The 118,341-nt window shown below is 40.4% G+C and overlaps 1 protein-coding gene, 1 non-coding gene and 1 pseudogene across 4 annotated transcripts; 1 reads left to right on the forward strand and 2 right to left on the reverse strand.

The window, feature by feature from the left end:
* Positions 1-13,427: 13,427 nt before the first annotated feature.
* On the reverse strand, positions 13,428-108,010 carry N4BP2 (NEDD4 binding protein 2). Of its 2 annotated transcripts, XM_003258604.3 has the most exons (19): positions 107,830-108,010; positions 90,476-90,572; positions 70,543-70,885; positions 67,964-68,055; positions 64,573-65,716; positions 61,050-61,174; positions 55,901-55,989; positions 54,559-54,635; positions 49,717-49,872; positions 45,452-47,829; positions 44,560-44,645; positions 43,566-43,611; positions 41,519-41,715; positions 35,869-35,987; positions 31,327-31,465; positions 27,121-27,309; positions 25,192-25,360; positions 18,740-18,863; positions 13,428-17,454 (listed from the first exon to the last, which is right to left on the reverse strand). In XM_003258604.3, the coding sequence occupies exons 5-19, from the start codon at positions 65,703-65,705 to the stop codon at positions 17,409-17,411; spliced, it is 5,073 nt and encodes a 1,690-aa protein (XP_003258652.1). In that variant the 5' UTR covers positions 65,706-65,716; positions 67,964-68,055; positions 70,543-70,885; positions 90,476-90,572; positions 107,830-108,010; the 3' UTR covers positions 13,428-17,408. The 2 variants fall into 2 exon arrangements, with proteins under 2 accessions (XP_003258652.1, XP_004091697.1); XM_004091649.2 differs by lacking the exon at positions 67,964-68,055 and having other exon boundaries at positions 16,491-17,454; positions 107,830-107,964.
* LOC115831952 lies at positions 85,625-85,750 on the reverse strand. Its single transcript, XR_004027439.1, has one exon. It is a non-coding gene; the product is annotated as a small nucleolar RNA SNORA51 (small nucleolar RNA).
* Positions 99,757-100,201, forward strand: LOC100584335 (annotated as a pseudogene). Its single transcript, XR_001114100.1, has one exon. The product of XR_001114100.1 is annotated as an ATP synthase subunit g, mitochondrial pseudogene (transcript).
* Positions 108,011-118,341: the final 10,331 nt, after the last annotated feature.

Below are 118,341 nucleotides of genomic sequence, written 5' to 3' on the forward strand. Positions count from 1 at the left end.
TGCAACTTGATTACTTCTGTAAAGACCTTACCTCCAATTAAGATCACATTCAGGAGTACTGGGGGTTAGGACTTCAACATATGAATTTTGGGGGAACATAATTCAAGCCATAACACTCAGCCACATCATAGGGGATCAGCCAAAGCTGAACCTAAGTGTCATCAGACAACAATGAAATGCTTCTCTGGCCATGTTTCATGGGAATCACCACACAGCATTACCCTGGGAAGCAAAGGTAGCACCGACACCAGGCTCAACAGCAATAAGTAGAAAACAAGATGGCACTCTCATGGCACTGGCAGCCTTCTCCTAGAGCTCCGCTCCTGGTTTCCTGGCTGGTTTTTGGCAGAAGGGATGGACAAACAATGAAAGTGACAGCATGCCCTGGCACTTCACATTGGAAGAACTTGCGAAGGGCAGAAAATAGACTGAGAAAAGTGGAAGCCCAGTCCTTTAAATATGCAACCTAGCAAGATAGGCTAAATATACCTAAATGCCTTGACCAAACTCCAATATAACTGATACAATCATTAAACTGGGCATCCCTAAATAAAATATACACCAATCTGCTTTTGCTGAAATATTAAAACTGTATTCTCAAACAAGTTGCCAAGAAAGTAAATAAATCTCTCAATCATAAACATGCAAAAGCCTTTTCCATATCACTGATCTCCTAGTTTCAATCCCTTTCCAACGTATCAAAGAGGAACCAACATAGAAAATACATATTGAGCAAAATGAGGATATGTGAAATACAATTGCACTGTCTTAAATGGCCCATGACATATTAACTCAACCATTTAAGTTAATGCATAACCTGACAGAGCTATTGAACAGGAAATGATCTCATTTGGTAACATCTGGCCAAAAAGATACAGCTGAAAAAAGGTCGTCAGCAATGTCCAATTAGAACACAAAAATGGATGAGGTCTGCTGAGCTCCTGCATGTGCTTTTTTTTTTGGGACAGGGTCTCACTTGGTCACCCAGGATGGAGTTCAGTGGCACCACTCGGCTCACTGCAGCCTCAACCTCCCAGATTCAAGCGCTCCTCCTGTCTCAGCGCCCCCCAGGCAGAGTGGGACTGTGGTGGCACATGGGACTAAAGGCACGCGCCACCACACCCGGCTAATTTTTGTATTTTTTGTAGAGACAGGGTGTCGTCATGTTGCCGAGGCTGGTCTTCAACTCCTAAACTCAAGTGATCTGCCTGCGTCAGTCTCCCAAAGTGCTGGGATTACAGGCGTGAGCCACCACACCCGGCCATCCTACATGTACTCTTATTAGACAACCACCTAATTCATTTTCTTTTTTATTTGTAATCTTTAAATATATTAACACAATGGACTCAAGTTGGGATGACCAGTGTACATAGTAAGTAGGCCCCCTAAAAAAACTGAATGATTGAAATTCATGTTTTTATTTCCATGAGAATTATAGACAGAATTATTGAGTTAAATGTATATTTTAATTTTTAAAAGCTTTTTACCCTCAAGTTCATAAGATGTTTCTCTTTTTTCAGAGATTTTTTATCTTTTCTAAATTTCATTGAGTCTTTCATTAATTTCCTCCTCTATTTTCTTTTATGGTTATTTTACATTTTTTTTTTTTTTTTTTTTTTTGAGATTGAGTCTTACTCTGTCACCCAGGCTGGAGTGCAATGGTGCAATCTCAGCTCACTGAAACCTCTGCCTCCCGGGTTCAAGCAATTCTCTGCCTCAGCCTCCCGAGTAGCTCAGATTGCAGACACCTGCCACCACGCCCAGCTAATTTTTGTATTTTTAGTAGAGATGGGGTTTCACCATGTTGGTCACGCTGGTCTCGAACACCTGACCTCAGGTGATCCACCCACCTCGGCCTCCCAAAGTGCTGGGATTACAAGCGTGAGCCACCACACCCAGCTTCCTTTTTTTTTTGTTGTTTTTTTTTTAAAGATGAGCACTGAATTTCCAATCTTTTTGTACTTTACATACAGCTCTTGCTGGGTTTTGTAGGTTTGGTTATGTCGAGTTTCCCTTTTTTTCTTTACAAAGTTTATAATTTCAGTTCAGTTTCTAATTTGATCCAATGATTATTTAGGAGGGTGGTCTCAAATTTCAAATAATTATTTTTAAATCTTTTATATATTTCTAATTTCATTAATTTACTTCTAATTTCATCAAATAATGTGAAATTTAAAAATCTCTATTTTTAAGGTTTCTTTTTTCTTTTTTTTTTTTTTTTGAGACAGAGTCTTGCTCTGTTTTGCTGGCTGGAGTGCAGTGGAGCGATCTCAGCTCACTGCAACCTCCACCTGCTGGGTTCAAGCAATTCTCGTGCCTCAGACACCCAAGTAGCTGGGATTATAGGTGTGCGCCACCACGCCAGGCTTTTTTTGGTATTTTTAGTAAAGGCGGGGTTTCTCTACATTGGCCAGGCTAGTTTCAAACTCCTGACCTCAGATGATCCCCCCGCCTTGGCCTCCCAAAGTGCTGGGATTACAGACAAGAGCCACAACGCCCAGCCTTTTTATTTTTGTGGCCAAGTTTATGATAAATTTTTCTAACTAGTTAGTAGCCATTTAGAAATATATATGTTTGGCCAGGCGCAGTGGCTCAAGCCTGTAATCCCAGCACTTTGGGAGGCAGAGGTGGGCGGATCACCTGAGGTCAGGAGTTCAAGACCAACTTCGCCAACATGGTGAAACCTCGTCTCTACTAAAAATACAAAAAATTAGCCAGGTGTGGTGGCGCACACTTGTAATCCCAGCTACTCGGGAAGCTGAGGCAGGAGAATCACTTGAACCTGGGAGGCGGAGGTTGCAGTGAGCCAAGATCACACCATTGCACTCCAGCTTGGGCAACAAGAGCAAAACTCCGTCTCAAAAAAAAAAGAAGAAAAAAGAAATATACATATTTATTCTCTGAAGAATGTATAATTCTATATATATTTATTAAAGCAAGTAGGCCAATTGGTTTCTCTGTGGTCTCCTATTCTTTTCTACTAGATCTGTCTAGTTCTGAAAAAGGTATAGTAAAATCCACAAATTTCATTTTTATGATGTTATCCTTATAACGATCTTCTGATTTATATGTTTATGATATTGTTCGGTGCTTATCTTCATATATTGTCTTTTATAGGTACTGTTCTTCTCCCTGTTTAGTTCATTAATAGCTTGTCCCACCTTTTCTGATATTAATATTGCCTCTCCTAATTTTTAATTTCTTTATATATCTGTAGTATTGCTTTTCCAATTGCTTTAAATATTTCTTTATCACTCTAAGTGTGTTTCTTGTAAACAACTTATTCACTGAGTTTGTTTTTAATCCATTCTGATAGTCTCTGTCTGTTGACAGGAAAATTGGGCTCATTTACATTTAATACAATCACTGATATTCTTCATTTTATTCCTTCTCTCTTGCTTATATTTACTATTAAACTTACCTCATTTTCTTTTTTCCTTTTCTTTATATATACTGGTATGATCATGTTACAATTTATTCCTTTGTTTCCTCTTATAATTTCAAAATGACATTATGTTTTCCCACTCCACTAATGGTTATGTTTTTTTAATACATATCATCAAACACATATTTTATTACTATTATGTAAGACTATACTATTTCCCCACCAAGTTACTCTATTCCTTGATACTTTCCCTCCACCCAATAAGACAAAACTTTTAGAATGTTTTTACTTCTTCCTCCCTTTCCTCCAATACCATCTCTTAGGTTTTGCTGAGAAAAATTGTTAACTTTTACTCCCAGGCTCTAGTTAGATGAGTCTCATTTATCTTAAGAGTCTTTATTTAACACATATAGTACACATTTTCAGTCATTTCATCATCATCCAAGTACATTAACATACATACCCATGTATATTACAAGGCTTATTGTTCACTCATCATTTTCCCTTTCTACTTTACCTTCTCATTTCTTGAAGTCTCTATTCTCATTAATTTGTTATTTAGTTACAGTCCTCTTTTCACTTTCTTCAGATGGGGATATGCAGATGATAGATTCTTGGAATCCTTTCTGCATCTCTTTCACTGCGGCAGGTGAATGATGCTTGGCTGGAAAGAGACTTCTTGGGTTACTTTCCTTTTCTCTTAACAGGTATACATATGATTCCACTGTCTGATACCAGTCCAGTTCTTTTCCCACTGCAAATAACTTCTTTCTGTCTGGAATCTTATATTATTTTTCTATTTAACTTTGAGATTCAGGAATTCTGTCAGAGTATGTTTAGGTGTATGCCTTTTCTCATCAATCCTGCCTAGAATTTAATGAACACTTTCAACCTGCAAACGTAAGGCTTTATTTGGCTCAGGAAATTTACTTCTATTAAATCTGGCTTTTCTCTTGTATTTCACTCTGGAACTCCAATTATTCACAAATTAGATCTCTTGGATCTGTCCTCCCTTCTTCCAGCAGTTGTATCAATTTAAGAGTTTAAAAAGGCAGATTAATGCTTTTCCTGATAATATCAGATCATCACAAACACCAGGTCAATTATCTGATTATAACATTTGGTACTAGAAGGCAGCCTAAAGAGAAACATATTAAAATACATATAATTTGTACACTGAATAATTCACTCTAATATCAAGTATGACATTTGCACTATGTTTCAAAATGTAAAAGTATAGTTAGAATGAATAAGACCTAGTATTTAATAGCATAAAAGGGTGACTACAGTCAACAATAATTTAGTGTACATTTTAAAATAACTATAAACAACTGAATTGTTTGTAACACAAAGGATAAATGCTTGAGGGGATGCATATCCCATTTACCCTGATGTGATTAATATGCATTGCATGCATGTATCAAAAATATCTCATGTACCCCATAAATGTATACACCTACTATGTACCCACAAAATTTTAAAATAAAAAGAAAGTACATCTATTAATTTTCTTTTTTTTTTTTTAGATGGAGTTTCACTGTTGTTGCCCAGGCTGGAGTGCAATGGTGCGATCTTGGCTCACCACAACCTCCGCCTCCTGGGTTGAAGCGATTCTCCTGCCTCAACCTCCCAAGTAGCTGGGATTACAGGTGGGCACCACCACGCCCGGCTAATTTTGTGTTTTTAGTAGAGACAGAGTTTCTCCATGTTGGTCAGGCTGGTTTTGAACACCCGACCTCAGGTGATCCACCCGCCTTGGCCTCCCAAAGTGCTGGGATTACAGACATAAGCCACCGCGCCCAGCCAATTATCTCTATTTTTTATTGACTTTCTAATAGTAATATATATATAGTTTTAAAACAAAAACAGTTCAGACAATGAAGGCAAAATCTAATTCTTCTACCTCTGACCCCACAGGCCTATCCCACAAGATAACCTGCTGTTCACAGTTTCTTACAGAATCCTTCAGAAATTCTTTCATGTGAAACAGGGAAAAAACCTATTACTGTGGGGGTATTTATAGCTTCCTTTCTCCTGCCTACTAACAAAGAAAAAATTCCAATATTTGCATCCTGACCATTTCCCACTGGCTACACCCCCACCTTCCATTGTCTTATTGTGTAGATAAAATAAATGAGAGGGAGGTGTGTTCTATGAGAAGAACCAAGGAAGCTGAGATGAGAGATTTATATACAAAAGGCCCAGAACTATTCACTAGGCAGAAGAAAACTGAAAGAAAATGGGAAGGGAGATAGATAAGGCCTAGCAGTGGTAGAGACGTCAGGGAGGGTTTTGGTGAAAGGAGGAGAGGAAGAAATATAGAGACAGAGGCTTTGGGGTACCTACAGAATATGACAGTGGGAGACAGAAAGAATATGAAGGGAAAACTAATTTCAACTTGTGCTATATAAAACACAAATGTTTCCTGTAAGTTCTTTGAGGAATACTGACTTCTGAACATGACATCCTCTGAAACTGAGTCATAAGGGGCCCAGAATCTATTCTATTCACTCTATGTGTGGGTTTGCATTTATATATACATATACACACACACATATGTACATAGAGAGAGATGTATAGTATATCAGTGGATCTATCTACACATATCCTTTTAAAAAACACACTGATGGATCATACTGTGAGTACCCTTTTGCACCTTCTTTTTCTCTTAAAAGTAGAGACAGTGGCTCACACCTGTAATCCCAGCACTTTGGGAGACCGAAGCAGGTGGATCACTTGAGGCCAGGAGTTCAAGACCAGCCTGGCCAACATGGCAAAACCCCATCTCTACTATAAATACAAAAATTCGCCAGACATGGTGCCGCACACCTGTAGTTCTAGCTACTCGGGAGACTGAGGCACGAGGATTGCTTGAGCCCAGGAAGCAGAGGTTGCGCTGGGCTGTGATTGCGCCACTGCACTCCAGCCTGGGTGACAGAGCAAGTCAAAAAAAAAGTACAGATTGATTTTTATCCTATTTCCAAAAAAAGATTTGAGTTAGCTTACAATAAAATCACAGGAATATGACCTAAAACTATTAACACGACTCTAAGGACAGGAACCAAGAAATATAACAGACAAGGAAGAAACTATATTCAGATATCCTAGCTAATGATTCCATGAAGGTAACATAAAATTAATAAGGTACTTTAAAAATAAATTCCTATGTAACCCACTGCCAAAAATTATTTTTGAAAGAAAAAATTAATTTTATCTAAGAAAGGACAGAACAATGAAAAGAAAAACGTAGCCCAGAGCTTAAGGAGACAGTGAGCTCTTCTTACTCTACAGCTCAGCAAAGAGATCACCAGAGTCTTCAGAGTCTCAGCAAAGAGATCAGCAGAGTTGCCTGTAATTGTTTAAATAAATAGGGAAACCACAATAATCTGAAATAATGGGCAATGTGTAAGCCTATTTTGTTGGTTTTCATAAATTCAGATGGATTAAATAGGCAAGAAGCAACTTCAAACAAAACAGTGAGGTCCCGCTGCAAAGAACTGTTTCAGAAAGACCTAGGAAACTCCATTTCTCATGACTCTCTCCTTTCAGACCCTCCCAGTGACCCTATCTATCTCGTCTCTCCAGTCTTGGCAAAGCAGCAGATTAAAACAGAATAATCCTTATAATTCTTTCTTCAACATGGGGCTGTATTGAGTCAGATCCTATCCGTGTGAAGAATGGAGACCACGCAAATAAAGAAAACATTTTTATTTCACCCAGACTTCTAGCAGACTGGCTTTCAATCTTCCTCTCTACTGCACTGCCTGTCACTTTTCCAGGTAATAGGTACACAAAGTGGATGATCCAGAAATTTGGTATCAATTCTGTGACCTTCTCCACTCCGACTACCATCATCTCCATGCTCAGCCACAAATCAAACTACCTTAGGAACAAATACCCACATCCTAATATCCTGAACTCTGAAGTTCTCTCTCTTCCTACAACCTCCTTCCACTTTCCCTCCCCCTCAAACTTTCTGAATCTGTTCCTTCCTCAACTATACCTTCACTGCTCCCCTCCACTATTCCAGTCTATCAGCCCCCTCTGGATTCCACTTGACTCCTTACCAGCCTGTATCTCACAGTCAAGCTTTTCAACCTTACACATACAGCATCGTGAATTTTGTCTCCTTTCCTTCCCACACTGACCCCTTCCCATACTGACCCCTTCCCATACCTGTCCGCCAATCACTACCTCTGCTGAAACCAACTGATGTCTCTGTTTCTCCTCTCTGATTCCTGAGAATTGCTGGAGAAAAGTCACTTAACTGATAAAAGACCAGGTGCTTAGAACACAGACATCTCAGTCTGAAACCTGGCTCTGCTATTATTAGCCGGGAAAGTTTTCAGAAATTCTATAATCTCTCTGAACATGTTTCCTAGTCTGTAAAATGGGGTATATCAAATCATTAGGATGCTTCCAGGTGTAATACAAAACCCAAACAAAGGTAGCTTATTGTCTCTCATAACAAGGCCACTAAAGGTCAGTTCCAGGGTTAGTTAATTCAGGGGCTCAATGACATCATCAAGAACAGAGGGTTTTTCTTCTCTACATGCACCATCCTTAGCACAGTGGCTTGGGCCTTAAGTTTGTCTCTTCATGGTTTCAACAAGGCAACTGCAATTCCAGACATCACATATAGTCACAAGGTCTTGCTGAACAAGAATGCATTTCTTCCTATGTGTTTCTCTGTATTCATGAGGAAAACCTTTCCTAGAACCATTCTAGCAGAATTCTTGTTGGTATGATCCTATAACCATCCTTCAACTAATCACTGGCAGGGGGAAATGGCATTGCCATGATTGGCTTTTCCACCAATCAAAATTCACCTGCGGGAGCTACAGAGGGGTTGATCTTCGCTGAGCACACTGCCACCAGATGCCTGAACAATGAGAGCTGTAATAGAAAGAATATCTGTTGGGTAGGACAACAATGTCTGCCATGTGGGCAATAATACCTACCCCAGTGGGTGGTTATGATTATACTGGGTACATCTGCAAAGTACCTAGTGGTGCCTAGTTCATAGTAAACATAATGGCTTCCAAATACATACACAAATCCTTTGACATTGTATCCTTCAAAAGGCAGAGCTAATTCTCCTGTGCTTCCAAGTTAGCTGAATTTAATGGCTTGGTTCTAACAAACAGAATTTGGCAGATAACTGCAAAAAACTTCCAATACTAAGTCATAAAAGGTACTGCAGTTTCTGTTTTGCTCACTTGGATTACCTGTTCTGGGGAAACCAGCCACCATGTTGTAAGGACACTCAAGCAGCCTCTGGAGAGGCCCATACGGGGTCCTCTCCCCCTGGATTTTGAGAACTTCACACTTGGACTGAAAGATACCATCAGCTTCCCTGGCTCTGAGGCCTTCAGACTTGTACTGGGCCATGCTACTGGCTTCCCTGGTTCTCCTCCTTGCAGATGGCCTGGAGTGGAACTTCTCAGCCTCCAAAATTACAGGAGCCAATTCTCCTGATAAATCCCCTATCTCCTATTCATTCTGGAGAACCCTAATACATACACCAATAAGCTCCATTAAATAATAATGTGTATTATTTGCCATTGAGTAAAACCAATGCTCCTGAAATATATCCTAAGCTTATCCTGGACTTGGGGTACTCCCTGGCATACCTCTAAATATCCCAGTTGACATGCAATGCTTTTGTGACTAATATGTCATGCCATTTTATTTCTACACCTGGTTGGACAAGTATCATCGATGTAGCAAATATGAACATTTGATACTCATCCTCCAGCTCTACTTCTTTTTTGAGACAGAGTCTTGCTCTGTCACCCAGGCTGGAGTGCAGTGGCGCTATCTTGGCTCACTGCAACTTCTACCTCCTGGTTTCAAGCAAGTTTCCTACCTCAGCCTCCTGAGTAACTGAGATTACAGGCACGTGCCACTACACCTGCTAATTTTGTATTTTTAGTAGAGACAGGGTTTCACTATGTTGGCCAGGCTGGTTTTGAACTCCTGACCTCAAGTGATCTGCCTGCCTTGGCCCCCCAAAGTGTTGGGATTACAGGCATAAGCCACCACACCTAGCCCCAGCTCTACTTCTAATGAGCCTTTCCGTAAAGTTTAAAACAACATTTCCCAGATCTTTTATGAAGGTAAAATTCTATATATATTAGAATACAATAGCTTCTACCAATTAGATACATTCCAGTGAGATTTGGGAGGCATAAGTAAGGGGGAGGCCATCTACCCACTGGTACGGCTCATTCTGCTCAAAAGGCAAATGATGGAGACTTTTTCTACAACACTTTTCTGGTGCCTAGTCACTAGCTTTGAGAACGGTTAAGAGACAGCTGTGGCAGCAGTGCCATGGTGGCCTGATTCCTCACCTTTAAATTACGGCAGAGGTAGCAGCTACTATGCAGGTTAATTCTGCAGCATTCTGGAATTCATCCCCAGAGCCAGGTCTAGAATCCACTTCTCCAGCTCTTCCACCAACTTTTTAAAAATCCTTCTTTACAGAGCTTTGAATATATTCAAAAGTAGACATTCTAGTGTAATAAATATCTTTCTTCTTCCCATTTACAAACTTATGGGCAATCTTGTTTCCGAAGTATCCACACCCACTTCCTCCATCTTATTTTGAAGTAAATTGCTAACATCGTATCATTTTACATACATATTTCAGCATGTATCTCTTTTTTAAAAATAGAGATCCTTTTAAAAATACAACCACGTCATTCCTAAAAAAAATCGTTCTTTAATTATCGAGTCAATGTTCATATTGCCAACTGTCGTGTGATTGTCAAGTTTTTCTGCTGAACCAGTACCCAAAAAAGGTCCACAAATTGCAACTGGTACATGCCTCTTTTGTTTCAATGGGTAAGTTCTCCCTCCACCTGTGTGGTTTTATCTTCAACTTATTTAAAGAAATTGTGTTGTCAGTTTCCCACAGTCTATCCTGGTAACTGCATCCCGATGGTGATGTCTCACATATTCCTCTGTCCTCTGTACTCCCTATAAATTGGTTGTTGGATCTACAGCCTTGATCGGATCTAATTCTCCAAGATGAGGGTGCATGCTCTCTGAGAAAATTTGCGTTTGCCTTTGTCAGGCAGCTAGTGGCGGCATTATCAGGCCAAGACCTCTACCAATTCAATTTTCGACTTGTCATTTTTTTGACTACTCTAGGTGTTATGACTGCGGGCTGTTATTCTGTGAGGGCCAGTAGTGATTTTAACTTGTCAGGACTGATTGATTTATTTTTTGGTCTCTTCTGCTCATGCCAAGACAATATTCCTTGCAGTCCTTCTGGGGGTGGGAACGAGGGCAAAATTGTTTTATTCATCCCCATTCCCACGGAGGATAAAGCTCTGTGGGGTGTTAGCTTTATGGAGTGTCTTAGTTTTTAAGTCTGCTGTCCTTTGTCATCTGTCCCTCCACCCCAAAACTGAAAACTAAAACTTAACATGAGTCAGGAGCAGAGGCACCTTTTGCAAAAGTGCTTCTAATATTCTCACTTAGATTTCTGACCTAAGCCCCTTTATCAACTATGCAGTGTTTTTAGTGTTGTGTTTAGTATTTTCATCCAGAATCTTTTGTTTCCCCAACTCTCCCAGTTAGGGGGTCAGTCTGAGTTTTCTAGCTAAGAAATGCATGTGAAATAAAGATGTTCCTCAACTTACAATGGGGTCACTTATGTAATAAACTCACTGTAAGTTGAAAATATTTTAAGTGGAAAATGCATCCAATACCCCTAAGCTACTGAACATCATAGCTTAGCCTAGCCTACCTTAAATATGCTTAGGAAAGTTAACGTTAGCGTGGCTGACTAGGAGCTGCAGCTCGCTGCCACTGCCCAACATCACAGGAGAGTATTGCACTGCATATCACTAGCCCATCACCAGCACAAGAAAAATCAACATTCAAGCTTTGAAGGATGGTTTCTACTAAACGCATATGGCATTCACACCATCACAAAATCGAAAAATAAGTCAAACCATCCTAAGTGGGGGACCATCTGTACATACATCCTATATTAAATAGGGCGGGCTAATGTAGCAATGCCAAAAACATGTTTTGACTAATGTACTTCCTGCCATTAGCACTTATTAAGCTAGTCCGTGTCATTTAGTTTTTTCCTACTTAAGGCTAGAACAGGATCATATACAGCAATCCTCCCCAAATAAAATTCCCTGGCCAGGTGTGATTGTTCACACCTGTAATCCCAGCACTTTGGGAGGCTGAGGCAGGTGGATCACCTAAGGTCATGAATTCGAGACCAGCCTGGCCAACACGGTGAAACCCTGTCTCTACTAAAAATACAAAAATGAGCCAGGCATGGTGGTGGGTGCCTGTAATCACAGCTACTCAGGAGACTGCACCACTGCACTCCAGCCTGGGTGACAGAGTGAGAATCCATCTAAAAAAAAAACAAAAAAACACTGTGATTACCTTTTTTTGATTCCTAACACTCAGAAGTCATCAACGTATCAAGAACTAATTTTCACATTATTTGCATATAATGATAAAAAATGATGTGGCAGAGACTGCTATTCATTCTCCTAATATCCATTCTCTTTCCTCCAAGAGAATACCAAATTTCAGCAGAACATGGCAGTCTGAAATGGAAAATTTCCCAGCCTCCCTTGCAGCTAGATATGACATGACTAGGTTCTGGCCAATAGGACATAAGTAGAGGTGTCCTACGGCAGCTTCCAAAAACCATCTTTAAGACCACTGGCACTTGCCTTTTGCCTTTTTCTTTGTCTTTCCTCCAGCAGAATACAGATGTGACAGTTAGAGATACAGCCACCCACCCTGGCCTAGGAAAATGAGGGCCATTATCTTGGGTATGGCAGAACGATGAACTTTCCTAGATTCCCAAAAGCATCAAGTAAAAGAAGATTCCCAGCAGTCCTGGAATTTTTATCCCTGGGATTTTATAGGAAGAAAGAAATAAACTTTTGCCTTTTGCCATTAATATTTTGGGTTTTTCCAAAGTACCAGCTTTCATATAAAGGAAGAAGGCAGAACCATAAACGGCAGGTTTTCAAAGACATATACTGTGGAGCCACAACTCTCTGGAGAGAACAGTAGAATATTATCTCTTTATAAGTAACTATTCTCTCTTAGGACAAATGCAGCTGCTCCATGTTAGGAGTCAGAGAATGTGGTTCAAGTTATACCTCTGACATTAAACAGCAAACCAGTTAACTTCTCTAAGTCTATGTGGCTTTATTCATTAAATTGGGATAGCACTACCTATGTAACAAAATTCTCTTGAGATTTAAAATATAACATATATGAGAGTATCCCATAGTATAAGTCACTATATACATAGTAGTTGATAAGAATAATTATAACTCTGGATAAAAGCTCTATCGCATTTACACTGTAACCCCAGTAACAAGTGCTCTAAATATTTGTTAGATAAATATTTTTAAGTCCTTGCAAAATGAGTGAATTCTGCTTTGGACTCGAATATGAAAAAGGTCATTAATATTATTTAAAGCATTACTTGAGTCTCTAAGAGATTCTTTTTTTTTTTTGAGATGGTCTCACTCTGTTGCCCAGGCTGGAGCTCAGTGGCACAATCTCGCCTCACGGCAACCTCCACCTCCCAGGCTCAAGCAATTCTTGTGCCTGGGATTACAGGTGTGTGCCACCATGCCTGGCTAATTTTTTGTACTTTTTGTAGAGACAGAGTTTCACCATGTTGGCCAGGCTGGTCTCAAACTCCTGACCTCAAGGAACCTGCCCGTCTCAGCCTCCCAAAGTGCTGGGATTACAAGCATGAGCCACCGCGCCCAGCCTCTAAGAGATATAATTCTTAATTTTGATGTCAGTCAAAAGATACAAGGTGTGAGGAGAGAAACCATAGCTAATCCATTTATCTGGTTCAAAAGTAGACTCTTATTTGCTACAGAAAACTTAAACTAGAAGAAAAGTTGTGGTACAGAAATAAAATTATTATGACACTTTCCCCCTGAAATTACAAAGTTACACATAAAAATATTTTAAAATATTTAAACCACTAACCCTAATACATCAAATGAAGGATTTCCTCACACTGGACTGTGGCTAAAGTATTTTATTAAATTAAGTATGTAATTTGCAAATGGCTTCATAAGAAAATTTAAAAGCAAATTTATAAAACATTTTCAATTTAAAAAGTACAGAGTTAACAGCAAAATTACGTTTTCTTTACAGTACAAATAAAAACATTTTTCTGATATACTGTCTGAAAATTTTATAATATATTCTCCAACTGATAGCTGCAATATTGTATTTTAATGAGAAGCCTCACAGTTAATTCAATCATTTATTAATAATAAGTTCATCATTGGACCATAAAAGTCAATTGCTCAACTTTAAGGAAAATAATGAACTTTGTCATCATATAATATGAAGTTATAAACGGCTCTTCAGGATGTAGATGTGTTCTAGCCTTGTTTCTCTATTAAATTCTGTAAAGAAGCATTAAGTAATACTGTAAACTTGAATTACATTTTAAAAATAAGCACCATGAACATACATTCTACATAAACTTATTCTACCTTTTAAATGACACTTTTTGGGCACATAAACATTTAAATCTGTTTTCTTTACATGTAAATAAAAATGAACAATATTTAACTACTACCCAGAAAAATTACCAAACTTCACCTCATTGCACAATGGAAAAGCACTTAGAAAAAGCACTTGGAAAAAATAGCACACGTTATTTTTGTCTTTTTTATACATTTAGTCATTTTCTTAAATTGAGAGCAGTTAAAACATTGTCAGAGCAATTTCCTGAGTTTCGAAAGTTTCCAATTTCCAGCTCAGAAATAACCAATCTCGCTATTATACATGTCCACTTTCTAAGCATACAAAACACTTGAATTCAAAAAGAAAAGACCTAAATAAAGGATGGAAAGCATCCAGAAGAGTAGTATAGCTTTTCTTCTCAAAATATACTACTCAAGATGCTTTAAAGTCAAAATTTCTACTATATAATATGTCCTATATTTAAAGGCCATAAAATTGCAAATAGTAAGGAAATACTAACAAATTGAAGAAACTGCAACTTAAAAATAATGTAGAGAAATATGAAGAGCCAATAAATGTAAAAAAAAAAAATACTTCCATTTCTCACATTGGAATAAAGAGATGGACAGACGGAAAATACTGTTAAGTGTCTAATGTCTCCCTGGTCCAACTGGACACCCTCTGGGCTTTCCACATTAGTTCTCTTCCTCCATCTAGCAGATAATGGTAAGAGACTACTGAATGAATAATTATTACTGAAACCTTCCAAACTACAGAAGTGCTGTACTTTTAAAATATTAAGTTTAAAAAGAATCATTCTAATGAGTTATGTATTAGCACAAATATACAGGTTGAGTGAGTACCCCCTACTTAAAATGCTTAGGACCAGAAGTGTTTTGGATTGCTGGGGTTTGGGGGGAGATTTTAGAACATGTGCATTATATTTACTTGTTAAGCATCGCTAACCTACAAATGTAAAATGCTCCATGAGTATTTTCTTTGAGCATCATGTCTGTGCTCGAAAAGTTTCAGATTTTGAAGCATTTCAGATTTTGAATTTTCTCATCAGGGATACTCAACCTACACCAATACATGAAAATTTTTATAATCTCCAAACTATCTTTGACATACAGGATTTAGACATGGGTAATAGAGAAAACTTTTATAATCCCCAAACTATCTTTACTGCAGGCATACAGGATTTAGAAATGGGCAAAAAAAAGAAAGGAGGGATTATAAACTTTTCTTTCAAAATTATGTGTTGCTTAAACTATGCTAGATAGTGGGGTGGGAGGCAATTTGGAATTAAGCAGCTTCATAAAAATACATATGATGCTCAAACTTTGCCTGTATATTTATCAACAATGATTAAGATATACTATTTATCAAAATAAGGCATAATATTAACATTGATATAGTAAACAACAAGTAAACAATATAGCTTTTTTCATTTGACTTCTGCCCACAGAATACCACACCTCTACTTATGACTGCTCTTTCATTAATCATAATTATAATATTGAAATAAGTCTAGCTGAAGTGCCCAAAAGTGATGATTTTTAAAACTAGGTAAGGAAATGTAAAAACACAGAAAGTGAGTATGCAGCTGCACACATTCCAATAACTCCACATTTTAGCACTGTTTTTCATATTCTAAAATCATACTAATTTATACATAGGAATATCTTATTTCATTAACAATTATAGTTTTATAGTAAGTTGTTTAAAGGAACTGCTTTATTTTTAATGATTAGAACTGTTCTAGAGATTACAAAAGTGTGCTAAACTGTTGGTATTCTTTAAATAAATTATTACAAACATAAGTGTGAATAATACTTCAATACCAGTCACTAACCATTTCTAAATAATAAACAGGTATTTTCATTTTTGCGGAACTAAAATTCAATGATAAGCCTCCTTATTTTAAAAGCATGCAGTCATGATGTATAAAAAAATGTTTTGGGGTTTTATCTTCATTGAAATGTCTGCTCTTTTGGAAAACCATTCTGAACTTTAGGATTCTTTTGGTACCAGCTCAATCCTGTAATTTCAGATCCAAATTTTTTTTTTAAGCTTAACAAAAAGCAAGAAAACTGTTTGTTAAAAGTATATATGTTGAAAATATTCTCCATCTCCAAAGGCAAATTTAAGTCATTGTCTCATATCGGAAAATTATACGTTACCACATTACAACCTCCTTTACACAGGTTTAACTTGCATACTAACAGAATTTATTAGGTAACCAAACAACAGAAGTTAATGAAAGCTTCCTTTGAGAAAGTTGGCTCTTTTTCAAAATAAAAGTGAAAATATTTTAAATTGTAAGGATTCCTCTTATGATTATAACCAAAATATTTTTTTTTTTTTTGGAGACGGAGTCTTGCTCTGTCACCCAGGCTGAGAGCAGTGGTGTCATCTCGATCTTGGGTCACTACAACCTCCGCCTCCCAGGTTCAAGCAGTTCTCCTGCCTCAGACTCCCAAATAGCTGGGATTACAGGCACACGCCACCACACCCAGCTAATTTTTGTATTTTTAATAGAGACGGGGTTTCACCATGTTGGCCAGGCTGGTCTCGAACTCCTGACCTCAGGTGATCCACCTACCTCGGCCTACCAAAGTGCCGGGATTACAGGCGTGGGCCACCACACCAGGCCAATTATAACCAAAATATTTTCTATATTTGTTTAATAGAATTTTAACCTACTGCAGTTTTAAAATTACATGCCTCAAAAATAAAATATAAGTATTTAGTGCTGTCTGAAATACCACTTATACAGACAGTTTCTAGAAGCATTTCGATAAGGCAGCAACATCTGGAAGATATTTAACCATTTCTTTTTCTCTGAAAACCTGTCTATAGAAAGTATAAAATTACAATATAATCTCAGACCCAACTTTCTTTCCATAAAATGCACACAGAAGAACAGAACAAAAGGTAAAAGATCAAGGTCATATACAAAGCAGAAGAAAGGGCAAAAGCATGTCTTCCCTCCTGTAGGATATGGCAAGATAAAAGCATTTTATGTGTTTAGTTTTGAAAATAAAAAATATTCAAGTGTTTTTGTTAGATCTCCTTTTTTTCTTTACTACCCACTACTATGTCCTTTTTCTTCTTTTAATACTACCCTTTGAGGGGCATGAATCAGGTCTCAAAGCACTTTACCTCTCACAAAAGACTTTTAGGACATTACTAAATGTCACACAACAATTAATACAAAGGTAACCTTTTCTGAGAAACAACCAGAGCATTTTAAACTTTAAAACTGTAGCTGATAATTTTCTTACATATTTTGTAATCAATAAAATTTCTCTGTAATATCTTTAACAGGTAACACTTGCATTTGATTCAGTAAAAAAAAAAAAAAAAAAATCAAACCTCACTTGGATTTCAAAAAACATCATAATTTTTTTGTTTCATAACTGAATATTATTTATAATAAAACACATCTTTAGGGTAGAATTGACTGAATTACTGCAAATAAAAGTAATTTTAACCTACAAACCTTCATACAAGGACGTTTATTTTACTTTAGCATGACTTTCAAGCACCCTGGTTTAATTTCAGAGAACCTGCAGAAATGAGAAAAGAGTTATTTTAAAGGTGAAAATTTCAAATTAGCTAAGGAATATACCTTGTAATCAATTCCAAGTACCTACACTTAATATAATATTTACTACCAAAGTATTGACCCTTATTAAGTCAATATCCAAGACCAACATCTAGGTTTATGTTCCTTTTATCTATGGTCAAAACAAATACAATCTTAAAGCTTGGGGTTGCTCCTGATTTAGTAGTCGGTATAACTTAAGATTTGTCAAAACCTGAGGCCTAAATTTTACCTTTATGAAAAAGAGTATGCTGTAGGAAGAATAAAGTCCTTGGTGCATCATGAAAGCACCAAGAAGAAATCTCTGATGTATCAGGTAAGTCTGATTAATCTGGCCATGCAATGCTTTCAACTCTATCCATAGAGAATTTAAAGGAAGACTAGTCTCTAAAATAATTAATCTCAGCATAATGTTCCGGTCTAACTACTCCTTTTATAAAAATAACCCTGATGTCACCTGTTTTATGCTCATAACTTACGCTTTCATTTTCGATAATGGAGCCAAATAACATCTTATTACATGGCATAAAATAAATATGCTACACTGAAATTGGTGGGTAGGAGTTAATGATACACATCTGTAGGAAATCTATCCATCAACAGATTTTTCATCTTTGACTTTTTTGTCATTTTCTGTTATTAAATAATTATCACTTAATGAAAAAGAACATTTCATGTTTGTCAACACAGGTCACTAATGGCATTTAACTTATGAAAACACAAATAAATTCATATTAACTGGAACATTTCTGCTAAAGTTTAAACGTACCTAAATTATAACTATATTTCAATAGAAGCCACCCAATTCCATCCAAAATCCACAAATACTTATTTCCTTTCAAAAGAATAATAGCAAATCTTAAAGTATGATACATATTACCTAATTATTTTGCACATTATCAAAGAAACAAATATATTTACTTTCTTTTAGAACTTTAAATTTATGATAGAAAGTTTTATCAGATGATTATGGGCAACAAACACATTTTTCCTTATTTCTGGTTTATCAGACAACATAAATCCAGCAGGGAAAGTTATATCATAATTTAAGCATGAATCTGTGGCTGAAATCAGATGATTAAATTAACTATTTTAACAGATTGTTCTGAGTATGCTATTAGTGTTTATTTACCTAGCTATATGAGGGCTATTGCTATTACCAATAACAGAAATCTATACTCACAGAAATCTCTGATATAGCTCTATATGGGCAGTTGCCATTATCAATAACAGAAATCTACACTCACCTGAAGCTATGGCTTATGAGGTACTTAATGACAGCTGGTTTGATGCGAGCAACTCCTCCCTGGCTGTGGTTTCCTCTCCCCGTAATCACAGACAAATAGGGCTTCCCACCATTCTGCTTAAATTCTGTTACAACAGAAATTAGGGGAGTTAAAATTCATTTATCTTACATTCTCAATAGAAAACGTAAACCTTAGCTACTCAAGCACATGAAATTGTTTTCATGAGGATTTTGGGGTTTGCTATCTCAAAACAGTAATAGTAAGATAGATTTGCTATCTCAAAAAGCCCCCAAATTAATGTTTTAAGATGCATGTTTTAAAACACCTAGCCTCATTGTAATCTATCCATGAAAAGATTTGGTGAGACTTCTTCCTTTATAGAAGAGATTTCTGTGCACTACCAGAAGTTCTCCCTGAAATAATGATAATGGCAATAATAACACTAATGATACCTAACAATTACTATACAAAAGGAGTCAAGTACTGCTTTAAGTGGCTTATATTTATTAACTAAGAATCTTCACAACAACCCTGTTAATTAAATATTCTAAAGCCATCAAGCTTTGTTCTGAATCATAGCTCTGCCACTAAATGACTGTGTGACCATGGACAAGTTACTTAGTTTCTTTTGTGCCTATTTTCTCATCAGGAAAAAGTGATAATGATAGCAACTAGTTTATAGAGTATCTTCCAGTAATAGCTATTAGAAAAATCCACTAATCACAGCTGGATTGCAGTCTTACTATTAAAGATAATCAACTGTTAACAAACTTTTCCTGACAGATAGTTCTTAAAACATCAAAGGAGTCTGAGCCTCCTAAAATACTGAAGTTCCATTTTGGAAATGACCTTGTGAAAATCAAGGATATAAATCCGGAAAACTAATAAAAGCTGTAGCAGAATAACAACAACAAAAAACTATTAATGAGATGAATTAATAAATTTAAAACACATACACACAATATAAACATTCCATGGTCTGCTTATTAAATTGTCCTAATATTCCAATAGAATACAAACAAATGGTTTTTCAAGTATCATATCTCCAAGATGATATTTAGCCTGGAATTTTAAAAGAATATGTTGCTCTTGCATTTCTAATTCCTTGTCTGTTTATGATCTCCATCTCTAACCCACATCCATTACATCAAGCAATATGTTGTTCAAAATTCAACTGAGTGCTAGCTTCACAAAGGTATTCACAGTGCACAAAATTCTAGGTATATAGTGTAAAACCTTTTTACGAACTTTTTACAAAGTTTTTGCACTATATACCTATAATTTTGGGCATTGTTCTTTACATATGTTCTATTACATATAAAAGTTTACTTTGGCAAGGCACATTGGCTCAGGCCTGTAATCTCGGCACTTTGGGAGGCTAAGGAAGGTAGACCACTTGAGCTCAGGAGTTCAAGACCAGCCTGGGCAACATGGCAAAACCCCATCTCTACTAAAAACACAAAAATTAGCAGGGCATGGTGAGGCACGCCTGTAGTCCCGGCTACTTGGGAAGCTGAGGTAGGAGGATGGGTTGCACCTGGGAGGTGGAAGTTGCAGGGAACCAAGGTCACAACCAACTGCACTCCAGCCCGGGCAACAGAGCCAGACTCCCATCTCAAAAAGAAAAAGTTTACTTACAAAAAAAGCCCAACTAAATCTCTAACCATAACTCATGCCCTTCACTATGGCTCCCCTTATCACTTAGGTCAGTCATTTATACCATTATCACCTGCTAACAGTTCACTTATTGCTCTGAAAATACACTCTAGTTGATTCACATGCCTCAAGTAAGAGTTCAAAGGACGTTTGTTGCATGAATTAATGTATATGTTTCTTTTCCCAAATACAGGCTGTTATTGCTGTTTAACACCTTTGAAAGAACTGTTTAACTCATTTTTCAGCACACTCCAGATTTCTTATTTCAACTGCAAATATTTCAGTACATACCTCATAAAAGATAAGGACTCCTTTAAAAAGCATAACTACAATGGCAGCATCATATCTTATAAAATTAGTAAGTCCTGGGCCGGGCGCAGTGGCTCAGGCCTGTAATCCCAGCACTTTGGGAGGCCGAGGCAGGCGGATCACGAGGTCAGGAGATCGAGACCATCCTGGATAACACGGTGAAAACCCCATCTCTACTAAAAATACAAAAAATTAGCCGGGCAAGGTGGCGGGCGCCTGTAGTCCCAGCTACTCGGGAGGCTGAGGCAGGAGAATGGCATGAACCTGGGAGGCGGAGCTCGCAGTGAGCCGAGATCACATCACTGCACTCCAGCCTGGGCGACAGAGCGAGACTCCGTCTCAAAAAAAAAAAAAAAAAAAAATTAATAAGTCCCTTAATATCATTAGTTTCCAAAAATTTCCCCCAATTATCTCAAAAATATGTTTTTACAGTGATTTGTTGGCATCAAGATTGAAATAAGTCTATACATTCTATTTGATGATGTATTTCTTAAGTAACAAGGTTTCCCCTCCCCTGGTGTTTTTCTTTACAATTTATTGAAAAAAATTGGATCATTTATCCTAGACTTCCTTTTTCTTTTTTTTTTTCCCCTGAGACGGAGTCTCACTCTGTTGCCCAGGATGAAGTGCAGTGGGACGATCTCGGTTCACTGCAGCCTCTGACTCCTGGGTTCAAGCAATTCTTTTGCCTCAGTTTCCCAAGTGGCTGGGATTACAGACCTGAGATATCATGCCCAGCTAATATTTTTGTATTATTAGTGGAGATGGGGTTTCACCACGTTGGCCAGGCTGGTCTCAAACTCCTGACCTCAAGTGATCTGACTGCCTCGGCCTTCCAAAGTGCTGGAATTACAGGCATGAGCCATCACACCCAGCCTATCCTAGATTTTCACAATCTGGATTTTGCTGACTGTATCCCCATGGTGTTGTTTAACACATTCCTCTGTCCCCTGTAAATCCCTATAAAATAGTAGCCAGTTCTAAAGGTTTGATCTGCTCCTAGTTTGATTTGGGGGCAAAAATGATTCATAGGTAGCAGTGTATATTTCAATCAGAAGGGACATAAAGTCCCGATGTCTCTCTTTTTTAAAAAATTCATCTCCAGTTTTAACACTCCTTAATCTTACGACAAAAAGCAATGCAGGTCACAGCCACAAATCTTCCACTGGATTCATTTCTATTCAACAATATTGCCACCTGGTGATGACCGACAGTAACTACAGGCTACCACGGGTGGCAGCATGCACTAGAGATGGGCCTTGGCTTCGAGAAAAGATCTGCATCTTGGATCTTGACCAAGTGTTACTTTGGGCAAATTACTTAACTCTTGTTTCTTTTCTTTTTTATTTTATTTTATTTTATTTTGAGATGGAGTCTCCCTCTGTCGCCCAGGCTGGAGTGCAGTGGCTCTATCTCGGCTCACTGCAAGCTTCGCCTCCCTGGTTCACGCCATTCTCCTGCCTCAGCCTCCCGATTAGCTGGGACTACAGGCGCCCGCCACCATGCCCGGCTGATTTTTTTTGTATTTTTAGTAGAGACGGGGTTTCACCGTGGTCTCGATCTCCTGACCTCGTGATCCGCCCGCCATGCTGTAGCATGTATCAGTACTTCATTTCTCTACATGGCTAAATTAAATTTCATTGTATAGATTTACCACATTTTGTTTCTCTATTCATCAGTTAATGAACTTTTAGGTTACTACCACTTTTTGGCTGTTGCAGACATTCATATTCAAGTTTCTGTAAACACATATTGTGCTTTTATTTCTCTTGGGTACATAGTTAGGGGCAGAATTACTCGGTCATATGATCAATTATATGTTTAACCTTTCAAAGAACTAGTGAAATTTTCCACAGTGGCTACACTAGCAATATATGAGGGCTCCAATTTACCAACATCCTTAACAATACTGATTACTTTCCATTTCATTTTTCTGTTTTTCAATTTTTCAATTTTTTTTTTTCTTAGAGAGTCTCACTCTGTCATCCAGGCTAGAGTGAAACAACCTAATTGTCCATCGATGGATAAATTGATAAAAAAATGTGATACAGACACAATGGAATATTATTCAACAATAAAAAGGGGACCAGTTACAGTGGCTCAGGCCAGGCGTGGTGGCTCACATCTGCAATCTCTGCACTTTGAAAGGCCAAGGTGGGAGGATCACTTGAGCCCAGGAGTTTGAGACCAGTCTAGGCAACACATTGAGACCTCCCATTTCTTTTAAATAAAAATAAAAATTTAATTAAAAATTTTTTAAATGGGGAAAATCCTGCCATTTGCAACAATCCAGATGTGGCTGGAGGGCATTATACTAAGTGAAATAAGCCAGACACAGAAAAACAAATCCTGTATGATCTCACTTATATGTGGAACCTAAAAAAGCCAAACACATAGAAACATAATAGAATGGTAGCTGCCAGGGGCCAGAATAGAGAGGAGGAAATGAAATGCTGGTCAAAGGGTACAAGCTTTCAGTTCTAAAAAGAATACATTCTGCTGAGCTAATGTGTAGCATGGTAATAATATTTAATAACACTATATCATATACTTGAAATTTGCTATAAGAGTAAGTCATAGGTGTTCTCATCCCATACACACAAAATGGTAACAATAATAGGTGATGTATGTGCTAAAGTACTTCATTGTAGTGGTAATCACTTTACAATGTGTACATTTATCAAATCATCACATTGCATACTTTCAATATAAACAATCTTATTTGTCAAAAAAAAATGAGTGATACCTACCATTATTTAGTCATTTATTCAAAAACTTTTTGAGTGTTGAAGAAAAAGCATGATCATCACTGGCTCAATTCTTGGCCAAAAAGACAGACATTTAATAACCAATTATACAATAAGCTTTTTATAAACACTGTGAGAGGTAAGAGTACTGTGAGAAGTTATTAACAGGGAGCCTAACTAGTATGGGGGTCAAGACTGACAGTGTAGTTAAATATACAGAAAAGGAGAAAAAAAAAGGATGAGACTGGAGAGGTAAGCAAGAGACATTATGTAGAGATTTTAGAATTTATCCTAAATACAACTTGTATTTTCTTATTTTATTTATTTATATTTATTTATTTATTTATTTTTTTTTTTTTGAGAAAGAGTCTCACTCTGTCACCCAGGCTGGAGGGCAGTGGCGTGATCTTGGCTCGCTGCAACCTCTGCCTCCAGGGTTCAAGTAATTCTCCCTGCCTCAGTCTCCCAAGTGGCTGGGATTACAGGTGCGCACCACCATGCCTGGATAATTTTTGTATTTTTAGTAGAGACGGGGTTTCACCATGTTGGCCAGGCTGGTCTCGAACTCCAGACCTCAGGTGATCCGCCCACCTCGGCCTCTGAAGTGCTGGGATTACAGGCATGAGCCACCGGCTACCGCACCCGGCCACAACTTGTATTTTCTTATCACAGTGCTAATTACTTATGTAACTATTTGTTCACTGTTATCTACCCTACTAGATGGTATACCCCACTAGACAATAAACTCCAGTAAAGACAAGGATTGTGTGTCTTTTTCACTACCTTATTCTTGATGCCTAGAATACAGAAGATAACCAAATATTTGTTGAGTAAAACACTATTAATTCATCCTCTACAGAGAGAATATTCTCTCATAACACTTCTACATACTTGAAGAGTTTTCTTCTCTCTGGATTAAATAATAATGTATTTAAATGGCTCTTAAAGTTTCTCTTTTCTAATCTTTACTGTTTTCTAGATTTTCTCCAAGATTTCCAAAATTCAATTTAAAAACTACTGGGGTCAGGCCAGGTGCAGTAGCTCACTTTGGGAAGCCAAGGCAGGTGGATCGCTTGAGGCCAGGAGTTCAAGACCAGCCTGGCCAACATGGCAAAACCCTGTCTCCACTAAAAACACAAAAACTAGCTAGGCTTGGTGGCACCCGCCTGTAATCCCAGCTACTCGGGAGGCTGAGGCACGAGAATGGCTTGAACCCGGGAGACAGAGGTTGCAGTGAACCGAGATGGCACCACTGCACTCCAGCCTAGGCAACAGAGTGAGATTACGTCTCAAAAAAAGAAACAACAAAAAAAAAACTACTGGAGTGGGAGAATCCTATCACCTTATTTACTTCTATATTTTATCAAACATCTACTGAAAAATTGAAATCCAAGAAATATCAATTACGTTTAATAAATGTCTGTTGGACAAAGATATGTAATATTCCTGAAAGGTCTCATTTATAAGTCACAGAGAAGATTCACAGATTACACCATGCCCTCCCTTTAATAAATACAGCACAGGAATACAAATGAAAAAAATGTTAATCATCATAACAATGAGGATCCTTTCCCAAGAAGTTTCTCTTGAAGAATGAGTAACACAAACATTTACAAATGTTACACAGATATTCTCAGCCTGCATATTCAGACTGTCCTGAATTTGCAAGTTATACCAATATAAGCAAAGACATATATATTCTATTAAAAACTTGTGATTACCACAGTCCTACAGTCCTACCTTCAGTCTTCTTCTCTAAAACTCTCATCAAATGTTCTAGAGCTTCATCCACATGCAGCCCATGGAGGTCTAAAACATTCTGTGGCAGCAGCGAGGCATTGACTTTCTCAAAGATCTCTATGGCAGCAAGGTGATTGGCTTCTTTCATCTTCTGCTCATGAAGAGTACCCTAAATCATAAACGTATCACCAAGAGACAGTTTTGCTATTTGCTACTTGGGTGATGAGGAAGTTAATAGTGTCCCAAATAAAAGGCAGGGGAAAAAAGGGAATAATAAATCTAAAATCTTACATAATGCAATGAGTTTAATATATAAGAATGCACCAAAATTTAGGTAAATTCCAGTGAATTAATAATGTAGTCCTTAAACTACTGAGTCATTCTTTCTAACATTTTCTGAACCAAAAGTCGTAAAAGTGGGAAACTTAACTAAACACGATCCTCATATGTGATGGTTAATTTTAGGTATCAGTTTGACTGGACTGAGGGATACCTAGATGGCTGGTGAAGCACTGTTTCTGGGTGTGTCTGTGAGGGTGTTTCCAGAGAAGACAACCTTCATGTCAGTGGACAGAAAGAAGACCTCCCCTCCATGCGGGTAGGCACCAACCATGTGGGCAGCTGGGGGGTGGCTAGGACAAACAGGCAGATGTTCTCCTCCTGCCTTTGGAATTCAGACTCCGCATTCTTCAGCTTTTAGACTGTGGGACCTCCACCAGCTGCCTCTCGGTGGCTCTTAAGTCTTTGGCCCTGGACTGGGGGCTGCAGTCAGTATCCCTGGTTCTGAGGCTTTGAACTTCGACTGTACTACACTCCTGGCTTTAAGCTATGCTATCGAATTCTTTGGTTCTCTAGCTTACAGCTGGCCTATTATGGGACTTCTCCACCTCTGTGACTGTGAGAGCCAATTCCCCCTAATAAATTATCTTTCATACATCCTACTGGTCTGTCTCTCTAGAGAACTCTAATACACCATCTCAAGAAGGAACCACTGGTTTATTATTTGTGTATCCTTTGATAATGCTGGGTCTCGTCTTGGCGTTCACCTTCAACATTTTGTAGTTACTTACCCCAGAAGCTATCCCCCAAGGACTACCGTTAGGGCTCACAGGCCTATAGCAGTTTGATACTCTTCTCTGCTCAATCACAAAGAAGTAACCCATATGGAAACACAAACATAGAAAGTTAAGCAGATTCCTGGCCGGAAGTGGTACCTTGCACTTGTAATCCCAGCACTTTGGGAGGCTGAGATGGGATAATTGCTTGAGCTCAGGAGTTCGCGACCAGCCTGGACAACATGGTAAGACCCCATACAAAAATTAGCTGGGCCTGGTGGCACATGCCTGTAGTCCCAGCTATTTGGGAGGCTGATGTGGGAGGATCACCTGAGCCCGGGAGGTCAAGGCTGCAGTGAGCCAAGACTGCACCACTATACTCCAGCCTAGGCAACAGAGCAAGACCTTATCTTTAAAAAAAAAAAAGGGAGGCGGGGGGAACCAAGTTCCTTATAATATCATGTTAAATGAGCCCAGGTAGAAATTTTACTTCCCTAAAAAAATTAATGTTATTTTACTACTATGAAAGTGATATATTACCAAAAATTCAAACATGATAGAAGGCACAAAACCCCTTTATCTCACTCTGAGATGTAATATTCTGCTGCCAGAAATATGTCAGAATAAACTGTAATTCACATAAGCAGTAAATGCAAAAGCAACCACAAAAACTGAGCATTTCAAATGCGCAAAACAGCAGGAGATGAAATTCTCAGAACCATACATTTCTTAGGATACCTTATTTATGTCACTTATATAACTACTACATTCCCCAGAATAACTTAATCTAGTCACAATATGGGTGTCTCATCTTTTTCAAGAGTATTTAGTTATTATAACTGACAAAAAATATATAATCAGTTTTCCACTTCACCTGCTGGGCATAAAAGGTGGCGACATTTTTTTTCCCTATCCGATAAGCTTCTTTGGCCTTGCTGTAGCACTCCATCCTCTTCTGTTGGTGAAGGAAAGCCTCTGCTCTGTAGTCATCATAGTCTGGGTACTCAAAGTCCTGGAAAGACAGTTCGCTTGGTGTTTCTTCAGTCTCTTTTAATTTCTTTGGCTATAAGATATTAAACAATAAGTAACACACACAAAAAGTTAAAAAAAACTCATGCCTTACACCTTCACAAAACGCACATGAAAACTGGGTTGTCATATATTTTCATCTCTCTCCTCAGGAAACAGATTCTCCCCAGTGTCTACCTTGTAAGTCAGGCATTTATCGACTATCATTAACTTTTTTATGCCACTAAGGTTACCCTTTCTTTAACCACTCTTAGGAGATGTTGAAGAGTTCTCTAAAATTATCAAAATACAATTATGGATATAGAACTCCGAGTTGGAAGAGGCGAGTCCAGTCTCAAAATGGAGGTAAAACCACCACCCGGTCACCCCCAGCCCAATTCCAGCCGTCGCCACCACCGCCAGGGAGAGAAGGACCATGATCCAAAGGAACCAGCGCAGTTGAAAAAACTGTTCATTGGTGGTCTGAGTTTTGAAACTACAAATGATAATTTAAGAGAATAAGTGCAAAAACAACTTCCAGAATAACTTAAAGTTTACGTTTTGGCCAAGGTTTACATAACCCACAAAAACTCTTTCTGATTACATTTCCAATCATCTCCCACTTTGAGCAAGCACACCTTCTTATTGCCCCCTATTACCATAATGACTCACAGTGCCTTGCATATTATCAGGAGGGAGAAGTAACTTCATTACCAATTTGGCCCATAAGGTCTCATAATCATCTTGTGTACACTCGCTGCATTTTTATAATATACTGCATCTATCTATCCATGACAGCATGTTTTCCAGGTGGGAAGAGGCATCAGTGGTAGCACTAACAGATCATATGAAAATCAAAATTACCTAAGTCCTAAATACCAACTAACTGACAATGAAACATTCAAAGAAAAAAGGGAGCATATAATTTACCCGAGTGGTCTTATTAATAAGAATTGCAGGATGATAAGATTCTGTAAAATAAAAAAAAATAATAATAAAAAGGCTGGGCATGGTGGCTCACGCCTGTAATCCCAGCACTTTGGGAGGCCAAGGTGGATCACTTGAGCCCAGAAGTTCGAGACCAGCCTAGGCAACCAAAACCCTATCTCTACAAAAAATACAAAAATTAGCCAGGTGTGGTGGTTCATGCCTGTAGTCCCAGCTACTCAGGAGGGGGAGATGGGAGGATCACTTGAGCTGTGATCCTGCCACTGCACTCCAGCCTGAGTGACACAGTGAGACCCTGTCTCAAAAAAGAAAAAAAAAGAAAGAAAAAAAAGAATGTAAAAAAAAAAAGCCTAATGCTAGGCCTGGCGCGGTGGCTCATGCCTGTAATCCCAGCACTTTGGGAAGTCAAGGTGAGTGGATCACAAGGTCAGGAGTTCAAGACCAGCCTGGCCAGATGGTGAAACCCCATCTCTACTAAAAATACAAAAAATTAGCTGGGCGCGGTAGCAGGCACCTATAATCCCAGCTACCCGGGAGGCTGAGGCAGGAGAGGGCAGAGGTTGCAGTGAGCCAAGATCACGCCACTGCACTCCAGCCTGGGCAACAGAGTGAGTCTCTGTCTCAAAAAAAAAAAAGCCTAATGCTGATATAAAATTAATACAAAAAACCCAACTGCATGTCTATGTATTTGTAATAAACAATCCAAAAATAAAATTAAAGCATAATTCCAGGCCAGGTGCGGTGGCTCAAGCCTGTAACCCTAGCACTTTGGGAGGCTGAGGCGGGCAGATTGCTTGAGCCCAGGAGTTGAAACCAGTCTGGGCAACATAGCAAGAACTTCGTCTCTTTTTAATTTAAAAGTAGTATCAAAAAATAAACTTCTTAAAAGGACATAATTCCAGACCAGAAAGAAACAAAACAAAAGAAATAATTCCATTTACATTTACAATAGCATGAAAAAGAATAAAATACTGTATTTAGAAATAAACTTAACAAAAGATGTGCAAAATTTATACTCCAAAAACTATAGCACGTTGTTGAAGGAAATTAAAGAAGACCTAAATAAACTGAAAGATACTCCATTTCATGAATTGAAAGACTTAATATTGTTCATTGGCAATACTCCTCAAATTGGTCTACATATTCAACATGAACCCCATCAAAATTCTAGCTGGCTTCTGTGCAGAAATTCACAAACTAATCCTAAAATTCACATGGAAATCCAAGGGCACCAGAATAGCCAAAATCTCTTTAAAAAATAAATAAATAGAACATAGTTGGAAAATTCAAACTTCCCAATTTCAAAACTTACTACAAAGCCATGGTAATCAAGAAGCCACAGTAATCAAGACAAGTGGTACTGGCAATAGGATAGACATACAGATCAATGGAATAGAATTAGGAGTCCAGCAATAAATCCTTACAACTATGGTCAATTCATTTTCAACAAGAGTGCCAAGAAAATTCAATGGGGAAAGAACAGTCTTTGCAACAAGTGGTACAAGACAACTGGATATCCACATGCAAAAGAATCAACTTGAACTTCTATCTCACAACATATACAAAAAATAACTCAAAATGGATTAAAGACCTAAATGTAAGGCCTGAAACTATAAGACTCCTACAGAAAATACAGGAGGAAAGTTCATGACATTGGATTTGGCAATGAAGCACAGGCAGCAAAAGTAGACAAACTAGACTACATCAAATTTAAAAGACTTCAGTGTCACAACAGAAACAAGAGAATGAAAAGGCAACCTATGGAAAGGACAGAATATCTGCAAATCACATGTCTGATTGGGGACTTGTATCTAGAATATATAAAGAACACTTACAACTCAACAATAGAGACAAATAACCCAATTTAAAAATAGGCAAAGGATATGAACAGACATTCCTCCAAAGATGTACAAATGACCAATAGCACATAAAAAGATGCTCAACATCAACAGTCATCAAGGAAATGCAAATCAAAACCACAATAAGACACCACTTCTGTATTAACCATGTCTTTTGTTTTCTGTATCTGGCCCTGGCATTTTTGCAGGCTTCATGACACTAGAGAGGCTGCTCCCTCTGCCCCGTCATCTCCATCCACTCTTACAACCCCCTCAGGTTTAGCTAATTCCTAGAGATAACAACCCCCTCAGGTTTAGCTAATTCCTAGAGATAACAACCCCCTCAGGTTTAGCTAATTCCTAGAGATAACAAACACCTGTCTGGGAGCACACCCTTCATTTGGAAACCAACCAATCCAGAAACTATGCCTCCAACTTCCTCCTTTAATGGAGTTCTCCCACTCCGGGGCACTGTCCACCTGCCCCTGAGTATCAGACAACCAGGGGAAGTCCCTATGCCCCAGCGCCTACTGAAATTATTTAAACTAGCCAATCCTAAACCTGCTTACCCTGCCTTACCCATTCCTTCCCACAGAAACCAAAATACAGGCTTTTGCCCACATTCCCCCCCTACTCCTTCTGCCTCCTGACCAATCCTGCTGGCTCCCCATGTGGCCTTGGGTAGCAAGCCATACCTCCTGTTTCCAGAACTCTGTGAGTATGATAAACTAATCCTTCACGACACTTCATGTCTGCATGTCTTACCATACCTGATTAAAACAAATCCTGGGTATTCTTAAAACAACTTCTCACTCACTACAGTAGTTACAATAAAAAGTCAGGTGTTAAATAATAATATATGTCAGTGAGGATGTGGAGAAATTGTAACCCTCATATAGTTCTAGTGGAGATATAAAATGGCAGAGCCACTTTGGGAAAAAATTTGGCACTTTCCCAAAAGGCTAAATATTTCTGCCCACATGTTTATATCCAATACCTATCATATTACTGCTATTCAATTAAACCACATACTCTACTGTGTCAGAGTATACAGAAGTTGCAGAAATTCAAGTGCCTGTTTATCATGCACACAAAGAAAAAAATCAGCTATAAATTCATTATTTTGAGTGCACAGATATTATAAGCCAAATATGCCATTGGTGGTTAAATTTCCAGTCTAGTCAAAATGGTGAGAAATAATCATTAAATTATTATACTCAATGAACCAATTATATTTTTATATGCAATTATCTACCCTTGTAGAAAAAAAATTAGTAACTCCATACCTTCTTCTCTTTAGATTTCTGGCCAGTATGAGATGTGACATTCTCATTTTGGTGAAGAAACTCTTGGGCTACAACTGTTTTTACAGGGTCCCCTTCAAGAACACAGTTAAGAAATTGCACTGTGTGTTCTAATGAATAGCTGTAGACAATTTAAGTAGAAACAAAATGTCAATAAATGAAAATAAGTTGTGTAGAGACATTAACACAAGCAATCTTCAAACATCTTACAAGAATATGAAAAACTGGCTTACTTTTAAGTTTTCAACCTTGAAATTAAATGCTCATGGTATATCTCAAAAAAAATCAAGAATAATCAGAAGGAAACTATCAAGTAATAGGTTCTCAAAAGCTAATTTTCAAAAAATGAATGCCAAAAGATAGTATATTGGTAATTCAGCCAGGCACAGTAGCTCACGCCTGTAATCCCAGCACTCTGCGGGGCCGAGGCAGGTGGATCACTTGAGGTCAGGAGTTAAGAGACTAGCCTGGCCAACATGGTGAAACCCCATCTCTACAAAAAAATCCAAAAATTAGCTGGGTGTGGTGACATGCGCCTGTAATCCCAGCTACTCGGGAGGCTGAGAGGCACGAGAATCGCTTGAACCTGGAAGGCAGAGGTTGCAGTGAGCTGAGATAGTGCTACTGCACTCCAGCCTGGGCAACAGAGCGAGACTTCGTCTCAAAAAAAAGATAGATGGATGGATGGATGGATAGATAGATAGATAGACAGACAGACAGACAGACAGACAGACAGGCAGACAGGCAGGCAGGCAGGCAGGCAGGCAGATAGATAGATAGATAGATAGATAGATAGATAGATAGATAGATAGACAGACAGACAGATTCAATTTCTAATCCTTTATTCCAGGCAGATTAGCCACAACAAATCTTTCTTTCATTTTATCACCTATTCTTCTTAAATCCTTTGTTGGACTCATACTTGGTTTCCTTCAAACATCAAACATAGACAATAGACCTTTAAGCTGACATTTTTATTGTATCAAATTCTACGTTTACTTTTACCATGGGATTTTAGTCAAATTCTAAGCGGGGATACAGAAAAGAAAAAGTTAAGCACTACCCTACCTCTCATCCCTGCATTATTCAGTCATATCTTGAGGGTGATACTATATTATCTGTAGAATGAAATTCTACAAATCGACAAATGTCTGATACACTCACGTTCCAATATCTAAAGAAAATCATTCAAAAAAAATTATATGCTGCTCAGTATTTCACACTATTTATGTCTCTCACCTCTTCCATTGGCCAGATACTGAGGAACTGACTATATACGAATATTTTTTGAAATCTGGTTAACTAGGCCAGGCGTGGTGGCTCACGCCTGTAATCCCAACACTTTGGGAGGCCAAGGCAGGTGGATCACCTGAGGTCAGGAGTTCAAAATCAGCCTGGCCAACATGGTGAAACCCTGTCTCTACTAAAAATACAAAAATAAATTAGCCAGGTGGGGTGGCGGGCACTTGTAATCCCAACTACTACTTGGGAGGCTGAAGCAGGAGAATCGCCTGAACCCAGGAGGCAGAGGTTGCAGTGAGCCAAGATGGTGCCACTGCACTCTAGCCTGAACAACAGGAGCAAAACTCTGTCAAAAAAAAAGAAAGAAAAGAAAGAGAAAGAAAGAAACTTGGTAAACTAATTATCCAAAATAATGTGGTATTTTGTTATTCTTCAATTTATTAAAGACAACCCTTGAAGGTAAGCCATGTGCAACTACCAGTTCCACTTCCCCTCTCATCTTGCTGCCTCAGATATGCTCAACACAAAGGATATCAGTATATAGGGGCTGGATGCTACCAACAATTATCCACATCCTTTCTAGGCCTTAAAATCACCCGCCTGCTGGAAGTCAGTCTCCAGCCCTGATGTTGTTTGAGGCAAACAGCCGCAGAAGATTACACCTCAAGCACACACCGTATGTGTAGTAACTGAGCCCACCTACCCTTCTTACCAGGATGAAGCTGAACCTGCTGCTAGCTGAGAGAATCAGCCAGCCGTTGGCAGACAAATGGAGGCAATCAGCCCCCTAACATGAGGGGCCTGGCTGATCAATCACTGGCCATCCCCAGAAAGGACACACCCAGCCCCCTCCTTTGCCTGGGGAAGCACAACTCTGAGCTATTTCACCACAGGCCTCTTGCCCTAGGTACTCATAGAACAGAAGTGGCCATATGCTAGCATCACCCTCTGGCATCTGGGAGATTTTAACACAAAACTCTCAGAAAACAGCAAGTTAGGTAGCAAAAATAAATAAGAAAATTAGGGATTGGAATACTACCTTTGAAGATTTGATTTAGGTGACATATTTAGAACTCTGCACACTCAGCAGAGAATAAATATTCTTAAGTACAGACTGGGCTGGGCATGGTGGTTCACACCTGTAATCCCAGAACTTTGGGAGGCCAAGCAGGGGAGAATCCCTTGAGCTCAGGAGTTCGAGACCAGCCCGGGCAACATGGTGAAACTCCATCTCTACAAAAAATATACAAAAACTAGCCAGGCGTGGTGGCGCGTGTCTATAGTCCCAGCTACTTGGGAGGCAGAGGTGGGAGGATCACTTGAGCTCCGGAGGTCAAGGCTGCAATGAGCCAAGATCGTGCCACTGCACTCCAGCCTGGGCAACATCAAGATCCTGTCTCACACAAACACACACACACACACACACACCTAAGTATATGTTGACTACTCCTCATCTGAAACACCTGGGATCAGAAGTGGCTGAGATCTCAGATTTTTCCAAATTTTGGAATATCTGTATATACACAATGAGGTATCTTGGGAATGGGGTCCAAGTCTAAACATAAAATTCACTCATGTTTTTATATGCCTTAAAAATTGGCCAGGCAAGGTGACTCACACCTGTAATCCCAGCACTTCAGGAGGCCAAGGTGGGTGGATCAGCTGAGGTCAGGAGTTCGAGACCAGCCTGGCCAACATGGTGAAACCTTGTCTCTACTAAAAATACAAAAATTAGCTGGGCATAGTGGTGTGCGCCTGTAATCCCTGCTACTCAGGAGGCTGAGGCAGGAGAATCGCTTGAACCCGAGAGGCAGAGGCTACAGTGAGCCGTGATGGCGCCACTGCACTCCAGTCTGGGAGACAAAGTGAGACTCTGTTTCAAAAAAAAGAGAAAGAAATTCCCGGGTAAATAGAAAATCAAACTAAAATTTGAGATTTAGAAAATAATGAAAATTAAAATATGTAAAACATATAGAGAAAAATTCATACCTTAATGTATGTTATTAAAGACTAAAGGAAATAAACTAACCAGAGTTGATAATATACTAACAAATTTTAAGAGAAAGATATCAGTAAAAATAAATGAGACAGCATAAAACAGACTTTGACCAATAAACTAAGATTCTCTCTCTGAGAAGGTACAAGCCCAGAACCTTCAAGGTACTAAGTTCTTTAAACTTTCCATAGCAGAGAGAAAAATGGCAGTCTGCAGTTTATTTTATTAAGCCTGATACCAAATAAAACACTGAAACCAAAATCTGACAAAAATAGCCCAGGAACAGAAAAAAAAAAAATCACAGACCAACACCATTTCATTACTATTGTAAAAATCCCAATGAATTAGTAAATCGATTCCTACCTGCATTAAAGGAAAAAAAAAAATCTGAAAGTAAAGTAGGTTTTATTCCAGAAATCCATTATTGTGATTGATATGAAATATATTAATAAACTAAAGATCAAAATCTATATTAGATTCTCAAAAGATTCTCAAAAAGTGTCTATTTAAAACAAGCTCTTGTGAAGAATTTAAGAAATACATGATCAAAAGTATGTATTTTTCAAACCAGAGCATTCCTGATATACCTAACATAACACTACAATAATTAAAACAACACGGTGGCAACTCAGGATCTAACAAATAGCTCAATGGAATTAACATCCTTTATATATTTGGGAATGTAGTATTACTGGTTATGTTTTATATAAGTGGGCAAAGATGATCCATTCATTTGGTTAGTCATTTGGAAAAACAAGTTAAATCTCTAGTTCATTTATAAATCTCTACCTCATACCACATACATAAAAAGGTAGACATTTAAAATAATAAAGAAACATTTTTATAATATTGGGACATAACAGACTCCCTAAATAAAACATAAAAATCAGAAACAATAAAGGTAAAGATTTTCTGTCCTGCAACCAATCTCCTAGATACTGAAGGACAACTGTATTTTGAGACACAGAGAGACCATGTTTACATAACTTATATTACAATATATTGTTATAATTGTTCTATTTTATTGTTAGTTATAGTTTTTTTTACTGTGCCTAATTTGTAAATCAATTCTTATTTACAGGAAAAAAACATAGTATATAGAGGGTATATACAGGGTTCAGTTATATTCATGGTTTCATGCATCCACTGTGGGTCTTGGAATAATACCCACAGATTAGGAGAGACCACCGTAGACTTACATTATTTTTGTTATCAGAAAAATAAACATGGCATATGCTTTCAGTGACATCAGAGTAGAAACTACAGACAGTCCTTCTAGCACTCACTTGTGGTCCTTGAAAATGTCCACCAGAAAATTTTGGTTAATGGCTGGAAATATCTTAAAGAGCTGCTTCTCCTTTAGTTTAGTGGCACAATCTTTTTCAAACATAAGGGTCTCCCTTTTCTAAAACAAAAGCATAAAAATAATCTTCAAGATGAAATGTATAATACTAGAAACACTGACCAAAGGCATGGCTAACTTGTTGCAAAACTACTGATGATTTAAAAGCAATCACAGAATTTCTTTACTGATTAAAGGCTGAAATTAGTAATACGAGTACTCTTGCACTATTTATTTATATCCCATTTTTTGCAAAGTATTTGAAGTTGCTCATAAATATACACATACACACATAATCACACATATACATGTATGTGTGTAAATATGTATGTATGTAAATATATATACGCATACTGTCACACATGCATATCCAACACATTGAATCATTAAAAGGATGAAGATACAGACGCATATATATACACACACATAAACAGGATATAAATAAATGAAGCCAGAGAAAATAAAGATAAAATATAAGATAAGGCTAGCAGTATTAGTATATAAATGCATGCCACAAAATCCTGTACAATTGCTAAAAGTAGGCCACAAATTTAGTTCTGAGACTTTTAGTGGCCAAAGCAAAGGGGAAAACAAAGATTCTCAGTGTCCATAAAATAAAAACAAACCAGTTGCTAAGAGGAAGTATAGCTTTTTCTGGTACTGAGACCTGAGATAAATTTCCCCATGGGTCCTCATAAAAGTGACACTGTGTGACGGCTGTGAACATCGTCCTCAAAACATATTCTCCTCAATGGGCAGAAACTACAGTGTACAAACAAGCTGCAAATTCAGATTGACAGAAATCTTGGAATTCACAATTATTTTTTCAGTTTTTCACAAATATATTTACTCCAAAATAACCGTATAAGAATTATATTATTACTCACATTTCATATTTGGATCTGCTCTAAACTGTCAGGCCAAAAGAACTTTCATAAAAATATGCTATTTTAATTCTAACCTAAGATGATAATAAATATTCTTAAAGTGGCAATCTGTCAACATTGTGATGTAACAAAATAATTGATTGCTACAAAAATGCTGATGTCTGAAAAATAACTTCCTATACAATTTCAAAGGCAATAAAATGACTGAAAATTCCTAAATTTAAAAATTACAATAGATGAGGTAGGAGGATTCCTTGAACCCAGGAGTTCAAGACCAACCTGGCAACATAGCAAGACCCTATCTCTACATAAAATTGTTTTTTAAAAACTGGCCAGGTGTGATGGCAAGAGTCCCAGCTGAGGTGGGAGGATGGCTTGAGCCCAGGAGGTCAAGGCTAGAGTGAGCTCAGATCAAGTCACTGCACTCCAGACTGGACAACAGAGTGACACCCTGTATCAAAAATAAATAAACAAAATAATCTGGGAAAATGCTAGAATTGTTCTTTGTTATAAAGCTTAACCATACTTAGGCCATTTATAACACCAAACAGCAATAAAAGAGGAACCACAAGAGGTGACAATATGACTAAAAAGTAGTGATAAAGCTGAACATACAACAAGAGTGATGGAAACAAGCTACCTGAAGAATTTAAAATATTTCCAGCTGGGTGCAGTGGCTCATGTCTATAATCCTAGCACTTTGGAAGGCCAAGGTGGGCAGATCGCTTGAGCCCAGGAGTTCGAGACCAGCCTGGACAACATGGCAAAACCCCATCTATACTAAAAATATGTTTTATTTTTAGTGGCGTGGTGATGTGCGCTTCTGGTCCCAGCTACTTGAGGGGCTGAGGTGACAGAATTGCTTGAGCCCAGGAGATTGCGCCACTGCACATTCCAGCATGGGCAACAGAGTGAAACCCAGTCTCAAAAAAAAAAAATTAAAATATTTCACATTTTACTTAAGATATGCATGTAATCTAAACTTACTAAAAAATTCAATAATCAGATTTTCTACCAATCTATCGGGTCATAGTTTCTAAACTATAAATTCTGAGGTTTCATCAATGAACTAAAACCTTGTAACCTTAATCATCTTAAAATTAATTATTCTATTCATATATTATGTCTAAAGTTATATTTTTTGCTTTAAAAATATATAAAGTATATTTCTCCTTTGGGGACAAAGAGTGAGGACAGCATCAGGAAATTATCTGGCTGAGTGCAGTGTCATTTACACTTACAATCCCAGCACTTTGAGAGGCCAAGGTAGAAGGACTGCTTGAAGCCAGGAGTTCGAGACCAGCCTGGGCAACATTGCAAGACCTCATCTCTATTCGAGAAAAAAAAAGAAAAAAAAATTATCTTTCTGAGGCTGCATGTAAAGGTAAAGGTGGGTATCCTTGGGACAAAGCCAACCAGATTCTATTATATTACCCAATCTATAGAAAAACAAGCAAAGGCCAGGTGTGGTAGCGCATACCTATAATCCCAGCACTTTGGGAGGCCAAGGCAGGTGAACTGCTTGAGCTCAGGAGTTTGAGACCAGCCTGGCCAACATGGTGAAACCCCATCTCTTCTAAAAATACAAAAATTAGCCGGGCATGGTGGCAGACACCTGTAATCCCTGCTACTTGGGAGGCTGAGGCAGGAGAATCGCTTGAACCTGGGAAGTGGAGGTTGCAGTGAGCTGAGATTGTGCCACTGCACTCCAGCCTGGGCAACACAGCGAGACTCTGTCTCAAAAAAAAAAAAAAAGACAAAACAAAACAAAACAAAAAAATTAGCAGGGCATTGTGACTCACACCTGTAGTCCCAGCTACTTGGGAGGCTGAGGTGGGAGGATGGTTTGAGCCCAAAAGGCAAAGTTGAAGTGAGCTGAGATGGTGCCACTGCACTCCAGCCTGTAACACAGCCAGACTGCGTCTCAAAAAAAAAAAAAAAAAAAAAAAAAAAAAGAAAAGAAAAAGAAAAAGAAAAATAAGCAAAAATCACTGATAGCAAAAAAAAGTAGTAAGTTGTGAAGTCAAAAGATGCTCATTTGTTCACCTATTATATCAAGATATTAAAGGGAGGTTAGAACTGTAAAGACAAGTTTTAATAGTGGAAAATGGCATTTCAATAGAAAATATCACACCATTTAAGCCTAAGTGTTAGGCTTTCCTTATTTTATTTTATTTTATTTTTTTAAGAAAATCTATTGCTGGCTGGGTGCTGTGGCTCACGCCTGTAATCTCAACACTTTGGGAGGCCAAATCACTTGAGGTCAGGAGTTCAAGACCAGCCTGGCCAACATGGTGAAACCCCATCTCTACTAAAATTACAAAAATTAGCTGGGTATGGTGGCATATGCCTGTAATCCCAGCTATTTGGGAAGCTGAGGCAGGAGAATCACTCGAACCCAGGAGGTGCAGGTTGCAGTGTGCCAAGAACGCACCACTGCACTCCAGCCTGGGTGACAGAACAAGACTCAAAAAAAAAAAAAAAAAAAAAACAGAAAGAAAAAAGAAAATTCATTGCCTCAAATTAACACATATCTTAATTGAAGAGGCTATTTGACAGAACACTAAAATTTTAAGATCTACTGAAGAGGTTATTCCTTGGATTGCGTTAGGATACAAAGATGGGAATGGCAGTATATTTCTAATTTAATTAACCAAGATAAATTCAAAAAATAAATATGTAGGTATAGGAATCCCTATGCCTTAACTGGATGTATTACAGCCAAATATAAAAGTGCTCCTTTGTGCAGTCAAACGAATAAGAAAGTGTTAAAATGTTTTAAGAACACCATCTAAGAATTATTTTTTTCCCTTGAGAATTAGACTAAATAACCTCTAAGATGTTTTCCCTTTTGAACTGGAATTCTTTAATACTAATTTTCAGAATTCCAGAAAAGAGTAAGATGAAATCTACTGCACGTATGGCTTCATATACTTAGATATTTTGAAATAAAGACCAAAAATAAAATTCAAAGTAAAGTGAAGGTTCTATTCGAAAAGGAAGAGTAATTTTTTTATTCAAACTGATAAGTTTCTAAAATTTTTCTCTAAAAAATTTTGTTTTGGCCAGGCATGGTGGCTCACACCTGTAATCCCAGCACTCTGGGAGGCTGAGGCAGGTGGATCACAAGGTCAGGAGATCGAGACCATCCTGGCTAACACGGTGAAACCCCGTCTCTACTAAAAAATACAAAAAATTAGCCGGGCGTGGTGGCAGGCACCTGTAGTTCCAGCTACTCAGGAGGCTGAGGCAGGAGAATGGCACGAACCCGGAATGCGGAGCTTGCAGTAAGCCAAGATCCCGCCACTGCACTCCAGCCTGGGCGACAGAGCGAGACTCCATCTCAAAAAAAAATAATAATAATTTTCTCAAAGATAGACATCTTTAATAGTAAGATAGACATTTCTTATTACTAATATATATAATTATCTTTAAATAAGATTTCTTTCCTGTTTTTATAGAAATAAAAAAATAGAGGTAAATATTAAAAGCTGAAAAAGATGCAGCTGGCTGGGCATGGTGGTTCATGTTGGTAATCCCAGCACTTTGGGAAGCTGAGGCAGGAGGATCACTTGAGCCCAGGAGTGCAAGACCAGCTTGGGTAACATGGCAAGACCCCCTCTCTACAAAAAATAAAAGTAGCCAGGCATGGTGGCATGTGCCTGTGGTTCCACCTACTTGGGAGGCTAAGACAGGAGGCTCATTTAAACCCAGGAGGTTGAGGCTGCAGTGAGCCTTATTGTACCATTGCACTCCAGCCTGGGCAACAGAGCAAGACCCTGTTTCAAACAAATAAAATTTAAAAAAAAAAAAAAGAAGAAGAAGATGCAGCCGGTCAGGCACAGTGGCTCATGCCTCTAATTCCAGCATTTTGGGAGGGCAAGGCAGGTGGATCACTGACCCCAGAACTCAAGACCAGCCTGGGCAACATGGCAAAACTGTCTCTATAATAAATTCAAAAATTCGTGGGCATGGTGGCTCATGCATGTAATCCCAGCACTTTAGGAGGCTGAGGCACGTGGATCACTTGAGGTCAGGAGTTCGAGACCAGCCTGGCCAACACGGTGAAACCCCGTCTCTACTAAAATTACTAAAAATTAGCCAGGCATGGTGGCACACATCTGTAGTCCCTGATTCTTGGGAGGCTGAGGCAGGAGAATCGCTTGAACCCGAAAGATGGAGGTTGCAGTGAGCCAAGATTATATCACTGCACTCCAGCCTGGGCAACAAAGCGAGACTCCATCTCAAAAAAAAAAAAAAAAAAAAAAATACCCAGGCATGGTAGTCCCCGTTACTCAGGAGGCTGAGGTGGGAGGATCGCTTGAGCCCTGGAGGTCAAGGCTTCCAAGAGCTGTGATCACACCACTGTAGTCTAGTGTGGGCAACAGAGCCAAGACCATGTATCAAAAAAAAAAAAAAAAAAAAAGGTAAAGAAAAAGAAAGATGCAGCTCAATCACATATAAAATTAAATCTGAAACAACGCAAACTTAACATGGATGGCTTATAGTTGAGTATTAACTAATTTCCCTGAAGCAAAAACCTCCAGCTTCAAATTATACTTAAAACATTTTTCAATTTTAACATTAAATTCAATCAGGTTAAATATGGATTCTAGACTAGAAAATACTTTGGAAAAAATCACAAAGTAAACACACACAATAAACCAGAATCAGAGACAGTAGCTTAATATTTATATTAATTCATACCAAATTATGTTTTTCCTGTAAGGCAATTTCTTCTGACATTATTTCTCTGAGTGATACTTTTTTAGTTTGAGTATTCCAATGATCCAATAAAGGTAGCATTTCAGATGCTGTTAAAGTCTTCAGTAATTTTTTGCCTGTTCTCTGAGATGATTTTTGTTCGGGATTATCAAGCCCGGTATGTCCAACCAAGGAAGGATCTACAAAGTAGTATAAATACTGTCATACTCTCAACAATAAATGTATAAATTAAACATTATTCATTCTGTTACATTTACCTCAGAGACCAAGGGAATAGTTTTTTAATTTTCAGTTTGTAAATATAACACAACTCTGAAATTGTAAAATACATCTTCACGTCATTGCAAGTAAGAAACAGTGTGCGTTAATGTAGCAATATTTTAAAAGAGTAATGATCTGTGTATAATTTTTATTTTTTTTGGGACGGAGTCTTGCTCTGTTGCCCAGGCTGGAGTGCAATGGCGCAATCTCGGCTCACTGCAACCTCTGCCTCCCAGGTTCAAGCGATTCTCCTGCCTCAGCCTCCCAAGTAGCTGGGATTACACGTGCCCGCCACCATGCCCGGCTAATTTTTGTATTTTTAATAGAGACGGGGTTTCACCATGTTGGCCAGGCTGGTCTTGAGGCCAGGAGGTCTGACCTCAGGTGATCCACCTGCCTCGGCCTCCCAAAGTGCTGGGATTACAGGCGTGAGCCACTGCACCTGGCCAGTCTGTGTATAATTTTAAACTGACTCAATGCTTCCCACTCTTTTTCATATCATATCAACCCAAAATATAGTGACATGTATACAGGACACTGGTAAACAGAGGAAGTTATAGCCAGCTGGAAGTGAGCAACCATAACAGCTACAGTCAGCTCTGGCCACCCATTCTAAGGACCAAGAAGATCGATTACTTTGGCAAACCTGTAACTCAGTGAAGGCACACAATAAAGAGTGGGCAAATGATATTCAAAATAAGGAACTGAACATTCTACGAAGTTCACAACGATTTAATGTGTAACATTTCTACTTCTCAGAGGAGTATCAACACATTCTGATATATTCCTCTGCTGTCCTAGAGACTGAAGAAACAATAGACACTGGCATTTGCACACCATCCTTTGGGCACCTCTATCCCTACATCAGCTGTAGCTCTTGAGGCTATGACATGAACACAGGTCTGGACCAAAGTGGATCCTAAGAATCTTCAAGGTGGAACTCCTTGCCTTGGTCCCAGTGTGGAGTGGACAACAGAGGCATGTGGAGGAATTCAGGCACAAAAGGAGGATGCTTAGTAACAGGTCTGCCACCTCACAACAGTCACTGAAGACAACACTGTCTAAGACAAGTCATCTGGAATCAAATATTTTCAAGTTGACAGGATGTACCAAAAAGCAGGCTGGGTTTTGTGGTCTAACAATACTGACATCAATAAAAACTTTGAATAACCAAGTAATATTTCAATGATGTTCTTGATCAAACACATGAACACTCTACTGCTGTCAAACCAAAAGTTTTCTTTCATGCAGAGCAAAACCTCAACAAGAAATACTTTGAGAGCATACCCTAGGTGTTCCACAGCACTCATGAAAGTTCAATACAAAGAACTGGCTGGGTGCAGTGGCTCATGCCTGTAACCCCAGCACTTTGGGAGGCCAAGGCAGGTGGATCACCTGAGGTCAGGAGTTCAAGACCAGCCTGACCAATACGGTGAAACCCCATCTCTACTAAAAATACAAAAATTAGCCAGGCGTGGTGGCACACACCTGTAGTCCCAGTTACTCAGGAGGCTGAGGCAGGAGAATTGCTTTAACCCAGGAGGCAGAGGTTGCAGTAAGGTAAAATGGCATCACTGCACTCTAGCCTGGGTGACAGAGCAAGACTCCATCTCTAAATAAATAAATAAATAAATAAATAAAACTTTTATTTTCAAATCAAAATTTGTGGGTATCGTATTTTGTGGAAGTAATTTAGAATGAGTTAAAATTCAAACACACACACCAAGTTTCAACATTAAGACGTTAGAAATAAAAGCATGTGCTTTACCTTGCATAAACTTGCCACAAGACACCTCTTCTTGTCTTTGTCGCTCCTAAACACGAAAGCCAGGCAAGAGATTGGCAAACAGGGAGTGCATTAGTAAACAAGGACACAAGGTTATATTATTTTTCTCTAGAAATCATTTCTCCTCGTATAACTATAAACCATTCTTACTCTAAGTAAAACAATAAAGTTAGATAATGAAAATTATGAAGTATGACTACAGCTACATATTTTTTCCACTTCTAGAATGGTAAAAATACAGCATTTAAAAAAAAAATTTCTTGTTATGGAGAATGGTCTGAAAAAAAATTTTTAAATAAAAACTGTCTTTGAAATTTAACCAATCAGCATTGAAGTCTTTAATTCCAGGAGTGAAAAACTCACTGCTTATAATTTTTTTCTTAAAAAAAAAAAACAGGTCAGGCACAGTGGTTCATGCCTATAATCCCAACACTTTGGGAGGCCAAGGCAGGAGGATCACTTAAAGAAAGCCAGGAATTTAAAACCAACCTGGGCAACATAGTGAGACCTCGCCTCTATAAAAAAAAAAAAAAAAAATTACCTAGGTGTGGTGGCAGGCACCTGTATAGTCCTACCTACTCTGGAGGCTAAGGCAGGAGGATCGTGTGCCCGGTGGTTCAAGGCTGCAGTGAGCTATGACTGTGCCACTGCACTCAACCAGGGCAACAGAGCTAGACACTGTCTCTAAAATAGAAAAAAAGATTAAAAAAATCAACAATCACAATGAGCTCCATCGCTAATTATATAATTTGGCTGTTTGGAAATATTTAAACTACTGAAAAGACAGAAAAAAAAAGACAGTAATCTGTTAAGTGGTACAAGTTCATTCTCTCTCAAAGTCAAAATTCAATAGAACTCTTCCATCTCAAAGTCAAAATTCAATAGAACTCCTTAATATTATGTGGTAGATTTTACTGAAATTCAAAGGTTCAAAATGGACAAAAAAGGAGCTCTTTATAAAAAGAAGCCTACCAACCATTACAGATTCTTTCCATTTCTCATGAATCACTTTCGCCAGATTCAGATCTATATGAACCACACAATCTTCAACTGTTAGAGACCCTTGTGGGGGAAGGGGGAGGGAAGAAAATGTAATTATTACTCATTATATATTTGCAGAAAACATACTAAACCACCTCATGCATCACAAAACTAACTTGTATTATTAATTCCTAACTTATGCTTCTATTTACTAAATCTTAGAGTATTTATTTATGTTATATGCTATGTTACTGCCTTCACACTTCTTGACTACTGCAGTTATATAAAGCTTCACAGTAAATCTGTTATTCCTTTCCATGAGTCTAAATATGTTTATTCATTTCTATTAGTCAAGACTTTTCAATAAATATGTTCTAAAACATTAATCTTGTCTTAAATGTATCTGGAGTAGCACCAAAGGATTTTAAAAGGTTCATCCATACAATTAAGTGTGAAGTAAATACCAGAGAAAACGTTCAAACTATGTATAGGATAAATACAAACTCCATATAAATAGTCTCTGTTTCTTCCTATTGTATTTTTTAAAGTCCTCCAGAAATGTGTCAAAAATAAGGCACTATGTGAAGTTAGGCAACATAAAATTACTTTTGCATTTCAGGTAACATAGAATATAATTTTACAATCAAAATAGAACTGTCTAGCCAGGTATGGTGGCACATGCCTATAATCCCAGCTACTCTGGAGGCTGAGGCAGGAGAATCACTTGAGCCTGGGAGGCAGAGGTTGCAGTGAGCCGAGACTGAGGCACTGCACTCCAGCCTGGGCAACAGAGCAAGACTCCGTCTCAGAAAAAAAAAAAAAAAAATAGAACCCTCTATAGTCTAGTCACACAAAGACACACACACGATCATTTACTTTTTCCTTACCTGAATCAATACCAACAGGACCAAATAATTCATTAAGTTGAAAAGCCAGTTCAGGGGGTAATGCCAATTCCAGACAGTCTATGGTCAGAGATTTGGCCATCGCTGGAGTGGGATTCAATATCTCGGTTTTATCTTCCCCACTAACTCCAGCTGATAAACTACTTCCTGCCATTAGAATTTCCTTCATTTCCTTCTCATCTTCATTCATAAATTCTTCTTCATCTGAAAATTTCACATAATCCTTTGGAAAATTTTCATTTCTCTTTATTTCAAGAGAATCGGTAAAATAAATTTCTTCATTTAATTCAAGATTTGAAGTACTAGATACAAAGTCAAAAATATCAGAGAAATGTGAAGGAGAATGTATGTTGTCTCCAGTCTCTGTGACTACTAGGTTTTTTTCTGTTTCACTCATATCTTTAGGAGTAGTAGCTTTCAGAATACCTGGAAAGGACTGCTTACTGCTATATAAAAGTTCTTCCTGGCTGTTAGGAAGTATGTCGTTATTATTCTTTAGACCCACAGCAGCACTGGGAAATATACTTGTCATTGATTCATGGTTTTCAGGAGTGACAGCTCTCATTTCTGCCTGCTCTGAGTTTCCTCTTTCTGCATCACAAGTAAACTGTGAGTTAGCGTTACTAATACCAATCCCATGGCTAAACTCTGGCACAGGAGAATTACAATTCTCTAAAGTTCCTCTTTGGCTAATCATTTCTTTCAAATTCAACCCCAGAGAAAAAGGCCCAATTTGTGATCCACCACACGATTTTTGGAAATTCTCAAACTCTGTATCCTCACATAACTTAGTTTCAGAATCCAACAAAAGGCTTGTGGCCCAAATAATATCTTTATTACACCTTTCATATAAGTCTTTCAGGGCTTCTAATGAAAAGGATCCAAACAGTTTACAAAGAATGTTAAGATTTTCAGATTCATCTGCACTGGTAAGCTCACTTTCTTCAACAAACGTGCTTTTATCATACATTACTCTATATGGAATTGCTTCTTGAACATCTGATTTTGTGTTAATATTGAAAACTTTTGGCTTAAATCCATCTAATCTTCCTGTTAATACTTTGATAGAATCTGAAATGCTAATTTTATTCTTTTCTATTTTCCATAAAAGAGCAAAATCCTGTGGTTCAGTCTGGGTGCACATGCCTATTTCTTTTCCAGGGTCTCTCTTAGGCATTTGCTCTTGACATTCAGCTAACATTTGTGGTTCTACTACTCCAGAAACAGTTGGTGCACTATTGGTAAAAGTAAGAGGCAATGATGTGTGTTGCCCAAGACTCTTTTTACTTAGACAAGTCTGACTCTCACAGGTCATTTCACTGAGTAGCATTTCAGAACTTCCTAGATTGGAGCTACCCAATGTCTTTAGGTTTTGAGAGCTTGTGTCCCAACAGGCCTCATGTGCTGTAGATAAGGGTATTTCATTCATTTTGTCATTTGTTCCAATTTCTAGGTTGGGCTCACTTAAGCCAGTCTTTGGCATTCTTGATCTGTGTTCCCTCTGAGCTAAAGAATCAGATGAAGGCCAGTCACCCACAATGTTGAATGAGTTTTTTTCAATATTTTTATAAGCATCGTATTTATAGCTATCGAGTGGCTCTGAAGCATCATCACATTGTGACTTTGTGCCATCCTCTACACTTTCATGTGGAGATCCTCGTTGCTGGACACAATCTATATTCACAGATACACTGTTAACTAATTTGTGTGACTGAGGGTAATTATACTTTTTGTCACTTTGTACAGATGAAGTTTTTTCAGTTTTTCTGTTCCTTTTTGTCCTCTGACCAATAGTCTTATCAACTGGCCAGTCACCAACAAAATTTGATAGCTCATGTCTTGGGAACTTTTCCAAAGTCGATTTGCTTTTTTGCTTCCCAAAGGCTTTTTTCTTTACTGTTGCTCTTTCTTCCACTATTTCACCAGGTGAGGATTTTTCATTTTGAAGTGGTCCAGTATTTGCAAGATCACAGTCTTCTTGATGATTTTCACTACAGCAAGTAATAGGTGATACTCTCTCCATAGAACTATCTGTGTCAGTTTTACTATACCCTTTTACAGCCACCATTTCTATTTGCTCTTCTTCACTTTTGTCTGTTGCTTGGAGTTTGCTTTCAGAGTCAGAAAAATACATATGTGGAGTTTCCAGAATTAAAGCACTTTGAATGCTAGGACTCATATCACTTATTTCTTTTCTTCTTTTGTTTAAATCTGCATTAGAGAGATACGTAACATTCTCAGGTAACATTGTTTCTTTGGTTATGTCAAGATTCTTCTCTTCAATGAACTCTAGATGCTTCAAAGATGAAGATAAAATATTTTCTTCTTTTTCAGAGAGAATATCTTCATTGTCTCTTGGGCTGTAAGATTATTTTAAAGTGTATCATGAGAAAGTCTCTTATGCTGCCATCAATACTATGATTTAAAGAAGCATTAATTGACAGGGCACTTAACAGTTGTTCTGAAAATTTTATAAATAAACTACATTAAAATTATAAAAGCTAATTTTGATCTTTCTCTAATACACTATGAACACATTACATTGTTGTAACCCCATTACCTAGCATGATGCTTGGCATATATGAAGCAAACTTTTTTTTAAATTGAATAGTACATATGAGATTTTCAGTTTAGGTGTTAATTATGCATTAAAGTTAAAGCTCTGAATTTGTTCCCGGGAGAGGACACCACTTTCCTGGCTTCTTTCTGACCTTAGTTTTACATAGCTAAGCATATGTAAAATAGGTCTGATACAGAGGAAGCTTCACTTACAAAGTCACAAAGGGCCAACCAACACTGTTTGCCCGATTAAGAGAAATTAGAGAAAAAGAGCTTTCCTTTGAAATGTCATTTGGTAAGATTTTTTAAAGCCATACTTAATGTTAATTTCATACTCAGAGCACTTGTGCAAATCATTATACTCTCAACTTCAGTTAATTTTTCTCGATTAAATTTGTCAACATGTTTCCTTTTTTTTTAACTTCAGGAGTGCTCGAAGTCCCAACTCTCGCAGGATGCCTTCCTAAGTGAAATCATACCTAACGCTGAGTTTTCTATGTGTTAGACGATGCTACTTTAAGTCTCTTGCATGTACTAATTCATAATCCTTATAAGATTTTTATGAGCAGAGTGTTATTACTGGCATTTTAGAAATGAAGAGCTGAAGTACAGAAAGATTTTGTAACTTGTCAGAGACTACAAAGCTTTGGGACTTTTTGAACCCAGGAAATATAGCTCAAGAGTCCATGCTCTTAACCACTTTGCAACACTGTTTCTCAATAAAAAAAGCATTTATAAATTTTCTCTTCCCTATTCCCAACTCCTTTTTAACAGAGCCTCTCTATCCCTTACCATCATAACATACGGATAATTCAGACCTCTGGTTTCTTCTTTACTCTGTCTGTTAATTAATGCTGTTTTTATTTATTCACTTGTTTATGTGTCTTCATTGCTAAACAGAATCAGTGCTACCTTGGATTGCAAACTGTCAGAAGGCCATGACTTGTATTACTTGGTAAAAGTGTACCGTTAATAATTTTTATAACACTAGCTTGAAAGAGTATTTTCATTAAAACTTAAGGAAATTAAGAAGTGATTTGAGTGGATACAAAATAATAACAGCGAGAAGATAAGGGAAATACTGGATTAGCAGCGAGCATCACGTAAAACTGGCAGGAGAATTCATAGCATCATCACGGACTCACAAAACTCTGAGGACAATAAAAGAACTGTCATGTCATCTCTCATATGAACTCGTACTTCTCTTGATAACTACATACATCCCACTCCAGGTAAGACTATAACTAAACCCTTAAAAATAACAAAAGTCCACCTTATTGATTTTTTTTATTTTTTGAGATGGAGTTTCGCTCTTGTTGCCCAGGGTGGAATGCAATGGCGCAATCTCAGCTCACCGCAACCTCTGCCTCCCGGGTTCAAGCAATTCTCCTACCTCAGCCTCCCAAGCAGCTGAGATTACAGGCATGCGCAACAGCCCGGCTAATTCTGCACTTTTAGTAGAGGCGGGGTTTCTCCATGTTGGTCAGGCTGGTCTCGAACTCCTGACCTCAGGTGATCCACCTGCCTCAGCCTCCCAAAGTGCTGGGATTACAGGTGTGAGCCACCACACCCGGCCAAGTCCACCTTATTTTTAAAGTTTATCAGCAATGATTCCACAAGCTCCAAAATTATACTTTTTAACAATTATATTTCAAATTGAATTTCGTACATAAGGCATTTTAACCTACCTAGTGCTTCTATCCTCACAAGAATACGCACACAACTCAATACGTTCAATTTTCTCTGGAACCGAAGAACTCATAATTATTGGCACTGAAACAAAACGCTGATAATGTTCCAACATTCTTGTTATTTTTTCTTTGCTTATCCCATGAATGTTACGCCTGAAAATTCCAGGGGAGAAAAGGGTTGAAGGAATATTGATAATTAAGTTTTTAAAAATCAGAACATATGCCTAGAAAAACAATAATATATTTCTAATAGATAAGAATATCAAAGCTGCTTTATTGTGACCACAATATATACAATTGGATTCTAATTTTCATTTTGTTAAGGATTTCTTACATTACACACTTTAAGTTCAAACAAAGAAAAAAAATTCTAGTATTTGAAGTTTCTAGATGCTCAAATATGAAGTTAGTTGTTTGTGTTTTCACTCATGGTGGCTTTTTTAAAAATGTTTTTTATTATAAGCTCATATTTGGTTGAACTTAATATATGAGAATTCTGAGGCCTTCAACTCGGAGTTCTTTCACACAGCATCTAGGTTTATACCTGCCAGGAGGCCAGATGTTATGCTTTAGCTCCTCAAAGGTTTGGTCTTAATGAAAACATCTCAATTGCAACTTTCCTGTCTTGGGTTGAATTCAAGGCTTTGTGACTGGATCCCAGGAATAATATGCATTTGCCAGCTGGGCAAATCTGGCTTTCATATTTACCTACCTCGATCTTGTCTGGTTTCAGATCACAGAGAAGCAAAGAGATAGAAAATATGAAAGAGAGGTTAAGAGTCATAGGAGCCAGAGCCAAAAGTTCTAGTATACATCTAATCTAAGTCCCGGAAAGAGAAGAGACTGCATGGGACGGAAGCAATGTAAAGAAAAATGCTGAGAATTTTCCAGAACTGATGAAAAACACCAATCCCTTAATTTCAGAAGCCAACAAATGCCAAACAAGATAAAAAATAAGAAATCCATAACTAGAAACATAGTACTGAAATTGTCATTCACCAAAGACAAAGAGATGATATTAAAAGCAACCAGAAATTTTAAAAAATCATTTCAAAACTAGTTATCTACAAAGAAACAATTAGAATGACAGCTGACTTCAAGTGTTATCTTCGACAACAGAAAATAACTGTCAGTATAGAATATACATATCCAGCAAAACTATCTTACAAGAATGAGGGCAATAAAAAGATTTGCAGATTTTAAAAAAAGAATTTGACACCAAGCAGACCCTTACTGTAAAGAAAATTCTCAAAGATGAACATCAGGCAGAAGGAAATTCCCAGATGAAAGGTATATGATGCAAGAAAAAAATGAAGCAGAAAGCAATAACTAGATGAATAAGTGAAAACAAACACTACCTGTATATTCTGGACAATGACAGCATGTAAATTGAGAGGGAGGCAAGTGTCAGAATTACAATGTTTTAAAGTCTTCGTATGCGTGAGGAGGAAAGCCAAGAAAACGGTTTGACTTTAGATTTAAAGTCTGCATGATAAAACTTGCAAGGTAACCACTAAAAGAACAAAAATAGTATACATGATTTCCAAATTAGTAGAGAAGAAAAAAATTTAATACAAAATTTGGAAACAGTTTTAAAAATTTTAAGGCCAGGCGCGGTGGCTCACGCCCGTAATCCCAGCACTTTGGGAGGCCGAGGTGGGCGGATCACGAGGTCAGGAGATCGAGACCATCCTGGCTAACACGGTGAAACCCCGTCTCCACTAAAAATACAAAAAATTAGCCGGGCGAGGTGGCGGGTGCCTGTAGTCCCAGCTACGCGGGAGGCTGAGGCAGGAGAATGGCCTGAACCCCGGGGCGCGGAGCCTGCAGTGAGCCGAGATCGCGCCACTGCACTCTAGCCTGGGTGAAAGAGCGAGACTCCGTCTCGAAAAAAAAAAAAAAATTTAAATAACGCATGATAGGAAAAAAAATCCAACTACATCATTTTCTATAATAGAAGAACAATCACAGAAAAGGTGAGATAAACAAAAAGCACAGAATGAGACAAGATCAATTATATGAATAATTGTAAGAAACAAGATCAATTATATGAATAACCAAAATAACCATAAAAGAACTAAGTTTATCAGTTAAAAGTCAAGGTGGACAGAGTGGATTTCGAAAAATCCAGCCATCATGCTTACAAGAGATACATCGAACATAAAAATATTCAAAGTATGAAAAAAGAAATAACAAATACTAACTAAAAGGAGGCTGATGTAGGTCTATCAATATTAGACAAATTACACTTTACAACAAAAATCACTACTAAAGACAAAAGAAAATCACTAGAAAATCATAAAAGGTTCAATTAATTAGGGTAATATAAAAATCTTAAGCTTGTATACATTTCAAAAACTACCCTCCAAATATACAAAGCAAACATAGGCAGAATTATAAGGAGAAACTACAAGTTCAACATAATAAAGGGAGATTTCAACATTCATCTCTCAAATATAGGAGATATGAGTAACAATAAGCATGATTTAATGGATATATTAACACATTGTAATCATGTACATTCTTATCAAGCAAATATGAAATGTATAAAAAATCAACACTTAACTAGGCCAAAAAAATCTTAAAAATATCAGTGAATTAGTATCGTACAAACTACACAACCTGACCTATTGTAGTTAAGTTGAAAACCAATTTTTATAAAAGACAAAACACTCATCTGTTCAGAAATTTAAAAACACAGTACTAAATAACCCAAGAGTTAAAGAACGAAATTAATCATAATACAAACTAGAAAATAACTAAATAAAACAAAGTATTATATATTAAAATTATGAGAGCAGCTGAAATAATACATAGGAAAATTTTATTTTATTGGAAGACAGAGTCTCGCTCTGTTGCCCAGGCTGGAGTGCAATGGCACAATCACAGCTCATCACAGCCTCGACCTCCCAGGCTACAGCAATCCTGCCACCTCAGCATCAGAGTACCTGGGACCACAGGCACACGCCACTATACCCAGCTAATTTTTTTATTTTTTGTAGAGTCAGGGTCCCACTCTGTTGCCCAGACTAATCTCAAACTCCTGGGCTCAAGAAATCCTCCTGTCTCAGCCTCCCAAAGTACTGGGATCACAGGCAGGAGCCACCACACCTGGCATACATAGGGAAATTTTAACATCAAACGTCATATTAGAAAATGACCTAAACCTTCAAGTAGAGAAGTTTAAAACACAAGAGAATAAAAAAAGGAAAATTGATTTTTTAAAGCAATAAAGGTAGAATAATGAGAAGCAGAAATTAATTAAACATTAAAAAACTTACAGTGGAGTTCAAATAAAGCTGAGACTTGTTTATCTGAAAAGGCTAATTAAAAAATCTGATCTCTGATGAGAATAATAAAGAAAAAAGAAGGAAGATAAACATACTAAGATTGCAGGAGGGAACTTAACTGCTAACACAGTAGATGTGTAAACAGTAAGAGACTACTATAATTGCTTTAATAAAGTCTTAATAAATTTGGAAACGTTGCTATAACGGAAAAATTCCAACTAAACATTCTCACAAAGAAAACATCAGATCCAAAGAATTTTTAAAGTAAATTCTAACATTCAAACTTAGATAAACCTAGAAAAGAAGAAAAGAGGAGACACTTCCCAATTAATTTCATGATCCTAAAACTATGATATCACAGTGAGGCAAGACAAGTCAAGGAATAAAAAAAAAAAACTGTAGGTCAATCTCATTTATTTATAAAGACGCAAAAATCCTAAATGAAATATCAGAAAACCAAACTCAGTAATCTTTCAAAAGGAAATGAAAAGGAAGTAGTGACACATGCTACAACATGAATGAGCCTTAAAAACATTATGCTAAGTGAAAAGATGCCAGACACAAACAGCCACATATTGTATGTTCCATTTATATGCAGTATACACAACAGGAAAACCCATAAATACAGAACACACATTAGTGGTTGCCAAGAGGAGGGGGGAACCAGAGTAACTGCTTGTAGGCATAGGGCTTCTTTGGAGGAAATGGAAAAGTTCTGAAATTACATAGGGGTGATGATCACACAACACTGTGAATTTACTAAAATTAGGTTGTCCTTTAGTACTAAAGGTAGTTGAAATTGCCAAGAAAAAAAAATAACCTAACCAAAATGAAGTTAGGGCTATCTCTATGGAAGTATAGAACACAAAGCAAAACACACTGTACGTCCATGCCTTGACTAACATTTTTATTCAAGTCAACCAACGGAATAAAGAAAAAAGTATAGCCATAGTGGGAGGCAGGCATGGAGTAAGATATCTGGACAGCTGGATATTTGCTACCTTTCCATCTCTACGTCCGTACTACCTTCCAGTGCTCTAAGTCACTAAGCAGCTACAACAATCCACATCTCCCAGTAGCACATAGTTCAGGTGTGCCAAATCCTAGGGTCTGTTCTAGTTTTAGATATTAACATATGATTCAAAGTAATAAAGTACAGGCTGGGCATGGTGGCTCACACCTGTGGTCCCAGCACTTTGGGAGGCAGAGGCAGGAGGATCGCTTGAGGCCAGGAGTTCAAGACCAGCCTGGGTAACATGGCAAAACCCTGTCTCTATATTTAAATAAATAAATACGTAAATAAATAAATAATAAAAACTCAAAAAAGGTAATAAGATACAGAATATATAATACAAGGGGAATTTTTACTGTAAATTAACTCAATTTTAGAAACACAAACTCTTCATAAAACTGGACAAAAAGCTGTAAGCAATAGAAATGAAGTTACAATCTAATCAATTCATTCATCATTTACAAGGGCAAAAATCTAGATGGACCTTGTCTGTCTGCCGTTATATAAAAAGCATGTTAGGTAGCCTCCAAGTTTTACCTTGCAAGTTCCTTTGGTTTAAACTTCCACCATGTGTCTGGTTCCCGAAAAAGGACTTTATATTTGTGTTTCTGAGACTACATACAACAAAGACAAAAACATTTTAAAATAGGTATTTCCAAGAAATTAAAATTATTGTTTCCAAATTTATAACATGTAAAATGTAAAGATTATCTAATCTTGATGAGTGTGTTAAAATGGGAAAATATACAATCACTTTAACCCAGCAATTAACTATAAGAAATTTATGCTACTGATAAACACTTATATAAGAGCATTTATTTATATAATACATATATTAGATATATGCCAGGATAGCCAGTTTTCCAGTATTTGTAACAGCAAAAGAATACAAATAACTACATGGCTATTAATACAGAACTGACTAAATAAGTGAAGGTATAACCACAAGAGGAAAATACTACACAGTAATTTTTTAAATTCTACCTGTGTTAATGACAGAATGTTCTTTAAAAAAAAATGTTAAGAAAGGAAGATAAAGAATTTTCTGCCAGACATGGTGGCTCATGCCTGTAATCCCAACATTTTGAGAGGCCGAGGTGGGTGAATTAACTGAGGTCAGGAGTTCGAGACCAGCCTGGCCACCATGGTGAAATCGTGTCTACACTAAAAATACAAACAATTAGCTGGGCATAGTGGCGGGCGCCTGTAATCCCAGTTTCTCAGGAGGCTGAGGCAGGAGAATCGCGTGAACCCAGGAGGCAGAGGTTGCAGTGAGCCGAGATCACACCATTGCACTCCAGCCTGGGCAACAAGAGCAAAACCCCATCTCAAAAAAAAAAAAAAAAAAAAAAAAGGTGGGCAAAAAAGAGCAAGAAGGGAAAGAGGATTAGGTATAGGTCAGGTAAAGGGAAAAGGCTTCAACATTAAAAGAAATCTGGCAAATTCAGAGAAAATAGCTGAGTTTACAGAATGCTGAATTTCTCAGAACAGCAAAATTTCAAAAGAAATTTGGGGAAAAACAAAGGACCAAGAAATTTTGATTCTGCCAAGTATGAGGAAAAGGAAATAAATATATATAACATATGTACAAACAAAAAAAAATTATAATTTAGTACCACTAAATTTCATAAAAGACCCCAAAAAAACAAAACAATCTTAGAGTTCAAAAATTGAATTTCAGAATTAAAAAATTTACCTTTATGGAAAAACTCAGCTAAATGGCCTAATTTCCTCATTTTGCTGAAGACCAAGGAAAGTTCATTTACAGACTATCCAAGCTTCTGAGATTCTTAAGTGCTTCAGATTCACTTTCATAATTAATGTTCCCCAATAATTGCATACAAACTGTTATAAACTTATGACAACTTATGGTACTAACCAAAACAACATATGGTTTCATTTCCCATGCCTGTAGGTTTGTATTATCTATAATTATAGGAGATATCTTCTTCTCAAATGCTTCTTTTGCTGAAAAACATAACAGATAATTAAAAATCATTTTTTAAATAACAATATTAAGATTGTGATTTTCAAAAAATCTGATCTTTTCATAATTTGAAAAACACAACGTGCTAATTTTACTCACTGCTCAACTTCTAAATATCCCTTTGGGGACATAAAGATTAAGTAAGTATGGGTTGGCTGGGCATGGTGGCTCACGCCCATAATCCCAGCACTTTGGGAGACCAGGAGTTCAAGACCAGCCTGGCCAACATGGTGAACTCCCATCTCTACTAAAAATACAAAAGTTATTTGGACGTGGTGATGCCCACCTGCAGTCCCAGCTACTCAGGAGGCTGAGATAAGAGAATCACTTGAAACCAGGAGGCAGATGTTGCAGTGAGCCAAGATCGGGCCACTGCACTCCAGCCTGGGCAACAGAGTGAGACTCTGCCTAAAAAATACAAAACAAGGCCGGGCGTGGTGGCTCACGCCTGTAATCCTAGCACTTTGGGAGGCAAAGGCAGGCGGATCATGAGGTCAGGAGTTCGAGACCAGCCTGGCCAACATATTGAAACCCCGTCTCTACTAAAAATACAAAAATTAGCCAGGTGTGGTGGCACGAGCCTGTAGTCCCAATTACTTGGGAGGCTGAGGCGGGAGAATCACTTGAACCCGGTATGCAGAGGTTGCAGTGAGCTGAGACCACACCACTGTACTCCAGCCTGGGTGACAGAGTAAGACTCCGTCTCAAAAAAAACCCCACATATTAAGACTGTCAAGCAAGAGAGAAAGACCTTGAGTAGAAAAATTAAAATCAAACTATAGTCTTGAGTTTAGTTAATAATAATAAACCAATTTTAGTTTTGACAAATGCATCCTAGTTATATTAGATGTTAACATGAAGGATAAATGAGTGAAGGGTATACAGAAGCTTTCCACAGTATCTCTGCAACTTTTCCATAAATCTAAAATTATTCAAAAATAAAGTTTAAAAACAACAAACACAAATGGACAAATATACACACACACACAATGTAATGATCTGAAATAAAGAAAACTTTATAATACACCATTGCACAAGGGATTTTCTTACCTTTCTTCCAAAGGAATTAGACCATACAGGAAATTAATGATGTACCACAACAAGTAAGTCTTACAAGTAATTTATTTGGAAGTTTTCAAAGTTCTGCCCAGTCTCTAACAACTCACTAACGAAGAAACAAAGAACCAACTTAAAAATGGGCAAAGGAGGCTGGGCACGGTACCTCACACCACCTATGATCTCAGCACTTTGGGATACTGAGGTGGACGGATCACCTGAGGTTAGGAGTTTGAGACCATCCTGGCCAACATAGTGAAACCCCGTCTCTATTAAAAATACAATAATTAGCCGGGCATGGTGGCATGCACCTGTAATCCCAGCTACTAGGAAGGCTGAGGCATGAGAATCACTTGAGCCCAGGAGGCGGAGGTTGCAATGAGCCAAGATCATGCCAGTGCACTTCAGTCTAAGTGACAGAGCAAATATGAATAGATATTTCTCCAGAGAAGATATACAAATGGCCAATAAACACACAAAAAGATGTTCCACATCATTAGCCATCAGAGAAAAGCAAATTGAAACCACAATGAGATACCACTTCACACCTACCAGAATAGGAATAATCAAAAAAACGGACAATAACAAGTGTTGGTGAGGATGTGGAAAAGTTGAAACCCTCATAAATTATTAGAGGAAACATAAGAAGGTGTGATTGCTTTGGAAAACAGCATGGCAGTTCCTAAAAAGGCTAGACATAGACATGTGTGTTTGTTTATAGCAGCACTGTTCTTAATAGCCAAAAAGTGAAAACAACTCAAATGTCTATTAACTGATGAACAGATTAATAAAATGTGATATACCCACCCAATGGAATCTTACTCATCCATAAAAAGGAATGAAACACATGCTACAACATGGATGAAGCTTGAAAACATTATACTAAGTGAAAGAAGCCAGTCACAAAAGTCCACATGTTGTAGGTGAATTTGATAGGCAAATTATCTATAGTGACAAAACACAGACTGGAAAGAAATGAAGAGTGACTGCTAATAGGTACAGAATCTTTCTGAGATGATAAAAATGTTCTAACATTTAGCGTGTTCTAAAAGTTGCAGCAAAACCCAATTAAATAGAGTGTAGGGATGAATGTACAGCCCCGAATATTAAGTTCTAAAAACCATCGAATTGTACAATTTAAATGGATGATTTGTATGGCACATGAATTTTGTCTTAACAAAGCAGTTTTAAAATGAATTCCACCTATTAACATGTATTACTGTTGCTGTTATAAGGGCATGCTGAACCATGCTAACACTTTTTTTTTTTTTTTGAGTCAGTCTCGCCCTGTCACCCAGGCTGGAGTGCAGTGGTGGGATCTTGGCTCAGTGAAACCTCCGCCTCCCAGGTTCAAGCAATTCTCCTGCCTCAGCCTCCCAAGTAGCTGGGACTACAGGTGTGCACCACCATGCCCAGTTAATTTTTGTATTTTTAGTAGAGATGGGGTAACGCCATGTTAGCCAGGCTGGTCTCAAACTCCTGACCTCAGGTGATCCATCTGCCTAAGCCTCCCAAAGTGCTGGAATTACAGGCGTGAGCCACTGCGCCCAGCCAATGTTAACACTTTTTACCTTCATTTAACTTTCACAACAATTCTGGGAGTTAAGTATTATTATTCCCTTTTACAAAAGGGACACTGGGCCTTGGAAAGTATAAGTAACTTGCACAAGATCATATAGCTAGTAACTGGTGAATCCAAGGGTGATCTTCATCACCAAATCATACTGCCTCCTTTGGTTTTAGTTATGTTGGCATTTTCAGATTCCTGAATTCTTAATCTTTAATTCAAAAAAGAATATATAAAAATTTAAAAATGTCTAAAGATGGCAAACTCAAGAATCACCTTTACAGTACACTTATCATAAAAGACTGAGGGCCAGGTGCGGTGGCTCATGCCTGTAATCCCAGCACTTTGGGAGGCCAAGATAGGCGGATCATGAAGTGAAGAGATCGAGACCATCCTGGCCAACATGGTGAAACCCTGTCTTTACTAAAAATACAAAAATTAGCTGGGCGTGGTGGCATATGCCTGTAGTCCCAGCTACTCAGGAGCTGAGGCAGGAGAATCACTTAAACTCGGGAGGCAGACATTGCAGTGAGCCGAGATCGCGCCACTGCACTCCAGCCTGGCAACAGAGCAGGACTTTGTCTCAAAAAAAAAAAAAAAACCTGAGGAAAATATAGTCCCTATATCTTAATAAGATTCTCCATAGAAAATTCAAACTATGCAAATAAACATTTAATGATAAAACCATCTTCACTGAATAGACAGTTATGCTAGCAAGGAAACTAAATTTTTACCTATGATGTCCCTACAGATTCAGTTTAGAGAGTCATTTTTATTCTCACACTATCTTCCATAAAAAGTAAACCAATCGCCAGGCGTAGTGGCTCATGCCTGTAATGCCAGCACTTTGGGAGGCCGAGGCAGGTGAATCACAAGGTCAGGCGTTCAAGACCAGCCTGGCCAACATGGTGAAATCCTGTCTCTACTAAAAATACAAAAAGTAGCCAGGCATGGTGGCACGTGCCTGTAATCCCAGCTACTCGGGAGGAGGCTGAGGCAGGAGAATCACTTGAACCCGGGAGGCAGAGGTTGCACTGAGCCAAGATCGCGCCACTGCACTCCAGCCTGGGCGACAGAGCAAGACTTCGTCTCAAAAAAAAAAAAAAAAAAAAAGAGTAAACCAATCTAAGGAAAACCAGTGGTTAACTGGTCAAATTCCATTTCTAGTGGTTCAAATTCCATTTTAGAAAGTAGTAACCAGGCTGGGCATGGTGGCTCAAACCTGCAATCCCAGCACTTTCAGAGGCCGAGGTAGGCAGGCCACTTCAGGCCAGGAGTTTGAGACAAGCCTGGCCCTGGCCAATGTGGCAAAACCCCGTCTCTACTAAAAATACAAAAATTAGCCAGGCATGGTGGCACACGCCTATAGTCCCAACTACTCAGGCTGGGAGGCTGAGGCATGAGAATCACTTGAACATGGGAGGTGAAGGTTGCAGTGAGCTGAGATCACACCACTGCACTGCAGCCAGGGCAACAGAGCAAGATACTGTGTCAAAAAAAAAAAAAAAAAAAAAAAAAAGACACATAGGAAACAACTGCAATTTCCTCACAGCTATTCTGAGACCCAAGTAGAAAATTAGATTTACTTCTCAAAAGATCCCTACTGATAACTTAAATATGCCACACAATATTCTAAGTACCTGACAAAAATTAACTCTTTGAATCCTTATAACAACCCTATAAGACAAACTCACTTCTCACTATGTAACATAAGAATTAATGTTAATTATAGTTAAAATTTTATATATACTATACAGTTATAGGCCACGCACGGTGGCTCACACCTGTAATCTCAGCACTTTGGGAGGCCAAGGCAGGCGGATCAACTAAGGTCAGGAGTTCGAGACCAGCCTGGCCAACAAGGGGAAACTCCGTCTCTACAAAAAAATATCTAAATTAGCCAGGTGTGATGGCATGCACCTGTAATCCCAGCTACTCAGGAAGCTGAGGAAGGAGAATCACTTGAACCCAGATTGCACCACTGCACTACAGCCTGGGCGCAAAGTGAGACTCCATCTCGGAAAAAAAAAAATACCAAGCCAATTTAACTGGGCGCAGTGGCTCACTTCTGCAAACTTGGCACTTTGGGAGGCGGAGAGAGGCAGATTGCTTGAGCCCAGGAATTCAAGACCAGCCTGGACAACAAAGTGAGATCCTGTCTCTACAAAAAATACAAAAATTAGCCAGGCATGGTGGCACATCTGTGGTCCCAGCTACTTGGGAGGCTAAGGTGCGAGGATCACCTGAACCCAGAAGTCAAGGCTGCAGTGAGCCAAGATCACGCCACTGCACTCTAGCCTGTGCAACATAGCGAGACCCTGTCTCAAAAAACAAAAAGAAACACACAAACAAATACTAAGTGAATTTTTTCTCTATATTACTCATAACATTACCCAGAATCTGATTATCTGTTCTTACCACGATTCTGGTTCCATTCATGTGCTTCTCCTAAGTACTTTACATCAAACTGGTATTGTCCATTTATATAAAAATAATCATCAGTACTAAGAATGACTCCACTTGGATTATCCTCTTGCAAAGTCCTGTGAAAGAGAAATGAAATAATTTTCATTACCTTTTCTTCTAAATTTTCTCTCCTAATTTTTCCAAAGTCATAAACCAAATAAACTATTCAAGTACTATCATTTTGCAGATCACATGAGGCCAGGAGTTCAAGGCCAGCCTGGCCAACATGGTGAAACTCCATCTCTACTAAACATACAAAAATTAGCCAGGTATGGTGGCATGCACCTATAGTCCCAGCTACTAGGGAGGCTGAGGCATGAGAATTGCTAGAACCCAGGAGACAGAGGTTGCAGTGAGCTGAGATTGCGCCACTGTACTCCAGTCTGGGCGACAGAGCAAGACTGTGTCAAAAAAATAAATAAATAAAATAAAAGAGTAAAAATCAGCCTGGGCAACATAGCAAGAACCTAACTATACAAAAAAGACAAAAATTAGGCAGGTGTGGTAGTGTGCACCTATAGTCCCAGCTGCTTGGGAAGCTAAGTTGGGAGGATCACTTGAACCCAGGAGGTTTAGGTTACAGTGAGCCAAGGTTGCACCACTGCACTCCAGCCTGGGTGACAGAATAAGACCCTCTCTCAAAAAAAAAGAAAAAAAAAATTAAACACAAATAGATAAATAAAAGAATAAGGCCGGGCGCGGTGGCTCACGCCTGTAATCCCAGCACTTTGGGAGGCCAAGGCAGGCGGATCACAAGGTCAGAAGATCGAGACCATCCTGGCTAACACAGTAAAACCCCGTCTCTACTAAAAATACAAAAAATTAGCCAGGTATGGTGGCGGGCGCCTGTAGTCCCATAGTCCCAGCTACTCGGGAAGCTGAGGCAGGAGAATGGCGTGAACCCGGGAGGCAGAGCTTGCAGTCAGCAGAGATCGCGCCACTGCACTCCATCCTGGGCAACAGAGCAAGACTCCGTCAAAAAAAAAAAAAAAAAAAGAATAAACATATTATAATATTCAAACAAATCATACTGAAAATACTCTAAGCAGAAGTTTAATTCCAAAAAAATCTGACCTAAGGCAGGTCTATTTTGCTGTATGTAAATTATTATTCAGAAACTTGTTTTTAATGTTATGAAGACCTTTTATCCTTAACTATAAAATATTTATAATGGTTAGAAGATTAACAAATTTTTAATTATCCTTTTCTGAAAATATATGTCCCTTTCTGTAGCATCTATTAAGCGCCAGGCACTGTTTTAAGCACTGAGCATACATCACGAACAAAAAAAGACAAAAATGCTTGCGCTCACGGAGCTTACATTCTAGTGAATGCTCATTTGATCCCAATTCCTATGTTTATCCTCTTCTCTTTGTAGCTTTCCCTTCTCTGACACTTCGTTTTTTACTGTTAAACATGTATATATCTCAGCTATCTTTAAGAATTCTAACCAGACTGGGTATGATAGCTCATGCCTATAGTCCCAGCACTTTGGGAGGCTGAGGTGGGAGGACTGCTTGAGCCCAGGAGTTTGAGATGAGCCTGGGCAAGATGGCAAGACTCTATCTCTACAAAAAATTTAAAAATGAGTCAAGTGTGGTGGCCCATGCCTGTAGTCCTAGCTACTCGGGAGGCCAAGGCAGGAGGATTGCTTGAACCCAGGAATTCAAGGCAACAATGAGCTATCATCATGCCACTGCACTCCAGCCTGGTTGACAAAGCAAGACCCTGTCTCTTAAAAAAAAAAAAAAAGTTTGAGACCAGCCTGGCCAACATGGTGAAACCCTGTCTCTACTAAAAATATAAAAAATTAGCTTGGGGTGGCAGCAGGTACCTGTAATCCCAGCTACTCAGGAGACTGAGGCTGGAGAATCTCATAAACCCGGGGAGGTGGAGGTTGCATTAAACTGAGATCACACCACTGCACAACAGCCTGGGCGACAGAGTCGGACTCTGTCAAAAAAAAAAAAAAAAAAATTGTAACTACACTTTGAGACCCCTTTCAACTACTACCCAACTTCTCTCCTTCCCTTAACTCCATCATCAGAGCTTGTTAAACCCTTTTTTCTTCACAGGACAACAAAATTGTTTCTCAGATATCCATTCACGACCTTCTTTTCAATAAATTCAAAAGGCTTTTTGCATCCATCGTTTTCCTTTGGTTTGAATACTGGACCATTCTCTTCAAGACAATGCAGGTTCTATGTCTCAACACTCTCCCTGTTATTTCCCTCTCTTCATTCAAAAAATATTAAGTTTCTACCTCGTGAAATGCAAATTTTTCTTTACCCACACTGTAGCTGCCTCTGATTCTAAATGCCCCTGAAACCTAGTTCTTCAAACTTGTCTCATAGCTCAACTGCCTTCTAAGGTACCACCTTCCAGTTCAATCTCTTTCATGAAACACACTGCCATGACTGACAGTAACATCTATAATATTAAATTGTTTTATTGTTGTTGTTGCTATTAAGTCAGAAAAGCCTACATGTCTACTGAAAAATATGCCTATAAGTGTATCAGCAGAATATGTGGAAATTTACTGGCAGAGAAGCCCAGACACAGAAAAGATATCAAAAAAAAAAAACTAAAAATAAGTTTATGAAGGACATTCTCCAGTTATCTATGCATATTCATTAAGACTAGACTAGATACACCCAGGATCAAATAGAGACCCAACTGATAATATTAGAAGGCTAATGGTTAAAATTTGGAAGAAAAAAAAAAAAAGAACTAGCATATAAAATAGATTAGGTGAAATCTTCTGGAATTTAAAGGTTAAGCAGGGATAGAGAGGGACTATGAAAACAATACTCTTCAAGGAGTCCCACTGAAACCATTACAAAGCTGCCTCTAACACTGACTCCTGTCTCCCAGATTAAGGCACTCACAGCCTACCTTAACTACAGAAGAGATAAAGGTGTATATATGAGATCAAATAACTGATGGTACTCTATTTTGGAACAGAAAAGTCCCCGAAAAATTGAAGTTCTCTGACTACCAGTTGTCATCCTATACTCTCTTCCTTCAAGTCACACATTTCTAAAAGCATTATTTAACAACATTCTATAATCCTGAATTTCCAACTACCAGTAAAATTAATGTATTTAAGGCTTCTATTCCATGAAATCAAGATCAATTATATCTCTTCAACTCTGTGATCAAAGCTGAACTCATCTTTCTCCCCCTCAAATTAGCTCTCTTCTACTACATCAATAGCTCACAATTTTGGAATTGTCTTTAATTTTTTTCTTCTGTCTTTCAAAGAGATATTCCAAGATGAAGGGATTCAATAAAAAAAAACTTCCAGAGAAAACAGTGTTATTAGCTACACAAAGTTAGGAAAACTTAGTAAAAAGAAAACATTTTAGGAGTTACTAAAGATCTCTCCTAAGCAAAGCATTTTGCCTATTTATTCACACTTGTGTTCAAATTCAGACATTATACTATTTTTTAAAAACCCAATTAAACCTCATACCTTGCCAAAAGAGATTTTCCAGATCCCGGAAGACCTCTGAGAAGAACAAGAACTAGTCCAATGTAAGATGTCTTCTTTCTTACAACCTGAGAAACTGGAGTTTCTTGTACTTGATAAGCACTTGTTCCATCTTTATTTCTCCATACTTTTGTTGGGGACGTGTGAGAAATAACTGAGGGTGGAAATGTGTAGTTGACAGATCTCCAGTGTGCAGCTGTGGTTACAACAGGAGCTACAAAGCCATGGTTTCCTTGGAAGAGGTCAAAAGCAGGAATCATTGGATTCCACATTGGTGGAGGTGGCGGAGGAGGCAACAGTAAGGGGAGAGGAGCAAGTACTGGGCAGTAACTCACATCCTTCCCCTTAGGTGGCAGTTCAGGATGTTTGTGTGGCTTGAAGTTGAACCCTTCGGAAGGCAGAAACACATCAGAGACCCGAGTAGGTTTCTGATCCCCACCCGTACCTGGTAAATCAAGCCCTGGAAGGTTTAAACAAGCCTGAGGTTCACTGGCATCCAAATCTACGGGAGCTTCGGAGAATTGAGCCTCAACGCACTCAGATTCTAAAAGTTCTTTCTGTTTTTGATCGAGACTGCTACAACCCACGATGGAGTCACTTGCTACATTTAAAGAACTACTGAGAAGAGAATCTTCTGGGTAGTTACTTTCCAAAGCCGATGTGTTATCCTTTATAAAACACTTGGACTCATTCAAAACTGAATGTGAAGGTAATGGGTTTAAACTTAAAGTAGAACCAGAATTCTCTAAATTTTCACTGTTCAAATTCATATTTTGTGTAGAAAAAATGGGAGTCATATTACTTGAATCAGGATTTATAAACTCACTCGAGTCATTAAAACTATTAACATCTTGTGAAGGCAAAAATGAGTATACTTGGTCATCGGGAGAAGAGTTCAATTTCTCAAAAGCATTCTGTATTAAGGAATCCAGGTCTTCAGTTAGCTGCATGTCCAAAAATGAATCCATTTTTGAATCTTCACTCTCTTCTTCAGGACGTTTTTCCATTATTTCACTTTCTGCTGCACCTACTTGGTTCTCAGAAGCAACGAAACTTTGTGAAGATGATTCTTCTATCTTGGTATCAGTGGCAGATAATTCTAATAGACAATCCATAGCATTTTCAACTGTACAACAAGAATAACAACAACAACAAAAATATAGACAGAGAAAACAGATTTAATAACTTTATTAAAATCCAGCTAAAATCATATTGGATTTTGCATTGAACAGAATATAAATGTACAATATTCATGTTACTTTTTAAAAATTAATGTTTTACTAACATACCAAAGTCTGTAGTAGCAAAAAGTCTGAATGATGGAGACATGCAATCCTATTCTTTCAGGAAAACACTAATAAACCAAGCTAATAAACTATCATCAAATAAATATTATTTGCTGAAATGAGTAAATACATAAATATCTGTAATTGGACATATTAGGCTTATTTATGAAAGTCCTAAAGCCTGTTGATTAATTTAAAAAATACTTACCTATTGCATGCACACTTTTAAAGTATTTTATGTATTCTCTCAGTAAATCTAACTTATTTACATGATCCACGCTATGAATTTCACTTAATACAAAGAATATTTGAGCATGTACTGCATATCAGAAATATTTTGTAAAAAAAAAACTTTAATATGCTCAAAGAAATTTGCAATCCAATAGAGACTAAAAACAATTATATTAGAAACAATTACATTGTAATATAATACAGATTAAATAATGCACACTTTTTGGCGCGGTGGCTCATGCCTGTAATCCCAGAACTTTGGGAGGCTGAGGCAGGTGGATCACCTGAGGTCAGGAGTTAGAGACCAACCTAGCCAACATGGCGAAACCCCATCTCTACTAAAAATATAAAAATTAGCCAGGCGTAACGGCGGCGCACACCTGTAATCCTGGCTGCTCAGGAGCCTGAGGTGGGAGAATCTCTTGAACCTAGGAGGCAGAGGTGGTAGTGAGCAGAGATCACGCCACTGCACTCCAGTCTTGGTGACAGAGCGAGACTCCCTCTCAAAAATAAATAAGTAAATAAATAATGCACACTTTTGATAATGTACAAATGCCATAGAAGCACAAAGGAGAATAAGAAAAGATTTCACATAAGGTGATATGTGAACTGAGATTTGAAGCTTAAAAAGTTAACTTGCCAGGCACAAGAGAAAAAAGTGTAAACCCAAGCTTGGTTCTCCCTAGAGGGAGGTTGATTGGGTGAAATTGGGAGGAGTCCTGTATGTCATGTTAAGAAATATTAATTTTGGCCGGGCGTGGTGGCTCACACTTGTAATCCCAGCACTTTGGGAGGCCGAGGCGGGCGGATCACAAGGTCAGGAGATCGAGACCATGGTGAAACCCCGTCTCTACTAAAAATACAAAAAAATTAGCCGGGCGTGGTGGCGGGCGCCTGTAGTCCCAGCTACTTGGAGAGGCTGAGGCAGGAGAATGGCGTGAATCCGGGAGGTGGAGCTTGCAGTGAGCCGAGACTGTGCCACTGCACTCCAGCCTGGGCGACAGAGCAAGACTCCATCTCAAAAAAAAAAAAAAAAACAAAAAAAAAGAAATATTAATTTTATTTTCGAAGGGAACTTGAAGGAAACTACCACATAGCATTTGAGCTAGAAGTTTTATACACATCACCTCACTGAATCCTCAAATACTACCATGAGGTATATTATTCCTAGCAAACAGATGAAGAAATGAAGTTAAAAAGTACATTAACTTGACCCAAGTCACACAGATAGTCAGTGACAGAGCCAAGACTGGTGTATCTGACTCCAATGCTGAGCTCTTTCTGTTATAACACAAATAGGGAACCATTATAAATTTTAAGGCCGGGTGTGGTAGCTAATGCCTATAATCCTAACATTTTGGGAGGCTGAGGCAGGTAGATCACTTGAGCCCAGGAGTTCAAGACCAGCCTGGGCAACATGGAAAAACTCTGTCTCCACAAAAATTAGCCAGTGTGTTAGCATGTGCATATAGTACCAGCCACACAGGAGGCTGAAGTAGGAGAATCACTTCAGCCCATGAGGTCGAGGCTACAGTGAGCCTCTAGTGAAAGTGATTACTGCGCTCCAGCCTGGATGACTGAGGCCCTATCTCAAAAAAAAAGGAAACCAAAAAAATAACAAAATAAGAATTTTTAAGCATCTGGAGTTTGGAGGGAGGGGTTGTTTATTTTGTTTTGTCTTGCCGTTTTAAGAAAGATAAGTATGGAAACAGCACAGCAGAGTAAGTAACAGCTCTGGTCTGGAGTCAGAACACCAACATTTAAAGCTCTACTGCTGGCTATGACACTTTCAACAAGTTAACTTTCCTAAACCTCAACTTTCTCATTTGTAATATGGGGATAATAAAAGCACCTACCTCATAGGTTGTTGTGAGGATTAAATGAGATAATCCATGAAAAAGTGCTGTGCACAAGAACTGGCACCTAGTAAGCACCCAATTAATGTTCCCTTAAGAAGAAAAACAAAGAGGGATTGGAGGGGGCAAGCCTGGCAGAGACCAATTAGGAGATCATAGCAATACTACAAAGGACAGAAAACCTAAAAATGGAAGAAAAAAAAAAGGTAGGGGGGCGGGCAGGGACGGGGAAAAAAAAAGAAAGCAAACATAAGGAGTATTTCTATGAAAAAAATCTACATGACAGTAAAGTGACAGTAAAACCAGAAAAGATCAACTAAAAACTTAATGTGTATACAATGAAAAATTACACTAAGTAAAAGTAAATTAAAGATCAAGATGGATAGGTATTTATCACATAAAAAAAAGTCCTAATACAGATTGCTGAGAAAAATTAAAACCATGGTATAAAAAAAATTTTTTTTCAGTGAATGAACAATTTACACAAGAATATAAGAATAAGCAACCATGTACAAAAATGTTCAACATTCCTCTTTATTAAAAAAACACAAATTAAGAAAAATGCAATTTTATTCCTATTAAAATCTTAAAACACAGGCCAGGTGCGGTAGCTCGTGCCTGTAATCCTAACATTTTGGGAGGCTGAGATGCATGGATCACCTGAGGTCAGGAGTTCGAGACCAGCCTGGCCAACATGATGAAACCCCATTCTCTACTAAAAATACAAAAAAAAATTAGCTGGGCATGGTGGCAGACGCCTGTAATCCCAGCTACTTCAGAGCCTGAGGCAGGAGAATCACTTGAACTCGGGAGGCCGAGGTTGCAGTGAGCCGAGATGGTGCCACTGCACTCCAGTCTGAGCAGCAAGAGCGAAACTCTGTCTCAAAAAAAAAAAAAAAAAAAAAATCTTAAAGCACTACTACACAATGTTGAAAAGGCTGAAGTGAAACCACTACACTTATGCAAGCCTGGTGGAATTACAAGTCAGCACAACTCATTGGTAGGCAATTCAGCAGTATGCTTCCAAGAGCCAAAGCAGTTCTTACCCTGTGACACAAGAAAATAAAATGTTGGAACTAAGAAAAAAAAGCCAAAAGAAAGAAAAATATATTTTTACCAAGATATTCTCTGCAATATTAATTATTCACGAAAAACACAGATATAATTAAACTATAGCACAACTCAGTAGAATATTAGAAACCCATTCAAAATACAGATTACAGCAACAAAGACAAATGCTTATGTTAAGTTAAAAACACATAATAACAAAATTCCACCACTCAAATCTCAAATGCTTATGAACAAGGTCTATAGAAGATTCTGGAAAACAAAAATAAGTTTTTTTGTTATGGTATAGGATGATGTGGATTTCCTGTAATTCCTCATTGCTGTATTAGTTTATATGCAACAATTAAATTTTAAACACACCAAAATTAGGAAATGTCGAAGTAACTTACAAAACTCAATATACTATCATTTCTGAGCATCATGCACTGCTGACAACTGGTTTTCTGCATGCATAACTGGACAAGATATGCTCACATCACAGACCACACAATGACTGAAACTGGAAGTTTATAACACATTACCAAAATTTCCCAAATCCAGAATAATTTTATCTTATACTAATCAAGGCTAGTAACAATACTAAGCATCAACATTTAATTTACTCATCTAGCCAATATAAACTCCCTTCTGTCTACATACTTCTAAACAATGTATGACAAGTTATTAATAACCTACCATACTGAAGACTTTACCAAAAACAAAAAACTAAAACTCAAACCTCACCAAAAAAAAAGTCCTATGAGGTGCATACTGTTATTTTTCTCCCTAACAGATTAGAAAACTGAGACTCAGAGAGATTAAGGGGCAGAGCTGGAAATTCAACCCAGGTTTCTTGACTCCAAAGTCAATGTTTTGAAATTATACTATTCTGCTAGCCTCAACTCTTAATCAGCTCTTATTTCCATAATTATAATTACCTAGTCGCTTAATAGATATTTACTCAGCTCCTATTACGAGTCAGTTGCTATGTTATGGGCTGAAGATACGGGAGTAAAACAAAGTTTTTAAAAACTCTGTCTTTATGGAGCTTACATTCTAGGAGAGTGGTTCTAGGAGAGTACAATTTTGCCTCCCAGGGAACAAATGACAATACATGGAGACATTTTTTATTGTCACAACTGGGTGGTAAGGAGCTATTGCATCTAGTGTGTACAGGCCAGGGACGCTGCTAAACCTACAACGCATAGGAGAGCCACTCAAAATAAAGGATTATGTAGCCTAAAATGTCAATAGTGCCAGTCTGTTCTAGAGTGAAGATGAAAGAGATAGAATATGCTATCTATACAACCTTACACCTAGAACTGCACATTTCTTAAGAGCAGAAAATATGTTTTATTCTTCATATCCCAAATACCAACTCAAATACCAACCTTAGTAACTTGCCAATAGCAGATGATTAATAAATGATGAATAAAATAGAAATAAGACATTTTTCTATATTACTATTAATCATGGCATAGTACACAGTCTTCTTATAAGACGGACAGGGTTCAAACTAAACTTTTTCTCACCTTTGAAATCACATTCAGAAAGCATCAAATACACTACATCAGGATCCAGATCAGAAAATATCTCTGAGATACTGGTGAAGAGTTCTTCCTGATCAACTTTTGTCTCACCCATGGAAGGTAGAGTAGTGGTTGGCTCCTCACGACTAGCAACACTGGATACGACAACTTCCTTAGGGTTTGCAGTCTTCCGAAAAGGATTTCCCCCAAGATTTTTCCTTCTCCTTGGCATTCTGACTTCCAAAACTAAAATGTTTCCCTTTTCTTAGTTAAGATGTTTGATATTTAAGTCATAATTCAAACAAAATAGGGTTAAATATCTTGCACAATCCAGCAGTAAAAAGACCTAAAATAGAAAGCAATTAAAAACACTCAGACTATATATATTTCCATTTCTAAAATCGGAATGACATCTTTATTTAGCTCTAAGAAAGTACCACCAACTCTAACAGCAGAGCTAAAAAGTAGTCAATTTCTCTCTCTTCAAAATATGCAGGTTTTGCCAGGATTGAACATGTTAAAAATTAAGATGCTAAACATACATATTTCAGAACAATGAATACACTGCTTCAATACATTTTTTCATTTTTAAAAACATGAAAGTCTTCATAAATATAATTAGAATGCGTACTGAACACCCATACTCAGATGTCCAATAGGCATTATAAATTTAACATGTCCAAAACAGCTCCTCATCACCCCCTTCAAACCTGCTTTTCCCAGTCTTTCCCATCTCAGCACAACTATATCCTTCCAATGACTCAGGCCGAAATCTTGGAATAATCCTTGACTCCTCTCATCCCACATCCAACTGGTAAGCCAATTTTGTCAGTGCGACTCCCCAAACGTATCCAGAATACTATCATTCCTCACTGCCACCACCCTAGACTTAGCTACCACAGCCTCTTGCCTGAATTACTGTAAGTCTCCTAACTCTTGGTTTCCACCCTTCCCCTTCAGTCTATTTAGCACCAAAGCCAGTGTGACTCAATTAAACCACACGTTGGATCATGCCTTTCTTCTACTAAACTATCCACTAGCTCCTTAACTCAGGATAAAAGCCAGAGCCCTTAAAATGGCCCATAACCTGGACACTGGTTACCTCTGTACTGTCCTTTCCCTTAGCCACACTTAAGTCTCCTTGCTCTTCTTCAAACACACCAGCAATGTTCTCCCCTGGGAACCTTTACACCTTGGTTCCCTCTGCTGAACCACTTTTCTCCAAGTATCTCCTTATCACCTTCTTATCATTATTCAAATATTACCTTTTCAGGACCTCAGAGCCCCAACACCATTTATCCCACTTTCCTACTTGAATTTTCTCCATAGAACTTATTGTTTTCTTACATAGCATATGTTTTATATACATATTGTATTTACCACCCATATTCCAATAAAGTGTAAGCTCCACAAGGGCAGGGATTCATATCTGGAATAGAACTACAAGCAGTCTACTTGTTTTCTCTGCTTGAATATATCTAATAAACATTTCAAACTTAACATATCCAAAACTAAATGTCTAATATATTTCCCAAAATCTGCTCTAATCATTGGGTCTGACACCTGTCATCTTTCACCCATATTCCAACCTCCTACCTGTTCTCCCTGTTTGCACCTTGTCCCCCTATAGTCTATTTTCAATATACCAGCCAGAATGAGCTTTATACAATGTAAAAAGGGTCTGATCTAACCCCTATTATGTTCTCCACATCACTCAAAGAAAAAACTAAAGTTCTTACAATGGCCTGTCTCTCTGCTAGCCCTTGATATACTCTTCTTCAAGATATCTGCACAGCTAACTCCTGTACTCCTTGAAATTTTTGTTCAAGTGTCATATTCAATGATTTCTCTCTTGATTATCCAACGGAAAATCATATACCCTGCTCCCTCTGCCCCAATCTCCCCTTTCCTGCTAACTATCCATTGCCCTTATCATCTTCTATTATATTATAAAATTTACCTTTTAATTAAATTTGTATCATAGCTCTCTCCACCTTCCAGAACTGCACTGTCAATATGGCAGCCACCAGCCACATGTTCCTATTTAAGTTTAAATTAATTACAATTAAATAAAAGTACATTTATATATTAATATCAGATATAAGTAGAATTCAGAGCAAAGAAAATAATCACAGACAAAGAAGGGCACTGTGTAATGATAAAGGATCAGGCCATCAAAAAGATATAGCAGGCTGGGCGCCGTGGCTCACGCCTGTAATCCCAGTACTTTGGGAGGCCAAGCTGGGTGGATCACCTGAGGTCAGGAGTTTGAGACCAGCCTGGCCAACATGGTGAAACCCTGTCTCTACTAAAATACAAAAATTAGCCAGGCGTGGTGGCATGTGCCTGTAATCCCAGCGACTCAGGAGGCTGAAGCAGGAGAATCGCTTAAACCCGGGAGGCAGAGGTTGCAGTGAGCCAATATGGCGCCATTACATTCCAGCCTGGGCAACAAGAGCAAAACTCCATCTCAAAAAAAAAAAAAAAAAGATATAGTAACCCTGGCCAGACTCAGGGGCTTGTGCCTGTAATCCTAGCACGTTGGACGACTTGAGGTGAGGAGTTTGAGACCAACCTGGCCCAAATGGCAAAACTCTGTCTCTACTAAAAATACAAAAAGAACTAACCTGTAGTCCCAGCTACTCGAGAGGCTAAGGCAGGAGAATCGCTTGAACCCAGGAGACAGAGGATGCAGTGAGCCAAGATCACACCACTGCACTCCAGCCTGGAGGTCAGAGTGAGACTCTGTCTCAAAAAAAAAAAAAAAAAAAAAAAAAAGGCCGGGCACAGTGGCTCACGCCTGTAATCCCAGCACTTTGGGAGGTCGAGGCAGGCAGATCACCTAAAGTCAAGAGTTTGAGACCAGCCTGACCAACATGGCAAAACCCCGTCTCTACTAAAAACACAAAATTAGCCAGGCATGATGGCGCATGCCTGTAATCCCAGCTACTCGAGAGGCTGAGGCAGAAGAATTGCTTGAACCCACGAGGCAGAGGTTGCATTGAGCTGAGATCACACCACTGCACTCCAGCCTGGGCAACAAGAGTGAAACTCCACCTCAAAAATAAATAAATAAATAAATAAATATAAATTAAAAAGATATAGCAACCCTAAATGTATATGCACTAAAAAGAGCTACAAAATAAGTGAAGCTAAAACTGAAAGGAGAAATAGACAAATTCACAAGTATAACTATACTTGTGGAGACTTCAACACTGCTCTATCAACAATGGACAGAATAACTAGACAGTAAATTAGCAAATATATAGAACTCAACAACACCAATAATTAAGGACCTAATCAACACTTACAGAACACTCCACCCAACAACAGTAGAATACACACTCTTTTCAAGTATTAACAAAACACATACCAAGATAGATCATATCCTAGGCTAAAACCAAACCACAACAAATTTAAAACAATTGATATCACACAGGTATGTTTTCCAACCACAATGGAATCAAACTAGAAATCAATAACATAAAAATTTCCAAGCAATATACATCTAAATAATCCATGGGTCAATGATGAAGTCTCGAAGAAAATTTTAAAAATATAATAAATTGAATGCCAATGAAAATATACCATATCAAAATTTGTAGGCCATGTGTGGTGGCTCACGCCTAAAATCCCAGCACCCTGGGAGGCTCAGGTGGGCAGACCACTCTGAGCTCAGGAGATCGAGACCATCTGGGCAATATGGTGAAACTCCATCTCTACTAAAAGTACAAAAATTAGCTGGGGCGCGGTGGCTCATGCCTGTAATTGCAGCACTCTGGGAGGCCAAGGTGGGTGGATCGCCTGAGGTCAAGAGTTCAAGACCAGCCTGGCCAACATGGTGAAACCCCGTCTCTACTAATACAAAAATTAGCCAGGAGCACTGGCACACACACTGAAGAAACAGAAGCAGGAAAATCGTTTGAACCCAGGAAGCAAAGGTTACAGTGAGCCAAGATAGCACCATTGCACTCCAGCCTGGGCGACAAGAGCGAAACTCTGCCTCCAAAAGTAAATAAATAAATAAATAAATAATAAAAGTACAAATACAAATACAAAAATTAGCCACGCAAGGTGGCACACACCTATAATCCCAGCTACTCGGGAGGCTGAGGCAGGAGAATCATTTCAACCAACTTTGAACCCAGGAAGCAAAGGTTGCAGTGAGCTAAGATTGAGCCACTGCACTCCAGCCTGGGTGACAGGGTGAGACTGTCTCAAAAAAAAAATTGTAGAACGTGGCTAAAGCAGTGATTACAGGAAAATCTACAGTACGAAATGCATACATTAGAAAAGAAGTCTCAAATGAATAATCTAAGCCCCCATCATAAGAACCTAGAAAATGAAGGGCAAAATAAACTCAAACCCAGCAGAAAGAAGAAAATAATAAAGAGTAGGCCGGGGCCGGGCATGGTGGCTCATGCCTGTAATCCCAGCGCTTTAGGAGGCTGAGGCAGGTGGATCACCTGAGGTCAGGAGTTCAAGACCAGCCTAGCCAACATGGTGAAACCCCTTCTCTACTAAAAATACAAAAATTAGCTGGGCATGGTGGCAGGCGCCTGTAATCCTAGCTACTTGGGAGACTGGGGCAGGAGAATCGCTTGAACCCAGGAGGCAGAGGTTGAAGTGAACTGAAATTGCACCATTGCATTCCAGCCTGGGTGACAAGAGCAAGACTCCGTCTTAAAAAAAAAAAAAAAAAAAAAAGCAGGCCAGGCACGGTGGCTCACGCCTGTAATCCCAGCACTTTGGGAGGCCGAGGTGGGTGGATCACCTGAGGTCAGGAGTTCGAGACCAGCCTGCCCAATATGGTGAAACCCCATCTCTACTAAAAATACAAAAATTAGCTGGGCGTGGTGGTGCACGCCAGTAGTCCCAGCTACTTGGGAGGCTGAAACAAGAGAATCGTTTGAACCCAGGAGGTGGAGGCTGTAGTGAGCTGAGATTGTGTCACTGCACTCCAGTCTGGGCAACACAGCAAGACTCTGTCTCAAAAAAAATAAAAATAAAAAAGGAAATAATAAATAGCAGATAACAAATATTGGAAACAGAAAACAATGAGAAAATTCAATGAAATAAATTGCTGGTTTACCAAAATGATCTATAAAACTGAAAGACTAGCAAGACTGACAAAGAAAAAAGAAGACAGAAATTACCAATATCAGGAATGAAAAACGGATATTACTACAGACCTTCCAGATATCAAAAGGCTAATAAACTATGAACACACAAAAGTTTGACAATTTATATGAAATGCACCAATGTCTCAAAAACCACAAAGTATCAAAACTCCTCCAATAAGACATAGATAAAATCACTATACTTTATAAAGAAATTTAATTCATAATTTTAAAACTCAAAAAAAAAAAAAATGTCCAGGGCCAAATAGCTTCAATGGAAAATTCTAACAAACATTTTCAGGAAAAAATAATACTAATCCTACATAATCTCTTCCAGAAAATAAGAAAACACTTCCAATCCATTTTATGATGCTAGTATTATCCTGATATCAAAAGCAGACAAAGCCAGTACAAAAAAAACTACAGACCAATACTCCTCATGGCTACAGACACAAAAATCCTTAACAAAATACTAGCAAATACAATTCAGCAATATATATTTCTCTTTTTTTTTTTTTTTTTTTGACACAGGGTCTTGCTCTATCACCCAGGCTGGAGTGTGGTGGATATAATTGTTTTTATATATTGCTGAATTTTGGCAGGGCATAGTAGTTCACACTTACAATCCCGGAACTTTAGGAGGCTGAGGTGGGAGGATCGCTTGAGCCCAGGAGTTCAGGACCAGCCTGGGCAACACAGTGAGACCTCAACTCCACAAAAAAATTTAAAATTAGCCAAGCATGGTGGTACGTACCTGTGGTCCCAGGTACTAGGGGGCAGGGTGAGGTGAAAGGATCACTTAGGCCCAGGTGGTCGAGGCTTCAGTGAGCCATGATCACACCACTACGCTCCAGCCTGGGCAACAGTAAGACCTTGTCTCAAAAAAAAAAAAAAGGATTGTATACTATAATGAAATGGGGTTTATTCCAGGAAGGCAAGGCAAGGCTAGTTCCATATTCAAAAATCAGTATAATCCACCATCTTAATGGGTGAAAGAATCATATCAATCAATGCAGAAAATAATGACAAAATTCAACACCATTCATGGTAACTACCAGAAAAACAGGAACAAAAATACTCTCAACCTGTTAAGAGCACCTATAAAAACCTACAGCTGACATTGTATTTGTAATGAAATACTAAACGCTTTTCCTCCTAACATCAGGAAAAAGGCAAGATGTCTACTCTCACCAATTTTATTCAAAATAATGCTGGAAGTTCTAGCTCATGAAGTAAGAGAAAAAAAGAAAATAAAACGCATATAGATTAGGGAAGAAGAAATAAAAGTGTCCCTATTTGCAGATAACATGGTTATCTATGTATTATAGAAAATCCCAAGTAATCTATAAAATCTCCAACAAGAAAGTGAGTTTAACAAGGGTGCAAGATACAAGATAAACATATAAAAGCAACTGTATTTATACATACTAGCAAAAAACACATGGACACTGAAATTAAAGAAACAGTACCCGTCACAAGTGCAAAAAAAAAAAAAAAAAAAAAAAAACAGAGAAATACACTAAGTCCTCACTTATTAACATCAATAGGATCTTGTAAACTACAACTTTTTTTTTTTTTTGAGACTGAGTCTCACTCTGTCACCCAGGCTGGAGTGCAATGGTGTGATTTTGGCTCACTGCAATCTCCACCTCCTGGGTTCAAGCGATTCTCCTGCCTCAGCCTCCTGAGTAGCTGGGTTTATAGGCACATGCCACCACACCCAATTATTTTTGTATTTTTAGTAGAGATGGGGTTTCACCATGCTGACCAGGCTGGTCTCGAACTCCTGACCTCAGGTGATCGGCCTGCCTCAGCCTCTCGAAATGCTGGGATTACAGGTGTGACTCACCATGCCTGGCTGTAAACTACAACTTTAAGCAAAACAATACACAACCAATTTTTTTCCTCATCAACGTTATAACAGAATGACGTTGAACGAAAGTATGTTGTTCAAGGACCTGATACATGTCGTTTCACTTAAAATCACAGTTTCCAAGAACCTATTGATGATGTTATGAGAGGACTTCCTATATTTCAGTACATAGGTGTAAATCTAAGAAAACAAGTACAAAACTTAATATGCTGAAAACTATGAAAGAAACGTTCAAAGACGGGAAGACAACACAGTAAATATGTCAATTCTTCCCCAAATTGATATACACGTTTAAGAAAACGCCTACCAGAACTCAAGCAAGATTTTTTTATAGATATAGATAAAATTATTCTAAAATTGATAAGACAAAGGAACTAAAATAGGTAAAATAGCTTTGAAAAAGAACAAAGCAGGAGGAATCGTCAACCTGATTTCAAGGGTTGCTGTATAGCTACACTAATCAAAACTATGGAGCATCAGTGGAGGGACAGAAATACAGACCTGATAACAGATTATAGATCTAGGAACAAGAGAGAAAACTTAGCAACGTAAGTATGCCTGACTGATTTTTGACTGTGGTGCAAAAGCAATTCAATAGAGAAAAGACCACCTTTTCAACAAATGATACTGGAACAACTGGACATCAATCAGTAAAAAATAAACCTTGACCTAAGTCTCATGCTTACCCTTTAGTATTCTTGGAAATTTACAGAAATATTTACAGAAATATTAACTCACAGTGGACCACAGATTTAAATGTTTAAGACATAAAGCTATAAAATTTTCAGAAAAAAAGGGGAAAATCTCTCCTTGTGGGAACTAAAAAAAAAAAAGAGAAAATCTTCAGAACCTAAGGCTAGGCAAAAACACAAAAGCATGGGCCATAAAAGGAAAAACTGATAGTGGCCAGGTGCAGTGGCTCACGCCTGTAAACCCAGCATCTTGGGAGGCTGAGGCATGTGGATCACTTGAGCTGAAGAGTTCAAGACCAGCCTGGCCAACAATGGCAAAACCCCGTCTCTACTAAAAATACAAAAATTGGCCAGGTGTGGTGGCATGTGCCTGTAATCCCAGCTATTTGGGAGGCTGAGGCAAGAGAATGGTTTGAACCCAGGAGGCAGAGGCTAGTGAGCCAAGATGGCACTACTGCACTCCAGCCTGGGTGACAGAGCAAGACTATGACTCAAAAAAAAAAAAAAAAGGCAAAACTGATAAATTATAGTTCATTAAATCAAAACTTTTGTTTGATGAAAGACCTGGCTAAAAGGATGAAAAGGCAAGCTACAGACTATGAGAAAATACTTACATACCACATTCGGGACAAGGACTAATATCTAAAATCTATTAACAACCTATCAAAACTCAACAGTATGCCAGGCATGGTGGCTCATGCCTATAAACCTAGCACTTTGGGAGCCCAACAGGGGCTGAAGAGGGGGGGAATCCCTTAAGCCCAGGAGTTCAAGACCAGCCTAGACAAAATAATGAGACCCTGTCTCTAAGAAAAAATAGAAAAAATCAGCCAGGCATGGTGGCACGTGCCTGTAATCCCAGTTACTCAGGAGACTAAGGTGGAAGGATCGTTTGCAGCTGGGAGGTTGAGGCTACAGTGAGCTATGATCATGCCATTGCACTCCAGCCTAGGTGACAGAGAGAGACCCTGTTTCAAAAAAACACAAAAAAGAAACAAAAAATAAAAACCAAACAATTGGAAAATCAGCAAAAAAGGAGAAAAAACACTACACAAAAGAGGAGATACAGGTGGCAAATAAGTACATAAAAAGATGTTCAACATCACTAACCATTAAGTAAGTGCAAATTAAAACTCTAATGAGGTCAGGCCCGGTGGCTCATGCCTGTAATCCCAACATTTGGGGAGGCCAAGGCGGGCAGATCACCTGAGGTCAGGAATTCGAGACCAGCCTGACCAACAAGGAGAAACCCCGTTTCTAGTAAAAATACAAAATTAGCCGGGCGTAGTGCTGCATGCCTGTAATCCCAGCTACTCGGGAGGCTGAGGCAGGAGAATCACTTCAACCCGGAAGGCGGAGGCTGCAGTGAGCCGAGATCACACCACTGCACTCCAGCCTGGGCAACAAGAGCGAAACCCCATTGCAAAAAACAAACAAACAAACAAAAAACTATAATGAGATATTACCTATCAAATTGACTAAAACAAAAAACAGGTACAACACCAAATGATGGCAAGACTTCAAAGAAACAACATCACTTATAGTTGCTGATGGGAATGTAAAATGGTACAGTCACTCTGAAAAATATTTTGCAGTTTCTTAAAAAAACTAAATATACAACTACCATAGAACTCAACAATTGCACTTCTAAGGCCGGGCGCGGTGGCTCACGCTTGTAATCCCAGCACTTTGGGAGGCCGAGGCGGGCGGATCACAAGGTCAGGAGATCGAGACCACAGTGAAACCCCGTCTCTACTAAAAATACAAAAAATTAGCCGGGCGTGGTGGCGGGCGCCTGTAGTCCCAGCTACTCGGAGAGGCTGAGGCAGGAGAATGGCGTGAACCCGGGAGGCGGAGCTTGCAGTGAGCCGAGATTGCGCCATTGCACTCCAGCCTGGGCGATAGAGCGAGACTCCGTCTCAAAAAAAAAAAAAAAAAAAAAAAAAAAAAAAAAACAATTGCACTTCTGGGCATTTATCCCTGAGGACTGAAAAATTATATTCATCTAAAACCTGTAAACAAATGTTTACAGCAGCTTCATTCATAATAACCAAAAGCTGGAAACAACTCATGTCCTCCAGTAGATAAATGGTTAAACAAACTATGGTACATCCATTCCATGAAATACTAGTCAGCAATAAAAACATATTACTGATGCATACAACACCCTGGATGAAATTCCAGAGTATTATGCTCAGTAAAAAAAGCCAGTCGTAGCCAGGTGTGGTGGCTCCCATCTGTAATCCCAGCACTTTGGGAGGCCAAGGTGGGCAGATCACCTGAGGTCAGGAGTTCGAGACCAGCCTGGGCAGCACAGTGAGACCAGCCTGGCCAACGTGGCAAAACCCCGCCTCTACTAAAAATACAAAAATTAGCCGGGCATTGTGGCGCATGCCTGTAATCCCAGCTACTTGAGAGGCTGAGGCAGGAGAATCACTTAGAACCCAGGAGACAGAGGTTGCAGCAAGCCGAGATCAAGCCATTCAGCCTGAGCAACAGAGAGACACTCCGTCTCAAAAAATAAAAAAATTTTTTTTAAAAAGCCAGTCCTAAAAGGTTATATTGAAATTCCACTTACACAACATTTCTTTTTTTTGGTGGGGGGGGGGGAGGGGCGCATGGAGCGGGGGAAGGTGGCTCATGCCTGTAATCCCAAAACTTTGGGAGGCCAAGGTGGGCAGATCATTTGAGGCCAGAGTTCAAGACCAGCCTATGCAACATGGCAAAACCCAGTCTCTACTAAAAATACAAAAAATTAGCTGGGTGTGGTGGCACATGCCTGTAATCTCAGCTACTCCAGAGGCTGAGAAACGAAAATTGTTTGAATCCAGGAGGTAGAGGTTGCAGCGAGCCAAGATCAAGCCACTGCTCTCCAGCTTAGGTGACAGAGCGAGACTTAGTCTCAAAAAAAAACTTAATTTTTTAATTTTGAAAAAAGTATGCAAAATTCAAACAAAACTCCCCTGTCTGTAACCATTAACAGAAGAAGCTTCCCCCACTTCAAAAAAAAAATTTTTTTAAAGGAGGGGAAGGAGGAAAGGAAAGAAACACAAGAGGAAGAGAGAAAGGGGTAAGGAGGAAGGAGTGAAACAGTAAGAACACAGAAGATTTGCTTTGTGCAATAAATATAACTTGACTCCATATCTATAGAACATTGAACCCAATAGCCACAAAACACAATTTACTTTCAAGTGCACATGTAATTATACTAGAAATCAGTAGCAAAAAATGTAATTACACCAGGCACGATGGCTTACACCTATAATGCCAGGACTTTAGGAGGTTGAGGTGGGAGGATCCCTTGAGCCCAGGAGTTTGAAACCAGCCTGGGCACCATAGTGAGACCCCCATCTCTACAAAAAATCTTTTAAAAACTTAGTCAGGCATGGTGGCGTTCACCTGTGGTCCCAGCCACTCAGGAGGCTGAGATGGGAGGATCACTTCAGCCCAGGAGGTCAAGGCTGCAGCGAGCTCTGATCACACTACTACATTCCAGCATAAGCAACAAAGCAAAACCTTGTCTCAAAAGTATAAATAAATGTTTTAAATCTATATAATATATATAATTAGAATCTAAATTTCTTGAAAATTAAGAAATATACTTTCCATAAGTCTTTTTCTTATGTTCTTCTTTTTAAATTTTTTTTATTTGGTCGGGCCCGGTGGCTCACATCTGCAATTGCACTTTGGGAGGCCGAGGCGAGTGGATTACTTGAGGTCAGGCATGCGAAACCAGCCTGACGAACACGGTGAAACCTCATCTCTACAACAAATACAAAAATTAGCTGGGCGTGGCGGTGCACACTTGTAATCCCAGGTACTCAGGAGGCTGAGGCAGGAGAATCAATTGAAGCAGGGAGGCAGAGGTTGCAATGAGCCAAGATCATGCCACTGCACTCCAAGCCTGGGTGACAGGGTAAGACTTCGTCTCAAAAACAAAAATAAATAAATAAATAATTTTTTAAAATTTTTCTTATTTTTGTAGAGACAGTGTCTCGCTACATTGTCCAGGCTGGTCTCAAACTCCTGGACTTGCCCAGGCACGGCGGTTCACGCCTGTAATACAGATTGGTCTGGCATTTGAGACCAGACCTGGACAACACGGTGAAACCCTGTCTCTACTAAAAATTAGCAAAAAAAAAAAAAAAAAAAAAAAATTAGCCGGGCATGTTAGCAAGCCTGTAATCCCAGCTACTCAGGAGCTGAGGCAGGAGGATCGTTTGAATCCAGCAGGCAGAGGTTGCAGTGAGCTGAGATTGAGCCATTGCACTCCAGCCTGAGTGACAAGAGCAAAACTCCGTCTCAAAAAACAAACAAACAAAGAAACAAAAAACTCCCGGCCTCAAATATTCCTCCTGCCTCAGCCTCCCAAAGTGCTGGGATTACAGGTGTGAGCAGCACACTTAGCTAGATTATATTTCTTTATACCAGCAACTAGAAAATAAAATTAAATCAAATGATCAGTTCTCAGTTCTTGTCTTTCTAGACCTATCAGCAGCATTTACACAGCTGATCAATCTCCCCCCAGGAACCGGCTTTCTTCTCCTGAGGACACTGCCACTCTCGAGATTTTCACATCTCTCAACTTGGAAACAATGGAGTGTTCCAGAGCTCAGTCCTAGGGCCTGTTCTTTTCCCTCTGTTCCCTCTACAAAAAATTTAAAAATTAGCCAGGCATGGTGGTGTGCCTGTAATTCCAGCGACTGGAAGCTTAGGCAGGAGGATCACTTGACTCCAGGAGTTGGAGGCTGCACTGAGCTATGATTGTGCCACTGCACTCCAGCCTTGATGACAGAGTGAGACCCCATCTCTTAAGAAAAAAAATAAAAAATAAATTCTATCAATATGCTAACAAATTTACATCTTCAGCCAGCAACTCTTCTCTGACTCTAGACCCACATCAAACTATTCACTGAACATCTCTACTTTGTGTATCTAAAAAACATCTCAGGCTGGGCACAGTGACTCAGGCCTGTAATCCCAGCACTTTGGGAGGCTAAGGCAGGCAGATTGCCTGAGGTCAAGACCAGCCTGGTCAACATGGTGAAAACCCGTCTCTACTAAAAATATAAATTGGCCGGGTGCGGTAGCTCACGCTTGTAATCCCAGCACTTTGGGAGGCCAAGGCAGGTGGATCACAAGGTCAGGAGATCAAGACCATCCTGGCTAACACGGTGAAACCCCGTCTCTACTAAAGACACAAAAAATTAGCCGGGCGTGTTGGCGGGTGCCTGTAATCCCAGCTACTCGGGAGGCTGAGGCAGGAGAATCGCTTGAACCTAGGAGGCGGAGGTGGCAGTGAGCTGAAATTGCACCACTGCATTCCAGCCTGGGTGACACAGTGAGACTCCATCTCAAAAAAAAAAAAAAAAAAAAAAAAAAAAAAAAAAAAAAACACGCCGGGTGCTGTGGCTCACACCTGTAATCCCAGCACTTTGGGAGGCCAAGACGGGCAGATCACTTGAGGTCGGGAGTTCGAGATGAGCCTGACCAATATGGAGAAACCCCATCTCTATCAAAAATACAAAATTAGCTGGGCATGGGGGCCCAGCTACTCAGGAGGCTGAAGCAGGAGAATCGCTTGAACCCAGGAGGCAGAGGTTGCAGTGAGCCGAGATCACGCCACTGCACTCCAGCCTGGTGACAAAGAGAAACTCTGTCTCAAAAAAAAAAAAAAAAAAAAAAAAAAAAAAATATATATATATATATATATATATACACACAAAATTTAGCTGGGCGTGGAGGCGCGTGCCTGTAATCCCAGCTACTTGTGAGGCTGAGGCAGGAGAATCACTTGAACCCGGGAGGCGGAGGTTGCAGTGAGCCGAGATCACGCCACTGCACTCCAGCCTGGCGACAGAGACTCTGTCTCAAAAAAAAAAAAAAAAAAAAAAAAAATACAAATATTAGCGGGGCGTGGAGGCGCATGCCTGTAATCCCAGCTACTTTCGAGGCTGAGCCGGGAGAATTGCTTGAACCCGGGAGACAGAGGTTACAGTGAGCTGAGATCATGCCACTGCACTCCAGTCTGGACAAAAGACCAAGACTCCATCTCGGAGGAAAAAAAAAAAAAAATCTCAAACCAGGCATATCTAAAAGTGACCTGATTCTCCTCTGCCACCCTGCCCTATCTATAGTAATTGCAATCTCAGCTAATGGCAATTTCTACTTGTTGAAGCCAAAAACTAAGTCATTTTTGCCTATTCTTTCCCTCACACCTAATCATTCAGCAAATCCTGCCAGTTGTAAATTCAAAATAAGCCGGGTGCGGTGGCTCACGCCTGTAATCCCAGTACTTTGAGAGGCCAAGGCGGATGGATTACCTGAGGTCAGGGGTTCAAGACCAGCCTGGGCAACATGCCGAAATCCCGTCTCTACTAAAAGTACAAAAATTAGTTGGCAGTGGTGGCGCATGCCTGTAATCCCAGCTACTCAAGAGGCTGAGGCAGGAGAACCCAGGAGGGGGAGGTTGCAGTGAGTAGAGATCATGCCACTGCACTCCAGCCTGGGTGACAGAGTGAGACTCCGTCTGAATCAATGAATGAATAACAAATTCAAAATACATTTAAAATCATCACCTTCACCACTACCATCTGTATCAAAGGTAGCGTCGTGGATTGGTTTTAAGTGTGGGAGCTCCCAAATTTCTATTTATACCAGCTTTATTAAAATATAATATGTAAACCATAAAATTCGCCATTTCAAAGTGTACAATTCAGTGGTTTCCAGTACATTCCGAGTTGTATAACCATCACCAGTAATTCCAGAACATTTCTATTACCTCAAGAAGAAACCCCACAACCCATTAGCAACCATTCCCATTCCTCCTTCTCCTATCCCCTGGCAACCACGAATCTACTTTTATCTCTATAGGTTTACCTATTCTAGGCATTTATATGAACAGAATTGTATAATATAAAACATGGCCTTTTGTGACTGGCTCCTTTCACTTGGCATGCTTTCCAGGTTCATCCATGTTGTAGCCTGTATTGGTACTTCACTGATACTGCTAGAAAATATTGCATGGTACGGATATAACACATTTTATGTATATATGGATCAAGTGATGGTTATTTGGGTTGTTTCTACTTTTTGGCTATAGTGAATAATCTTGCTATGAACATTTGTAGAAGAGTTTGGTATGGACATGTTTTCATATCTCTTAAGTATATATCTAAGAGTGGAATTGCTAGTTCATATGGTAACTCCATGTTTAACCTTTTGAGGAACTGCCAAACGGTTTTCCAAAGCAGCTGCACCAATTTCAGCTTCCACCAGCAATGTGTGAGGGCTCTGATTTCTCTAATCCTCACCAACACCGTTACTGTCCATTGTTTTGTTTGGGTTTGCTTTTCATTTTTTCCTTTTGTTTTTTCCTTTTTCTATGTCCACACCGCCCCCCAACCCCGCTTCATAATATAGAACAGGCACAGGGCGTGGGCTGAAGTATATATGGGGTAGGTTTACTCTGTCTCCTCTTTCTATACAGTCAGTGTAAGAATACAGCCCGGCCGGGTGTGGTGGCTCACGCCTGTAATCCCAGCACTTTGAGAGGCTGAGGCAGGCAGATAACGAGGTCAGGAGATCGAAACCATCCTGGCTAACACGGTGAAACCCCGTCTCTACTAAAAATACAAAAAATTAGCCGGGCGTGGTGGCGGGCTCCTGTAGTCCCAGCTACTCGGGAGGCTGAGGCAAGAGAATGGCGTGAACCCGGGAGGCGGAGCTTGCAGTGAGCAGAGATCGCACCACTACACCACAGCCTGGGTGACAAAGTGAGACTCCGTCTCAAAAAAAAAAAAAAAGACCATCCTAGCTAACACGGTGAAACCCCGTCTCTACTAAAAATAGAAAAAATTAGCTGGGCGTGGTGGCGGGCGCCTGTAGTCCCAGCTACTCGGGAGGCTGAGGCAGGAGAATGGCATGAACCTGGGAGGCGGAGGTTGCAGTGAGCCGAGATCACGCCACTGCACTCCAGCCTGGGCGACAGAGCAAGACTCCGTCTGAAAAAAAAAAAAAAAGAATACAGCCTGTGGTAAGCACCAGGAGGTGTTGGGTTTGTTTGTTTGGTTAGGCTTTTTGCTTGTTTTTTTTTTGGAGACAGAGTCTCACTCTGCTGCACACGCTGGTCTCAAAGTACTGGGCTCAAGGAACTCTTCCACATAATCCTAGTGGTATCTAGCTGTGGTTTTGATTTGCATTTTCCTAAGGACAAATGTTGTTGACCATCTTTACATGTTCTTATTGGCATTTATATACTTCTTTGAATAAATGTCTGTTTGGATTCTTTTGCCCATTTGTAAATTGGGTTGTTTCTATTATTAAGCTGAACCCAGGATTGTTAGATTATTGAATACAACATCTCTTTAGATTGATATAATGGAAGTTTAGACAGCCATTTTAAAAGACTATGTTTTGAATAATTTTTTTTTTTTTTTTTTGAGACAAGGTCTCACTCTGTCACCTAGGCTGGACTGCAGTGGCGCCATCTCGGCTCACTGCAGCCTCCACCTCTTGGGTTCAAGCAATTCCCCTACCTCAGCCTCCCAATTTGCTGGGACTACAGGAGCTCGCTACCACGCCCAGTTTATTTTGTTATTTTTTCTGAGACGGAGTTTCGCTCTTGTTGCCCAAGCTAGAGTGCAATGGCACAACCTTGGCTCACCGCAACCTCCGCCTTCCAGATTCGAGTGATTCTCCTGTCTTAGCCTCCCGAATAGCTGGGATTACAGGCATGTGCCACCACACCAGGCTAATTTTGTATTTTTAGTAGAGATGGGGTTTCTCCATGTTGGTCAGGCTGGTCTCAAACTCCTGACCTCAGGTGATCCACCCACCTTGGCCTCTCAAAGTGTTGGGATTACAGGCGTGAGCCACAGCACCCAGCCTTATTTTTGTATTTTTTAGTAGCAATAGGGTTTCACCACATTGGCCAGGCTGGTCTCAAACTCCTGACCTCGGGTAATCCACCCGTCTCAGCCTCCCAAAATGCCGGGATTAAAGGCATGAGCCACTGTGCCCAGCCTGATTTGAATAATATTTAACTGTAGTTTTTTGTTTTTGTTTTTTCTTTTTGAGACAGAGTCTCACACTGTCACCCAGGCTGGAGTGCAATGGCACAATGTCGGCTCACTGCAACCTCCAAAAAAAAAAAAAAAGATATTTTTGGGGTTTTTTTGACACAAAGTCTCCCTCTGTCACCTAAGCTGGAGTGCAGTGACAGGATCTGAGCTCAATGCTACCTCCGCCTCCCAGGTTCAAGTGATTTTCCTGCCTCAGCCTCCCACAGGTATGCACCACCACGCCTGGCTAATTTTTGTACTTTTAGTAGAGACAGAGTTTCACCATGATGACCAGGCTGGCCTAGAACTCTTGACCTCAAGTGATCCTCCTGCCTCAGTGTCTCTAAGTACTGGGATTACAGGCAGGAGCCACCGCACCTGGCCAAAAAATACTTTTTATAGAAAATGTAACCAAATTAAAGTAACCAATCATCTTTAAATATATCTATCAGGGGCAGGCATGATGGCTCACACCTCCAATTCCAGCACTTTGGGAAGCCAAAGGAGGAGGATTGCTTAAGCCCAGGAGTTCAATACAAGCCCGGGCAACACAGGGAGAACACATCTCTGTGAAAAATTTAAAATTAGCTAGGCCTGGTGGCACATGCCTACAGTCCCAGCTGCTCAGGAGGCTAAGGTAGGAGGATTGTTTGGGCCTGAGAGGCCAAGGCTGCAGTAGGCAGTAATCAAAGCACTGCACTCCAGCCTGGGCAACAAAGGAAAACCCTCTCTCAAACAAAGAAAGAAAGAAATATGTATCTATCTGTTATAACATCCTAAACACTTAGGAAAACAGTATAAATTATGGCAGAAATCATCCTTTGGAATACTATGCAGTAATAAAAAAAAATAGGTGGAATATAGAAATAAGATGTGAAGGCCTCGCACGGTGGCTCATGCCTGTAACCCCAGCACTTTGGGAGGCCAAGGCAGGCGAATCATAAGGTCAGGAGTTCGAGACCAGCCTGGCCAATATGGTGAAACCCCATCTCTACTAAAAATACAAAAATTAGCCAGGTATGGGGGCATGCACCTGTAGTCCTAGCTACTCAGGAGGCTGAGGCCGAAGAATCACTTTAACCAGGAGGCAGAGGTTGCAGTGAGCTAAGATTGCGCCACTGCACTCCGGCCTAGGCGACAGAGTGAGACTCCATCTCAAAAAAATAAATAAATAAAAGAAAAGCTGTGTAAAAACTAGATAGACCTCTGAGATATGTTGTTAAACGTTAAAGCCAGCTGCTGAAAAATATATACCTTTAATTCCAAGTGTATTTCTGTATAATACATCAACATTGTTTATAATCCTTAACTACTTATTGCAGTACTAGTCTTGCTTAATTTAGAGTCAGTCGGTGTTACTGACTTATTATATTTCCATCTATATGTGTTTATATCTACAACTAACAATGTTTCTTGAGAACATGGATCATGATATATACCCCAAAATGGTACTATGCATAGCACCACACGTAAAACAGGTGCACAAATATTTATGGATGGCTAACACGTAAAATATGAAGACGCAAGATTGGCCTATTTTTTATTTATTTATTTATTTATTTATTTTTTTATTTTTTTTTTTACAGAGTCTCACTCTGTCACCCAGGCTGGAGTGCAGCAGCAAGAGCTCAGTTCACTGCAGCCTCTGCCTCCCAGGCTCAAGCAATTCTCATGTCTCAGCCTCCCAAGTAGCTGGAATTACAGGTGCATGCCACCATGTCCCACTAATTTTTGTATTTTTAGTAGAGACAGGGTTTTGCCACGTTGGCCAGGCTGGTCTCAAACTCCTGGCCTCAAGTGATCTGCCTGCCACGGCCTCCCAAAGTGCTGGGATTACAGGTGTGAGGCACCATGCCCAGCCAAGATTGGCCTTTAAGAAGCAGAGAAATGAAAACACTCATTAAATAGAAAAACTAACACCACAATTCAGTTCTTTATGCTTCCTCAGTCAACATGTCTTATACCACCATAAGCTCTTTTGAAAATTCTAGTTAACAAAATCTGCGATTATATTTTCCTTCTCATGAGGTGTTTTTTTAGTCCCTCAAATATATAAGTAAAAGCTTAGAAACCTGTGTAGGCCAGGCGTGGTGGCTCACACCTGTTGTCCCAGCACTTTGGGAGGCCGAGGCAGGCGGATCACTTGAGCCAAGGAGTTTGAGACCAGCCTGGGCAACACGACAAAACGCCATCTCTGGGCCGGACACGGTGGCTCACGCCTGTAATTCCAGCACTTTGGGAGGTCAAAGTGGGTGGATCACTTGAGGTCAGGAGTTAGAAACTAGCCTGACCAATATGCTGAAACCCCCTTACTACTAAAAATACAAAAATTAGCTGAGCATGGTGGCACACATCTGTAATCCCAGCTACTTGGTAGGCTGAGGCAGAAGAATTGCATGAACCCAGGAGACGGAGGTTGCAGTGAGCCAACATCGTGCCACTGCACTCCAGCCTGAGCAACAGAGCAAGACTCCATCCCAAAACAAAAGCAAAAACAAGCAGGGCTCGGTGGCTCACACCTGTAATCCCAGCACTTTGGGAAGCTGAGGCGGGCGGATCACCTGAGGTTGGGAGTTTGAGACCAGCCTGACCAACATGGAGAAAACTTGTCTCTACTAAAAATAAACAACTAGGCCGGGCGCGGTGGCTCACGCTTGTAATCCCAGCACTTTGGGAGGCCGAGGCGGGCGGATCACGAGGTCAAAAGATCGAGACCACGGTGAAACCGGTGAAACCCCATCTCTACTAAAAATACAAAAAAAAAAAAAAAAAAACAATTAGCTGGACGTGGTGACGTGCGCCTGTAATCCCAGCTACTCAGGAGGCTGAGACAGGAGAATCGCTTAAACCTGGGAAGCAGAGTTGCAGTGAGCCGAGATCATGCCATTGCACTACAGCCTGGGCAACAAGAACGAAACTCCATCTCAAAAAAAACAAAACAAAAACAAAAACCATCTCTACCAAAAAATACAAAAATTAGCTGGGTGTGGTGGCATGTACCTGTAGTCCCAGCTACTTGGGAGTCTGAGGTGAGAGAATCGCTTGAGTCTAGCAGTTTGAGGCTGAAGTGAGTCAAGATTGCGCCACTGCACTCCAGCCTAGGTGATACAGCGAGACTCAATTTCAAAAAAAAAAAAAAAAAAACTTATGTGTAAAATATTCATACTCTACAACTTTAATAACACTTACTGTCTGTCTAGCATCGATGCTGTCAACATGCTCATTAAGGCCACAGTTGATATATGCAAACTCTACACCTCTTCTTGTTATCCAACATGTCTTCTTACTATGAAAGGAAAGTTATATATTAAAGTTAAATTCATATCAAACTATAATCACAAAAGAAATCAAAGTCAAAAATGTCTATAATATTTATAATATATATGATATTCCAAAGAGAAAGTGACAAAAGAGAAAAGACAAGAAAGACTGCACTTACTGCCATTGGAGGTGACTATTGCACTCTGAAAATGTCTGTATAAAAGAAAGTAACTAAGCATCTATTCTGCCTTTAAGTAGAACACTAATTCCAGATAACAAAATAGCCCTAGTTGATGAGAGAAACCTTATCTTTATAGAAGGTGGCTAGCTACTAAATGTAAAAGGAACAACAGAACCCAAAACTAATTACCATTTTTTAACCTATAATTAAATAGCTAATCAAGAATCATCAATGAATGCTAAAATCATTAGGTGAAAAGTTGGTAAAGAAATTGACCTGGCCAGGGGCGGTGGCTCACACCTGTAATCCCAGCACTTTGGAGGCCAAGGTGGGTGGATCACTTAAGGTCAGGAGTTTGAGACCAGCCTGGCCAACATGGTGAGATCCCGTCTCTGCTAAAAATAAAAATTAGCTGGGCATGGTGGTACACACCTGTAATCCCAGCTACTCAGGAGGGAGGCTGAGACAGGAGAATCACTTGGGAGGCAGAGGTTGCAGTGAGCCGAGATGGCACCACTGCAGTCCAGCGTGGGCGACAGAGAGAGGCTCTGTCCCAAAAAAAAAAAAAAAAAAAGTCCCACAAAAATAAAAGAAAGAAATTTATCTGGGGCTGGGCGTGGTAGCTCACGAGTGTAGTCCTATTACTTTGGGAGGCCTTGGGGGGTACAGGGAGGGATTGCCTGAGCTCAGGAGTTGGAGACCAGTCAGGACAACATGGTGAAACCTCACCTCTACTAAAATTACAAAAATTAGCCAGGTGGGCCGAGCGTGGTGGCTCACACCTGTAATCCCAGGACGTTGGGAGGCCGAGGTGGGTGGATCACAAGGTCAGGAGATCAAGACCAGCCTGGCCAACATAGTAAAACCCCGTCTCTACTAAAAATACAAAAATTAGCTGGGCATGGTGGCATGTGCCCATAAACCCAGCTACTCGGGAGGCTGAGGCAGGGAGTGAGGTTGCAGTGAGCCAAGATCATGCCACTGAACTCCAGCCTGGCGACAGTGAGACTCCATCTCAAAAAAAAAAAAAAAAAAAAATTTGCCAGGCATGGTGGCACATGCCTGTAGTCCCAGCTTACTCAGGAGGCTGACGCACGAGAATCACTTGAACCCGGAAGGCGGAGATTGCAGTGAGCTGAGATTGTGCCACCACACTCCAGCTTGGGTGACAGAGGGAGACTCCATCCCAAAAAAGAAAAAAAAAAAAAATTAGCCAGGCATAGTGGCACATGCCTGTAGTCCCAGCTTACTCAGGAGGCTGACGCATGAGAATCGCTTGAACCCGGGAGGCAGAGGTTGCAGTAAGCTGAGATTGTGCCACTGCACTCCAGCCTGGGCGACAGAGTGAGTTTCTGTCTCCAAAAAGTTAAAAAATAAAATAAAATAAAAATGTTTTTTAAAAAAAGAAATTTGAGGCCGGGGGCAGTGGCTCACGCCTATAATCCCAGCACTTTGGGAGGCCAAGGCAGGAGGATTACCTGAGGTCAGGAGTTCAAGACTAGCCTGGCCAACATGGTGAAACTTCGTCTCTACTAAAAATACAAAATTAGCTGGGCGTGGTGGCGGGAGCCTGTAGTCCCAGCTACTCGGGAGGCTGAGGCAGGAGAATCACCTGAACCCAAGAGGCAGAGGTTGCAGTGAGCCGAGATCGCACTATTGCACTCCAGCCTGGGCGACAAGAGGAAAACTCTGTCTCAAAAAAATAAAAAATAAAAACACAAAAATTTACTTGATGTCAAAGTACCACCCTATAGATTACTACTTGCTAGAAGAAAAAGAAAACCATAACTTCATAATGAAATGATCAGGTTCTCACCACATTAGCTTGGTGATCAAATACAGCGTCAAAATAGTGGGACCTGACATTATATGCCTCTTAACTAGGAACAGTAGGAAGTACACAGCATTACTAAATGAGGTACTCTTCCAAAACTGTTTAACCTAAGTCTATTCACACCTTTAGATCTAACTCCCAGTTTACAGGAAATAAATATAGGGGATAGAGGAAGAAGTAATACTACGCCATGAGGAAACAAGCAGCAATACAAAATGTAATCGTCTCGACAGACCTAACGGGTCAATACCACAGGGAAGGAGAGGCAGAGTAGGGAAGGAGAGACAGAGTAGAGAAGGAGGTGGATGGGTAGAAGAGACGGTTCTACCTATATATTTAAAAAGACTCAAGAGATTACAACCAAATGCAACGGGTAATTCTTGATTGAAAACTGGCATTTAAAAAAAAAAAACAAAACACCAGCCTGGGCAACATGGTGAAACCCCGTCTCCACTAAAAATACAAAAATTAGCCAGGCATGGTGATGGACACCTGTAATCCCAGCTATTTAGGAGGCTGAGGCAAGAGAGCTGCTTGAATTCAGGAGGAGGGCGTTGCAGTGAGCGAAGATCACGCCACTGCACTCCAGCCTGGGTGATAGAGCGAGACTTTCTCTCAAAAAAAAAAAAAGAAGAAGAAACACCACACAGCAATAAAAAACATTTTTGGAACAACTCAGGAAATCTGAATATAGTGTAAGTAGCATGTATCAGGGAATCAGGCCACATGCCTGTAATCCCAGCACTTTGCAAGGCCAAGGCAGGAGGATCACTTGAGCCTACAAGTTTAAGACCAGCCTGGGCAACATGGCAAGACCACATCTCTACAAAAAATACAAAAATTAGCCAGGCATGGTGGTATGTGCCTGTAGCCCCCAGCCACTCCAGGAGGCTGAGGCAGGAGAATGGCTTGAGCCTGGGAGGTCAAGGCTGCGGTAAGCCATGAACGTGCTGCTGCACTCTAGTCTGCGCGACAGAGCAAGACCCTGTCTCAAAAAAAATCAAAAAGTAGTATAATATTAGGGAATTATTGGTAATTTTGCGAGGAATGATAATGGTTTTATGGCTATATAGGGAGAATGTCCTCCTTTTCCCTGGAGAGATCTGAAGATATATGTCTTCTTATAATCTTGTAAAAGAGCAAATATCAATCTAAATCTTTAAATGTCAAAGTCCAAAATACATACATTTATAATACAATCATATGATACTTAAAAGGGAAAATTGAAAAAAACTTATTTGCCACTCTTAGTTTACTTTTAAACGGTTCAGGAAATTTATATATGTAGATAAAACAAATATGGCAAAATGGTAACAATTGTTGAATCAAGGAGATGGGTACCTGTGGTTTCAATGTATCATACTACTTTTCTATATCTCTATTTTCCTAATGAAAGTTTTTAAAATGTACCATGCTTCAAGCAAACTGGCTTGCTTCTAAGATGTTTGAAAAGATAAAACCATATTTAATCCACTAAAAGAATACCTCTACAAAGCAAAGAAAGAGTTTTTGGGGGTTGTTTTTGTTTTTTGTTTTTTTCAGAGACAGGGTCTCACTCTGCCACCCAGGCTGGAGTGCAGTGGTACAACACTATAGCTTTGAACTCCTGGGCTCAAGTAATACTCTTGCATCAGCTTCCCAAAGCTGGGACCACATGCAGGCACCATTCCACCTGGCTAATTTTTTGTTGTCGCTTCTTTTATTTTGTTTTGTAGACAGGGTTTCGCTTTGCTGCCCTCACTGGTCTCCAACTCCTGGCTTCAAACAATCCTCTCCCCTCAGCCTCCCACAGTGCTGGGAATACAGGAATGGGCAACTGTGCCTGGCCAAAATCCTTTTTAATTCAAATATCAACTCTTAATATGAAACATGTAATTCAAAAATGCCAAGTTTTTATAAAGCAGGGCACACTCCATATTTCAAAGGTTATGTATAGGTTATCTGTCCTTACATGTTGAGAAAAATTCAATCATGCAGTAAGTGAGTTTAAAATGAAAGGAAGGGAAAAAAATGAAAGGGATTTTTTTTTTTTTTTTTTTTAAATCGCTCTTTTGTGCAGTGGTACAATCTTGGCTCACTGCAACCTCCACCTCCCAGGTTCAAGTGATTCTCCTGCCTCAGCCTCCGAGTAGCCGGGATTACAAGCAAGAACCACTAAGCCCAGCTAGTTTTTGCTGTTTCACCATGTTGGCCAGGCTGGTCTTGAACTCCTGACCTCAAGCGATGTGCCCGCCTCAGCCTCCCAAAGGGCTGGGATTACAGGCGTGAGTCACTGTGCCTGGCTGGGAATTTTTTTGTTGTTTTTTGTTTTTGTTTTTGAGATGGAGTCTCGCTCTGTCACTCAGTGGAGTGCAGTGGCGCGATCCCGGCTCACTGCAACCTCTGCCTCCCAGGTTCAAGCGATTCTCCTGCCTCAGCCTCCCAAGGAGCTAGGATTATAGGCGCCCGCCACCATGCCCGGCTAATTTTTGTATTTTTAGTGGAGACAGGTGTTTCGCCATGTTGGCCAGGCTGGTCTTGAACCCCTGACCTCAAGTGATCCACCTGCCTCAGTCTCCCAAAGTGCTGAGATTACAGGCATGAGCCACCATGCCCAGCCTGGGAATGTTTAAAAGGATAAAAATTGTAAGAAGGATCCCAAATAGTTAAAACAAACTTGAGAAAGAAAAAGCTGGAGGCCTCATACTTCCTGATTTCAAAACACCTTACATTACAGAGCTACAGTAATCAACATAGTATGGTAGGGCTTAAAGATAGACATAAGACTAATGGAATAGAATAGAAAGCCCAGATATAAATACTCGCATATGTGATCAAATGATCTTCAACAAGGGTACCAAGGCCACACAATGGGAAAAGGAGAGTCTCTTCAACAAATGATATAGGAAAAACTGGGTATCCATGTGCAAAAGAATGAAGCTGGAATCTTATGTTACAGTGAATACAAAAGGTAATTCAAAATGGACTAAAGACCTAAATCTAAGACCTTAAACTTAAAACTCGTAGAAGAAAACAGGGAGAAAGCTTCATGACATCGGATTTGGCAATGATTTCTTGAAGATGACACCAAAGGCATAGGCAACAAAAGCAAAAATCGACAAAATGGACATCAAACTTAAAGAATTCTGTGTCACAAAGGAAACAACAGAATAACAAGGTAACCTATGGAATGAGAGAAAATATTTGCAAACCATACATCTGATAAGTTGGTAATATCTAGAATATATAAAGAACTCCTACAACTCAACAAACAAAATCCAAATAACCCAATTTAAAAATGGGCAAAGGACTTGCACAGATGTTTCTCCAAAGAAGATATACACATGGCCAACAAGTATATGAAAAGATACTCATCACTAATCAGAGAAATACAAATTAAAACCACAGTGAGATAGGTATCACCTTACACCTATTGAGATGGCCACTATCAACAAATAAGTTAAAAAACAGGCCGGGTGCAGTGGCTCATGCCTGTAATCCCAGCACTTTAGGAGGTCAAGGCAGGTGGATTACCTGAGGTCAGGGGTTCAAGACCAGCCTGGCCAACATGGTAAAATGCCACCTCTACTAAAATTACAAGAATTAGCCTGTAGTCTCAGCTACTCGGGAGGCTGAGACAGGAGAATCACTTGAACCCAGGATGCAGAGGTTACAGTGAGCCAAGATCATGCCACTGTACTCCACCCTGGGTGACGGAGTGAGACTCTGTCTCAAAAAATAAAAAAATAAAAAATAAAAATATTGGCAAAGATGTAGAGAAACTGGAACCCTTCTGTACTACTGGTAGGAACGTAAAACGGCTCAGCTACTAAGCAAAGGGTATGGCAGCTCCTCAAAAAATTAAAAACAGAATTATCATATGATCCAGCAATGCCACTTCAGGGTACATATCCAAAATAATTAATAACAGGATCTCCAAGAGATACTTGCACATGCATGTTTATTACAGCATTATTCACAATAGTCAGGAGGTGGAAGCAACCTAAATGTCCATCAACAGGTGACTGGATAAAAAAAAAAATGTGGTACATACACACAATGGAATATTATTCAGCCTTAAAAAAAAAAAAAAAAACGAGGCCAAGCACAGTGGCTCATGCATGTAATCCCAGCATTTTGGAAGGCCAAGGCTAGCTGATCACTTGAGCCCAGGAGTTCAAGACCAGCCTAGGCAACATGGCAAAACCTCATCTCTACAAAAATTATCTAGGTGTGGTGGTGCACACCTGCGGTTCCAGCTACTCAGAAGGCTGAGGTGGGAGGATGGCTTGAGTCCGGGGAGGTCAAGGCTGCAGTGAGCCATGATCACATCACTGCACTCCAGCCTGGGTGACAGAGCAAGACCCTGTCTCAAAAAAAAAGGAAATTAGGTCATATGCTGCAACACGGAAGAATCTTGAGGACATTATGCTAAGTGAAATAAGCCATAAGCCAGTCACCCCAAAAACAGCAATAACAATGACAAAAAGCTGCATGTTTCTACTTACATGGGATATCTACAAGTACTCAAACTCTAGACACAGAAAGTAGAATCGTGGTTGCCAAGGGCTAGGAAGGAGAAAACGGGTTCACTGGGTACAGAGTTTCAGTTTGGCAAGATGAAAAAAACTGCACAACAATGTGCGTAGTTAACACTACTGTACTCTTAAAAGTGGTTAAGATAGTAAATACGTTGTACTTTTTTCCCCAACTAAAAAAACTATGAGTAGCTTAACTACAAAGAAAAAAATTGAGAGAAGGTGATTTAGCAGAGAAAGAGAATGTTCACTCAAGAGAGACAGACTCAAAAACAGACCAGGGCTAGGCACAGTGGCTCGCACCTGTAATCCCAGCACTTTGGGAGGCCAAGGCAGGTGGATCACTTGAGGTCAGGAGTTCGAGACCAGCCTGGCCAACATGGTGTAACCTCATCTCTACTAAAAAATACAAAAATTAGCTGTGTGTGGTGGCACATGCCTGTAGTCCCTGGTACTTGGGAGACTGAGGCAAGAGAATCGCTTGAACCTGGGAGGTAGAGGCTGCAATGAGCCGAGATCATGCCACTGTATTTCAGAGTGAGACACTGTCTCAAAAAAAAAAAAAAAAAACAGAAGAGAAAATCACAAATAGAAATCCTGAGAAATGAACTAAATTTAATTACAACTACATAATCAATAATTAACTCTGGGTCCCCTGAAAAAAAATGGGCCGGGCACAGTGGCTCACACCTGTAATCCCAACACACTGGGAGGCTGAGGTAGGCAGATCACAAGGTCAAGGGATTGAGACCATCCTGGCCAACACGGTGAAACCCCATCTCTACTAAAAATACAAAAATTAGCTGGGTGTGGTGGCATGTGCCTGTAGTCCCAGCTACTCAGGAGACTGAGACGGAAGAATCGCTTGAACCCAGGAGGCAGAGGTTGCAGTGAGCCGAGATCGTGCCACTGCACTCCAGCCTGGAGACAGATCGAGACTCCATCTCAAAGAAAAAAAAAAATGCTTTACTGGATCTTTATAGGTCCAGAAACTATGTGCAAAATACTCTACTAGGTACTTGTACTCGCCAGTGACTGTGCATGTATCATATCCATGCCCCCGGTCAACCACTTCTTACCTCCCAAACACTGCCAAAAAAGCCTCCATCCGCTCCTACCTGACCTTAAAAATGCTAAAAAATTCAAATCCCTGCATTGGAAGAACTGTCTAGAAATTTTATTTTCTCCATGCACACAGAATTGATAATGATCAGACTAATCAAACTCCTATTATTTCCTATACGGTTTCAGTTTCTTAAAATGAAAGTAGTTTATATTTGTTGTTTCAACTTTTTTCTGTCGACTCCTTGACCCAATACAATCCACCCTCCCATCCCAAGCAGTATTTACTGTTTTTTTTCTGGCTGGCCCTTCTTGGTCTCTGTCATGGATTTCCTGCCTTCTGCTCACTTTTTTCAGTGTCATTGCTCACTAAGGTTCTGTTCCTAATCTTTTGTTTGATTTACCTCTTCTAGGTCCATTCAAACCCATGGCTTCAATGCCTATAAGTGTGACTCCAGTCAATAATTTTCTCCTAAACCCCAATATAGTTAACTGCTTGACTGACATACCCACTTGAATATTCCATGGGCACTTCAAACCTGAGAGGTCCAGCTTAAATTTCCTTCAATGACTCTCTATAGCTTTCAAGATCAAGTTCCAACTCTGTGATAAAGCACTCAAGGACTTCTATGACGTGATCCCTTATCTACCTTTGGCCTCCTCTTCTTCTATGTCTCGTCAGGTACTCTCTAATCCACCTGTATTTAGTTATTTAAATGTTTCCCACACAAGGTAGCCCATTTCACAGCTCTGTGCCTTATACATTCTCTGCCTGAAAGTCCCTCTAACCCCAGCCGGGCACAGTGGCTCACGCTTGTAATCCCAACACTTTGGGAGGCTGAGGTGGGCAGATCAGGAGGTCAGGAGTTCAAGACCAGTCTGGGCAACATGGTAAAACCCCATCTCTACTAAAAATACAAAAATTAGCGAGTGTGGTGGTGCGTACCTGTAGTCCCAGCTACTCAGGAGGCTGAGGCAGGAGAATCGTTTGAACCCGGGAGGCGGAGGTTGCAGTGAGCTGAGATCATGCCACTGCACTCCAGCCTGGGCAACAGAGCGAGACTCCGTCTCTACTCCATCACATCCAACCCACATTTCTTGGTTCAATTTACTTTCCTTTAGGAAAGTTTCCCACTATCTCAAAGCATGATTTAGCCACAGCTCCCAGTGCACCCTAGACATCTCTCTATCTTAGCACCCCTGTATTTACTTATTGAGACTACTAGTCTGTAAGCATCTTGAAGATAAGTGTTTTATTTAGCAAACAAGAGCTCAATAAATACTTGTTATTGCCAGGCACGGTGGCTCACGCCTGTAACCCCAGCACTTTGGGAGGCCGAGGCAGGCAGATCACAAGGTCAGGAGTTTGAGACCAGCCTGACCAACATGGCAAAACCCCGTCCCTACTAAAAATACAAAAATTAGCCAGGCGTGATGGTGCACGCTTGTAGTCCCAGCTACTCAGGAGGCTGAGGCAGGAGAATCGCTTGAACCCAGGAGGCAGAGGTTGCAGTGAGTCAAGATCACGCCATTACACTCCAGCCTGGGCAACAGAGCGAGACTCTGTCTCAAAAAAATAAATAAATAAATACTTCTTATAAGCTAGCATATTCAGCCGGCGGTTCAGGGCGATGGACTTTCCATCCCAGAACCATGGCCCAATTTATCCGTAACCTTGTGGAGAAGACCCCGGCGCTGGTGAATGCTGCTGTGACTTACTCGAAGCCTCGATTGGCCACTTTTGGTACTAAGCCAAGGTTGAGCTGGTTCCTCCCACCCCTGCTGAGATCCCTAGAGCTATTCAGAGCCTGAAAAAAATAGTCAATAGTGCTCAGACTGGTAGCTTCAAACAGCTCACAGTTAAGGAAGCTGTGCTGAATGGTTTGGTGGCCACTGAGGTGTTGATGTGGTTTCATGTCGGAGAGATTATAGGCAAGCGTAGCACCACTGGCTATGATGTTTGAAGACCAATCTTTAACATCTGATTATATTTGATTTATTATTTGAGTGTTGTTGGACCATGTGTGATCAGACTGCTATCTGAATAAAATAAGATTTGTTAAAAAAAATAAATAAATAAGCTAGCATAAGCCAAAAGGTCAACTTCTTTAAAATGTTGGACTTACCATTTTAGTACCTGGAATACACAGGTCCATATTACAGGGCATCGCTTTACCACAAATAAAGTACCAATGAAAATAAATTCATAGCTTTACCACAAATAAAGTACCAATGAAAATAAATTCATAATCAGAAAGGTGGTTAAGAATTACAGTGGATGAGGCCAGACACAGTGGTTCACAGGTGGTCCCGGCACCTTGGGAGGCTGAGGCAGCAGGATCACTTGAGCTCAGGAGTTCGAGACCAGCCTAGGCAACATAGTGAGACCCCCCCCCAATCTCTCTAAATCAATAAATAAAATTGGCCAGCACAGTGGCTCACACCTGTAATCCCAGCACTTTGGGAGGCCGATGCAGGAGGATCATCTGAGGTCAGGAGTTCAAGACCAACCTGGCCAACATGGTGAAACCCTGTCTCTACTAAAAAGACAAAAAATTAGCTGGGTGTGGTGATGCACACCTGTAATCCCAGCTACTCAGGAGGCTGAGACAGGAGAATCGCTTGAACACGGGAGGTGGAGGTTGTAGTAAGCCGAGATCACACCACTGCACTCCAACCTGGGCAACAAGAGCAAAACTCTGTCTCAAAAAAATTAATTAATTAATTAAATTAAAAGTAAATCAATCAATAAAACTATAAAGAATTAAAGTGGATATTCTTTATGTCTGCCCAGAACTCCGTCCCCTCCCCTACTCAAGGTCTGCTCTGCTTTTTGCTAACAGATCCCTGGCCATGTAAGTGAGCATATCACACAACCTAGAATGAACTAAGCATAGTACTTCATCCCCTCAAACGCTAGATTTGGTCAAGGTTCCAGTTGATACCCCTGTGCTGCCAGGAACCAGGTTTACCACGTGAGGAAACATATTTGCAGTAAAAGGAATGAAGCCAGTATGCACAGAGTATAAGCATGGAAAGGTCCCAACTATGGGAAAGGTCCCACCTTAGCTCTTCATGGCCATCCTTATCCATACAATTGTCTATTATATGGTCATATGAATGAATAACTTTTTCCCCTACAGGCTACTTCAAGCTGTATTTCTGTTACTTGAACTCCAAAAAGTTCTAACTAATAAAATAGAGCAACTAAATTGATAAAAATTAGACATCAAAGGATATTTTTCATTCAGGCTATAAAAGGGCCTGGTATGCCTTCTCTGGCTTAGAAAACTTTCATCTATCAAATACAGTGTCCCTTTCCTCTCCCTATTAGATAAACCCCAAAATTACTATTTCATTCTCTTTCAATACACTCCATGCAAATCACATCATTTTTTAAGACAGTCCGTTTACCGCTATGTGGTGAGATGACAATAAGCAAGCAATCACAATGTAATGAAAAAACATGGAGTGCTAAGGACACAAAGAGGAGGCCCATGTAACTCAGACTTGAGTGTCCAAGGGCTTTCTCCTAGAGCTACCACCTAGGCTGAGACCTGAAAGACAAGCCTGAGTTAACAAAACAAAAGTGAGGGTAGGGAACAAATTAGGAAAGGTATTCCAGACAGAAAGAAGCTTCTGAACTCAAGCGCAGATTTAAGAACTCTGATCCCTTCAGGGAGAAATACAAGGAACTTAATAGGGCTAGCACACTGACAGCCAAGTGTCAATAAGGATCCAAATCATGAGGATCCTGAAAGCCAAGTGAAGAAGTTCAGAAGTCTCAAAAAAAAAAAAAAAAAGAAGTTCAAAAGTTATCCTAAAGGCCATGAAAAGTCACAAAAAAGTTTTAAGCAGAGGAGTTACATGCTTAAATGTGTTAGACAGATTACTCTAGCTACAGTGGGAAAAATGCATTGGAAGACTGAAAGCAGAGATGAGCTGTTAGGAGGCTCGTGCAACAACCCAGGTAAGAGATGATACTAACCATGGAGTAGGAGGGCAGCAGTGAGGATAGGGAAAAGGAACAGATTCAAGAGATATTAAAGAGAGGAGGATCACGAGGTCAGGAGATCGAGACTATCCTGGCTAACATGGTGAAACCCCGTCTCTACTAAAAATACAAAAAATTAGCCAGGCATGGTGGCGGGCACCTGTAGTCCTGGCTACTCAGGAGACTGAGGCAGAAGAATTGCTTGAACCCGGGAGGCAGAGATTGCAGCAAGCCAAGATCGCACCACTGCACTCCAGCCTAGGTGACAGAGCGAGACTCCGTCTCAAAAAAAAAAAAAAAGTAACCAAAAAATAAAGCAGTAAAAACAAACCAAAAAATAAATAAATAAACCAAAAAATAAATAAATAAATAGAACAGCAAATTAATGAAAATATTTTCAAGAAAAAAAGATACCGGCCAGGCGCGGTGGCTCACACCTGTAATCCCAGCACTTTGGGAGGCCGAGGCGGGCGGATCACGAGGTCAGGAGATCGACACCATGGTGAAACCCCGTCTCTACTAAAAATACAAAAAAAAAATTAGCTGGGCGCAGTGGCGGGCGCCTGTAGTCCCAGCTACTCGGGAGGCTGAGGCGGGAGAATGGCGTGAACCTCGGAGGCGGAGCTTGTAGTGAACCCAGATTGCGCCACTGCACTCCAACTGGGTGACAGAGCGAGACTCCGTCTCAAAAAAAAAAAAAAAAAAAGATACTAATGGCCAGGCATGGTGGTTCACACCTGTAATCCCAGCACTTTGGGAGGCCGAGGTAGGCGGATCACCCGAGGTCAGGAGTTCCAGACCACCCTGGCCAACATGGCAAAAACTCATTTCTACTAAACATACAAAAATTAGCCAAGCATGGTGGCAGGTGCCTGTAATCCCAGCTACTCTGGAGGCTGAGGCAGGAGAATCACTTGAACGTGGTAGGCGGAGGTTGCAGTGAGCGGAGATCACGCCATTGCACTCCACCCTGGGCAACAAGAGCAAAACTCCACCTCAAAAAAGAAAAAAAAAAAAAATACGCCAGGCGCAGCGGCTCAAGCCTGTAATCCCAGCACTTCGGGAGGCCGAAGCGGGCGGATCACCTGAGGTTAGGAGTTCGAGACCAGCCTGGCCAACGTAGTGAAACCCCATCTCTACTAAAAATACAAAAATTAGCCAGGCGTGGTGGTGCGCATCTTAAATCCCAGCTACTTGGGAGGATGAGGCAGAAGAATCACTTGAACCCAGGAGGCAGAGGTTGCAGTGAGCTGGGATCATGCCATGGCACTCCAGACTAGGCAACAAGAGTGAGACTCCATCTCAAAAACAAATAAATAAATAAATGAAATGAAATGAAATGAAAATATGCAAATTAGCTGATCATGGCGGTGGGCACCTATAATCCCAGCTACTCAGGAGGCTGAGGCAGGAGAATCGTTTGAACCTGGGAGGCAGAGGTTGCACTGAGCCGAGATTGTGCCACAGCACTCCAGCCTGAGCAACATAGCGAGACTCCGCCACAAAAAATAATAATAATAAAGACACTAATAACCTTATATCCGGGGCTTGTATAAAGTTTTAAGAAAAACAGCCAGCTGAGCATGGTGGCTCACACCTGTAATTCTAGGGCTTTACGAGGCCGAGGTGGGAAGATCACTCGAGCCCAGAAGTTTGAGACCAGCCTGGGCAATATGGCAACACCCCATCTCAATTTAAATTTTAAAAAAAGAAGAAGAAAAGAAAAGCAGCCAATACATGATCAAAGGATATGGTCACACAATCCACATTTAGAAAAACAGACCAGGCGTGGTGGCTCAGGCCCATATTCCTAGCAACTTGGGAGGTTGAAGTGAGAAGACTGCTTGAGCCCACAAGTTTGTGACCAGCCTAGGCAACGCAGCGAGACCTTGTCTCTACAAAAAAATTTTAAAAATGAGCCAGGTATGGTGGTATGTGCCTATACTCCCAGCTACTCGGGAAGCTATTGCAAGAGGATCCCTTGAGCCCAGGAATTCAAGGCTACAGTGAGCTATAATCGTGCCACTGTACTCCAACCTGGGCAACAGAGGGAGACCCTGTCTCAAAAAAAAAAAAAAAATCTAGCTACTTAGCCACATAAATTTATTAAAGGCTCTTTTAATTTTTAAAGTATGTACGGCCAGGCACAGTGGCTCACGCCTGTAATCCCAGCACTTTGGGAGGGCAAGGCAGGTGGATCACCTGAAGTCAGGAGTTCGAGACCAGCCTGACCAACAAGGTGTAACCCTGTCACTACTAAAAATAAAAATATTAGCCGGGCGTGGTGGTATGCACCTGTAATCCTAGCTACTTGGGAGGCTGAGGCAGGAGAATTGCTTGCACCCGGGAGGCAGGGGTTGCAGAGAGCCAAGATGGCACCATTGCACTCCAGCCTGGGCAACAGAGCAAGACTCCATCTCAAAAAAATTAAATAAAGTATGAGAGCTCAGACAGAACTGATTAACCACAATCTAGATGTACAGTTCTAATAAAATAATTTCTGGAGGGCAATGCTGAGATTTAAGCTCTCAGGTAAGAAAGTAAAATACTCTTCCCAAGGCGCAGGCACAGTGGCTCACGCCTGTAATCTCAGCACCTTGAGAGGCTGAGGCAGGAAGATTGCTTGAGCCCAGGAGTTCGAGAGCAGCCTGAGCAACATAGTGAGACCGTGTCTTTTTAAAAAAAGAAAAAAAAAAAGATTAAGCTTTTGGGTCACAAAGATCTAAGTCTGACTGAAACCTACCTGATACATACATTAACACTCCCACACACTAGTCGGGTAACTTTCAGCAACTTTCTTAATATTTCTCAGTCTCTGTCTCCTCCTCTGTAAGAATAGTGCAAATCTCAGAGTTGTAAGAATTAAATACAAGCACATATGTAAAGTGCTTAAAACAGCACCTGGTGTGCATGTGTGTATACATACACGTACACCATTACTATGAGGACGAGGGCAATGAGGTTGATAATGATACATGGTTTGATGTATGCTTACTCAATATCGAGCAAGGTAGGTATCAAAAAAGTGTTCAATCTAAGGCCAGGTGGGGTGGCTCACACCTGTAATCCTAGCACTTTGGGAGGCCTAGGCGGGTGGATCACTTGAGGCCAGGAGTACAGACCAGCCTCACCAACATGGCAAAAACCCATCCCTACTAAAAATACAGAAGTTAGCCAGGTGTGGTGTTGAGCACCTGTAATCTCAGCTACTCCAGAGGCTGAGACAAGATAGCACTGCTGCACTCCAGCCTGGGCGACAGAGTGAGGCTCTGTCTCGAAATACATACATACATACATACATACATACATACATACATACATACATAAAAAATGCTCAATCTCTTCTTAAATTCCTAACATAAACTACTTCTAAAGGCATTTAATAGACAACTGATTCTTCCCAAGACTTACAATATGATTTTGCATATAAAAAGCTGAAAGGAAAGCGAAGAAGGTAGGTAGCTATTTTTCTGAAATTCATTGACTAATAAATTGTTGCTGCTTTGCATATCAAAAGACATGCATAATCATGGCTAATCATGATGAAAAGGGAGGTTTTAAAAGGAAAATAATCAGCGTTTTAAAACAGCCAGGCGGGCGTGGTGGTCACTCCTGTAATCCCAGCACTTTCGGAGGCCAAGGCAGGTGGATCGCTTGAGCTCAGGGGTTTGAGACCAGCCTGGGCAACATGGCGAAACCTCCTCTCTACCAAAAATACAAAAATTAGCCGGGCATAGTGGCTTGCGCCTCTAGTCCCAGCTACTCTAGGGGATGAGGTGGGAGGATGGCTTGAGCCCGGGAGGCAGACGTTGCAGTGAGCTGAGATAGTGCCACTGCACTCCAGCCTTGGCGATATGGCCAGACCTTGTCTCAAAAAAATAAATAAATAAAATAAGATGCAACTATGTAACAGTATTTAGATTTAAAATAAATATTAAAAAAACATGCAACTACAGTGATAATATTTAGCCTCTACTGTGTACAAACAAGATACTATGCCTACTTTAATATACTTTAATGAAGGAAAAAACATGCCTCTACCATAATTTAAGCCCACTTTTTCTACGAAATACAGTACTTCTATCTCCCCTTCAAATCAACTAAAGTCAACAAGTACACAAACTGGCATTCGTATTTAATGCGTGCTGGTTTCTACTGCTTTATTCTTTATTGTTTTACAGGTCAGTCTTTTTTCATTAACTAAATTGTAGCCTCCTTGCAAAAAAGCAGCCATTTATTTCCTATTCTTCCCACCATGTCCACCACTACAGCCCCTCACTCCAACCCCCCATCCTAGCACGGCACTTAAGTAATAAAGGTCCTGGGAGCGAAACTCAAAACTGTTTATTTCTGACCTTCAGCAATAAACAATGTTAGAAAGGCAGATGGAACCACGTTTATCAAAACACAGAACGCACGATGTTTACATTTCCTAAAGCGCGTAAGAAGTCTTTGAGTTAAAATTAAAGGATGAGAGTTAAAACGAATTACAAAAGACAGCTGGTGTTTGAAAGAAAAACACTGGAAGTAATAAAAACGGAGTGAAAAGGCTAATGTTGGGATTAAAAGAAAACATTTTTTTAATACAGCTGCAAATCAGTCATTGTTTTCTGAGAGGCTAGGTTCATATCCAGGATTTTCTTCTAGGAGCTCAACCAATCGCCACCTTTACTGAGTTAACCAGTCTCCAGGCAAGCAGTCCTTGCTGATTGGCTCAAAAATGTCGAGTAGAAAAAGCAGCCAATCCTGCCTTCAAGCCAGAACTCTGCCATGGAGACATTACAACCACTGCATGGCGAGAATGTGTACAAACCTGTCCTGCCACAAATATCAGATCCTAGTTACAAAGACTGCCGCCGAAAGGAAGAGCCTTTGAAGCCAACACTGACACTGACCTGTCATCTACATTCTATTACTCTAGCTCTCTTTCGGAGGGAAAAAAAAAACAAAACTATTTTAACCAAAAACGCACGAGGGATAAACTGTGCCCCCGCTAAGATGACTCACTCTATTGAGGACGAATTTCCAAACGGACGGCTTAGAGAGGGTCCAGATGAGAGAGGGGCTCTAGAAAGGTCCCAGTGAGGGTCAAAGTTGCAGATGGGGGCAGGGGAGGCGGGAAGAGGGCCAAAGACACACAAAAGCCGGGGAGGGAAAAGTCTCCCCGCAGTCTCCAAAATCCGAACGTGTGAGTGGCTGTGTGTCTGGACTTGAATTGAGTAAATAAACGGCTTTGCTAGGACTATGTGCTCAAGAAGGTGGCCTGAAGTTCCCAGAAGGCTCCGCTTGGCAAACACCTAAGGCGCCTGGAGGGGCGCAAGGTCAGGTCCTGGCGGGAACAGATCTGGGAGGAAACCTCGGGGGGTCAAGAGGGGTGTGTCTGGGGCCTGGAGGCCCGCCAGGCACTCGGAGGCCAAGGAAGCGGCCGCGGCCCCCGCCTTCGCCCGGCCTCGGGCTGAGCGCCAGGGCCCGCCTCTCGCCGACGCCTCACTTCCCTTCCGTCCGGGCAGCCGGGCCCGCGGGTCGGATCGGAGGCGGCCCGCGCCGGGCCCCACATTCAGGGCTTGGGGGTTCACTCGCCGCGCCGCCCGCCGCTGCTTCAGGCCCTCCGCTTCGGCTCGGCGCCCCGGGACCCCTAGCCTCCAGGGCCCTCACCTCGGACCCGCCTCCCTGCCTCCCACCCACCGCCTTTACCTGTTTCTGGAGCGGGCAGAGGGCGTCGAAGACGGGGCCGCGTCGTCGAACGCACAACGCGGCGCCGCAGGTCCGCAACCCTTTCCCGCCGGCGCCACTGCGCTCTCCCGCGCCGCGCAGGGCTAGCAAGCAGCTGCGGCCGCGGGGAAGACGCGGCGAGCGCGCCTGGCGGGGAGACACTGCCGCTCTCCGTCCGGCCGGGGAAGAGCAGCCGCGCAGAAGCCCGCCGCGAGAGGGCGGGTGGGCGGCCGGGTGGGGAGGGGTCTCGAGGCGCCGGCAATGGCTGCCACGTCGCCCAGGTGGATCGCCGCCCACCGCCCCCCCAAGCCCGCCAGCTGTCCGCCACGACCTCTGCTTCGTCCCCGAGCTCCGCCTCGGCGCGGCGGCCCGGGGGACTTGAGCCCGCGGGCGCTCCCACCTCTCCCGCTCCCGTTGGAGAGCAAGCCCTGCCCGGCCGGTTCGGCGGCTTCCGGTCGCCCACCCCCCAAGGCTCGCCCGAGAGCCGGCCGTGGTCCCCACTTTTTTTTATCAGGGGGTCCCTGGAGGAGCAAGCCACTCTTCGAGTGTCGGGTTCCGCTGGGGGGGAAGGCGGGAGCTGTTTGGCGCTGGGGAACGTTGCAACAGGCCCGGAATTTTTGCCAAAATAAGCGGCGCGGTAAACCACAGCTGTTTATAGCCCTCGGCACTCTCCCGAGCCCCAAAAAATAAAACAAACACAAGGTCGGCCTCGCGGGGTCAGGGGAGAGAGGAAAGCAGAGCTGGGGCGAGCCCTGACGCGCGCGGGGTCCAGGCTGCAAGTTGGGAGGGACGGCGAGGCGAGCGACCGGCCTCGGCATTGCCTGACTGGGGCTGTGGCCGCTGCGGCGGGCACGGGAACCCGCCTTCTCGCGCGCGGCCCTCCTGCGGGGGGCTTCCGGGCGCGCAGCCTCGGAGCCCCACGGGGAGACAAAGGGGTCGGCGACTGCCACGGGGTGGAGGGAGGCCGCCCAGCCCCATCGGCCTTGCCAGCGTGCGGTCTGAGCTCGGGGAATGTGTGCGCCTTAGCCGGTGGAACCGCAGCCGCTGGCCTTTGCCCCTAGTTCGAGCTTGAGTTTTCGGGTGCCAAGAAAAGGCAAAGACGTAGTTTTCCCTCTTGCGACCGCTGTAGTATAAGTCCGTCCCCAAGCCTGCACCATTTTTTTTGCTCTCAACTCTGCTTTCCCTGGTTTATTTGTTCTGGGTTCTGATGTGAAATGTTTAGTGTTTTCAGGGTACGCCAATTTTTCACCTTTGCTTTCCGGCTGGTGGTGGTGGTGATGGTAGTGGTTGTGGTTTTGCCTGTTTTTTACTTCCTCCGTCCCCTCCCTTTGCAATTACTTTTCATTCCACGTGCGGTGGTTTTTTCCAGAATAGAGAAGCGAAATAACCTCATAACAAAGTGTCCCTTTGCATCGAAGAGACATTGTTGGTTGTTATGGCAGTTGCTTTAAACAGTGTAAATTTGGGGCAAGTGCAAATGGTTTTTGTCGTTTAGGTCTAACTGGAACACTTATTCACAATGAGAACGTTCTAGTGCTTTTTCAAGAAACCAGTAATATATAAGGAGAGAACTCAAGATGGTAAATTTTCTGATGAAACCATCCACATAGAAAAATAGGGGAATTTTTCCTTTCGTATGAATTTTGTATTTATAAGAGGTCTCGAGTCCCAATGTTAAATCACAGACTTCATGTTGATCCTTAAAAAAAAAAATCACTATACAAAAACCCCTTAATGCTTTTATTAAATTTCAAAGACAAAAAATTGTAATAACCCAGAATTTCAAGAGATAAATAGCTGTTGCTGAGAACCTAACATTAACTCTGCCTCTAAACAGCCATTATAAGAGACTAAAAACTGTAATATATGCCACTTTAGAAGTGAAAGAACCCTAGTAATTATAAACTTGAAAGATGTCGAGGAAATTAATATTTTGTTTTTGAAATATGTTCACCATGATAATAAAAACAAGCATTTAAATTATTTTCCTTTGAACATCTGTTAAGGATTCATCAAATCTTAAGTCAGAACAATAAGAAATAAACTCTTCTTAACATTGGAAAATATATTTCGAGCCACAAAGACAACACCAAAGCTGAATGTTTTTAAAGTTTGTTTACTATGGCAATAAGAAGAACATCAATACCATGAAGTTCTGAAAGTGAGACTGGAATGAAGAACAAAGCAATCTTCACTCAACATTCGCAATATCAGCCTTCGGTTGTGAATATTTATAAAGATTTCCTCGTTTCTTATTGGTTCAAATTCTAAGCCAATGGGAAAAGTACAACACGTCTTTTAAAGGGTGAAGCATCAATCAGCATTAGATTAGTATCTGGGATAAAGGCTTTGTTTATCATGCTCGTTCTCATTGAAGTTCATGTCCCTTTAAATTTATTTTTTTTTTTTTTTTGGGTGACTACAGTTGCTCTGTTGCCCAGGCTGGAGTGCAGTGGCAAAATCTCAGCTCACTTCAACTTAATGCCTCCAGGGTTCAATCGATTCTTGTGCCTCAGCCCCCCCGAATAGCGGGAATTGCAGGCGTCCGCCACCAAACCCAGCAAATTTTTGTATTTTTAGTTTTTTTTTGTTTTGTTTTTTGTTTTTTGAGGCGGAGTCTCGCTCTGTCGCCCAGGCTGGAGTGCAGTGGCGCAATCTCGGCTCACTGCAAGCTCCGCCTCCCGGGTTCATGCCATTCTCCTGCCTCAGCCTCTCCGAGTAGCTGGGACTACAGGCGCCCGCCACCACGCCCGGCTAATTTTTTTGTATTTTTAGTAGAGACGGGGTTTCACCGTGGTCTCGATCTCCTGACCTCGTGATCCGCCCGCCTCGGCCTCCCAAAGGGCTGGGATTACAAGCGTGAGCCACCGCGCCCGGCCTAAATTTTTGTATTTTTAGTAGAGGAAGGGTTTCTCTATGTTGTCCAGGCTGGCCTCTAACTCCTGACCTCAGGTGATCCTCCCACCTCGGCCTCCCAAAGTGCTGGAATTACAGGTGTGAGCCACTGCGCCGGGCCGTGTCTCTTTAAATTTCAAAGAAGACACTTAAGAATTAGGGCCTGGCACAGTGGCTCACGCCTGTAATCCCAGCACTTTGGGAGGCCGAGGCAGACGGATCGGATCACGAGGCCAGGAAATTGAGACCATCCTAGCCAACATAGTGAAACCGCATCTCTACTAAAAATGCAAAAAGTAGCTGGGCGTGGTGGCGTACACCTATGGTCCCAGCTACTCGGGAGGCTGAGGCAAGAGAATCGCTTGAACTGGGGAGGCTGAGGTTGCAGTGAGCCGAGATTGCAGCACTGCACTCCAGCCTGGGCAACAGAGCAAGACTCCATCTCAAAAAAAGAATTATTGACTATCCTGTGGGTGCCACTCCTGCTCACACTCTCTTCAGTCTTCCAGTTGGTTTTATTACAATTGGTCGTGTTAGAATTATGTGACAATATATCTAAAATGCCAGATAAATCTGAGGAATGGTAAAATGTCTACTACTTAATAAGTTAAAGTGAATCCTGGCATTTTAGATTAAAAACTTACCTTTAAGGAAAGACTGAAGTTTATATTTTCGGAAATGTCTTGGATTTTTGTAAAAAAAAAACAAAAAAAAAACTGCCAAGTCAAAAGTAAACCTTTTATATTTACCTAAGTCCAACTTCGGTCTATGTAACAGCTAAATTCTAAACATGATTGTCTGTGTTTATGTTTAGAACATAGGGATGATTTCCTTCCAACCAAAAGTATTAATAATCTATGCCACCTTTGTATTCCTATACTTGGATTATGACTTGAAGCATTCCGCTTAATTATTCATGTGTTTATAATCTCCCTTACTAGGTCATCAATGCCTTGAAGTTTCCCATTCAGCGTTGTATTCCTCATTGTCAAACTCCCAGCCTTGTACAATATAAACACTCCATGAATGTTTACTGAGTGAAAGAATAAGTGAGCATCACTCTATGACAAAACATATGGCAAATCAAGAAAATCTGTGTCAAGATTTTTTCCTCTTCTACATAATGGCTAATACACTGTTTTTATTCCCAACTAAGAATAGTACTGTTGACCAGACGCAGTGGCTCACACCTGTAATCCCAGCACTTTGGGAGGCCAAAGCGGCGGATCATGAGGTCAGGAGATTGAGACCAGCCTGGCTAACATGCTGAAACCCGGTTTCTACCAAAAATACAAAAATTAGCCGAGTGTGGTGGCTCTTGCCTGTAGTCCCAGCTACTCAGGAGCCTGAGGCAGGAGAATGGCTTGAACCTGGGAGGTGGAGGTTGCAGTGAGCCAAGATCGTGCCATTGCACTCCAGCCTGGGTGACAGAGTGAGACTCCGTCTCAAAAAAAAAAAAAGAATAGTATTGTTGCAAGAACTTAACTAAAAGAAAGTAGGACCAACATATGCTGGAATTATTGTGTTTTTCCATTTTAAATTTAGTGGAAACCGAATAGTAGATAATATTGCCATTATCTAAAGTAAATAAATATCAATGGGTTTTGCCTTTATGTAAGATTGCTTTACCACACTCAACCCAGGGTGCGTCAAGCTCTGACCTTGGGAAAATTACTTAAACTCTCAAATACTCAGTTTTCTCATCTCTCAAATGGCATTCATAAAAGCTACATTCTGATTAATTAAAATAATAAATGTACATAAAAGTAGAGGCTTAATAAATAGTAGTTATTACAGATATTAGTGGACTCAATCAAAAAGAAAATGTAATTTTCTTAGTGCAATTATTTATCTATAAAAGGTGCCATCCTGGACAGCATGGGGAAACTCCATCTCTACAAAAATTAGCTAGGTGTGGTGGTATGGACCTACAGTCTCAGCTACTTGGGAGGCTGAAGTGGGAGGATCCCTTGAGCCCAGGAGGCAGAGGTTGCAGTGAGCTGAGATCGCGCTACTGCACTCCAGCCTGGACGACAGAGTGAGACCTTGTCTCAAAAAAAAAGAAAAAAAAAAAGGCAAGCATAAAGGCTGTTAAAATAATAATAAGGAAACAAATATCCTAAAGGAAGCAATAGGGTACTAAGAAAATCTACCAAAAGGCCGGGCACGGTGGCTCAAGCCTGTAATCCCAGCACTTTGGGAGGCCGAGGCGGGCGGATCACGAGGTCAGGAGATCGAAACCATCCTGGCTAACACGGTGAAACCCCGTCTCTACTAAAAAAAAAATACAAAAAATTAGCCGGACGTGTTGGCGGGCGCCTGTAGTCCCAGCTACTTGGGAGGCTGAGGCAGGAGAATGGCGTGAACCCGGGAGGCGGAGCTGGCAGTGAGCTGAGATCGTGCCACTGCACTCCAGCCTGGGGGACAGAGCAAGACTCCGTCTCAAAAAAAAAAAGAATATCTACCAAAAGAAGATAACTTTTGCAGGCTGGACAACATGGTGAAACTCCATCTCTACAACAAATGCAAAAATTAGCTGGGCATGGTGGCACGTGCCTGTAGTCCCTGCTGCTCAGGAGGCTGAGGTGGGAGGATCACCTGGGTCTGGGAGGTGAAGGCTGCAGTGAGCCAAGACTGTACCACTGCACTCCAGCCTGGACAACAGAGTGAGACATTGTCTCCAAAAAAAAAAGGAAAAAAAAAAGAAAAAAAAGATAACTTCTAAACATAAAGAACAATGGAATTCCAGTCTGAGTGAAAACTTATGAAAAACCAAATCTGATTGTGTCTCTCTCCTCTCACAAACTTCACAGCTCCTCTAATTTCTACTAGCTTTTCTCAATAGGGATAAATAGTTATGCATTGCTTTTAAACTGAAGGGCTTCTCATTGCCTCTGTTTTTTCTTTGAATAAATTCTCAGAGCTTTTAATATGCCAATGTGCCTAGGAACTCTAAGAAAAGGATATACTAGTAAATATTTCCAAACTTATTTGACTGCAAATCCTTTATTCATAGAGAATATCCCAGGACATGTGATTTTATATCACATTTTGGAGGAAACACTTGTCTACATATTTGAAGATGAAATCCAAACCCCCTCACCTCTGCTTCCAAATGCTGCCACTCCTGCAAAAATGACCTCAAATAAGCCTGAAATGTAGGTCTCCTGAGAAATGCTCTTAAGAAATTGACCTTTGTTTTATCCAGTTTCTCTGTACATGAATGGGCAGGCATGAGGCAGAGTCTCCAAACTTGACAAGAAAGGGTGGAGATGGGATTGGCAAAAACAGTATTAAAAAAAAAAAGTCTAGATAATGCCAAGGATAGCTTCCTCATTCCCGGGATAATCCTCCTTCTTTGAGTGTGATAGCAACAACAATTCTGTGTCTTTGTGAGAAACTTTACGGGAAGCCATACCTCTTGTCTGTAAGCATGTTGTGGGGGCTCCAGCTTTATGTAACTGTTAAGTTTTCTTTTCTTTTTCTTTTTTTTAATACGGAGTCTAGCTCTGTCACCCAGGCTGGAGTGCAGTGGCGCGATCTCTGCTCACTGCAACCTCCACCTCCCGGGTTCAAGCGATTCTCCTGCCTCAGCCTCCCAAGTAGTTGGGATTACAGGCGCCTGCTACTACTCCCAGCTAATTTTTGCATTTTTAGTAGAGACGGGGTTTCACCATGTTAGTCAGGCTGATCTCCAACTCCTGATCTCAGGTGATCCACCGACCTCGGCCCCCCAAAGTGCTGGGATTACAGGCATGAGCCACCGCACCCAGCCAAGTTTTCATATCACTTGCCAATAGGGAAACTATACATCCTGTAACCATACCTGCTAACATCCTTCTGTCAGTTATATTACTCCTTTATTTGAGATGATCACACACTTCACAATACATCCTTTCCAGGGATGTTGAACCATTGGCTAACCTAGTCATTCACTTTCATTTGTGTTTTACAACCCAACCCAAATGCCCTTTTATCCTGTAAAGTTTTTCTAGATGCCCCAAATAGAACGGTTTATTTATTTATTTATTTATTATTTTTTATTTTTTTGAGAGTCACCCAGGCTGGAGGGCCGTGGCATGATCTTGGCTCACTGCAACCTCCATCTCCCAGGTTCAAGCAATTCTGCCTCAGCCTCCCAAGTAGCTAGGATTACAGGCGTGTACCACCACATCTGGCTATTTTTTTGTATTTTCATAGAGACAGGGTTTCACCATGTTGGCCAGGCTGGTCTCAAACTCCTGGGCTCAAGTGATCCTCCCACCTTGGCCCCCCAAAGCGAATGATTTCTTGTATGCCCACAGCAATGTCTATATACTTCTCTTAATTGCAGTGATGATTATTTGTTGGTCTGTATCTTTGCTAAAACTGTGAACTCTCTTCCCCTAGACAAAATACGTATCCACAGTAACTAGAAAACATTCCTTACACATTGAAATGTACTAAACTCCTTTTAGGGTACCTTCCTAGCTTACAATTTCCTAGTCAGTTGTACCCTCTTCCCCCAATTCTACAGGACCAGACTCCAGGGTTTTGAAAAATCACTCTACTTCCTTCACCACAGTTAACCAAGAGTGGGTGTTTTAATCCAATTAGTCTCTTCAGGGAAATTTTAGAATTGGGACAAAGATCATTAGTAAAATCTAAATACAAATAATAAACAAGAAAAAAATGCAATTCACATCGGAGACAAAGGGCTGATTTCTGTAATATACAAACGTAGAAATCAATAAGGAAAAGACTAACAACCCAATAGTAAAAAACCGGACACAATATAAAAAAGACTGCTCACAGAAAAAGAAATACAAATTACTCTTAAGCATATTTTTAAATTACATATGTGCAGCATTGTTTGTAATATAGCAAAAGATGGGGGAAAAACCTAAATGCCCATCTACAGGGAGCTGGTTAAATGCAGTATGTTACACGAAAAGAGCAGAATGCCACAATATAAAAGAATGATGGCACTCTAAATGTTCATACTGCACCATCTCCAAGATATATTGCTCAGTGTGTGTATGGTATGCTGCCATTAGTGTAAAAAAAATGGAGAGGAGGAAAAGATAGTTAAATATAGATAGGTAGGTAGGTAGATATGATGATGGATGGATGGATGGATGGATGGATGGGTGGATTTTATCACATATACATAGAATATCTCAAGAAGAAGATAGAACATACTGCTCCATTAATTGCTTTTGAGAAAGCAAATGGTGGCTGGAGGAAAGAGGATGAAGAGACTTTTCGCTGAACCAATTTTATATATTTATTTATTTTTCATGACAAGGTCTTGCTCTGTTGCCCAAACTAGAGTGCAGTGGCACGATGTCAGCTCATTACAGCCTAACTTCTAGGGCTCAAGCTATCCTCCTGCCTCAGCCTCCCAAGTAGCCGGGACTACAAACACAAACCACCATGCCGGGCTAATGTACCAATTTTTTTTTTTTTTTTTTTTTGAGACAGTATCACTGTGTCACTCAGGCTGGAGAGCAGTGGCGCAATCTCGGCTCACTGCAACCTCCACCTCCTGGGTTCAAGGGATTTTCCTGTCTCAGCCTTCCGAGTAGCTGGGATTACAGATGTGCACCACCACACCCAGCTAATTTTTGTATTTTTAGTAGAGACAGCGTTTCGATATGTTGGCCAGGCTAGTCTCGAACTCCTGACCTCAGGTGACCCACCTGCCTCGGCCTCCCAAAGTGCTGGGATTACAGGTGTGAGCCACTGCACCCGTCCTTTTTTTTTTTTTTTTTTTTTTTTTTGAGATGGAGCCTCGCTCTGTCACCCAGGCTGGCGTGCAGTGGCACAATCTCAGCTCACTGCAACCTCCGCCCCTCGAGTTCAAGTGATTCTCCTGCCTCAGCCTCCCAAGTAGTTAGGATTACAGGCACACGCCACTACACCAAGCTAATTTTTTTTTTTTAAACGGAGTCACGCTCTGTCACCCAGGCTGGAGTGCAATGGCACGTCTCAGCTCACTGCAACCTCCACCTCCTAGGTTCAAGCAATTCTTCCTTCCTCAGCCTCCAGAGTAGCTGGGATTACAGGTGCCTGCCACCATGCCAGGCTAATTTTTGTTTTGTTTTGTTTTGTTTTTTGAGACGGAGTTTTGCTCTTGTTGCCCAGGCTGGAGTGCAATGGCATGATCTCGGCTCACTGCAACCTCCACCTCCCATGCTCAAGCGATTCTCCTGCCTCCCAAGTAGCTGGGATTACAGACATGCACCACCACGCCTGGCTAATTTTGTATTTTTAGTAGAGACAGAGTTTCTCCATGTTGGCCGGGCTGGTCTCAAACTCCTGACCTCAGGTGATCCGCCCACCTCAGCCTCCCAAAGTGCTGGCATTACAGGCATGAGCCACTGCACCCGGCCCTAATTTTTGTATTTTTAGTATAGAACGGGGTTTCACCATGTTGCCCAGGCTGGTCTTAAACTCCTGACCTCCAGTGATCTGCCTACCTTGGCCTCCCAAAGTGCTGAGATTATAGGCGTGAGCCACCACGCCAAGCCCCAATTTTTTTTTTTTTTAATTTGAGACAGAGTCTCACTTTGTTGCCCAGGCTGGAGTGCAGTAGCACAATCTAATCTCACTGCAACCTCCACCTCCCAAGTTCAACCCCTCCTGAGTTCAAGTGATTCTCCTGCCTCAGCCTCCAGAGTAGCTCGAGTTACAGGCACGCACCACCACACCCAGCTAATTTTGGTATTTTTAGTAGAGATGAGGTCTCACCATATTGATCAGGCTGGTCTCGAACTCCTGACCTCAAGTGATCTGCCTGCCACGGCCTCCCACAAGTGCTGGGATTACAAGCATGAGCCACTGTGCCTGGTCTTAAGAAAAAGAAAAGAAAAGAAAGAAGAAAATTTTAATTAGCTGAGCACAGTGGTGTGTGCCTCTAGTTCCAGTTACTTTGGAGGCTGAGGTGAGAGGATGGCTTGAGCATCCAGCCTGGGCAACAGAGCAAGACCCCATCTCTTAAAAAAATTATATTTGCTGTGTAAAAATAAACAGCATTTAAGTAAAAATATAAAAGATTTGCGATTCTCAGTTTCTTTGTGCTGCTGAGCTTGTATAGGATTAACTCAGGAGTTGGAGGCAGCTATATTCTACGTCAGGCCAGGGTAGCAGAGGAAGCTGCTCGAGAGAGAAGAAACAAGCAGAGAAGAGATATTGGACAGATGGAGAGAAAATAATGTCTGGGCTCTCAACAACTTGTTTCTGGTCTTTCCGGGGGCCGGCTAGATCTCTCTCCTTGGTTTCTTCGAAACACCCCTATATTCTTATAATAAATCTCTCCTTTTTTTGGCCTAAGCTAACTTGAGTTGTTTCTTGATAGTTGCATCCAAAGAAATCTAACTATCATAGCAGGTTTTCTTTTTCGTTTTTGTTTGTTTGTTTGTGACAGGGTCTCACTGTCACTGGGGCTGGAATGCAGTGGCGTGATCTCGGCTCACTGCAACCTCCCGCTCCTAGGTCAAGTGATTCTCTTGCCTCAGCCTCTCACGTAGTTGGGATTACAGGCATGCACCATCAGGCTCGGCTAATTTTTGTATTTTTAGTAGAGATGGGTTTTCGACATGTTGGCTAGGCTTGTCT

The sequence above is a fragment of the Nomascus leucogenys genome, chromosome 20, assembly GCF_006542625.1.
Source record: "Nomascus leucogenys isolate Asia chromosome 20, Asia_NLE_v1, whole genome shotgun sequence".
Classification (NCBI taxonomy): domain Eukaryota; kingdom Metazoa; phylum Chordata; class Mammalia; order Primates; family Hylobatidae; genus Nomascus; species Nomascus leucogenys.

Coding starts and splice junctions, on each gene's coding strand:
- N4BP2 (XM_004091649.2), bottom strand. CDS start 70,771: ATGCCAAGGAGAAGGAAAAATCTTGGGGGAAATCCTTTTCGGAAGACT. Junction 54,636..55,900: donor TGAAACCATATGTTGTTTTG/GTTAGTACCATA, acceptor TGTTGTATGTAG/TCTCAGAAACACAAATATAA. Junction 35,988..41,518: donor TACAGGAAAAACATAATTTG/GTATGAATTAAT, acceptor CTTTTGTTTTAG/AAAAGGGAGACCCTTATGTT.